Here is a 144,179-nt window from a genome sequence, read left to right on the forward strand (position 1 = left end):
CAGAAGCAGCAACTGCAGCGTAGCTCCACAAAGCACAGTCACAGGCAGGGCAGCTCTTCTTCCTCAGCTCTTCAGCTGTTTTCCAGGCAGAGGTTCCTCTTGGTTTACAGAAGTGTTCTCAAGTCTGTGGTTTTGGGTGCCCTTCTTATACCCAATTTCTCCTTTGAGGTAGGCCTACTTCAAAGCAAAGCCTCTCTTGAATGTGAAATACTGCCTTGCAACAGGCCAGGCCCCAGACCCTCACCAGGGGGCTGGAGACTGCATTGTGTGGGGGCAGGCATAGCCCTTTCAGGTGTGAGTGACCACTCTTCCCCTCCCTCCTAGCACATATGGCTCATCAGGATATGCAGGCTACACCCCAGCTCCCTTTGTGTCACTGTCTAGTGTGAGGTGCAATCAGCCTAACTGTCAAACTGACCCAGACAGGGAATCCACAAGCAGGCAGAGTCACGGAAATGGTATAAGCAAGAAAATGCTCACTTTCTAAAAGTGGCATTTTTAAACACACAATCTTAAAATCAACTTCACTAAAAGATGTATTTTCAAATTGTGAGCTCAGAGACCCCAAACTCCACATGTCCATCTGCTCCCAAAGGGAATCTACACTTTAATCAGATTCAAAGTTAGCCCCCATGTTAACCTATGAGAGGGACAGGCCTTGCAACAGTGAAAAACGAATTTAGTAATATTTCACTGTTAGGACATTTAAAAAACACATTACTATATGACCTACCTTACCCATACACTGCACCCTGCCCTTGGTGCTACCAAGGGCCTACCTTAGGGATGCCTGACATGTAAGAAAAGGGAAGATTTAGGCCTGGCAAGTGGGTACATTTGCCATGTCGAATTTACAGTTAAAACTGCACCTACAGACACTTCAATGGCAGGTCTGTGACATGATTACAGAGCTACTTATGTGGGTGTCACAACCAGTGCTGCAGGCCCACTAGTAGAATTTGATTTACAGGCCTTTGGCACCTCTAGTGCACTGTACTAGAGACTTACTAATAAATCAAATATGTCAATCATGGATAAACCAATTACATACACATTTTGTCAAGGAGCATTTGCACTTTAGCACTGGTTAGCAGTGCTAAAGTGCCCAGAGTAACAAAAACAGCTCGATTAGAGTCCAGCACACATCAACAACCTGGGAAACAGAGGCAGAAAGTTATGGGAGACAACGCCAAGGATGAAAAGTCTAACAACAGCCTTGTTCAATTCATTTGGATGACTCATTTTTACAATAAGATTTTCAATATTTTGTACAAAGAGACACATGCTCGGGAAAGAGAGATGAAAGGGAAACAAGGTAGAGAAGTGAGAGGCAGACATGAGAGAGGCGGAAGGCAGACAAACTACATGGGCAGATGGAGTGATGTAGTGGTCTCAAATGAGACTTAGCTATAACATGGTGAGAGAGAGGGAATAAAGTACTATGAATGTGAATGTCCCTGTCCAAGGATGCATATGAGTTGTTCAGGGCAGAGAGAAACAGGAAAGGGAAACGAGAGACTCACCCAGTGCTCTTCTTTGATAACAGCCGCTGGATGACTACCGAGATTCCATGAGCTTAATTGTTCATTGCCTTATTATAAATTCCTTTTCCTCATTGCAAAATCATTTTCCAAGATGTGTGCATACTATCATTTAAGATGGTTTGCCTACTGTTCTCCTACTTTGCACCTTGCTGCTGTTTGTTGTATTGCATTTGCATTGTCTTTCTAGTTTTGTCTTTTGCAGGCTTTACTCAGTCATGTCTAATTTCCCCCTGCTTCTGTCCTCTGCTTCTGTCGTACTTTCCTTTCCAGCTTTCAGCTACTCGCTTGTATATGCTAAACTCCTCCTTCTGAATCCCCTTGTAACTGCAGAGAGCAAGAGCTCCCATACAGTTAGCCTTTTTCCGGATCTCAGCATGGTTCCTTACACCCTTGCTCTGAGCAAGAATCAGATTGACAGCCAAGCACACTCACAGAATTGTCATTTTATTTTTTTACAGTCAGAGCCTGAAGAAAAGATGACAGCATATAAGAAGGATGGAGCCCTGGTGCCACTACCAACGAGACACTACTCTTCATGAGCTCATCAACAGGGAATACAAATTCCTTACCAGAAATCATTCCATTGAGACTGGAAGAGGACAAACCATCTTTTTGAACACACCTTATGCACAACAAGCTTTCAAAACTTGCAGAAGCAGATCGCTTGCCAGCTGCTCACTCACTTCACCTTCTCATTCTCATTTGTTCTGCTAGATAGATCTCTGAAAATAGAGCATTTACAGAATCCTTCCTAGATGCTACCACAGACATCTCAATATTTCACAAAAATCATTCTGATCAAACTAAATGTGTTTTTCTTCTCTTAAATTGGCTCTTAACCAACACAATCAGCTAGACTACACCTTGAATGAAATCCCCTTTGCATATGAATTCATCCATGTAACAGAAATCACCTGAAGTGGCCACCACTTCATCTTCTTAATTGTCAACCGTCCTACAGTAACAACTATTACAGCAATAATAATCAACAAAACTCATCACGTTAGGCTCTCACCTTACAGCCAGATGGTCAAACAACCAACAGAAGTAGAGCACCTCTATAAGTGGTTCCATAAAACCTTTGATGGACTGCTACTCATTATTATGTTCATACAACAAAAACATTGACCAAAGACATAATGGTTCAAAGTATTAGGTTAAACCCATCAATCACTGAATTGCTATGTCAATGGAAAGAAAACAAATGACAAAATTGATAAAATATGTCTCCAACACCACCCGTGGATCCACAAATCATTGCTCAGAAAGACAAATACACTCAACTAGTCCAAACAGATCTCCGAAGGCAAGTGCCTATGCCAAGATGTACCTTGGATTTCCACAGATATGTACAAGTTAAAAGGCACCATCATAATAATGCATTACTACCAAGCCTATTGAAACACCACTGCAGATCATCATAGCTCTAAAACAAAAGAACCTTGAACAAACGTTCATGAGAAAGGTTCCTAGAAATCTAGCTCTACTGAATTTGATTAAAGATATAGCTTCTGCAGGCAGACAACAGCAGATGGCCCTATTTGAACACCATTCCTAGATGAAGAACCTGCCGAAATCTAGTGGTTCAGCTGACTCCACACATGATACATGACCTCTTCAAAACATCCAGGACATCCTACTTTCTACAACTTCTGCCCTCCATCCAGAACTAGTGGCAACAGTTCTGGGAACTCATGTACCTATAACATCTACGTCAAGACTTCATACAGAAGTCTGTACAAAATGTTTGATCCAACAGCCTTAGCCAACTATATGTAATAAACTCCAGGATGCTGTTCTGAGTTAAACTGTTCGAAAGAGGGTGCCAGCTTCCAACTTCATGAAAAAAAACTACTGTCTGGTCATGAAACAAGCTTTCACTTTGAATGAAGTACTGAGTCTGCCCTGCTTTCCACCTATGATGCTCCGACAACATCTGCAAACCAAAATTAAACTGCTGCCCTAAAGCACTAATGGGTCTTTCACCTTTGACAGATTCCACCACGTTCCCAACCTCCTGGGGCTAGAGCTACTTGGTATTTAGGGTTTCCCTGTATTCTTTCCAATAGACCAGTATTTATCTCTTGCCCCCTTTAACAGTATCTTTTTCAGCACTGATTCTTGAGTATGTTAAGGCTCAATTGCTGTCCTACTCCTATTTGACACACGTCAGCCTGCTACTGGACCTCAGCATTACTTCTGTATAGCTTGCCACAGCTATGTAGCCAACACACCATTGAACATTAAGCCAGACAATTCAAAGAACCTAGATGATTCTGGGGGCGACCACTTCCCCCGAGCTTTCAGCTAGTGGATGCTGAAAAGAAGCAACACTCATCCAAAAGCAAGTCCCTTACATATGCAGAATAGATTAACTACCAGCCAAAAGCCATCTGGCTCCAGCAACTCCTACAGAAGTAAGAAGACTTGAAGTGAGCATACACCCCAGCTGCACTTTCCAGCTTCCACTGAACCCAGAAATACATGGGATTTGACATTTGCACTGTATTAATACATTTGTGAATGTGTTTATTAATACAGTTACTTAATTTACAGTGGTATTGGGCTACATTTAATGTAACTGGCATGGTACTGAATGTTTGAACTTTACCAATAAATATGACATAGCTGTCCCTCTAACTGTAATATGATTTAGAAGCAGCAAAGAGTATCCATTGCCCAATGGAGGTCATTGAACACAATTAATTACTCCTTAAACAATTAAATACATTTTTAGCTTTCAGGTCGGTTTTCTGAGCCACATCCCACGTAAAAATGTACCATACTTAGAAGAGCAGGAGATATTTATGACAGCATGTTTATTTATTGCACTGTTGGAGTTCATTAGAAGAAAACAAAACTATCTGAATGTTCTCACACAAGCTGAGGTAAAGTCCGCTTTAAAGTGTCACATTGCACTGATTAAATAATTTGTGAAAGTATGTTACAGGCTACAGTTGGCTTTATTTTTATATCAGGGTACATACATATTCCACACAATTCTAAGCAGCTGCAACGCAAACTTTTATATACAAGAGTGAGAGAATAGAAAATCTAAAAGAGAACGAGGGGAAGGGTGATGATGTAGTTATGTATTTCGTGGAATACTATACGCCTTCCTTACCCTATAAAGTCATTCTAAGTTATCTGAGTGTTCTATGAGTTTGCAAAGGAACTCCCAAGGACTTCCTTATAATGCAGGACTTGTAGGACTACATCGAATATATATCACAGAAACGACAAGAGTTCTTAATTGACTTCTGCTGATACATTTGATGAATCTCCAAAAACTTTTCGAAGAATGATGATCAAATGTGTTAAATACTCTGAACTGTCTTGCGCATTAGTCAATACTCTGGAATGAGCTACAGAAAGCTCAGCTTGAGAAATCCAACTAAATATGGCATGCACACGTAGTACATTATTCGATTAGTGTGTAAATTAATTGAAAAGGATATAAGAAGCTTGAAATTCTGACGATGTGGCAAACAGGTTTCAATATAAGAAGTTTTACATTTTCGCAATGCAGGTTTCAATATATTTTATTAGAATCTGGAAGCCAAACATGTTGCTCCACTCTCCATTTTATAATGTTCTCGATGTCCAAGACTTTACTCCCTGAAAGCATTCCTGAGCTATTGGGTATATGGCTCAAGTCACACACCGCACCCAGGAATAATTAAGGTGATTTTAAAGGGGGTGGAAAATATCATTTTCCGTGAGAAAAAAATGGCTAGATTTGGTGTTGACTGCATGTACATTTTGACTTTGCAGGAAAACTAAGGATGGGTTTTTATGGCTGTACCTGTCTACCCAACAAGTCTACCCTTTACCATAAGCCTAGCCTGAGCCATAAGCCACATTATGCCTTTGTTTCAATATACAGACTCTTGCCTTGTCCCTGGAATAGTTAGTACCTGTACATGTTTTGTGCTGCCATACAAAATACATTTGCGGTAGTGTTCACAAAATTGGCCATGTATTACAAATCTAAACAATGGCTTCCAAAATCAAAACATGGGCAGTTAAATTTGATTTTAAAAAGTAGCATGCAAATTGGTTGAGGAAAGGTTGAAAGGATATAAAGCCTGTATATGTTGATTTTCCATGCAAATTCCCATATGGATCTATAGATTCAGAAACGGCTGCCTGAGGGCTGTGTCCAGTGGGCACTTGGGTGCAGGAATACAGCATTGTGTGGCCAAAAGCCATGGCTGTGAGCCAAGGGGAACTTCAAAGTTTTGAAGATCAAATCTTTTTGCCTATTACTACCTCGGTATATTTTAAGCCCATGCACATTTAGCACTGAAGGAAAGAAAGCTGCATGTAAGGCCTGAATAAAGGTCACGCCGTGCACCCAGGACCCATTGGGGTGGAATAATTGACACATCCTATGTTAAATAGCCAAATCCTCTGACAGTACTTGTTGGACACAACTGAAGTCAGTGACAAGTTGGTATTGTGGAAAGAAAGAGTGCAAGCAAAGCAAAAACAACATTCAAGCCCTGTAACAAGATGTTTCTTGGAATGACCAATGGACCATTAGCTGCACGCTTTCATAGCAACTGTGCTGCCAAAGACGATATCCTGCTGGCAATGGTGACTGGAGGCCTCACTTCGCATGTCTGGAGGACTTATGTCCGTGATTGTCTTGGATATATATTTATTTATTGTGTTTTATAGAGTGTTGTCTTGAAATATCTTTTGAGCTGTGAGCATCTTTGGGAAAAAGAGGTGACAGTGGAACGTGGAAATCAGGAGGTCATTAGAGCCCTTTCGGTTGAGTTCAACAAAAAACATCGCAGATTCTTCACACGTGACTCTATACATAGGACTTAGACAAGTGTTTTGTGGAAGCGATCATCGATATTTCCTGAATCAGAGATGGTTCCGTCCGATTCATGACAGACATAACAAAACATGTCTAATTAGATTTACAACCCTCATCCCGGGTCATTTTGACATCAATGATGACATCAATGGTGCTACAAAGAATTGCTCTTCGCATTTCTTTGATGAAAGTATCAATATATGTCTCCATGGTATAACTTGAAATACGAGGACATATATATGTTGAAAGTGGAACAACAGCACTCTAATTACAATTAACTGCAATTAAATATAATGGGGCTTGCGTGTAAATACAGTATTCTTTCGCCTCTCTTTTTTCTTTTCAAAGACATATATTTGTTAGATTTGGTTCTTCTACCTTGCAACTTCATTTAAAGGCCAGAAGACCAGGGTCAGAGACCAGATGTTTTGTCAGAAATTGTGCAGAGTACAGGCCTGGGCAATTATAGAGCACTATGTCCTGTGCCAAGGCTCAAGCACCGTGACATCTAGGAGTGGAGAATTAAAAGTCTTAAGTGGTGTAATTGATGAGATGTGATAGCTGATGTCACTAGTGTTACCACTGATACGCTGACTGTGAAATCATTTTTTGTTTATGTACTTAGGAGTTTTGGGCAGCAACGCAGGCAAGCTACTTGGTCATTTCAGAGCATGAGAAGAAAAGATATAGAAATTAAATAGAACGACGGGAAATACAGGGTTTAGAATCCATTCGGTTGTTAGTGCTATTTCTTCAGTCTGCTTTCTTTGCTAGTTTCCTAGGTAAAGTGCACATTTAGTTGAAAACTCTGATGGATTACATATTTTTCAAAATTTTTCTAAACCGAAAATAGTTTGAAATGGTGAGGTCATTGATCAAATCCGCAACGTCCCATATACTGATATTGCTCAGATGGAGGTAAATACATTCACATTTTTTGGCATGGTCTCTTGTCAAATCCCGCATGAATTACTGTCCCCCAGTACCCTGTTGGGATTGGCCTCAGACTGCCACAGGCTGTGAACTGACTCTCTAAGTGAATTTCACTACAAAATGCAATGTATGTGAACTCGATGCATTTTCGTTCTCTTCTTGCCCATTCTGCTTGCAACTTTTGGAAATGAAAATTAAGTGGACATGTTTTGATTTTGGAAAGTCGTGCATATGAATGCAACTAACCCAAAGTATTAAATGAAATGGTGAGTAATCCAAAAAAATGTACAGTGTTCCCCTGTATGGCTAAGTTAGTGCTACACAAATACTGCATCCAATACTCATACATACCTCTTCACACATGTAATAAGCCTTTTTCAGATCACTCCCATGCTTGGCTTCGTGGATCCATTCTGGCTCTTAGACAAGTGGTTGCTAACAATTTCACTTGCTTGGATCCCGCTTTAACCATTATGGTGATCCAAGGACCACTACTGAGTCACTGTTACAGTCCAAGGACTCTCACAGTCTCATTACTGGAAGCTAGGAATCGAGCTTAAATTTAATGATTTATAGGTCAAAACAATACACAAAAATACAGAAACAAACATTAATCTAACAGACGGACAACCACACAAATGATGAAATATTTAATTTAATTCAAGTACAAATATTTAAAAATCATGTTTTTCATTTTAATTGGAGGAGTGTAGCCTTTTTTAATTCAACTGAGGCTACTCATCCCCTTTACTATATTCCATTCCATGCATTTGCACTGCACCGGTGACTCAATATGAGGACACCAAATTAATTTTCAGTCCCCAATTACAAATTCCTTCACATTTACAAACGTTTTAAAAATGTTCACTATTAATATTTTTAGTTATGTGAATCTTATTAATATGTCATTACGATTTAATTTCCTAAGCAGTCGTGAACGAACACCCGGGTAGGTGTTGCGCCCCCCACCCCAAGTTTCCCCGGAGCACAGGTTATGAACCCTTAGAACATATTACCTCCAGCAAATATCCACGAGTAAACACTCGAATGATCAGCAACTCTTTATTTAACCTTCCCCAATTTTCTTGAATCTGATTAACACAATTAAAGTAAGACAAACTTCCTTTACTTAGTTCGTATTCTGTCAGTGCTGAATGTTCTGTTCCCGTTTTAGTGTCGGTGTGGCAGGTTGTGACAATTAGTAAAATATCTCATCCAAGCATGCGTCTTCAGACAAGTGTTTTCATGCTCACTTACTGTCGAACATCCTAACAAGGCTTGAGGCATCACTTATTTATAACGCAATAATGACACGGCCTCTGAGCACAGACACGTTCCTATTTACTGCGTTGACGTATTTTAATCGGAGCTTGAATAGTGAATCTGAATATTATCCATAACTCCTTCGTGAATGGATTGCCTCATTTTATACTTTTTCCAACATAATCACACATTTATATTAAACTGAATCAGTTTACCACAGTTGAATATACACCGATGCTTCAAAAAGATTCCAATCACTGCCTAAAATAAGGAATGGCAAATCCAAACAGACATACACTCTTTTATACAGTTTAAGAATATTTTTGCATTTTATGACCATATAAATCCTCTAAATACCGTCTTGCTGCAGTAGATTATGTAAGTAATTGCTAAACAGCAACAAGTCATTCTGTCCATTTAAAATGAAGGATTATCACACTGCTGTCGCTATTTCCCCGGAGGGATTAATGAGCACATTATATTACTGGGACTACTGAAGGTCTTATCTGTGGTAGAGAGAGGAGAAAATGATACGTTTCCTACATTTCATGACCTTTGACCGTAGAGCAAAAAGTTGATAATGTTGAAGGCCATACTATGTCAGGGAATGTCATTACAAGGATGGTGTATTTCAAGAGTGGAAGTGATATTCTTTTGGTATTGTTGCAGTTCCAGTGTTAAATTTAGGCACTTTCTTCACATTCTCTATTCAAGGTAAAAAAGCTGATGATGCTGTGGGTCAGCAACAAGAGTTCCTAAGGAATTCATGTCACTATTGCTAACCAACCTGGAGGTAAGTTTCATCACGGTGATAGATGTCTTTGATGACGTCTCTGGCCTCGCAATGGCGGGCGGAGGTGGAGAGCTGAGGTCAGGTGGAAAGCGAGGTCTTATATAGGAAAGAGCATAGGGGCCTGGCAGGTGACCCATTGCGATGGAATGGGATGTGCTGTTGTAATACTTCAAAGCCCAAAACTCTGATAAGGGCTGACAGTGGTCCTTGGTGGGGCCCTATCCACAGGATGTCCAGACCCATGTGGCTTATTGCCTATGTCACACCCAAGGGTGTGCTGTACCTCATGCACCCCCCACATTGCTGAGATGCACACGCACATCACCCCACATGCCTCGGTCTAGCTTTCATGACTTAGCCCACTACAACTGTTAGACCATGGTATGCATAGTATTCACTGTGACCACCCTTTATTTGTTACCACAAACCACTTGCAAGATACAGAGGTACCTAGCTATACAGAGATGATGCTAAGTTGAGGGGTGGGTCTGGTTGCAGTTGTCTATGTTCGATTAAGGATTGTAGTTTCTCGGGGGCATTGCCTGGGCCCAGGTAAGATGGCAGCATAACTCAGCTACTCCATGCCCGTCTCTGCAGATCCTAACGCTTTGGTGTGCAATCGGCTCACCAAATTTCAGAAGCCTACTTACAGGGATGTAGCAGACATCGAGGGGTGCAATGTCTTGAAAACTGCTGCAATATTCCAGCGATTTGGCTGAATTGGGCACCCCGCCCCGCTCCTGTGATACAGAAATAACATAGCGACTCCCTGCAGCGCTGCTTATTGTAGAGCCTCCAGCGTCTTCTAACATCAAAGCAAGAGAGGTACGAAGCTAGTTACATGGGCCCGAGTGCAGAGTTCTCTCATTAAGTGCCTGACTCCTGGCATATTCGCAAAATAACTGAATATTGCTAACAGTGCCAAATCATTCTCCCTTGCACTCTCATACGGATGATCCTCAGGTTAAACTGTCAACCCCTCCAGCAGCCAGGGCAGTGTAAGGTTGCAGGGCCCCACAACGTGTAGCGGATGAAATGAGAACACGCACATTTAGGGCTGCAGTCTCAAGGGGAACTGCGTCAGTTCAGTCCCGAGTTTATTAAACCAACTTGGTTCCGCATTCCAGCCGGACGCACGGAACGCCATATAAACAGAAAGGAGAGCCTGGGTGGCTCTCTACATCCCTCCCATGTTTTACTTCACACAGAAGAGAAGAAAAAATATGTAGGAAAAGCCAAACCCCGCTAAATGAGACAAAAGACACAAGAATAACAAACAGAACAAAGGATACAAACATCCCAGGGTACGACGCCCCTTTGGTGATCAGGCAACAATGGTCCAACATTGCTTTCTAGGGACCCAGGGTACAAACAAAGTCTCTGAGCTGGCTGTTCGGCACAGGATTGGGGCGTAGATTATAACATCCACCCCTGGGAAGTGATTCTCCACTGCCAGCATGTTCATCTGGAAGATGTCGTGCACTTGGCGCCACTCTCTGAGCACCTTCGGTCTGTACCTCCGCAGCTGGGGGTTCAACCATCGAGTCATCGATCTCTCCTTCTTCCTCGGATGTGGCCGAAACCCCTGCTCTCCTGAAGTGTGATATATTCCTAGTTACTTTCTGCCTGCCTCGTGCGGCTGTTATCATGGCACCCGCACACTGACAATTTGCCAGGGCTCCGGTTCAAATGGAGTTTGGAATTTTCCCCCTGGCCGGCAGTTCTTCACTACCACCATATCCCCTTCCTGAAAGCCCCGGTACCGACATCGCCGTCATTCCGTAGCTTTTCGATTAGTGCATTCTCTGCGTTGCGGAGTGGCTTCGACATCCAGTTCTGGGAATGTCCACTGAGGACCAGCCGGGATGCAATCTTGAGGCAGAACTTTAAACATAAGTGCGGCCGGGGCACACCCCGTAGTACTATGCTGTGTCTGAAGATAGGCACATAGAAATTGTTGTAGACATTGCTCACTGTCTGCTCTTTGTTCAACACCTATTCTGAGTGCTCGGTTTAAAGTTTGCATGAACCTCTCGACATCGCCATTGGCCTGCGGCCAGTAGGGCATGACCGTACGATGATGTATGGCTAAACCTTTCAGGTAAGACAGAAACTCCTGTCCATTGAACGGTGGACCATTGTCTGTTCTGACTTCGTCAGGAAGCCCGAACATAGCAAATGCCTTTTGAAGCACTGGCTTCAGTGAACACCACCACATCAACAACAGGGAACTTGGTGCACGAGTCAATGACGACGACAGTCAGCCGCCCGTCCGGGAAACTCCCAAAATCCATACTCACTTTTGTCCAGGGCTTTGTGCTAGCCGGTTCAGTGACTACTGGACAGCAGGGTGGCTCCCCTGATGTGATGACGCATGAATGGCATTTCCCCACCAATTCGTCCACCTGACTATCCATGCCAGAGAACCACACTTTGGCCCGCAATCTTGCCTTGCTTTTCGCAGTGCCCTGATGGCCCTGATGTGCTAGTTCCACCACTCTGGACCACAAACTCTGAGGCAGTACAATTCTTCTTCCTCGAAGAACCAGTCCTTGACTATCTGTGGACAACTCATCTCACACCCTCCACATCCCCTGCATCGCTAATTTGCATTTGTGGTTGGCTACGTTAGTCTTTTCCAAGAAAAGCTTCCACTTCCAGTGACTCCGTGCTTCTTTGACCTGGTTGAGTACCATGTCCACCTTGGTGGCATCAACGATGTCTCTTACACCTAGGGCATTGAGACATGCCAACTCTACCACCATGTTGACAAACACCTCTGTGCTCTCCTCGTCGATCTCTTGACAGTCGGCGGTCATGATTGGGAATGGGTGGCGAGATAAGTAGTCTGCCGGGTTATTTGCTCCTGGTCAATAAATGATGGTAAACCTGTATGGTTGCAGCAGAACAGTCCACCACTCTATCTGCGGAGGGTGCCAAGCGAGGGCACCCGGAAAACAGTGCGACTAGAGGCTTATGATCTGTCACCACCTGAAATTCTTGGCCATATAGATACAGGTGAAAATGTTTGCACGCCCACCGAATCGCCAGAGCTTCTCGTTCTATCTGGGCATATCGTGTTTCAACTGAAGACAATGCTCTGTTGGCATACACAACCAGAACCCACTCCTGCGGGTTCTGGTCCTGGAGGAGAACAGCGCTGAGACCCACTGGACTTGCATCCTCCACCACCTCAGTACATCTGTGAGGGTTAAAATAGGTCATTGTTGATTTGTCTAGTAGCGCTGTCTTGATGTCAGCAAACGCCCTGTCCGCCATTGGGCTCCACTCCCACCGATGACCAGCTTTGGTGAGCTGTCCTAGAGGCTCTGCCATGGTCGCAAGCTGTGGAATGAACCTTCCACAATAGGTTGCTATGCCCAAGAAACTTCTCACTTCTGTGGGGGTTTTCGGAATTGGTGCTTGACGGATGGCATCAGCTTTGCGAGGGTCCACCTGTAGACCGTCTTTTGAAAAAATATAGCCAAAAAACTCCACCAACGTCTGATAGAAAGCACATTTCTTCTTATGGAGTGTTAAACCTGCTTCTGACAACCTCTGCAGTGTCGCCCTAAGATGTCGATGATGTTCTTCTCTAGTTTTTGAATAAATGAGGATGTCATCACTCAAATTGATCACCCCGTGCAGTCCTGACAGCGTCTCCCTGATCATGTTTTGAAATACTTCGGCAGCCGAAGATACCCCAAAGCTCAGTCTTTTGTACCGCCGGAGCCCCAGGTGTGTTGAAAAGGTGGTGATGTTCCTACTGTCGGGTTCCAGCTCCAGCTGATGAAATCCAGCATTGAGGTCTAATTTCGAGAACCACTGTGCCCCATTCAAATCAGCTATGATGTCATCCATCGTATGTGTTATGTGCCTCTCTCTTTTAATGGCCTTGTTGGGAAGGCGCATGTCGACACAGAGACGGATGGCACCAGGTTACTTAGGCTTTGGCGCAATCACCAACGGCGACACCCATGGTGTAGGCCCTACGACCTTTTCGATCACTCCTTGGTCTTCAAGTAGCTGTAGCTCCTTCTCCACTGCTGGTCGCAAATGGAACAGAACACGTCGATGCCTGAGGGCAATGGGCGTATCCCGGTGGTCTATATGTAGCTTGACACGTTTACCTTTGAGTCGCCCCAACCCCTCAAAGAGCTGCGGAAACTCATTGACTAGGTGTTCGGCATGGGAGTCATACACTTGTCGCGCAAAGAATACTAGTTCTAGCTCTTCCGCAGTGTGGCACCCCAACAGAGTGCTTCGTTCTCCAGTCACCACATAGAATCTTGCCTGTGTAGAAACCTGCCCGCTGGACCTCCACTGTGCCCTTTAGAGGAAGCGGCTCTCGGCCCCCATAGTTGCATATTTTAGTGGTAGTTGGGGCAAGTGAGGGTGTTGGGGTCAATTGCTTGAATAGAGTCTCATCCATCACATTCACCGATGCCCCCGTGTCCATGAGCACCGTCGCCGACTTGCCATTGATCTGGACGTTACTCATGGGTGGTGGTCGCTTTTTCTGCTGTCTTCCACCGGTGAATGAGATTACAAAGACGTCTTCATCCTCATCTTCCTCGAAGACTGGAGGTCTCTGAGCCATGGTTTCACCGGATTCATCGGTTTCTTTGGTTATGCTTCGGACCTTGGTGTCCCTTCCTTTCTGGTTGCCTTGCCAGCCTCTTCCTGACCTGCACACTTTCGGCAAAATTATAGTCTTTGCCACACTTATCACACGGTTTCCCTTTTGCCGGGCACACCATTGGTGGTTTGTGTTCATACCCACAACTCCTGCAGTTGCGCGCATTCTGTCTGACAAAGTTTTCTTTTCGTTCCGGCGATTGGCGAGTCTGAATGGCGTCTATCTGCTCTTCTTTCACCTGGACTGGACGTGTGGTTGACGCAGCAGCCAGTGATTGTCCTCTTACTGCCGCCATAGCATCCGCCCGCACTGCTGATAGTTCGTTTGAACGTGCCAAAACCAGAATATCGTCAAGGGGTTTGCCTTGCTGACGTAGGATGATCTTCCTTAGTGCGTTCGATCGGCACCCTTGAATAATCTGCGCTCTAATCTCTTCCTGTTGATTGAGGCCCACACACCAGCTTGCTAGCTTCCTTAGCCGTGCATAGAACATGTCCATCGACCCAACGTCTGTCTGTTGAGCCTGCCGGAGTTTGAAGTGTTCAAAGTCTGAGTTCAGCTGTGGGTCAAAGTGTTTTTATTCAGGGCTTCTACGGCCACGTTGAAGTCCGATTTATCACCTGTGTTTGGGAGTGCATCGTACAGTTCTTGCAGCTCATCACCCCCATGCGCAGCATGAGCGATCAGCACACGGCCCGTCTGTCTCTCTAATGGCACAGAAGTAGTTTTCTAATCGGTTGAACCATAGGCGCCATCTTGGCAAAGCTGTGGCCGGGTCAATCAGTTGGCTAAATGGGGGCAGCGCAGTGACTGAGGAGTGAGTACTGGTGCCTGCTTGCGCAGGCAGCTGGGGGTTCTCTTGCAGTGGGGCACTCATGATGTCTCACAGTCTGTAGGCGCTTTGTTGTTGCGTTCTAGGTCCCTTCTTATGATTTCCCCGTTTTTTTTTTTTTTTAGGCCACCTTTAACTGTAGTTATTTATTATCCATAGAGAGAAAAGAACACAAAAACAAATCCTCTCATTTATTTCCTTCTAGCTTTTCTTGGGTCTACCCCTCTTTCATATTCCCCTTTTGTTTTGTTTCGTTTTTGTTTTTTTTTGTGTCTTCAGGTTTTTTTTTTTCTTCTTTTCCAATATCTGTCAGGGCTTTCTGCCCTTGTCTGTCTCTTATTCGGGGCTCCTGCCCCTCTGGCTCTTGTGCTGTGTTCCCCTCCCCAGGGAACACAGCCTGTGCGTTGTGTGGCCGGTCTCTAGGCACGCGCGTGCATCCTTACACACAGCCTCCCCATGTTGATTCTGGGCCTCCCGGCAAAGTCGCTATTTTTAGATGGCCACGGCCACTCTCTCTCGCTGGCCACAGCAGGGAACGACGAGGCGCCTGGCTCAGGCCAGGAAACTCATACCCGGGAGGGGCGGGCAAACCTCTTACCGCCGGGCGCAGCGTGCCTCTTCCACACAGCCGAGCGCCTTTCTAGCCAGGCGCTCCTTGGTTTATCCTTTTCATGGTGCACAGGAGGTGCGGTCGGGTATGTCTTTTCAGAGGTCGGAGGGCAGCTCAGTTGCGACGCGGGAGTGTCGAAAACCCGCTTGTCGCCATTGTAAGGTTGCAGGGCCCCACAACATGTAGCAGACGAAATGAGGACACGCACACTTAGGGCTGCAGTCTCAAGGGGAACTGCGTCAGTGCAGCCCCGAGTTTATTAAACCAGCTCGGTTCCGCATTCCAGCCGGATGCGCGGAACGCCTTATAAACAGAAAGGAGAGCCCGGTTGGCTCTCTACAGACAGCAGCAAGCAGTCTTTACTAGTGCACCCAACAGTATTTCCAAATTTCAAAGCACTTTCACGAGCTACAAACATTGTACATACGGCATGTGCAAAGGCCTGTGACAACCTAAGAACCGAGGACTCTTATCACCTATTCAGCACTTGAAGCTCCCAGCGAGCACATAGATGAGCGTGATCTATAACATCAAAGGGCCATTTCAGTGCACGGGAATTCTCCAAAGTCAGTGTGGTGCCTGGAAACCAGCAAGTGAGCCAGTGTTTACGTCCTCCAAGTTGCCCCAGCCTCTAGGTCATAAAATAGGTGTTCATGCCAGCATGTCAAAAATACCGTTTCCCTACACATGTACAAATATTCCCGTCATCGTCCTATAGTAATTGACTATGAGTTTATCCGGAGATCTGGCCGAACACTACATTCCATCATACATGAGCACTCATCATGAATCTCTCGCACCACACTCAGATCTGTGCTTTTTGGCGCCCATCATGCCCTCGAAGGAAAACTAAATGGTAATCACGGTCTTGCCATCTGAATTCTTTCTGAAAACGGAGACCGACCTACACCCCAATGGTTGCCACTCTAGAATTTGCTTGCGCTCTCTGCGCAGTTCATTCTGTGTTAAATGTGAACCCATTTTCTGTCCTACAAGTACACTCTTGCACATCCTACTGATTTGTTTCAAAAGTAAACAACATACTAGACTTCATCAGGAACTCAGTAATCCACTTACTGCCATACAAGTTCATTAGAAATACATCACTTTCAGTGCTAAAGATCAAGTTTGCTCATAGAGACATCTGGTGCAGTCACACAACTTTATAATAACTGTATAATAATATCTGGAACTCTGTATGACTTCCCTGATGGCTGACCATAAGGGTAAAGACCCCAGTGATGGTAAGGGAAATAAATCCTCGCTAAAACAAACCAAGGCAGACCTCCCATTCTCGGAATCCACTATCAAATCTAAATCAGGTGTCAGCCTGGATATGATCCTTCAGCGACTGCATTCTACATGACTTGGAGCAAAAAACAAAAGCAAAAACAGATGCCATGAATTATGATCTTCAAGCCTCACAGAATGACTTTCAAAATATGGCTAGCAGAATCACTAAACCAGAAATGAGGAACAGTATGCTGGAGGATTCTACATCAACTGAGAAATCAAAAGTGGTTGCTGCCACTATCAAGATTAAAACCCTGATGAAAGGTTTCTCTGAACTGGAAGACTGAAATCAGAGAGGTAATCTTTGCACATTTGGATCACTTCAAAGGGTAGAAGACAATGATAATTCCTGTGTTGGATTTCTGGATGCCTGGTTACTCCGCACCTTGGATATCAAATTTGACAGGGACGCAGAGGCAGAACTAGCCTACCGAGTGCCAATTGGCAAACGTTGCTCGAATGTCCGCAACTCACCTCCCAGAACCATGGTCTTCTGACCATTAAGATACCGGCATACAGATTTTATTCTCACACATATTAGGAAAGTGCAGCATTATTTATGCAACTGAGCCTAATTCAATATCAAGCAGGAAAATTCAAAAGACACATTGATAATTAGAAAGGGCTTTCTGGCCCTCCACCAGTCTCTTCAAGATCACAATATACTAAAGGGATAATAGATTATATTTTTATCTTTAAATTGACAACAAATCAAATAAAATCAAACAAGGGAAACCGGAGATATGAATTTTGAAAGATAAAATGTTTTTTAGTGCATCAAAACTAAAAGTGCCAATCTGGGCACAGGTTGCACTTGACCAGGGCAAAGTCAAAACTTGAGGCCGGCACCAATGGCGCTCTGCTTGGCTACAGTGAGTGGAAGGCCTCAGTCAAAGTTTTACCTTCTGACTTAGTCTTTTTTTCAGGGCGAGTTTCTTCGCCGGGATGAAGTCACAAGTTGGATCCGAGCTCCCTAGAGCCCTTTTCAGATATGCATTGCAGGAGACCTCGGTGAAGAATCCTACCTTCGGCTTAGATGATTTTTCATGATAGAAATCTTTGGCCGAGCTGAACTTGAAATTGGATCCGACCTCCCCGGAGCCCTCTTCAGACACACTGTGTGGGAAGCCTCGGTCAACTTTTTACGTTCGGACTTTGTCATTTTATTGGAGCTTTTTCTCTCTGACATCAGACGACATTCCAGAGTAAGCTAATTTTGAGTCAACATTGTTCAATTGCCTTTCCACAATCCCCCAGTGGATTCCTTGAAGTCTGGGGCTCAGGAACTTTTCAGTGGACGAGCGTGTAATTCAGGCCGTGTCGTTGTCAACGTAAGCCATCTTGACTCATAACGTCAGGTTGGTCACTTATGGAACTTTTTTCCAAACGTTCTTCAATCTTCTCCAAACTTCTGGAACTTCTTCCAGAAGGTCTTCGAAGGTCCTTTTGGAGTCCACATTTCACTCCAAGGTTCCAGAAGTTCTGAGTTGCTCCTTGACGGTTAGGACTCCAACTCCCAGAATGCACCTGGTTCAAATCCAAATATTATCAGTAGCATCTGGTCAGTTTCTTCAGTGCTTGATGTAGGTGACTCTGGTCAGCTATTGTCTAACTGTAGCAAACAGGGAGTCCCTTCTTGAAGCAGTTAAAGACAGGCAAAGTCATTTTAGTGTTGAAGCCAAAGTGTGCAGCTGGTGCAGTCCTTCAGAGTGCAATGTCCAGGTACAGGTCAGGGGTCCAGCAGGGCAGTCCTTCTTCTTGTCTTGTTCCTTTTTGGGATCTGAAGTGTGGTTATAGCTGTGCCATATTTATCCTTGCTCCTGGGATGAAAAACAGGGAGAGGGGACCATCTAATCACAGGCAGGCCACCCCCCTTTTGGATGACCACTCCCTGGGAAGCCTGGCAAAAATCTATCCAGAGAGCAACATTACTCAAAAATCCAAAATGGCAGAAATTCAACCTCAGAGGTTAGGTTTTGCTGAGCCTACACTATGGTGTGGCTAAGTTTCCTTTAACACACCCCTATGCAGACCTCTCCTAATCTAAGCAGGGGAAACCTGGCTGTCTGGTTTTGCAGGAAATGGGGCGGTCTACTTGCTGGCCCAAATGATCTTCCCTCCTTTGAAATACAGTTTGGCTGCTCTCTCCCACCCCTGTTTCACCAACTAGTGGGACAATTCTTCTCCCCCAGGCACTTCCTTTTTGTTCAGCCCAGGCCACTTCAGAACTTATCAATCAGAGAAGGGCACTACAGAGCTGAAACTGGCAACTTTCAGTTATATTAAATTCAACAATGGAAAGTTGTTGGATCTATTATATCAATAAGTTTGAAACCAAACTTGAAATGTCTAGCTCCTTTTGGGACTTTATTTTTTAAAATAAAGTCTCCCCATATTAGCCTATGGAGCCCATTCACAATGATAGGGAAAAACTAATTTAGCTATTTGTCTCTCAAAAAGGCTTATTAAACATCTTTGATAAAGTACCTGCTTATCGGCACACTGCACACAACCCTGGGGACACCTAGGGCACACCTTGGTTGTGACGTATATGTATAAATAAGGTAGTTTAAGACTTTGGAAGTACTTTTAATTCCAAAGTTGAATTTGGGGTTAACTTTAAGTTAAAGGCAGACAGTAATGCAGGCCTGCCTTTAAAATGACAATCGGCACCTCAGAATGCACCAATGGATGCACCACCTATGATGGGGTAATAAACCTACATTCCCTACCATATACTAGGAAATTATAGGTAGGTTGATACAGCCAATTATAATTAGCCTAATTTGCATAATCCATTTTACACAGAGCACTTTCCCGGGGGCTGGTTAGCAGTACGAGGGCACAGCCACGAATCAGTAACCAACAGTATATGTCCAAAACATTTGGGTGAGACCAGGGCAAAAAGGAGGACTTTCCGACACTGCCCCCCAAAGATGAAAGGCGAAGGGTACTAATCAACACCCTGATAGTCCGCATCAGCTAAGTGGAAAAACCTGGAAAGGCCATATGCATTGGAATGGGCAATCACAGGTCTATGTTTTAATGTAAAGTCCATCCCTGTTGAGACATGGACCACCTTAACAGTTTTGCCCCTCCCCTCACCTGCATGAGCAATCTGAAAGGACTATGGTCAGTTTGAACACGGAGGTGAGTGACAAACAGGTATGGCCTCAACTTCTTCAGGGACCAGACCACAGCAAAGGCCTCCCTCTCAATGGCACTCCATCCTTGGTCTCTGGGGAGTGGTCACCTGGTGATGAAAGCAACTGGCTGATCCTGGCCCTCTTCATTAACTCCTGCGAACACTGCCCCAATTCCTGTCTCTGAATTATCTATTTGCACTGTAAACTCTTTGTTGTTGTCAGGAGTCAGTAATACTGGTGCTGAACACATAACCTTCTTCAGAGTGTCAAAGGTTTTCTGACACTCTGGAGGTCAAATAACTTTCTTTGGCTGCCTCTTTGAGGCAAGTTCTATCAAAGGGGCCAAAATGGTCCCACAATTCTCAACAAACCTCCTGTAATACCCAGTAAGGCCAAGAAAGGTCCTGACCTTAGTCTGGGTTTTAGGAGCCTCCCAATTGAGGATGGTGTGGATCTTGGGCTGGAGAGGCTGTACATAGCCTCTGTTAGACCTGACAGCCTTAGGGTGATCATCCCCCAACTTTTGATTTATTTATAACTCTCCACTTTTCTGACACTCTTTTTGCTGGTTTTAGGATTCTGCACACTTTACCACTGCTAACCAGTGCTAAAATGCATATGCTCTCACCCTTAAACATGGTAACATTGGTTCATCCCTATTTGGCATTTTTGACTCACTTATAAGTCTGTAGTAAAGTGCACTGTATGTGCCCATGTCCTGTAAATTAAATGCTACTAGTGGGCCTGCACCACTGATTGTGCCACTGACATAAGTAGCCCTTTAACCATGTCTCAGGCCTGCCATTGCAAGGCCTGTGTATGCAGTTTCAGTGCCATTTCAACTTGGCATTTAAAAATACTTGCCAAGCCTTAACCTCCCCTTTTTCTACATATAAGTCACTCCTATGGAGGACCTTGGTAACCCACAGGGCAGGGTGCTATGTAGGTAAACGGCAGGAAATGCACATATGTGTTTTATATGTCCTGTTAGTGAAAATCTCCTAAATTCATTTTCCACTACTGTGAGGCCTGCTCCTTTCACCGACTAGCATTAGGACTGCCCTCATAGCCTTTTGAGTGGTAGATTCTGATCTGAAAGAGGTACCCAGGTCATATTTAGTTTGGCCAGAATGGTAATAGAAAATCCTGCTTCTTGCTGAGGTTGGATTTAATATAACGATTTTAGAAATGCCAATATTGGAAAGTGAGCATTTATCTGCACTTAAAACCATCTGTGCCTTACAGCCTGTCTCCAATCAACGTCTGGTCTGTGCTGCATGACAGCTCCCTTGTGTGTTTCACCCAGACAAACACAAACACAGGATACTCAGTCACATCTGCATTCAACAGCATATTGAATGGATCTTCCTGAGCTGGAAGGGTGGAGGGCCTGACACTTACATTTCAAAGGCCAGTGGCCTGCTCTCACACAATGGACTGATAAACCCTCCACTGGGACCCTGGGAGACAGAACTGGGCTGAAAGGGGAACTTGTGCATTTCAAAACCACCCTTTGAAGTCTCCCCACTTCAAATAATTTTTTAGGTATAGAAGCTGGGTCTCTGACCCCACCAACTCAGACACTTCTGGACCTATACCTGCACCCTGTCAGTGGAGCTGCCTGCTGCCCAAAGGACTCATCTGGATTGCTTTGCTGGAAAGGACTGCTGCCATGCTGTTAATCTGCTTCCCTGCTGGCCTCTGACTTTGCTGGGAGGACTCTACCTTCCTCAGAAGTGCTCTCCAAGGGCTTGTATTGAGCTTGCCCCTTGTTTCTAAAGTCTCAGGGCCAACAAAGACTTCACTTCTTCAAGAAACTCCATGTGCGTCGAAGATCAATGCAAAGCCTGCAGAAATTGATGCAAGGCCCGCATTGCAGCTAAGAAATCGCTGCACCGCCGACCGTAATGACACAGCACCGACTTCCCGAATGGAAATTCAATGTAATGCCTACATTGCCATGAAAAATTTAACCCATCGCCTACCGGATCGACACAGCACCTGCTCCTTCTTCCAGCACATCAAGGATTTTCAATGCATCATCCATAGGTATCAAAATATCCTCACATCGCAGTGGGGAACCAAGACTACATGCCAAAAAAACTATGCAAACCCTTTGCTGTGTGGAAAGAAATGACGCATCGTCTGTGCCACACCAGAAATTTCAATTCAATACCTTATTTTTCCACGCATCACCTCTTCTGCAGCATCCGTGCATCATTATTTTTTACTCATCCCAGGTACTGTTTGTAACAAAGAACAACTGTTTATCTGAAAGGACTGAGATTTGTTTAAACCTTTTAAAAGTGGTATTTCAACTTGTGCTTTTTGGAGCTTTGTTGTTTTGACCTTATTTTATTCAGATAAATATTATTTTATTCAGATAAATATTATCTATTTTTCTAAACCTCTGTGGTGTATTTGTGTGGTGTTTTCACTTTGTTACTTCATGAGTTATTACACAAATACTTTACACATTGCCTTCTAAGTTAAGCCTGACTGCTCAGTGCCAAACTACCAGAGAGTGGGCACAGGATAATTTGGATTGTGTTGTGACTTACACTTACTAAGATTGTAGTCCCTACTTGTAAAAAGGTGTATACCTCTGCCAACTAGAGACTCCATTCCTAACAGCCTCTACCAACAGGGTGGCCCAGGTACTCCACTGATCTCTGACCTGTCTGGCATTTGCTTACCTTCATAGCTAGGCCTGCCTGGAGCATGGCCTGATGCATTTCCCTCACATGAACCAGATGATCCTCCCTATGGATCATGAAATTAAGAACTGTGGAATCAGGATTAAATTCCGATAGAGAATTGGAATTCTTTTTGGGTGACTAATTTCCGGCTCTCTGTGATAACAGCATGTTGCATTCATTACACTGAGATGTTGACTTTGCATATGTTGACTTAAACATTGTGGTTTTATTGTAAGTACTGTTTGATTGTGTAATGACATATTTGTACTCATGAGTTAAATACCAAGATTCTCAAACATCATAGGTCTTAAGCAAACATGGGGGTCTCACTTGCATTCATATTTTTGTACTACTATCCGCTTAGGTTCCTTAATTTGGCTATTGGGAGTGTTATCAGTGGCTTTACGTGCTAGTATTGGTAGTGTTATTTAAGTTAAAATAAGATAATTTTTCCTGACTGTTTACACCACCAGGTGTTTCACTGAGAAATCTTGTGAATCTGTGGTGTTAGTGTCTTTCCTTTATAACGTCTAGTGGCTGGTGATAAGAGTACTTGATTTTATTTATTGTTTTTTATTGCATTTGCAGCAGTTTTTTCATTAAGCTTGACTTGTACCAGTCTATAATAATTCTGTTATCAAACGATTTGTGTTTATTTAGCCATAAAGGTACATTGGTTAATATATGATCGGGCTAATCATGGTGTATCTGGTAGCATTTAGTTCGGGGCGTTTTTTCAAGTCCGTTTTCTATTTTTGTGGATCGTGGGAACCCAGAAGTATATTTACTTCCGGGTTCATGTGCGCATGGTTAGCGCACTCGCTAGGCGTCCGCACACGGAGACGCCGTTTTCGGATCACAGATGCTATTTGTTGAAGATTGGGGTGAGTTTGACTGTGTGCTGTTGTTGGGAATTGAACGATTAACTGTTGCGAGACTACCCTAAATCGATACTTTCCTTCTAAAAGATTTAAATATATATAGTATAGTGATATTTACCAGTATACTGTTGTTTTACTATATATGAATTGTTGATGGGCTATTGTTCATGTATATTGTGCATATCAGGGTGACTTTTATGGTACAATATGATAATTCTAGCTTTCTGAAGTGTTTGTGTTCTTTATTTCTCAACAGCAGATCAAAACTCCATTTGGATAAGATACATGTCGGATTACATTTGGCAATATAGCTTGGTTGGTTAAGCTCTAGTGGATTAATAAGGTATTTGGTTTAACAATTAGTTGCCTTGTGGACACGGTGGTGCACTATGGTGGCATGTGGCTGGTTTCTGGATTCTAACTAAAAATTTGTTTATTATGTTTATAGAGTGTGCGGTATGATTTTTATTTGTTACGGGTTTGTGCATTTAGGCTTTCTATCAGGTACTAACCTTGAATTCATTTCTCTCACTTAGCGTAGTTGGTTATATTATCTAAATTTCACCTCCCTTGGGCTTTGACACACATGTATCACGAACTTGATGGTTGAGCATATTGGTCTTAACTCGTGTATTTTGTTCATGATTTCTAGCCCTGAAGAAGTCGTAAGGGATATAAACATTTCCCAAGACGAAACACGTGTTGGCTGGAACCACAAATTTCTTTGGATTTCGGACTGTCTAATGTGTAATCACAATCTGAATAAACTTTGGACTCATCGTTTTGGTTGAATTTAGGACCGGTCTGTTGCATATGGACTAATATGTATAATTAGTTTTCCATGTGAATTGTGTATTCAAAATTTCTCTTGTGATACTAGAGGGGTCCCTCATTGTGTATTTTCTCAGATGATCCTCCTAGTTGGAGCTGAATACAGCTATATCATCCTCATAAGCTGCGCTCAATGATTTCAACCCAGGCAAGACTCTGTTTACCAACCTTTGGGAGGTGGCAGGGGCATTTCAAATCAAAGGGCATTATCTTGAACTGAAAGTGGCCCTCTGTGGTGGAAATGTTGACCTCTCCTTAGCTCCTGGCCTTAAGGCAATTTGCCAGTATCCTGAGGTCAAGTCAAATGTACTCAGGAACGTAGCAGCCCCAAACTATTAATGAGCTCATCAGCTCTTGGTAAGGAGTGACCCTCAGTCTTAGTGACTGCATTTAAACCTCTATAGTCTACTCAGAATCTGAGCTCTTTTTCACACCTTGGGGACTAGGTTTTGGTACCAGCACCACTGGAGTGACCCATGGACTATCAATTACCTTCATCTACAACATCTTAACTACCTCAGCTTTGATGTTGGCTCAGACCTGGTCTGGCAACCTGTACAACTTATTTTTGACAGGTAAGATGTCACCAGTGTCGTGGACACACCAATTGGTGAGCCCAGGTGTAAGGGAAAATAGCCCAGCAAACTATTCCAACACTTGTCTGTAGTCTTTCTGCTGCTGTGCTGACATTTTGAGGGAGAGTACTACTCCCTCCATTGACCCATCTTGTACATTGGTGAAGGCGAGGTCTGGCAGAGGTTCACTCTCCTCATTTCCCTCATCTTGGACCATAATCATGGTCATGTCTGCCCTGTCTGGGAATTGTTTCAGTCTGTTTACATGAAGCATCCTATGGGGATTATTGGGTGTGCCAAGGTCCACCAGGTAGATGACCTCACCCTTCTTCTCTAAAATGGGGTAGGGCCCAGTCCACTTGGCCTGGAGGGCCAGAGGAGCCAAGGGCTCCAAAATCCACACCAATTGACTTGGATGTTACTCAGGCATGGTAGTCTTTTGGTCATGCCAAAGCTTCATGAGCCCCTGGCTGGCTTCCAGGTTACTGCTTGCCTTTTCCATGTACTAAGCAATATGTCCCTGCAGGCCCAGCACATAATCAAGCACATTCTGCTTGGACTCTTTGAGAGTCTTCTCCCAAGACTGTCTCACCACACACAATGGGCCACTTACAGGGTGCCCAAACAATAACTCAAAGGGGCTGGATCCAACTGTCCTTTTGTGGTACCTCCCTGCATGCAAACAGCAGGCATGGGAAGAGAACTTCTCACCTCCTCCTAAGTTTGTCAGACAAACCCATCATCATGCCCCTCAGGGTCTTGTTAAATCTCTCCGCCAGATCATTGGTCTGGGGATGATAGGGGGTGGTGAACTTGCCACTGGCCTGACAGGTGATACAGGAGCTGCAAAACCCCTTGACCTTTTCTGACATATCGGGACAGTAAAAATGGTTGATCAACCAGTTCCAGGTCTTGGTCTGCCTCAAATGGCCTACTAAGGGAATGTCATGGCTTAAAGTTAGGAGGAATTCTCTATTCTTTTAGGGGACCACTACTGTCCTGTTACTCTTGGTTTGGGACCCCTTTCCTCAGTGTAGCGAACTCCATCCTCCCAATAAACCTTGTGGGACTACTAACATCCCTTTGTTCTTGCCTTGAGGCAGTCTGCCGCAGGCCCACAAGAGTGGGACACTCTCTTTGTCCCACACATCTCTTTACTGGAGGGACCACCTATTCCTTGCAATTCTGCCAAGTCAGGCAGAGCTTGCAGGGGAGTGGTCCCTCCCTTAGAAGCCAGATCCTCCTCCTCAGGATTGGATTCCTCCAGAACCTCTGTACTTTGTTTGGGCTGGCAAGCCAGACACTGTGCCCTTTCTCTTGCTCTTGGAGGCTTGTCCTATTGCTCTTGAGTGCAGGTCCAGCAATTCCCTGTTTTGCTGCCTGTGACCTCGTCACAGCACACACCTATTCAAGGAGTTTCAACATTTGTGCATGGACCCTTCTTTCCACCTCTGATCATTCAGATGCTTTCAGATAATTTCCCGGCAGACACTGTACTGGAAGGGCAGGAGCTATTACTACCTTTTTAGTGCCAGTCACACCTCCCCATTGTAAGCTCACCACTGCCATGGGGTGGAGCTTGGTTCTACTGTCTCTATATGTCATCTGGTGAATACACCAGATAAGACCTGCTCTGGGAAAACTTTTTTTTTTTTTTCTGTGAACATAGTCACACTGGCTCCTGTATCTCTCAGAGCCTCCACCTCAGTCCCATTGACTTTAGGCTTCTGCCTATACCTCTCTATGTTGGGAGGTAAGGTAGCCAAGGCTGTAATATTCACCCACCCACGGGCACTAATGTGACCTCTGTGTATCCTGATCTTACCCCTGGGCAAAATTCCACCCCAACACCTACACCAACACCTACACTAGCAATCCTATGGGACTGACCACCAGTGGGGAGGCTGCTTTGAGCAGGCAGCAGCATCCCCTCTTTTGTGTCCAGGCTGGTGACACACAAAAACACTTGCCGGCCATGGCAAGTTCTTGGAACTTTCCTGTCTTAACAGGATCATAATGCTTCCCCTGGCACCTCTTCCCCTTAGAAGTGGCATGGCTTGGGGTTCCCCTCCTTGTGAAGTCCAGCTTACACTCAAATACCCAACACCACCACCTCATCAGTGGCATCTGATCGATGATCTCTTAGAAGACTCCAACAACAAATCAATAATTGAGACCATCATAAATCTTCTCAAAGAAAACCTCCCACGTGACTCGTTCCCTACAATCTGTTAGGATGCCCTTAAATCCACATTAAGGGGGACATTAATTCAATTTGCGTGCCTGAAAAAACAAGACTTGTTTAACTGCCTCAAAGAGTTACGTTCAACAATTCAAACTCTGGATACCCAATTTATAAAATCTAAAGGCTCATCTCTCCTGCCCAAGCTACACTCAGCCCAATACCAATATAATCAAATTCTGAGCCAGAGAGCCTAGAAATGGATTGATGTAGCTAACGTCATTTTATTAAAAAGTGTTTCAAATAACAAAAAAAGCTGGGAAATCACTAGCTAACTACCTTAAATTCACAAAAAACTGATCCCTTATATTGGCCATAAAAAGTCTAGAAGGCAGGGTCACATAGTTCACAAACAGTATTATTAACTCCTTTAAATGGTTCTATAGAGAACTCTATAACTCCAATACACCCACCTCCTCTGCCAAAATTAACATATATCTTGGCTCCTGTAACCTTCTTCAAATTTATCATCAAGACTCCCTTGCCAAAAATAAGCCGCTTACAGAAGAGAAAATCATCTTAGCCACACGCTCCATTAAATCTTGGATAGCCCCAGGCTCAAATGTCTACTAATCGAGTGATAAACACCATGGATGCAGTTTTTGAAAAATATATGATTCAATAGGCTTTATTCTCTGCCCAGCCACAGAAACCACTATCTTAGTGATTCCAAAGGAAGGGAAAGACCACTTAAACATTAGAAATTACAGACCAATCTCCCTTATTAACATCAACTGCAAAATCTATGCAAAGATAGTTGCTCATTGATTGAAAGTAATCCGACAACTGATACCGAACTCTCAGACAGGCTTCATGAAAGGCAGACTCATGGCGAACACATTAGGACATGCTGTCAAACTATCCCTTTCACCAACAGCAGCTCTGGCACTTGATGTAGTAAAGGCCTTCAACAAGGTCTCTTGGGCCTTTATACATGCCACACTACATAGATATCCCCTTGTAGAGCAATTCAAAATCATGATTATAGCCCTTTAGTCAGGCCCACAACAGAGTGTAGCATTAACGGTCACCTGTCCCAACCCTTTAAACTCTCACAAGGTACTCTCCAAACGCGCTTGTTCTTGCCCTTGCTTTTTCTACTAGCCATTGAACTGCTAATCTCCAGCTTTAGGGACAGCCTATATAATCCTGGTATCAGCTTCTCATCTGCCAGACAAGTGGTAGCAGTCTATGCAAATGATGTATTATTATTCATAAAGTTGCCTCTCAAGCCATACTCATCATCATGAAAGAAAGAAATATTCACTAGTAACGGGCTACTCCTTAAACAAATATAAAACAGAAGTATTCCCATAATATGTACACTGCACTTTTGAGGTAATCAGTGACTATGACCTAAAGTGGCAACTGACAGCCATCAAATATCTGCACAAATGGTTTACTCCCAAGCTTAAACAATCCATTACACTTAATGAACAAAAAATGTTGACCAAAACCAAAGATCTCCTTAACACATGGTTCCCAAAAAATATAACTTGGTGGGAGAGAGTGGGAATGGTAAAAATGATGATGCCCCACTAATTAACTTCATATCTAGCATGCTCTCAGGGGAATTATCTTCTTCCTTCTGTAAGTCAGGGATACTGCTATCTCTGAATTCACACAGAAAAACAAAAAAAAAAAGAGTTTCCATGAAAACTCTAAAGATGCCGGATTATCCCTGTTACCAGAGAGCATTTTTGTTTTTCCATGGGGCATGTTGGCTGCGCCAACAAGAACCTAACTCACCTCCCTGGCTCCATATATAAACCAGTCTCACAGCACTCCTGCCTCTTAGCTCCACACTCACACTTCATAATATTTTGATTTATGTCATTCCAGACAAATAATACTGGATACGTTACATTACTCCTTATACTTGACAAACACCCAGAACATTGACTCCATACCTCATCCCTAGGATCCCTGTGATTTAACTGCACTATCAAAACGGATGGGAAATGACTTTATTAGGAAACTTGGGCTCAAAAAGGTATAAACACTATAAATGATCTATGATCATGTCTCAATCATGTCCCATTTTTCACCTTGCAGATGGCATTTGAGCTGCAGGACGCTGAATTCTACAAATTTCTACCACTCAAAAGTGTACTGATTAAACTAAAACGCCCCCATATGACCAAAACCTTCCTGGAATCTTGGGCACCCTCAAGAAAAGAGGCCATACTACTTCTCATCTGTACAAACTCCTTGATACACCCAATGGACAGGCCCTGAGACTTTTTAACCATAAGTGGAAACATCTTCTACAGTCTATAGGGCTCTCTCAAACTCAAGGGAAAGATGTGGCAAAAGATTGGGAATTCTTCATTCGAGGCCAAGATCACCCCAGCACTATCTAGATCTTGGTTCACCCACAAAACATACTGGGCCCTAGACAGATTTCATAAGCTGGGACTGAGGGACTCAAGTACCTATTGGTGTTGAGGAGAGGGTATATGGGCTCATCAACACATGTTTTGTGCACACAAATTAACACTTCCAGTATGGACTAAGCTTCAAGACCTTTTACCCCAGACCACAGGAGTCACATTAGAGATTGATTTCTTAAAAGCGATCTTGGGATTAGGTGCCAATACCTGACTGGTGGTGTTCGACACCCACTCACATCGCTAGTAGACCTCCTCCTCTCCTTGGGCACTAAAAAAGTTATTTCCCACCGGAAATGCACTTCCCTTTGATAAATGATGGAATTTACTATGCTCTGTAAGAGGCACCAGTAACAATTTATGTGCTAAACTCCACGGCTCCTGCGGACCCAGGTGGCTTTGGGATGCCTTTAATAAATAACTGCAGGAGAAAATACACCATAAATGCCCACCTTCGGAGCCTCTAATTTCAAAGTTATTGCCTAGAGCTTATCCAACAGTCACTCTAAATCAGCCTTCTCTAGACATTCCTTTCTTGCATCTCTCACTACATCTACACTTCCATGCTAGTGATAACTCTCATAGACAGCCAATGTATCACACCATCCGCCAGGGCGTTAACACCACTGACCATGGCTGTAGCCATCAACAGCCAGGCAGAAGACAAGGTACTGCCCACCATATTATGACACTGCAAACCGCCACGATTTCCAGGCAGTAAGAACGCCATCAAAAACCTGGCGGAAACATATCACAGAAGACCAAAGACTCACCAACGCAGAAGACCAATGCCGCCATGGAACCGGAACTGCAAGTCTTCCCGATGCTCTTCTACGCCACCTGGAACACCAACGTTGATGAAGACGACAACAGTGAGTACAGCTACCTAGCACACAAGGGAGGGACGGACTAAGAGGAGAGTGACACATACATGCAGGATACACACCAGACACACACATACCATACACACAACCAGTAGCAGATGTAAACGAATGACACAGGACACACGGCATAATAATACATGGACTACAGATCGGCAGAACTGAAATTATAATAGCAAGGCAACAGCCACCATATAAACCAATTTTAGAGCAAAGATATATGAACAATTGTCCAGAAAGGGCCAATGCCCTGTCCAAAGTACGTAAGGCTCAGATGGCCATAGGGCACAGTCCAAGCGCCAACATGATCCTGACTAAGTCAGCACAAACTGTGCAGGGGCAACATCTCAGAAGTGGACAGGCACCTCAGGGGGAAGGGGTGGGGGGCACCTCAGCTGCACTTGAGAACTTGCCCACTGCTCCTGGAGGGGGCTCCATGCCCATTTCCCAATGCTGGGGAGTGCAAGGACACAGTCTCTCAAGCGGGGAACTTGCCCACTGGTTCTGGAGGGGGCTCCATGTCCATTTCCCAAAGCTGGGGAGTGCAAGGTCACAGAGTGCCTCCACTGTCCCCATGGACTGTTTGGCTCAGGTACTGGGCTTGGTCGTTGGGACCCTGCTCTTACCAAAAGGATGGGGAAATGGGGAAGGGAGAGGTCAAGTTGGGCAAGGAAAGTTTTTCACCATAATTTGGTGCGGCGAATGCCGTATCTCCAGACACGTGTTTCTGGCTTTCGGCCGTAATCAGCCGAGAGCAAAGTGTGGCAGACGGGGTTACTTGAAATGCCACCCAAACATATTCACAGGTTTTTGTACCACTCAGTAGGCGGATTCTTGGTAGGCCCCAGGACATTAGTGAGGCGGTTCCCTGGGCCTGTCCTCCCCCTGGCACACAGCAGTCCTCCCAGTGCCCCTGTTCCCCAGTGCCCCTGTCCCCTGAACGGTGTGTCCACTGCCACTGACCCCAGGTCCCTGATTGTTTTGGGGGGTGAGGTGTGGACTGGGGTCCCTGTACAGGTGGGCACACTGCTGATTGACGTGTCCTTGGGACAGAGGTGTGGGGACACTGGATGGGTGCTGTAGTATTGGCTACTGATGGGGAGGTTCTATGGTGGACTGGGACTGGGTGACCGACTGACCAGTGGTCCCTGATGGGCCAGGTAATTCATCCAGATCCAGAAGTCCAGAGTTACTGTCATCACTGGGGGCATCTTCTGTTGGGGGACAGGTTTATCTTGGCACCTTCTCTCTGCTGGGATTGGCTGGGGCACCAGAGGGTATGTAAGTGATGTATTATGCTTCATGTCTGTGACATATTGTACATCCCTATCTTCCCCTCTACCGTTGCTGTTGCCCTGCCACTTTTGTTTGTGTATGGTGATGTATTGTGTGATTGTTAGTTCTCCATGCTGTGCATGCTTTTGTGATGGGTGTCCATGCAGGGCTGGGAAATCTGTCCATGCATTGGTATAGCATGCAGCGCTTGGTATTGGGGCTAGTCATATGTGTAGGTGAACTGTGTGTGATGGAGTGGAGTGATGGGAGTGAGGGTGAGGGAGTGGATGGCATGCAGGTATCGGGGTAATAAGTAGTACATGTTGACTCACCAGTGTCCAGTCCTCCGGCAACTCCAGTGAGTCCCTCAGGATGCAGTAATACCAAGACTTGATCCTCCCATGCTGTGAGCTGTGGGGGAGGAGGTGGGGGTCCACTGCCAGTCCTCTGTATGGCGAGCTGGTGCCTTGCTGCCATGGAACATACCTTTCCCCGTAGGTCATTCCACCTTTTCCTGATGTCGTCACCCTGTCCACAATTCTCCACCAAAGCTTCATCTTCCTATCAATGGATATTTGCTGCACCTGTGCTCCAAATAGCTGTGGCTCTACCCTGACTATTTTCTTCACCATGACCCGCAACTCCTCATCTGTGAAATATGGGTGCCATTGTGAGGACATGGGTGTTGCGTGGTCTGTGTAAGTGTGTGGGGGTTGGGTACTGTGGTTGGGTGTGTGAAATGTGGTTCGTCAGAGATGTGTGGGTCTATGTAGTGTGTGTGTCTTGTTGCAATGGTCTTGGTGTCAGTCTGGTGCCAATCATTTTTATTCGTAAAGGGTTGTGTGTGATGTTGGTGTGTGCATTATAGTGCTGTGGGTGGATGTGGTGTGTGTATGAGTGTCAGGTGTGTGTGATTTTGGTAGTTGCCTGTGTTTTGTAGTTTAGTATATGGGTGTCCTTTTGAGCATGCTGGTGTGTACTGCCAATGGTTTACTGCTTTTGAATGTCTGCCATGGTGATTCATGGGTCATAATGTGGTGGGCGTTGTTTTGTTGGCATAACGGTATGGGTGTTCGCACTGATCTTTGGGCTGACAGATTTGTGTATGTGGCAGTATTCTGTTGGATTGGTGTGTGTGTGTGACATAATTTGGTGAACGGATGTTCGTCCCCGCTGCGGTATGTTGGCGGCTGTCACCGCGGCAGTAAGTGGGATTTACCGCCAATGTCATGAGGACCATTTGCCCTCATTATGTCCCTGGCGTTAATGTGGCGGTAGTACCGACAACAAGCTGGTGGTAAATACTGCCACATCATGAGATTGGTGGGTTGGCTCCAACCCGCCAATTTACCATTCATACTGCCATGGCCGAATGAGCCGCCGGGCCAGGGATGTGAATCCCCCAGCCTCGGGGCCGACTGAGTACCGCCCCTGGCATTCTGAGCCAGCCTGCCGCCATGTTTTCCGTGGCATTAGCAATGCCACAAAAACCATGGTGGTAAGCCCTGCTGGTGACAGGGAATCCCTTCCCTGTCACCTCTAGATGGCTCCCCCACCCTCCAACACATACCTGACACCCCCACCCCCTCCATCCAAACTCAGACCCCCACCCACCCCTATACACATACTAACACCCCCACCCCAGACATTCAGATGCACCCCCCACACTCCCCCATACACACACTAAGCCCACCACCCCCTCCAATTCATCCACACAGCCCCCACACATGCACACAGACATGCACCACGCATACACCCATTAACTTACACTCATCCATACAGACATTCACACACATTCTTCCAGACATACACACACACATGCACCCCATGCCTCCTATCTTCCCACCCCCCTCCCCTGTGGGACGATCATCTTTCCTGCTCCAGGGAGGTGGTCTGGCAGGGAATGGGAAGGGGTGCAGCTACTGCCAGCAGCGCCCCACCAGCTGAACACTGCTAGGCTGTATCACAGGTCATGATACGGCTGGCAGAGTTCTCTGATGTGGCGGTGCTGGTGGTAGCAGCACTAGCTTACCACTGTCCATCAGTCTGATCACTGCCGGATTTCTGCCCTTCTTGTGGCGGAAGTCCGGCAGGGCTCATAGTCTGGCGGATGGATGATAGCCGTGATGGCGGTCTTTTGGTGGCTGTCACAGCGGCAGTGGGCGGCTTTTACCACCAATATCCAAATGACCACCTTTGTGTAAACTCTTGTTTTATATCACAGGCCTTTGATTATGCATATACTTTCATCATCTACATTATATAATAAATACCATTGCTTCCCTCTTCTATCCAGCAACTGGTGTGTACTGCTCACTACTATATTGTTTGCTTCTTTGTTTTTTCTGCTCCTATTTGATATTTTTGTTCAAAACTCTCAAATCAAAAGGATTGTAGTTTCTTAGCCTTTTTCTTCTAACACGAAATGTAAACCTGACATGATATTCTTCATTCACCAGTGAATATATTTGTTACTGAGCTATACACTGACTTCACCAGTTTTGTTGTTTATGTGGATAAGGTGATTCGCTACGCGCTACTTAATCTTAGCACTTGATTTTATTTGGAAATGCAGTAAAGTTTGTGTTAAAAAAATAACGACCAACCGTTTCTTAAATTGGGTATGTCTCACACTTTCAGGTAGTATGCCGGTATACCACGGTGTGTGACGTGAGGTATTGTGGGAAGATCATTATCAGCATTAGCAGAACACGTCTCACATCTGGATGGATATATGCAGTAGATTTGTGTCACTGTGCATTTTGCCGGTTACCACTGTTGAGGGTCCGTTTTAGCGCAAGTCCTTTTTTATTTTTTTGGGGAAGGTAAGTGCCACAGAGAGTAACAAGCAACATTCTTTTCCTGTTCTTTTGTCTCTTATCCGTGCTTTGTTGACTCCTTTGTCGTTTTCTATTTATTATATTTGTTTTTGATGGCTGGTTTTGTAGGATATTTGTTTTGATGGCTGTTATTTTTTACAACGGCAGATACCAACGATTTCTTTTTGAACTGTATTTCATTTTGTTTACTTGTTACAGAAGGGCCGTGACTAGCGTATGCATGGGAGGCTTATATACAGAGTAAGGGACAAGAGAGTAGGAGCAATGGGCATTTTTGAGTGGTCGGATATATTTCCTTCTTTTCCCTAATTTTTGCCCAGATATATTTTTAATGACATGTAGCCTTTTACATTTGCCTGACATGGTTTGCTTGACTGCTATAGACTATAAACGTTTTTCACGAAAGCATGCTAATTTGGGGTATTTTTTTGTTTGCATGTACTTGCAGGAGGTCTGAGGGCTCAAGGTCCCGACTTGTAGCTATTTTTGTTTATTATCTACTTACTTCTCCTTCACCATCTACTTGTATGTCACTTTGCCAAATGTGTGTGTATGTATGTGAGAGAGTTGAATATTGTCCTTTTTCTGCAACTTTTAAAAGCCCTAGACATGGGGATATTGACTGGGTTGTTAGTGTAAGGGTTATTTTAATTTCAATCTCTTACCAGTTTGCATATTCCTGTGCTGTCCTAGGGAATATCTGGGAGATTATGTCCTGGCCATTCATTTTCTACTGTTCACAATTTGTTTTCGAATTTTCATTGCTGCTGTGCTGCTGGATTTAGGCCTGTGGATGGACCTAGCCAAGATTTAGTAGATAAGTATGCAAGCCTTACTATGTAATGCTGACGTGTTAGTTGGTAGTGGAGTAGGAAGGGGATCAAGGGAAGGCAGTCATTTTCCCCTTGGTCTATGTGCTTCCTTCTTCCTTGCTAAACCAAGGACTCATTTGCTAATCTGTGAAACTATCTTGTGTGTTACGTAGTCATATTCTCTTGGTACTCCATGACTCCTATGTTCTTGCCAGGCCAGTGTGTTTGATGGTTGATTAATGACGGCTTTTAAAATCCTTCTTCAGAGGGTATTATGTGCATGTTAATAGCGTTCATTTTCCTTTTGTTTTTTTTAAATACATTTTGTGTTTTTGTTTTTTGGCCTGGTGGGCCATTGTTATTATTTTGAATTACTTATTGTTTTTTGCTAGTCTCCCATATTGTATCCATGGGCATTGAATAAAACACAGCTCCCAATATTACTAATGTTTCCTAACATGAGGGTTAGTTTTTGATTTCATAAAATAATAAATGCCCAATGACTGCCTGTTTGTGATCTGCTACGTTCTGCACTCTGCTGTTCCTCAGAAAAGGTCTCTATTTTATTGGTGTTCTCATGTTTCAGGGCCACACTTATTGCAAAGTTGAGAAGTGCAGCACAGAAAGTCACCTTGCTGCACTGCACTTTGTCACTGGGAAAAGTCAGGAATGCACCATATTTATGGCATGCAGCAAAAACCTGCCCTTTCCCCTTGCTCTAGTGCACAATGGACTGGTAGCGCCAAAGCAGGCCCCTTAGCACCATGGTGTAAAGAGGCCTGCATTGGGGCACCTTTCTGCACAAAAACAATCCTGGGAGGCATATTCCTCTTTCTTTATGTGCTGCAGGGAACAGTACACATAGAAAGAGGAAGCAACAAGAAGAAAATTCTCCTCCTAGGCCTGTCTTGAGAAGTAGTATATTTTTGGTTCATTCCAAGGTTTAGCAGGTCTGGTAAATCTGGAAATGTGTCAAAACACCATGGGTGTTATATGCGAAGACCCATATAATGGTCATGGAACTTCTTGAGCAGAGTAATGCAGCACAGTGGTTTGTGCTGCATTTCATTACTCCAGATTTTTGAAGCCATTCAAAGCCAAGTAAAGTGGTCTTGCATGACTTAGAAATCTAACTTATAGGTTTGTATCACACATGTACCCCTTTGGCGGCGCAAGCATGATGCAAAGCTCTCATAAATATGCCCCTCAGTCTGTTACTTACCTTTCAATGAAGCTCTCTAATTATTTTCATTTAACCAGGTATGGCAGCTCTGTATTGTCAAATTTGTTTAATATAGAACTTCAGGAAGGATTTTTGTATAACGTAGGGCCCAGTCTACCAACTAGTTTACACATGATAATATAATTGTGTATTACAATGACATGTAATGCATACTCTACAATAACAGTCTTCCTTCTTATTTTTTATTGCTTGTAGGTGGACGATACTGAGACAAGTCTGTGAATTTGCTGACACCCGAGTCTAGACACATATGCTAACCATTGAGAAATCAAGAAAATGGCAATCTAGAAACCAGCACATCCAAGACACCAGACAGTAAGGAGACACATGTCACTACATGAAAGTGCGCTGACTTCCAATCTTCTTCTTTTTTATACCAAGGTGTGCAACACGTGGTACTTGTTGCACCCTGTGCTGGCAGGAAGGCATTGCAATTACTCTTGGGTCTATGGTACCATCAAAATGAAAGCCCCTATCTCTCAGTGTTTTGTTGACTGTAATTATTGCTGAGACAAACGAGTCTGGATTGGAATTGTCCCGATAATCAGAATCTTACTGTCAAAAAGAACAAATTCTATAGCCTGCTACAGAATGGGAGTCTAAGATAGAAGCAGAAGCCGAGCAGGTAATTGTACTTACTGTACAGAATGATGTTGCACTCTCTGCACAGTAGGATGTGCTTGGCTTTTCATCACATTTATCTTCTTCGTCATCTCCTTCTCCAAGACAAAGAAAACCAGCTCCATCAGTTTCTCCAGACTCCCCTTCAGCTGATTTAATATTGACTATACCAGTTGTAAAGCACACGGCTGTCTTGGTGACGCCCCCAGTGCGACTGACAAAAAAGTAGAAATGATGGCTCCCTAGACAGGACTAGCAGGACTGGAATATCCAGGTTTTCAGGCTTTTCTTGAAGGAACATTCAGTAGGAGAAACCTGAATGTTTAATGCAAACCATTCCAGAGTTTCAGGGTCAGATCGGAAACCCATTGGCCACCCAGGCGGGAACGAGGAAGAACTGGAACCACATGCAGCAACTGATTAGAAGGTCACAATGATATAGAGGAAGCATAATGCTGAATTCTGTTCCTTAGGTAGACAAGACCATTATGATGGGAAATATGAAAGTAAACAGGAAGCATTTAAATGAAATGCATTTGTGCACTTGAAGCTAATGTAGAGACCTTAGTTGGCCAGAGATAGATTCATGTCTTGGAATATTGAGCAGCAGCCAAGCAGCACCCTTCTGAATCAATTGAAGGTACTGGAGAAGATAATCTGACAGGGCGCGGTACAGAATGCTTGCATAATCAAAGCAGGAAGTAATCAAAGAGTTTAAAATAGTTTTCTTGGTGAATTCAGGGACGAGGCTCAAAATTATTCCAAGACTTTTTAAAATTGAAACACAAGCACGAGAGACAGCCTTCACCTGCGAGGCATAGGAAAGGCCATTATCAAAGTTGATCCATAGATTCCTGGTAAGCTTCACAGGAGAGGGAAGAGAGCCAAGTTCTGTGGGCCACCAGGCGCTATTCCAAATAGAAGAGGAATAGCAGAAAAGTATGACCTCAGCTTTTAGTGCATTTAGCATTAGACAGCTGTGCTTTATCCATTCTGCCACTCTCATCAAGCAACATTAGGAGGAATGCTGTAAATTACTACTGGCCTCAGAAAAGGACATCAAGAGCTGAGCATCTTCTGGATAGGACAACATCTTGAGCCCAAGAGACTGAACAATATCTGCCACGGGAGCCATACAGTGTTGGAAATTGGATTATTGATAAGTAAGTACCTACACTTAGCAATAGACCCCAACCCCCACTAGATCCAGTCAAGGTCTCAAGAAAATAAACCTAGCTCTACCCTTGGTAGCTTGGCAATGACCAGTTAGGCTTAACTTCTGAGACCGGTGTGTAAAGCATTTAATAACAACAAAAAAGTAAATAAGTAAACACAAAAAACAATAAAAATCCCAAACCAATTTATACAAATAGATTATATTTTTATCGTTAGAATGACACTAAAACAACATAAATCCAATAAAGGGAACCAGAGATATGAATTTTTAAAGATTAAGGCCCTCAATTATGTCATTGGCTGTAACAACCACCTACCGCCACGGCGACGGCTGCCAAAAGTCCGTCGCCGCGGATACCAGCCGTCCGCCGTATTATGACCACAGCTGGATTTCGCCAGGAGGATGGCGGAAATCCAGCTGTGGCCATGCCGGCGGATGGCGGTAAGGTAGCGCTGCTGCCAGCCAGAAGACCTCTGCCAGCCGTATTATGAGGAATAATACGGCCTGGCAGTGTTCTCCTGGCGGACGCTGCTGCTGGAGGACCCCCTAAACACAGGTAAGTGGATGCTCTGACAGGGGAGGGGGTGGTGGGTGTTGTGTGTGTATGTGTGAATGTTTGTGTGTGCATGTATGCGGGTGTGTGATCCGTGTCAAATGTGTGTGCATGTATGGATGTGTGAGTTCGTGTATGTTGTGTTGTGTGAATGCGTGTATGTATGAAAGTGTGTGCGGGTGTGTTTGTGAATGGATGTATGCATGCGTGGATGAATGTGGGTATGGGTGTGTGTGTATGCGTGTATGCGTGTGTGAAGGGAGGGGCGTGAATGAAGGGAGGTTTGTAGAGGAAGGGGGCATGAGGGGAGATCAGGGGAGGGTATGGGTGTGGTGAAGACCTCTATCAGTGACAGGGAAGGGATTCCCTGTCACTGATAGTGCCTACTGCCATGGTTTTTGCAGCTGTAAGGAAGCCACAAAAAACCATGGCAGTAGGTGAGGTCATTATCCCACAGGCGGTACAGTGATGGCCGCCGGGCTAGAGATTGATATCTCTAGCCCGGCGGCCATTACCACTGTGGTGGTCAGTGTGGTACATTGGAGGTTTAGCTTCAGCAAAACCCCCAATGTCATAATATGGTGGAAAGTACCGCCAGCCTGTTGGCAGTACTTTCCACCATATTACCACTGACTGCCAGGGTCATAATGAGGGCCGAAATGTTTTTTAGCTACTGCAAATCGAAAGCACCCCTCTGGATATCTCACTGCCGTCGACCTGGGAAAAGCCCAAAGTTGAAACTGACTGTGATGGTGCCCTGCTTGGCTACACAGTGAAGGGAAAACCTCGGTCAAAGTTTTACCTCCACCCTTAGACAAATTTCTGAAGATTTCTCACTATCCAGAGAGAAGTCACAAGTTGATATCAACCTCGCTGGAGCCCTATTTAGATACACATCACAGGAGGCCTCAATCAAGTGTTCTACATTCGGAGTTGAAAGCTTTTTTGGGATGGAAATCTTTTTCCGGAACCAAGTTGAAAGTTGAAGCTGACCTCGATGGAGCCCTCCTCGGCTACAATGCACGGGAAGCCTAGGTCAAATGTTTACCTTCAGACGTAGAAACTTTTTGGAGCTTTTATTCCCCGATGTCAGATGACCCTCCTCAGCAAGTTGATTTTGATGTGACATCGTCGGATTGCCTTTCCATGGGCCCCTTGTCAAATTCTGGAAGTCTGGGGCACTGGAGATTTTCAGCAGGATGCACCTGCATGCCAGGATGGGTCACAGTCGATGTTGGCTGGCTTGACTCATAACATCGTGTCAGTCCAATAATGGACCTTTTTTTCCAAAGTTGCTCAACACTTCTGGATCTTCGTCCAGAAATACCTTTCAGGTCCTTCAGGTGTCCACAATTCACCCCAAGGTTCCAGAAGCTTTGAGGTGCCGCTTGGGGGCTAAGACTCCAGTTCTCAGAATGCACCTGGTTCTAATCCTTAAATGATCACTGGCCATTGGTCAGCGGGTCTAATTTTGCAGGGCTTGATGCAGGGGACCATGGTAACCTCTTTTCTACCTGTAGCTTACAGGGACTCCCTTCTTGGAGTAGTAGAAGCCAGGCAAATGTATTTTCTTGGTGAAGCCCAGAGTGTGCATCTGGTGCACTCCTTTTGAGTGCAGTGTTCAGGTGCATGTCATGGATCCAGCAGGGCAGTCCTTCTTCTTCCTGTCTTGTTCCAGTAGGGATCTGAAGTGGGGTGCAGCTCTGCCATATTTATCCTTGCTCCTGGAGTGGAAAGCAGGGGTTTGCTCCTGTTCAATCACGTGCAGTCCACCATCCTCTTGAGGGAAAGCTTTCTGGGAAGTGTGGTAAAAATCAATCCCAGGGAGCAACATTCCTCCAAAATTCAAGATGGCAATAATTCAGTCTTAGAGCTTACATCTAGCTGAGCCCACCCACTGGTGTAGCTACAATTCCCTTAACACACCCGTTTACACAAATGCCACAGTCAGCTAATCGCTGAAGCAATATACAGTGCGATTATGTATTAAACACTATAGCCCAAATCTAATAAAAGGACTATTGATGATCAATGAAATGAGATGAAATGTAGATTTATATAACATGGCTTATCACCCGTTAGGGTCTCAAGGCGCTGTCCATGGGCATGGGGAGATTAAGTGATTTGTCTAGAATCACAGGACGTTGCGCTGACGACGAGGTCCAAACCCAGACTGCCAGTTACAAAGGCTGTGTTACATCGTTTCCCCTCAAGACTTAGTTGTACAAATTAATTGACTCCATTGGGCCCACCTCAGTGCTCTAATAATGCCTGGAACCGGTCTGTGAGTCATGGACAAGATTATTAGCTTGATGATGGTTAAACTGACTAATCACTGTTTTTCAACTAATTTGGATAGAGCTAGAAGCAGAGAAATAGGCCCATAGTTGAAAAGGACATTGTGATCTGCATGTGTGAAAGGACCTCTTTTGACATGGTTAACCCCAATTTAAAAAAATGTTCTAAAAAAGAACTAACATAGTCCTGGATCACACTAACACAGGTTATTGATGGGATCAAGAGATTACCTCAGACCTGCTCACATTGTGGTGGTTATTTATTGAACATGGGAAGGTGAAAAGGTATTTGTCTCTTCTTCTTGCTCTCTTCTTTATTGGTTTATATAATTTTGTATTTATGAAACCATACATTTCTTAGCTCATGGAGTAATTGTGAAACTTTACATTTGCAGTCTAGTTCATCTCTTGGGCTTTCGTGCTACCTTTTGTAGGATTGTGCTACATATGAAGCCTAAAGTTTATGACAGTCAATCATTTTTTCCAAATGTACTATTATGTCCTCCATATAGTAGTTTGTGTAACTCACATTTCCATTTTGTTGCACAGGAGTTCATACGGAAGTTGGCCTTTGTTTGGCTTGTTGGGGCAGTTTTATTTTGTGAGCTAGAAAGCATGCAAAGAAAACATATGTAGATTAAGATGTATTCTATTTGTTATGTATTTGTTCAAAGGTTTCCATGAGCATGTGACCCTAAATGGGTCTTTTAGTTGTTTAGGCAGTAAATCTGAAACATTAGGTATGCAGTCTAGCTTCTTTTTGGGGCTTCCTTGCTCCTTTTAATAGGATACTTGTACATATGAAGGCTGAACTGAATGAAAGCAATCATTATTATAGTTTTCCAAGTGGCCAATTATCATGCCCTCCAACTAGTCGCTTCTGTGCTCACTGGTAGGTCAATTATTCATTTTATTGCACAGAGTACATAGGAAATATGTTTATTGATTGGTTTGTTGGGACAGTTTTATTTCGTGAGCCTGACAGCACGCAAAGAAAACTTATGCAAATTAGGATATGTACTATTTGTTATGTATTTGTTTATACGTGTCCATTGGGGGGGTTGGAAAAAATCACTCTGCTTGCGGAATTGGCAGAATTCAGGAAATCCATAGTGCTACATATGAAGGCCGAACAGAATTAAAGCAATCATTATTATAGATATAAAACTTTAAAAAATTTTTTTCCAAGTGGCCAATTATAATGTCCTCCAAATAGTAGCTTCTGTGGTTCATTGGCGGGTCATTTCTTCATTTTATTGCAGAGAGTACATAAGAAATATATTTATTGTTTGGTTTGTTGGGCCAGTTTTATTTTGTGAGCCTGAGAGCATGCAAAGAAAACTTATGCAAATTAGGATATATACTATTTGTTATGTATTTGTTTCTACATGTCTTTTAGGGATGGGTGGAAAAAATCACTCTGCTCGTGGAGTTGGCACAATTCAGGAAATCCATGACATGCATGTAAGGTGGAGTTCTCAATAAATTCTGCCATCCAGCATGTGATGTAATTTCTGTCTGTTGGCACACACAAGACCTGTGTTGTCACATGCTGGCGAGTGCCACAATACATTTAGACCACTTGCAAGTGTACACAAGATTTTGCAGTTGCTAGAGCACCTTCTGGACATGACAGCACATTTTCCGTGCCACTGGTGAGTGCAATTGATTGCATCTGCACCTCGAGCAGATTCTCTACTCAAGAAGCAGCTAAATCTACATGAAAAGATGTTTCTAATTGGATGTCCTACTCCAACAGACTGTCCAAGTTGTTTTAGTGTTTTTATCTTTTGTAACGGAAAAATGCTGTACTGTTCAGTACATTTTCTCATGTTTGTTACATTTGTAATATTCATTTATTTTACTATGTGACCTAGTCTGCCAATGGGCCATTTAGCCAGTAGGCCCAGTACTAGTTATCAATGCATGAAAGAAATATTTCTGCTGTATCTGTTTTGTAATTACAAAAAACATAATTCAGGGCACGGATTGCATTGGATTAAATTAAGAATGTGGGTTATTGTTTGTATTTCACATTTTTGTCCATAGGTGGGGTAATATGTAATGCCATGAGAGGGTGTATGTTGTTGTAAAATGTTTATAGCTCAGTTAATTTTCATGTTTGGCATTGTTGAATTAATGGCAGCATTTTTCTCAGTGTTACCATTCCACCTTAGTCTGGCCAGTGTGTGTGTGAGTGTGTTTGCCGTGGGCCATCATTTGCTTTTGTTCTCCATGCCATTTGGCCAGGGGCCATTTTGTGCAATCGGTGTCCGTACGCCTAAATGTGTTCCTTATTCTATGCCTCCTTGCTTGTTGGTTGACCATGTTTCTGATAGCAATTTTGTATAGCCAGCAAGTGTGCTTTTACCATATGCCTACATGTGTTTTTTGTTGTGGTCGTGCCTCCTTGCTTGCTGTTGTTTGACCATGTGGCTGGTGATGATTTTGTACAGCGAGTTAGTGTGCTTTTGCCAAAGGCTTACATATATGCTTTGTGCTCCATATCTCTTTGCTTGTTGTTGGTATATGACCATGTGGTCAGCAGCAGTTTTGTGCAGGCAGCTAGTGTGCTTTGACATAGGCTTGCATGTGTTCCTTGATTTACAAGCCTCCTAGATTGCTGTTGTTGTTTGACCATGTGGCCGGTGGTCATTTTGTGCAGCCACTCTTTGTTTATGACAGTTTTCAAATGAATTTTCTTGGGAGACTTATCGAAGAATGCTATGGTGTTTTGTTTTGTTCATTTGTTTTACTTTTCCCCGATATCAGTTTAATAATAATATTCTTGATCATGAATATGATTATGTGTAGATTATGAATATGATTATGGTGAACAGTGCTTTATATTCTGTGCATTTTTTTGCATTTTTCACCTGCACCTCCTGCCTCCCCATGAGTTTCACATACACCTGCACTACATCCACAATGAACTTTATTTTTGTAATTATTTGTTTTTCTTTTTGGATTTTCTTTTTACTTTTCTTTTTTCCTTTTAACTTTTACATTTATTTTTGATTTATTGTTATTTTGTTTAGCATTTTGCCTCCATGTGTTACCCCCTGACTCCCATATGTGCACACCCTCATAACAGCATTCATTTTTTTAGGTATTATTCAATTTTCCCCTGGATCACCTGCCTGCCATATTAGGTGCACCGCACACACACTTGCAGGATTCATTTGTTTAAACACTTCCATTTCCCCCTTAAGTCCCATTGCGTGCCATAAGTGCAATGCAGCCTTCGTTTTACAAGGATTATTCCATTTTCCCATGCCCCTCCCTTACTGCAACAGGTGTCTCCCTTATAATAGGTGCACATAAAGCACTGAGTTACATCCGTGTGTTGGTATCCTGATTGGAATGGACATTTTATGCTATGGTGATGTGGTCTGATTTTAAAATGGCTGGATATATTGTTTTTAAAATTTAGGATAATAATAACTTAAGTAACCAACTACATTAAATTATATTGCTTCTTTTGATCTAATTGAAACTGCAACAATGCCACGTTTCACTTAGGGCCTGACGTAAGATACCTTTTTGAGTCGCAAAAGGCAATAGTCCCCGTTTGTGACTGCAAAAAGGCCAGGTACGATATGCCGTCCCTATTTTGCGAGTTGGTACTTAGGTGCTGACTCGCAAAATAGGGATTGTGACTATTATTATAATTAATTAGGAAGGGGGTGTCCCGAGGGTGTCCCTTCCTAATTGCAAGACACACTGTGTGATTGTTTTGTGACCGTGATTGCAGTTACAAAACAATTGCAATTAAAACCAATTTCAAATTTGTGTTAACCCATTGGCAGATGGGAACCCTTCCACTTTGTGAATGCATGCAAAACTATTTTTTCAGGGCAGCAGTGATCCCACGGACCACTAGCTGTTCTGAAAAAATGAAAAGAAAACTTTTCATTTTTTTTTTAATGCATCCTGTTTTTCTTTGAGGAAAAGGGGCTACATTTAAAAACAGAACTGCTTTATTGAAACGCAATCACAGACATAGTTGTCTGCTAAGCACAGCAGGCCACAATCCCATGAGTGCAGACATTCCCAGTGGGGTCATAAAATGCAACCTACCTCATGCATAATAATGAGGTAGGTCATTTGCTGCCCCATGAGGAATCGCTAAATGTGTCTGAGACACATTTGTATATTTTCACATTGTGAGTCTCTAATTGCGATTCATAATGAATCACAATTAGAGACTCACACAATGAAATGGTCCTACATCTTCCCCTAAATGTTTTTCTTGATTGTTTGCATTGAGGTGCACAAAAGTGGAGAAATCACCAGCAGTACTACCAGAGAGAAGGCCTATACAAAGACACATGACCACACAACACATGATGAGAGCTCATCTAATCTCTTCCACTTGTGCATTTCAATGCCACTGACATCTTCAAGATGGCACAAAGAACAGTGCTGCAAATGCAGTGGCCTGTGAGTGGAAGCAGTCTTCCACCACTGGTGTGCTGACCAAAACCTTTTTCCAGAAAGTTGTACCTGCAGGTCTCCGGGAAGGAAGCTGGGAGCAGTATTCCTATATCAATGGCTCTAGCCAAACCTAAGCCCAAGCCTATGTCTGTCAGTGAGGCAGCCACTGAAATCATGGCTATGACGATGAACAGTGACGTTGAATTGTACTTGTGCCTTTTGCAAATTCATACCCAATTGTTTCAGGAAACTGATCAAACTGGAAAGCAGCCGCAGCCACAACCAGCAATAATAGATCTTCCTGAAGTAAGATTAGAAGAAGAGGTTGAGCTTCCTGCCAATAAAAAATCTCTCTTTTTCAATCAGTGGCTCCCAGATCTACAGCAAGAAAAAGGAAGGGTACTCCACCAACTTCTCTAAGCACCCATTCTGTTGATCTGGATATGGATTGGACCCCACCAAAAAAGAAAAAAATCCAGGCTATTGTAGGAAAATACTCCTTTCTGCCCTGGTCACCCCCAAACTTTTTGGACAGATACTGGTTGTTTCTGACTCTTGGCTGTGCCCTGGGTATTGCTTAGCAGTCCCAGGGCCAGTGATCTGTGTAAAGTGGGTATACAAATTAGGCTAATTACAATTGGCAATATTAACCTGCCTATAAGTCCCTAGTATTTGGTAGGACATGTAGGTTTAGGGACCCCAGCATAGGTAGTGCACCCATAGATGCACTGCTGAGGTGCCCAGTATCATTGTAAATGCGGGCCTGCCTTGCTGACTGCTTTTAAATTAAAGTTACATGCAAATTCAACTTTGGAATTAAAAGTACTTCCAAAGTCTTAAACTACCTTATTTTTTACATATGTCGCACCTAAGGTGTGCCCTATGTGCTCCTAGCGTGGATGCCATGTAACTATAAGCAATGAATCTTATAAAAATAGTTTTATAAGCCCTGGTGAGATAAAACAGTCAAATTCATTTTTCCCTTATTGTAGTGAATGGCCCCCATGGTCTAGAATGGGGAGAATTTATTTTCATTTTTAAAGTCCCCTTGAGTGACAGATTCCTCACATTTGGTATCAAATTCGTTGTTATAATAAATCCCACAACTTACAATTGTTGGATTTGATATAACTTGTTCAGGTAAAGAGTTTGAAACTTTACCTAAAAAGTTACCAACTTCAACCCTGTAGTGTTTTGCTGCTTTGCTCTGATTGGCCAGCGTCTGGCATCCTCGCCAGGCTGCCTTGATGAGGTGTGAAGAGGCCTGGCCTCAACACAAAGAGATGTGCCTGGGGGAGGAGATCTTCTGTCAACAGATGAGGAAGCAGGAAGGGCTGCCAAACTGGTCTTCAAATTCAGGGAGGGACATTTGGAGCAACCCAGCACCTCTCTCACATCCTGAAACCCAGACAATTAGGTGCTCCCTTGATTAGATGATTAGGAGAGGGCAGGCGAGGGGTGTGTTTAGGGTTTTTAGCCACACCAGTGGGTGGGCTCAGACAGATGTAACCTCCAAAAATAATTTTCAGCCATAAAGGATTTTTGAGGAATGGTATTCCCTGGGATTGATTTTTGGCACACTTCCCAGGAAGTGGTCATCACAGGGGGAAGGACCCTGCTCCAGATTGGGGAACCAGGACACCCCTGTTTTTCCCCCAGGAACAAGGATAAAACTGGCAGACCTGCACCCACACCTCAGGTCCCTACAAGGAAGAACTACAGGAGAAGAAGGACTACCTTGGATTACCTTTACCCAATATTATTCGATTTGGTGCCATATTTATGCTAAAATATTTCCTAATTTTATCAATTGGTTTTGGATTTATAAACTGTTTTCTTTGTTTTATTTAATTACTGTTTTGTTATATTTGAATGCATTATGCTTTGTCTCCTAAGTTAGGCCTTGTCGCTCGTTGCCAATCTACCAAGGGTTGAGCTGAGTTTAATTTATTGAGACCTAATTGGACCTAAGTGGATGTTAGTGACCTATTGCTAAGTGTAGCTACGTACCTACCCTTACCAGTAACCCATTTTCCAACAGCTAGTATTACTGGCATGTTTCGGCATGAGGGATCGTATGACCACAACCACCTAATGATACATTTGTACAATGGGAAGCTGGCTAAAATGTCACCAATAGACCTCCTCAAATGTTATTTTGTGGAATGTAGAATGTGTGGCCAAAATCATTTCAAAACGGAAAATTCCCAGGCAGACCTTTTCTACCAGAGTTGCTCTTCCAGTGCTCCGTCATCATGTGATGCAATTGGTTGGGCAAGTACTGTTCACACTATCCACTTGATGACAGACATGTGGACCAGTTGTCTAGCAACCAATTATACATGTATCACTGCATACTAGATCTACAGGTCTCAGCGCTGAATATTCTTTTGAGGGTATTCGGCGGCATGCTACAGTAGCCATGTACACCATGGAGAAATCCCATAGAGCTTTAAACATCTTGGGATACTTCAACAGCAAGGAGTTTGAATGGCTGAGACCCAGAGGTCTCAAAATTTAATGTGTTGCTATGGACAATGGCATTAATATGATTAAGGCGATGGAAGAAGGTGGCTATTTCAGAATCCTGTGTTTGGCACATTGCATCAACCTGGTTGTGCAGGAATTTCTCAAAAGAGTAATCCTGGTGCAGGAGGAACTATGCAGAGTGGGTGGTGACCTGCAGTAGGTCTCATGAGAGGGATGCACACATGTGAGGGAGAGTTAGTGTGCTTACTGTCTTTTCACTGTAGGGACACTCAGTTCAATGCCAATGTCAGTGCGCCTCGCAGGCCTGGAATCCTTCAGGGGCAGAGTCCCTGCCCCAAGGGCAGTCAGGAGGTTCTTCCTTCCAGTTATCCATGACGCTCGTCTGCAGTCCCAGTGTCCAGCAGTGAAGCACAGCCAAGAGTGAGAGCTCTCCCCTGTGCAGGACCTTTTAAGTGGGGGTGGAAGTTTCCAGCAGGTCTGCACCTCTGGCCTATCCAGATGTGCCACATCACTTCCTTGCCCCCGTCCCATCCTTCTTGCACAGTCTTCTGGGATAGCTCAAAATGGCATCCTCCAGGAGTTAGTTGCCACATGTGCTCTGAAAGTCTCAGCCCCTCCTCACTGACATTCCTCACAGGGCCTCTCCAGCCTGCTCCTGGCACGGAATGACAGCTAGCTGATTGATGCACGGCCCTGCTCAAGCAACTGGATAGAGCAGTAATTGGCCCTAATCCTGAGCTGAGTCAGAGAAAGATGACATCCATGGATGACCCATAAGTTGCACAACTATGCTCTTGTAACCTACTGCATCATTCTTTTCTTACAGGTTACAGTGTACTTTGGTGTGACTCTGGTCTTGGTGGACCCCAGAGACCTGGAGTTTAACCCTAGGCCCTCCTTCCCCATTGACATTTAATGGTGTGTCCCCACAATGCAAATACCTTAAGCACACTGACATTGGCATTGAACTGAGTGTCCCTACAGTGAAAAGACAGTAAGCACACTAACTCTCCCTCACATGTGTGCATCCCTCTCATGAGACCTACTGCAGGTCACCACCCACTCTGCATAGTTCCTCCTGCACCAGGATTACCTAAGCGCAGATCTTGGGCTGCGCACACCAGGAATCCTCCTCCCACAGCCCTCACATGGGTGCACATCCAGACGCACCCATGATCACATGTAACCTGCCCGGGGCCTTCTGCCCTTGCTGCACCACAGCAGCCTTTCCTTAGCACGGCGGCACCAGCGGTAAACACGCACAGTCCATTTTACCATGTGTTTGCTGTGCGTGAGTCACCTCATAGGAGGCTTCCTCACAGTAAAAAGTCAAAAACCAGGTGGTAAAAAATCAAAAAATCAGGGCAGATCTGATGGTCAGAACCATCCTCTAACAATCGTCTAACTTCTTTCTTTGCCAAAAATAAAAAAAAATATATGAAAATTATATAGCTATGTGTGTCTGACTTATGCTGCCTTACCTTTTTAGGCAAATGTCTGGTCAGGTTAGAGTTTGACGAATGTGCAGTGAAGAAGTCATCCCAGGCCTTCCTTTTTTTCATCACTTAGCAAGGCTGCCCCAGAATATCACTGATTTACAAGACTGCCAAATTCTTGCATCAAAAAGGAGATTGAATTGTGTATTTGCAACCGTGCTTTGATTGGAAAAGATAACTATTGCACAAATGAGTGATAATATTTACTTGAGTGATTGTAAGTGATGATTGATGTTTTCTGTGGTGGCAGACAGTGAGGAAGGGTGTTCAACTAATTACTAAAATTGATTTGGATGATTTGCAATGTTTGGGGCCTAAGGGGTGATCATTTTTTGGAAGGTTATTGTGCCTTTATAACTTAGCAGTATTTACCAGCAGGGTCCACTTTTGGTTCATCATAGACCAGAACAGTCACTTTAGTTAACAAACAAAAATCTACACAAAATACTTCCGTTCTATTTCTCTACTTGTTCTGCAAAAGCAGTGTGCTATAGGCCTTATTTCACTTGGGTCAGGAGTGGGACGGAAAAACTCAGAGTCATGAGGAGAATGTAAGGACTCAGGGTGGGACTACCTCAAGAGCCAGAAGAAGGAAGCTGTCAACTTCAATGGGAAGCCATGATGAGGCCTCAGCTTTGTGGACTGGAGAGAGGTGTGTTGATTTGGTAAATGTGGCTGAATGTGTGTGTTACACTGCTGGCTCAAATGTGAAACTCCTCTTATGTTCTTGCGCTGCCTCTGAGTATTCCTGGTACACTCCTCAAGAAGCTTACCTCCTGTCCTTCTGCTTGACTCAATAATACTGTTTCTGTTTTACAATTTGCAGGTATTTTTCTTACATTCATGACAGGCAAAATTATAACACTTCTGCTTACTTACCATATCACTTCAGCTTGGCACCCAAGAGTGAAAGACATTCTGAGAAGAATACAGATGAACCTCCTAAATTGGCAATGCATTATAATTTTTCTTTTAAGAATCATGATTTTCAGAACTGAGTAGGGTAACTTCACTCCTCCATAATTTGTATTTTCAAACCTAGATTACAGAGTGTTTAGATATTTAATAATAACTTGGGCCACTTGGGATGAAGGACTAATTGCAATGCATTTTATGGAACTGTGTCATTCTCAATCCTTTGTTTCCTTCAGCAATAGATTGCTGATGATGTGCTGCTCATCACACTGATGAATATTGTGGTTGTGTTGTATAGTGTTTGTCATTTTCACAACTTTCCTCAAATCCCCTTTCCCATTCATTCATTAAAACCCTAACCCTCTTCCCCTGGGCTGTGTGATTTATTAACTTAATTTATACCATAAATGGATCACACACTTGGGGGCAGATCGTGTTCCATGCAATACCACTTCACTGCGGGATCTTCTATTACCTGAGCAATAGCTCACACCGGTCTACTTACCCAGCTATGCATAAAAGGGATTCATATTTTAGATGCAGAAGAACATCATTCATCAACATCATCATTCAGGCCTTGTGCTGTGTGAATGCTTAACCTTGCCACACCAGACTTTAAGTACACTTTTCCTGACATTTAATTCAATGCTCCCATTGCACACAGTAGGTTACTGTTGCTAGTTGTGGTTATAATATCTGCAATTCTTTGTTGTGTTATGGTGGCAGTAGTCCGATCTCAGTCTTTCTAAAGCTATGATACAAATATATGACCCACTCACTCTGCGTTTTTCTTCCAATTTAATTGCCTGTGTTGGATATTACTTTTGATTAGTCCTCCAATTGGAGCTCACCTAGGTCGGAGTGGGACCTCGCTTGTGATGCCTTCACTGCTATTCACTGCCACCACCATTAAGAAGGCACCTTGGAAATCCCTGCAGTAAGGTAGAGAGTGAAGTAGCAGCCACCTCTTCATCTATTCATGTAAGACAAATATGGAGTGAAATGAACATGTTTAGTTAGCAAGTAACCTGCCTCTAATGCAGACAAGTAAGTTCTTGTTCATCTAGGCCATTGTAGGCAATATAGGCAATGGCAGCATATTCCCAAAATGGTCAATATTGATCCAGGGGGTAGTAGGACAAGGGAATAACTAAGTATAACTAACTGTATACACATTGATAATTGGATTAAAACCTACTGCGTGAAAAGACAGCTCTGGAAAGTAAAAGTAAAACACAAAATACATTTCCAGGCATAAGATATAGGAATATCTTTCCCTTCATCAAATTTCAGTTTCAAGAAGGAATATATACAAGTAAGAAAACTTACCCTCTCCACCCACAAATGGTCCACCACTCTCCCCGAATAAATCACCCTGTCACCAACCAATGGCCAAAATTAGTTCAAAGGGTTCAACAAAACTATCAGAGTCATGGTCTCTGCCCAATTCCCACCCCTCTACCCTGAAGCCAAGCCCTGACCCCAACCCCCCTAGGCACCCAAACCCATGCCTTTCACAGCCTTCAGCTGTTCAAGGTGGGGATCGGCTGCGGGCCTGGCTTGCAGATTTCAGCCCTGCACCAAACACCCTGTTGGCTGCCAACCCCCACTCCATACACAGCCTTCCGATGTGCATGCTGTGGGTTGACTGCAGAGCCTGGCCACTGGCAATACCCTGCAGCCAAATCCCTGCAGGCCCACACATCCATTCCTCCCATTGCCTTAGGCCATGCTTGGTGGGTGAATGGCTGCAGAGCCTGGCCTACAGCCAGGCCATGTGATCTAAGCCCATACATAGGCAAGTTAGGAGGTTGGCACACATCCCCCGTTCCAGGGTCAAATAGGGCCTAGGGGCCCCATCCCCCGGCTCCAGCCAACTACAAAAGGGGAGGGCTGCACCACCACCCAGTGCTATGAATACATATTCAGATCTGGGGACCACCACCTCCCCGGGGCTTAGACAACTTGTAAAAAAGGTGGCTGCGTGGCCATACCCCGAGATATTTTAGTTCCTAGGGACCACCACTTCCCGGGGGCTGGCCCTAAAAAAGAAAGGAGAGGGGCTGTGCGTTCCCCTTCCTGGAGCCATTATTGGTCCGGGGGCCCCCACATTTTTTGCTGCTTCCTGCAAGCAGGATCAATGGGATCACGGGGGAATTAAGGCTTCCACTGCGGTTTAGAAGAGACCAAACTTTCGGGCAAAACTGTGGAATCTTCTTAGAAAAAGTAGCAGGTGATGTTCCAGTCTGGCAACAACGCTTATGTTCCCACTGGCAGGAAACACACTGTTTGGTTTTGCTTGGTGGGGGATGTGATCTCCCACCAAGGGAAAGCAAACAGCTATGTCCTGGGGTGGGCATCCCAGGACATAGCAGGAGACTGCCCTGGGGGTTGGTGGTGCCCAGGGCCATCTTTGGCTCTTTGAGGGGGGCCATGTGCCCCCCCAGCACACAACTAAATCTTTGCCCTGAGGAGGTAGTGGTCCTCTGGGCTGCAGGGCAATATGTAGACCCACCATATTGACTGCTATCTTTGCCCTGAGGAGGTGGCAGTCCCTTGATGCAGAGGGGCTGTGCAGCACCTGCATACATTATTACTTTAGCCCCAGGGTGTGGTGGTCCCCAGGGCTGCAGGGGGCCGTGCAGCCGAGTCCAATGATGGCTGCCAACACTTCCTTGTTGAAGCATGATGGTTTGTGGAGCCTTTGTGTCCCTATATATACAAATTTGTTTGTACTTTAATATTTCAAAAACTACTGAATGGATTCAGGCACTCCCTCAACCAAGAGCTACCTTTCTGCAAATTCCATCTACTGGTTCAGGCGCTATTCCTGTTGAAAATGCATAAAGAAAAATGCCTGGGGGAAAAGCATTTTGGGACCCACCTTTTTTTTCTTGGCTCCCGCTTCACAGATCACCTGGAAATGTTCTAGACAAATGCTGAAGTATCATATTTTTTTGGTAAATTTTGTAAAGATTCATCAAAAGTCGCCAAAGTTATTAGCAAAACAAAAATCTATTTTTCTATAGAAACTAGGATCCTCAGTATGAGGTTTGTGGTCTTGAGACCCCCCACCCTTTTAGTGGTGCTTGGACTGCTGCACTTTAGGTGTTCTAACACCACATTAGGACTGACCGACAGGGGATCTCTGTCCCTGCCAGAAACATGGTTCCTAGTGGGCTGGCGGCGGTCAGACTCGTGGTCAGCCACAGAGGCGCGGAGTTCAGCACCACCATTCTGATCATGAGTCCCCTTTCCACCTACCTTTTCTTGGCAGTTTAACTGCCATGAAAATGCTGGCGTAACGGAAGTGCTGGGGCCCAGCATCGTGAGAATGTGCAATGTCTACTTTGTAGACATTGTTCATTCCAATTGTGTTGTTTTGCTACTCTATTGGCCCCGGGTCCCCTAAGAGAGCTGAGATAAATACCGCTGGACTGTTCCCACCGGGCTGACCGGCAGGAATATTGTAATATGATGTTCCTACCGGTCATCCCGTTGGGAACATAATAATACAACCGGGGGTGAGGTTGCCGCGTTGACAGTGGTCTCATCCCGAGAGTTTGGCGGTCCGCTCGTCTGACTGCCACACTCATAATAAGGGCCTAGATCCTAACTATAACACACCACTAGGTACTATCTATGTATATTCCTGGTGGGAATATATATATATTACCTTGTAGCGGTCGCCACTAGGTAGTTATAGTTAGGATCATGTCCCTTGAAAAATCGTTTTTTTACTTGTCTATATATTTGGCACCGTTTGGCGGATCTTCACAAAACTTTCCAGAAAGAGTGGCCTGGTGATTCTTGATGCACACAAGATCATTTGGGGTAATCTGTCAAGCAGGGTCTGAGAAAAAGGAGGCTCAAAAAGTATTGCATTTCCGATGGTAATTCCCATAGGACCTGTCAACACGTCTACAGCCTGAAATACTGGACGGAATTACACCAAATTTGGCAGAAAGCTAGCTGCCAGTAAGCAGACTGTGCTTTTTGTTATTTGGTGTAAATACATACAGTAGTTTAGGAGACATTTAAAGCCAAATTAATGTATGTATCTCTGGTCACACAACATTAGTGAAATTTTTTGAATTTTCGCAAATCCACATACCAAAAGAAGAGTTGCAATTGGCTGACCGCAACCTGACTAAAAAGTTGTGACTGCTATTTATTTCAAGGGACATTGTCCCCAGGGATGAAAATTCAAATTGAAAGTGGTGAAGGTACCCTGACCCGAGGGGTGTGTTTTAGGGCAAATTATAGATTTAATATCATTTTGTGTCACGGTGCATGATATTCACGAAAATTCACAAATGTTCATGAATTTCTGTGAATTATCAATCATCTATCACAATCACTCACTCATGGGTGCAATAGTTGTAGTTACCTCTTACAATCCAAGCACAGAGATAGGTGCACAACTGTATCTTTGGCAAAGGAAACACATTGGAATTTGGCATTGGTAGTCTTGCAAAACCAATGATCTTCTGAGGCAACCCTGCTAAGTGACGCAAAAAAGATGGGCATGCGCCGGAGGCAGGCATTGTCTCCAATGTCATGAAGGAATTGTGGAGAATTCAACACAGCACACTGGTCTACCTCCAATCTGGCCATGAATGTGACAAAAATGGTGGGGCAGCATAAATCAGACAAAAACATAATGTTCCACTGCCTACTTTTTGTTCAAAGAAAGAAGATCAACAATACATAATTAACATATTTCATAGTGGCACTGACATACTCAGTCCAGGAAGTAGAGTTTGTCCTCAAAGGTTGTTCACCCATTAGTTGCTTAGCTAACACACTTGATTCTGTCCAATCATCCACCTTCTTACTCTGTGCTGTTTCAGGAACAGTGCAATCTTGGGGTATGAAATGTTGGTTCATTTTGATCATGGTCAATCTCTCCATGATTTGTCACTGAATGCTGTGGTGTCTCCATCTGACTGTGTGTCTTCTTGTGCCATTGTGTGGTCACTAAGGCGGGTGATTCTGGTGCACTGCTGGGGACAGGGATGCTTTGCAAGAGGATGTCACCCTCTTCTTCCTCATCATTACCTCCCACCCTGATTGGACTTATATCTTATGTTTCCCAGCTCTCCTCACCTTCACCACCAGGTTCAGAAATTTTTATAAGGTATTCCTCCCCCCCCGGATTGAGTGATGCTTTTTTCAAATGGGTTGTATGGCCTCCAGTACCAGAACGTGAACCAGGCTTACCTCTACAAAAACGCATGTGGCAAAGGAAGCATATTGTAATGTTCTCCTCATGTTTGCCAAGCGTAAAAATGTCCCAATGTGGGGAGAAGTACTTTCTTAGTGGTCTACTGCCAATCACTGAAGAAGACCTGAAAGTAGGTGGGTGTGTTGACAATTGCCTCTCTGCAGTGCATATTTCTAATGAGGTAGGGGTTGATGCAGGTCTCAGCTGGGTCTTTTCAAATATGGGAACTGGTGGTGCTACATGTGCCACATCCATTGGAGCAGGTTGAAGAGGAGGAGTAATGATGGATTCCTCAAATCCAGTTTCCATAATGACTGGCTCATCATCGTAATTCTCCTCAACATCTCCTTCCATATTTCCAAGGCTTTCAGGAACTTTTCCTTACCCTTGCCTGTCCTGGCATCTCCCAGACTCTGCTGGGGTCCACTCCATGTCCCCCTCATCAAAATCATCAGAAGTGGCGCTTGGAGAAGATGGTGGAGTAACCTTCCTTTTACTTGCTGGAGATCTGGGAGCTAATGATTCTAAACAGGAGATTCTTACTCGGCACTCAGCTCAATCTCCTGTTCTGCTCTAACTTCAGGAAAATCTAATATTGCTGGCTGTGGCTGCTGTCCACTTTGCTCTGTTTCTTGAATAAATGGGTACTATTTTGCGAAAGGGACAAATCCAGTTCAACATTACTGCTCATCAGCATTGCCATGATTGCAGCGGCTGCCTCACTGACAGAATGGTTTCGGGCTTAAGTTGGGGTGGTGCTGTTGATGCTGGAGTGCTGTTACAAAGTTCCTCCATGGACGCATATGCGGCAGGCACACATCTCCCAAAAAAGGTTGTGGTCAGCACACCACTGGTGAAAAGCTGCTTCTTCTCTCTGGCCACTTGCTTGGAAGCCCCTTTCTTTGGAGCCATCTTAAAGCTGTCAGTTGGCAGTGGCACTAAGCTGCACTAGCAGAAGAGATTAGAGGACTGATGCCACTGTATAGGCCTTCTGTTTGACAGTACTGCAGGTGATGTCTCTTCTTTTCATGTGCACCTAAAAACAAACAAGCACGAAAAACATTTAGTGAAACATGGCATTGTTGCAGTTTGAATTCATACAAACAAAAGCAATATTAGTGTGGTTGGTTACTTAAATAATAAATGACAATTGTTCCTACCATTTTAAAGTTACACCACAACCCCATACCATAGAATTTAATTTCCAATCAGGATAACACACCATACAGACACAGTTCTTTGCTATATGTCTATCTATTCTAAAGGAGATACCTATAGCAGTCAGGAAGGTGCATGGGTAAATAAAATAATCCTTAGCAAAACCTGAAGGCTAGTGTGCACCCATGGCAAGAAAAGAGGTCTGGGGGCAAATAGAATAATCATTAAAAAATGAATGCTGTTGATGTGTAAACAGAAATTAGATAATCTAAAATAAAAATTAAAACAATTAAAATAAAATGAAAAGTTAAAAGATAAAATGCAAACATTAAAATAAACGAAAGATAAATAATTGCTGATGTTTGTGTTGGAGTAGAAGAAACCTATTGTGAGGAAAGGAGGTGCAAATGAAAAATGAAAAATATGCATGTAATAAAAACACTGTTCTTTATAATCATATTTATAATATACACATACTATAATGTCCCTCAAGCATATTGTTAAACTGATATTACAGTCATCCCTTCAAGCCTGTGGCAAGAGTACACTAGCTGGATTCACAAAATGGCCACCAGCCACATGGTTCCACAAACAACAACAGCAAGCAAGGATGCATTGGGGACAAATGATACATTCAAGACTATGGCAAAAGCATACTGGCTGGACGCACAAAATGGCCACCAGTCACATGGTCAAACAATAACAGTGAGCAAACCATTTGCTCCGGGGCTAGACTTTATTTGGAGCAGGGATAGCCACCTGGTATAAATTACAACACGTTAAAAAAAACTTGGAAATTCACTGAAAAAAACACAGGTTACATGAACGTTATAGTTAGTAAATTGAAATGTAAAAAACCATAGAAATTCACTTTAAAAAATCAAAGGTTACAGTAACGTTATAGTGAGGCCAACATTTTAAACATACCAAACCATAGAAATTCACCAGTTATAGTTAGCGTTACCTCATGTAACTATGGCCCTCATCATGACATTGGCGGTTAGCTGACCGCCACGCTGGCGATGGCAGTAGTTCAGTCGCCAGGCTGGTGGTGCCTCCTCCCATAGACAGCCAATGTACCACCTGAGCCGCCAGTGCAGTCCTTCCACTGACCACAGCGGTTGCCACCTTCAGGCTGGCTGAAGACAAAACTCTGCCCACCATATAATGACATAGCAGACCGCCAGGATTTCGACGGGCGGTACCACAGCAACCAAACGCCTGGCAGAAACAAATCACATAAAAGGAGATACTCACATCCAGGGACACTGAGGAGTCCACGGCCGCCATGGAGCCCGAATTGAAAATGCTGCTGATGCTGTCCCATGTGATGGCAGTCCAGGAGCAGCAACGCCGATCGAAACGAGGACAGTGAGTACAGCCATCTAGCACACAAGAGAGGATGGGGAGAGTGACACACACACGCACAACACACACCATACACACATACCACACACCAAGAACTATCTGCTGAGAAATCCTACACCAATAATAAGCCATGAGTAAAGAAAGCCAGGACACATACCTTTTGCCCAATATCTGTAAGTAGGTGGACCTGCGCCCACAATTGAAGAGGCAACTATATACAAATGGCCATTGGCCAGTCCAATGTCAGACAAAAGACACAGGGCAACATCTAAGGCCCAACTTGGCTCCTGACAGCCCAAGTCATTCCACTGGACAGGGGCATCATGGTGATGGTAGGCAGGCACCTCAGGGGGCAGGGTGGAGTGGGGGTTTCTTCTTGGGAGGGGTCCTTGGGCTTGAGTTTAAGGGGCGGCCGGTTCTTGTTCTTTTGCTTAGGGGACGGAAGTGGTTGTTTGGGGTGGGGGCCTGAGTGCCACTCTTGTGCCCCTTCATTGCATGTGTAGCTGCAGGGGGAGGAACAAGAGTGGACTGGGAGTTGGAGGTGCTGGGCTGGGGGAGAGGGATCTCCCTCCTAAGGGCAGGATTGGGGGAAGAGGTCAAGGCTGGAAAGGAAAAGGTCCAATGGGGAGGGCTATGGGAGGAGGTTTGGAAGTAGAGGTAGAGGGAGTTGTAGTGTGAGGAGTCGGTGTGCTGGACTTGGTTGCAGATGCATGAACAATGTGCATGTGTGAGGTGGATGGCTGTTGAGTCTCTGAGTGGGAGCATTTATGTGTTTTTGAAGGGGTGGGCAGACAGGGAGGGAGAGGACAAACAGGACATGTGTATGTATGTTGCTGTGGTGTCTGCAAGTGAGATGGGTGTGCTGCATGTGGTTGTGATGGTGGTGGTGGTGACTGCGCATGTGGTGAATGGGGTGCTAGTCTGCTGCGGTAGTGACTGTGGGCAAAGCTGTACAGGTAGAAGGATCTGGGACTGATTTTGCAGTGCATGCAGGTATGTGTGTTGATATGACTGTGAGGGAGGAGTAGGAGGGGAAGACAATGGAGGCAGTGCCTGTTGTTGTATGTGCTTCTGTGTGTTGGCTGTGTATGTGCTTGTGGAGTGAAGTGTGGTGCCTTTACTTGTATGTGTGGGTCCTGTCTGTTGCCTTCAGTGCATACTTGTCTGATTGTGTGTGTGGGATGGGTTGGGAGAGAGGGCTTTGGGGCTGGGAATAGGTAGTTGGAGGGGGAACAGAAGAACCAGGGACACTGGCTGCTGTCAAAGAAGAGGCCAGAGCCTGAAACGATCTCTGTAGGGCAGCCAAGCCACAGTGAAAGCCCACCAGGTAGAAAATGCATTGCTGCCTTTGGGATGGCATTCACTATGGTTGACTGTCTTACAGTTTTGGATCTCTGGAGGTCAACAGCCTCCTCAGTGAGGGCAGCAGGGCTGTCTGGGGCAGGGACTGAGGTGCCTGGGGTGAAGGAGACGCCTACCCTCCTGGGTGAGTGGGCACGGGCAACTGGGTAGGAAGCTACTAGGAGGGTGGTACTGTTATGAGGTGGCAGAAGATGTTGTAGCTGGGGTGGTCTCAGAGGGGTCTGCCACCACCAGGTTGCTTCCATCAGAGGAATCTGAGTCAGATGTCATAACTCCAGTCTCCCCTACGGTGCTCCCCTCGCCCTCCACACCTCTGGTCCCCTCGGCGTTGGTGGACTCTGCCTCCTGGGTCCCATGGGCTGCAGCTCCCCCACTCGCCAGTGCCCCTGCTCCTTTGCCAGATTATGCTGATGCACACAAGGACAGGATGAGAAAAGGAGAGAGGGGGGAGAAGGAAAGGGAGCACATGGTCAATCACAGTAACAACAGTACATATGGCATACACATCATACTCACTCACTGGGACTAACACTGTGTAGTATGTAACACAATGACAAACCATTACCTGGGAACAACAGCAGAAAATAACCCAAACACTACTATCTGCACAACTACCAGGATTCACTAAGGCATGTCTGCCATGGTATCCCAGCCACTTACCAATACCAAATATACATACCACCCTTCATTGCTAAGCAGAACTCCACAAGAATAGCTGAAACGGCATATTGGGGCATCCTCTGACTAGAACCTTGTACCCTAACCCCATGGAAGGCAACAAAATGTTAATACCACACAGTATGTACTCACCACCTTGTGGCTGCTGTGATGTCCTCAAGAGCCCATCCAACTCAGGATTGGACACCCCCAGTATGTGGGCCATTAGGAGGGTCAGGGTCCGACGGGCACCCATCCCTCGTTGGGGGGCAATCCCCAGCTGGGCTGCCGCTGTCCTCCAGGCCCAGCGTCTCAGGTCCTCCCACCGTTTCCTACAGTGGGTACTCTGCTGGCTATGGACCCCCAGGTTCCATACGTCCTTGGCAATGGCACACCACAACCCTTTCTTCTGATGGGTACTGACCTGCATAGGGAACACAGATGAATAGACACCATGAACTCAGCACTCCATTCTGTTACAGATATGGGTTACATACTGCATATATATCCCACATTAAGGAATTAAGGACACATCTGAACCGTCCCTCTGCATACACATTGCATGCAGTCAAATCCCCCCCACAAATGACACACTGCTAGCACACACATACATCTTCATGCAGCCATGTCGCATCCAACGTACCCATAAGGTACTCACCTGTTGGTCTGGAGGCCTACACTACTGCCCATATAAGGGTAGGACCCCATCCACAAGCTTCTCCAACTCCTCTGATGTGAAGGCTGGGACCCTTTCTCCTGTTGCACTGGCCATCACGGGTTCCAGACCCAGGACATAGCAGCACACACAGTAGAGGTGTTGACCTGTAAAGATTCAGGAATCAAGTGAAGTGGCACAGAGAAAATAGCGGTCACATCCACGGCGGTGAACACCGTCACCACCAGTGTTGATCATCATTGGTCCCTGTGCTCCATAGAGCTCCATGATGGCCAATGAGGAGTGAGGTCACTTCCACCTCTCTCTGCATACAGGACAGGTGGTTTTCAATTCTAATGCTGGGATTCATGGCGGATAATAATGTGTTGTATATATTGATGGTACACACCAAGACAATTCCAGTCAGCTACATACATTCATGCTCTGTGACATGTGATATTGTGTGCCCATACTTCCTATAGTCACACTCATCTAATTTTTGGTTTACTAAGTTATCTACCACTGCTGAGGAGGAGGAAAGCACCCGTTTACAGACAGGAAGTGGACTTGACTACACTGGAGGAATACCATATCATATTCACCTATCGTCTGGAAAGGGCCACAATTACTAAGCTGTGTCAACAATTGGAGACAGATCTGATTCCTGCTAACCATAGCACTACAGCAATACCCCCTGCAGTACAGGTACTGTTAGTGCTCCACTTCCTGGCAAGTGGTTCTTTCCAGGTGACTGTGGGCTTGGCTGCAGGAATGTCACAATGAGCAGCTACATCTCATTCCCCCAGACTAAAGATTTGCCCACTGTGAATGCTGCATTCTATGCCATGTAACACTTACCACATGTGATTGGGGCCATTGACGAGACCCATATCGCCTTGGTCCCTCCCAGGCTGCTGTGGAGGTCCCTCCACAGCAATAGGAAGAGTTACCACTCTCTAAATGTCCAGATGGTGTGCCTTGCTGATCAATACATCTCCCGTGCCACTGCCACGTTTCCTAGATCTGTACATAATGCCGCGTGTTGAGGAATAGTTGCGCCCCACAGGTGAATGCACGACTGCAGAGAATGTGGCTCATAGGTGAACTTGAGTCTTCACCCAACATATGTCAGTGTATGCCAACTGAAGTTCTACTCCATGCCAGTTTACATGAGTAATGTGTGTCCCTGGGAAACATCCTGAACAACTAGGTCTAAACCATCACTTGCCTGAACCACTACTGCTAAACAACTAAAAAGTCTCTACAACTAAGTACTGAACAACTACTGTCTAAACAACAATTGTGCCTGAATAACAATTGCCTGAACAACTAATTTTAAGGTAAGGTTTTCTTGTAGTGTTTTATGGTTTATTAGTTGTTTAGAATATATATATATTAGTTGTTCAGGCAATTGTTATTGAGGCACAATTGTTGTTTAGACAGTAGTTGCTCAGTACTTAGTTGTAGAGACTTTTTAGTTGTTTAGCAGTAGTGGTTTAGGCTATAGTTGTTTAGGACCTAGTTGTTCTGTCACATATTCTGTGTCCCTCACTACTTCCAGGTGACTCTGGTTACCCAAACCTCTCCTGGCTGTTGACCCCAGTGAGGAATTCAAGGGGAAGAAAATCGGTACAATGAAGCACATGACCATACCAGGAGGGTTGTTGAACGTACATTTGGTCTACTGAAGGCCAGGTTACGGTGCCTCCATTTAACAGGTGGAGCCCTATACTACTTCTAGGTGACTAAGAAGGTTTGCTAGATAGTGGTGGCTTGCTGCGTGATGCACATTTTGGCCCTCAGACATCATGTGCCCTACCTGCAGGAGGAGGGGATAGACAATGCACCTATGGTAGCAGAGGACATTGTAGACAGTGATGAGGAGGAGGAGGAGGAAGATGTGGGCAACAAGACACATATAATACAGCAGTACTTCCAATAACACTCAGGTAAGACTGTACTTCTGTTCATATCTCCATTACAGTTGAATGCTGTGTGCCTGCTGTGTTGTGCCAAGCACTACCTTTACTTTTCAATTGATTGTCATTTATGCTTTCCCTTTTTTCAGATGTTGTTGCGGTCACAACTGGGTACTGATGTGATTACTACAGACTGCTTAAACACATTTGTTGGATGGATTCACACACTATAGGAAATTTGCACAGGATAATGCAGTTCAACACATTGCAAATTGGTGTATGATAAATCACAATTAATCAAGTTGTGTTCAAGGGAGTTAATTTAGGTGACATAAAGGATGGGATGGTGTAATAGGGTGTGGTGATGGAGGATGACAACTTCAGTGTAGTGGCCCAGTTCATTTGTACCACAGGTCTATTGTCCATGGGGCCATAGGAAAAGAAGCTCTGGCAGACCAAAGTGGACAAGGTGAGTCAGTGGCACACAAGGAGGACATTCCTGAGGGGCTCATATCCTGACGGTGGCTTTGGCCTTGGCAACAGTCTCAGGTGTCTGTCTGGGTCACAGGGAACGTTTGTGGATTGGTTCCGCTTCTGCAGGGGGGTGCTGGTGGCCTGTGAGTGGTGTGGCAGGTCCTCCTGGCCACTAGCTGCAGCAGATGTTGTTGGCTGGTGAGTGGACTGGCTAGTGAAAATGGCAAGCTTGTGTACTCTATTTTCACGCATCATGTTGGCCATGTCACCCACCACCCCTGCAATGGAGGCCAGGTTGGCATTTAGGGCCTGCAACTGCAGAATGACCTCCTGGTGGTGTGCCCCCTGCAGCTGCTGATTCTCCTGCAAAATGGTAATCACCTGGTCCATCCTGTCCTGGGATTGTTGGTATGTCCCCAGGACATGTGTGAGTGCCCACTGGGCAGTCAGTTACCTGGGTCTGGCCTCTCCCTGGTGCACAGCTGCCCTCCCACTAGCCATGGGCCTCTGTGCCTTTGTCCCCTAAACAGTGTGCCCACTCCCACTTACACCAGGACCTTAATTGTCTTGCCTGTGTGGTGTCGACTCTGGTCCCTGTACAGGTGGGCACACTATTAATCGACATGTCCTGGGGACAAAGGTTTGTGGATGTTGGCTGGCTGCTGTGGTGTTTGAGTCAGAGGGTGGGCTCTGTGGTGTACTGGGAGTGGGATGTGGAAGCTGACTGACCAGTGGTCCCAGATGTGCCAGGGAGTTCATAAAGATCAGGACATCGTGAGTTTCTGCCATCACTGAAGGCATCTTCTGGTGGAGGACTGGGATACCGTGCACATGCTCACTGATAACATTAGCTGGGGCAGCTGTGGACTTGTAAGTGTTTTTTTTTTCAGTCATTGTCTGTCACATATTGGGCACTTCTGGCTTCCTCAATTGGTTAGGTGTTTTCCTCCCACTTTTGGTTAGTGTATGGTAATTGATTGTGGGATTGGTAGTACTACAAGCTGTCCATGCATTGCTGTTGTTTGTGCATACAGTGCTAGGAGGGGTGTGCTTGCAGTGGGTAAGGCATCCAGGGGTACACAGTTGAGGGTGGTTATTGGGGTGGTGCACTGTTTGGGATGGAGTGGGGTGTATGGAGTCAGGGTGATGGGGTGAGATGCCATGCAGATATCAGTGGAGGCAGGGAATTAATGGTGACTTAATAGTGTCCAGGCCTCCAGTGACTCCAGTGAGGCCCTCAAGATGCAGGATTGCCTAGACTTGCTCCTCCCATGCTGTCAACTGTGGGGGAGGAGGTGGGGGTCCACCTCCAGTCTTCATGATGGCGACTTGGTGCCGAGATGCAATAGAACGCACCTTCCTCCATAGGTTGTTCCACTTCTTGCGAATGTCATCCCTTGTGAATGAATATCTTCCCACAGAGTTCACCCTGTCCATGGTCCTCTGCCATAGCTCCATCTTTCTGGCAATGGATATTTGCTGGACCTGTGCACCAAACAGCTGTGGCTCTACCCTAATGATTTTCTCCACCATCACCTGCAACTCCTCATCTGTGAAACAGGGATTCTTCTGTGGGGACATCCCTATTGTGTGGTGGGTGTAATATGTGTATTGTGCAGAGTGTGATAGGTGTTGGGGTATGGTGTGTGATGTGTGATGAGTGAGAGGTGAATAGGTGGCTGTGGTTTGTGTGTGCAGTTCTTGTATTGTCTATTGTGGGCAAGGTGTGGTTAATTTTTCATGTCTGCAAAGGATTGTGGGTTGTGTTAGGGGTGTTTTATATTGATGTTGGTGGGTGTGTAAAGTGTGTGCATATGTGTCAGCTGTGGGTTTTTCAATCTGGTCAATGTTGGCTTCTGTTGGTGTTCAGTTCCCAATTATACCGCAGCGGAGTGCACCAACAATTGCTGACTGCTGTTGAGTGTCCGCTGTGGTGATTCGTGGTCCATTAAGTGGTGGGCACCAAGGACATTTCAGGAACCGACCATAAGAAGTGGTGGTCCCCAGGGCCATCAGTGGCTCCTCAAAGGGGCCTATGCTGCCCGCCTCCCAAGAAAAAAGCCCCCAGGGAGGTGGTGGTCCCCAGGGCTGTGGGGGTCCAAAATGAACCCTATTTCTTTTTTTAGTCTTTGCCATAGGGAGGTGAGGGGCCCGAGGCTGCGGGGGGGGGTCTACACAGCCCCGCATAGAATGAAATTGAAGTCCTGGGGAGGTAGTGGTCCCTAGGGCTGCAGGGGGTCCACGTGCCCCCATGCATAGAATTAGATAAAAGCCCCGGGGAGATGGTGGTCCCCGGGGCTGCGCGCGGGTTGTCACCACTGCATTAATTTTGTTTTTAACCCCGGGGAGGTGGTGGTTGCTGGGGCTCCGGGGCGGGGGGGGCTGGATGCCCCACTGCATTATATTAGCAATGACCCAGTGACTTGGCCCACCCAGTGGCTTCAGAATTCCAAAGTGTGGGAGCCTGCACTTCATTTCTTTTATTTTTTATTTTTTTTCCTGTATCCACAGATCTTCTCTGACTTCTGGAGATTTAAAAAAAAAAAATGTTTTTTATCCCGGTGGGTAGGGCGGTCTCTTTAGGACCCCAGAGCTAAAGGGTCAGGGTGTACATACTCTGGCCCCTTTTACTTTTTTTAATTCTTTTTTGTGTGGACAACATGGTTGCCAAAACTTCCTTGTTGAAGTGATAGCAGCCAATCAGATCTCAGCACGAGATGGGGGGGTGGCAAATCCTTTGCGTACCTATATTTATACATTTTATACATTTTGATTTCCTCAAAAACTATTTAAGCCTCTATATACACCAAGTGATTTTCTACATCTCCCCCCAGAGGCAACACCATATGTAGAGGTCCTGGCTAATGTTCCACCCGTAGCTGATCAGCAACGGGAATCATGGACAGCTTTGAGGAATAAGTCCCTCAATTGGATAGCAAAACGCTTGGACTCTAGAATGGTGGGGTCCCTTTTGATGATATGAAAATGGTTAGAAGAATTAAGTGTATAGGAAATAGTCAGAAAGCATTGGAGGGAGATTGTGTGGTTCTTTCTTTTAAATCTCCAGATCTAGTGGACAGAATTATCCGTGAATTAGGGTCTAGGCAGGTTACCTATCAAGGAATCTCCTTATTACCTCTGGGGTTTTTCTATCAAAGTCCGGTGGGACATAATTTTGATAATCTACAATGAGCGCACAAAATACCTTTAACTAGTCCTGATACCATTCTTTCTCATAATAGATTTGAACCCCTTGCAACTTTGGAAGGCCCAGATTGACTCAGCATGAATAAGAAAGAGACACCACATGAAATGGCATCGGAAACAAATATGGAAGGGAGGCAGTCAAGTCAGAGAGATCCCCCCTCGACATTAATTCATACATCCCACGGAGGCATATCCCCCCGACCCACAAATAAATTACATTGTCAAGTTCAGCAGAAACTGGAAATAGCTTTACTTTATTGGACCGTGGCAGGCTCAACTAATAAGCCCAGTCATGAGCTCTGGACGAAATTCATTGAAGATTTCTCATGTCTATGCCTTCAGGAAACTTGGCTCATAAATCCTGTCCACATAAATGGATACAAAACATTCCATATACCAGCAGTACAGCTTAAACATGGTGGGCCGAAAGGGGGTTTATGCACATCTATATCCAATAAGCTCCCCCTATCAAATCTAAAGATGCAAGTCTCGAGAGTATATTTCCAAATGATTGAGAGTAATCTGGACCAGAAGACCCATCTAGTAATCATCAATTTCCATTAGGAGAAGTTCCCAATATTTGAATAGAGATGGGAGAGGACTTAGAGAAAAAATGTGCAAACACTAGACGGGAAAGCCTTATTATATGGGGCAGTGATTTTAATGTCCACCTCTGTAAAGAAACCTCGAAGAAGGTTTGCGGTTGGGAAATGGAAGACACTGGCTTGAGGCCTCATTTCTCACATAACATGCAAGGTGATGCGATGAACTTATTGGCCCAGAAATATAACTTGTCTTTTGTAAATGAACTTTATTTTGCAGTCCCACAGTTCAAACCAACTTTTAACAGGAGGGGCGCTGACACAGTGATTGATTATGTTTTAATGTCTTCTCACTTTGCACATTATCTTATCAACTATACACTCCATGATATTGCGATAAGTGATCATTTCCCCCAGAGCCTGAAAGTTCCACTAACTGCCCCTATACTGGCAACAGAGGACAAAGCTGTGTCGTCAGTAAATGATATTGAACTTGCTCCGCGTAATGGATACACATTGAGATGGTCCCAGATAGATTCAGAGGCCTTACTGAGACAGTTAATTTGTGACCATAACCAACCCTTTGCAGATTGCCTTAGTGACGACATAGACCCAGGAAAATGCTCAAGCGCTTTCTCGGTGATAACACAAGGTGTGAAAGAAGCCCTTATTATTAAAGCGGGAAAGGCAGGACAGAAAAGGGAAAAGGGCTGGTTTGATCATGATTGTACAAAAGCACATAAGAGATTAAAAAAGGCCTTAAGTGCCCCAACAAGATGCTTGAATGAAATACGTTTGCGTAGGCAGGATTATAAGGCAGCCGTTAAAAAAAGGAAATCCACTCTTAAAGGAAACTTGTGGGAAACCTTACACAAAGCTAGCCTTACAAAGGATAATATCCTCTTTTGGAAAACAATAAACACCCCTGCCCTAGGGGACAGACATGTCCCTAGAATGGAAATTGCGATTTCAGAAGAGGATTGGATTGAATACTTTTCTAAGATATACTGCCAGGCTAGTGATATAGAACCAGTAGACCCCTTAATGAGCTTAGTCGTCCAGGAAGGCCCAGGTATGATTACAAGACCTCAGTTCAGTCTAGAGGAGGTAGTGGAAGCCATAAACTCAAGTAAAGCAGGGAAAACGCCGGGCCCTGATGGTGTTCTGGTAGACTTATATAAGGAAAACACACAAATATGGGGCCCCATATTGATGCAGACACTGAGGGTTTTCTGTATGCAGGGATTGCCACCATTGTGGCGAGATTCCATTATCGTCCCTATACATAAAAAAGGCGATCACCATAATCCAGCCTGCTACAGACCAATCTCCTTACTCGATACATCCGCCAAATTAGCGGGGAGAATTATTTTGAATAGACTGCAATCATGGGCAGAGGAAAACGGCATTTTATCTGAATTACGGTATGGATTCCACACAGGAATAGGTACAGTGGAACAGGGCCTGAACTTAAATATCATAAATGGAATATACACAAAGACCAGGGAGTGCAACTTGTACTTGACCTTTAGAAATTTATCTTCAGCATTCAACTGCGTAGTACACGGAAAATTATGGGACATTTAAATAGCATAGGGGTAGAACCAGCAATAATTCAGTTCATACGGGACCTGTATACAGGCTGTAGAGCAAGAATGAGAAATGGGGCAAGAGGAGAATGTACCAGGCCCTTTGGCATACACAGAGGAGTACGACAAGGCTGTGTATTAACTCCACTCTTGTTCTCATTATATATGAATAATTTAGAATGTGAACTGATAAGTAAATGTAAAGATCTCCCCCACATAGGTCATCGCCCTGTCCCGGCTCTACTTTATGCAGACGACGTTGTACTCATGGCCCGGACTCCTCTAGCCCTCCAAAAACTTCTGACCACTTGTATAACCTTTATGACAGACCTGGGCCTTACCGATAACCACTCTAAAACGTTTATAATGAATTGCGGTAGGAAATTGAGCAAGATCTATAACATCACTACACAAGATGGGAAAATTGATACAGCCAGAACATTTTCATACCCGGGTATAATGTTTGATAAACAGGGTTCCTGAGCACATTGTGTGAAAATTAAAAAAGCGCAAATCACGAAAGCAACGGCGGCCTTCAAGAGTTTCTCAAAAAGGTTAGGGGGGATCACCCCACAGACCATGGTAAAAGTCAACAGAGCCAAGTGTGTCCCTGCCGCCATGTATGGATCAGGTATTTGGGGATACACTAATTGTAACCCGATCCAGACGGTGGAAAATGATTTCCTGAGATACTTGTCGTACATCAGTCATGCTGAACTAGGGCTTTCTTTCCTAGTTGACTTAATAAAGATACAGCCAATATTATTATGGCAGAAAGTCTGGACTTCAGAACATATTGACTAAACAAGGCAATTTTACGTGACTGCATGGCATCTATACCTTCTTTAAGAGTCCCATGGGTGAGGTATACTATGGCCTTTTTTGAAAACATGGGCCACAAAGAATATTACACAAATCCAGATTTACTGGAAAGACTTACTAGGAAGGATCTGAGGGCCTTGACTTTGAAGTACTTAGAAGACCAGCGATGGGAAGTAGAATCAAAGAAGTGTAGTGTTGTGTCTAACCAATTAATCTTGTCCACAGAGGGCATGCAGCCCTATCTGGTAAACGTGGTAAAACCCCGGTATCGTTTTGTCCTTACAAGATTAAGGTTAGAAACGTTCCATCATTTAGTAACCTTTCCGACTGTGAATGATTGGAGTGTATCCTTAGGGCCATGTCCCTGTGACGCAAAGGCAGCTCAAACTATGATACACGTGGTCCTCTTTTGGAAATTTTATGAAAAACAGAGAAAGCATTTTTAGTGCCTTTTTTAAGATCTATTAACTTGCGACAGTGTTGCACTGCGTATATCCTCAATTGAAACATGCAGAATCTTAGCAAATTTCCTATGCTCTGTAATAACTGCAAGAAAGTCTATGGGTGTATTGGTGTCAACATAATCAGGCTATTTTAACATTTGTGATTGGATTAATTAATACGACAATGTATCTTATCCTTGGTATTTATTCTTTTTAATGTATTTATTATGTTTTTTCTTCTTTTTTATATATAAGATGTGTTTTTATCTGTTGCTTTTATGACTTGTTGGAAAGTCGAATAAAGTTCTCTCTACTACTACTGAACGCATTTACATCAAATAATAAAAGGGACTCCTTCTGAACCAAATGCCACCTCTCTGCCTAATTTGGTGTAACTTTGTCAAATTATTTAGGTGCTATCTCTATCCAAAATCCCTATAGAAAAATGAATGGGGAAAACATGTTTTTGGGAATGCCCTGTTTTTCCTAGCCCCCTTCTGATGGATCACTCTGAAACTTCCCACAGAGTGGCTTAAGTGAGCATTGGATTTTCTTGGACAATTTTGGGAAGATAAATAACAAAGCACCAAAGTTATTAGCAAAACACACAGCATTTTGGGATTGATAGTCCACAAAATTCCCACACTTGGAAACAATTACAACACTTCTCCTCCGTTCAGCATATTCATTTCACTTTCAGTAGTATGGTAACATGCATTTTCAATTTTTAGCATTCCTTCATCCTCGTGAAAGTCTGTGCTTACATAAATGTCATCCTCCACATCTTTTCATCTATTTACACATTGCAAAGTTTTTCTCTTTAAGCACATATCTTTCACTCCAAATTAAGATAGTATATGTAATTTGTCAATTCACTACGTTCATACAAATCGTGCCCATTAAAACACCATTTTGAATGTCTCTTTGGTTCCATGCAAGATTTAAACCCTCAATCCATTTCTTGCTCAACATGCTTTCATTATCTAAACTAAAGTAAACACCCAGACCCCGGACCCTATATTCAGGTCTACATCAGCAATATAAAAAACTTGAGAGGCATCTGCTCACCATATGTTTCTGGTGAGATAGTGCCTTCCATTCTGGGGTAGCACCAGGAGCTTTTGGAAGTCAAATCACAATTCCATATCTTCCAGTGTAATGTACACACGCAGGAAATCAATATTTACTCGCTCACTCCAAAATTCTCCACAGTCCTTGATGCCGGGCACTGTCACTGTTTCAGTATTTCAAACACAAATACTTGGTCAGAAATAGCAATGCGCCTTCCTGCCGGTGCAGCATTAGCATTAAGACTAGAACCCTCATAAATAACCACAGAAGGACGCTGCACTCCCAGAGGCTGCAATAATTACTCTTCATTTATTTCCTTGACAAAAGCTTTCCATCGGACACCACAATGTGTTTCAACATAATGGGGGTCATTCTGACCCTGGCGGTCATGGACCGCCAGGGCCAACGACCGCGGGAGCACCGCCAACAGGCTGACGGTGCTCCCATGGGCATTCTGACCGCGCCGCCGCGTCAGAACGGGAAACCGGCGGTGTCCCGCCGGTTTCCCGCTGCCCCTGGGAATCCTCCACGGCGGCGCTGCAAGCAGCGCCGCCATGGGGATTACGACCCCCTTCCCGCCAGCCTGGCTCTGGCGGTTTCCACCGCCAGAACCTGGCTGGCGGGAACGGGTGTCGTGGGGCCCCCTAACAGGGCCCCATTCAGATTTTCAGTGTCTGCGTGGCAGACACTGAAAATCGCGACGGGTGCAACTGCACCCGTCGCACCCCATCCACTCCGCCGGCTCCATTCGGAGCCGGCATCCTCGTGGAAGGGGGTTTCCCGCTGGGCTGGCGGGCGGCCTTCTGGCGGTCGCCCGCCAGCCCAGCGGGAAACTCAGAATGACCGCCGCGGTCTTTCGACCGCAGTACGGTCTTTCGACCGCAGTACGGTCTTCTGGCGGTTCCCGCCAGGCGGGCGGCTTCTGCCGCCCGCGGAGGTCAGAATGACCCCCAATGTCTTCTTCCAGGAGGTTTTGTCTGCCCTTTCCGGTTCTCTCCTGCCGTCCTACTTTATACACAGCATTCTGGGATTGATAGTCCACAAAATTCCCACACCTGGAAACAATTACAACACTTCTCCTCCCTTCAGGGTTCTGGTCATAACCCTAATGCTGCACCGGCAGGAAGGCATGTCGTTATTTATGACCAAATATATATATATATATAAATAGAGAGAGAGAAGAGAGAGAGAGAGATGCGCACACATGTATACATAGAGTGAGTGCAAAAATTCCTGAAAGAAACAACACCAAATTTGGCAGATAGCAATATCTTGATCCAAAAAGCATGCTGTTTGTGATTTAGTGTAAATATGTTTAGTATTCTTTTTAGAAATTAAGGCACAAAAGGATTTGTTGGGTTTGTGAGAGTCTTGCAAAACTGCAGTGGTCACACAAATTAAAAAATGAAAAATTTAGCCAGTTGATTGGTCTAGTGGCCTTGTTTTCATATGAAGCAATTGCCCTGATTAGCTGGTCTTTGACGAAACAGAAATTAAATGGCCACCACTGCTGTACATTGTTAAATAAATACTTGTATTGTGAGAATGAATTGAGAAAGCTATATAAGGGGCCTGGAAGAAGGAATAATACTGCCCCCTCGTACTTGAGAGGAGGTCTATAAGGCATAAGTACTGTGATAAAGCAAACTGTATTTTTTTTAATTCTTGCAATCACATAGGAATCTTGAGGGATCGTGAAAAGCAGGAAGGGGTAAGTAGTCTCTTTACACACTCTACTATACATACCTGATACCCTAGGTAAGAGTCTCAGTGGAGTGGTCGGACCATCATCATACCCTAATATGTACGTTTGTCATCCTGTGAAGTACTGTCAGTAGAGAGGTCAGTCCTTCACTACACCCTACTAGGCACACCCTTCACTAAAGAGAGTGGTCCCAGTGGAGGGCCCAATCCCTCCAAACACCCTACTATTAGTTCCTGTCAGCCTGGGGAGCTGTCTCAGTTGAGAGGCCACTCTCTCCTCACAAGCTAGTATGCATGCCCAATACCCTGAGGAGAGATATCAATTAGGAGGTCAGTCACTCCCCATGCAGTGCTATGCATGCCCGTCAATCAGGTGAGATGTCTCAGTGGAAAGGCCACTTCATTTCCATACTCTGCTATGTACACTCATCACACTGCAGAGACATGCCAGGGGAGAGTCCACTCCTTTCCCACATTTTACTATGCAAGCCTTTCAATCTGGAATGAGGTCTCAGTGGAGAGGGTACTCCCTCTCAATACCCAACTATGCATGCTTGTAACTCTGGGGAGAGGTCTCAACAGAGAACCCAGGTTTCTGAGCTGGCAAGCAGGGGAGCACCCCTGACCAATGAGGTTTTAGTGTGCCACCATCATTGGTGACAACTTCCTTAGAAGTGTGGCACATGTTTATCCAAGAAATCACTGTTTCACAAAAATCCCAAATAAAGTAAATCTCTTCTTGAAGTTCAGGTCTGTCTAAGCCCACCCACATGTGTGGCTAACTTTCCCCTACACTCCCCTTCAAGCCCAGCACCAAATTCAATTACAGGGGCTCCCATTTGGCAGGGAGTGTAGGAAGTGGGGGTGGGCCTAGTCACTGCTGTAACTACCTTTTAAGACCACCTTGGCTACCCAGCCCCCTTCCTGTCCTGGCACCTGATGCTGCAGCTCTCCTCCCATCAGATGTCTCCTTCGGCTCAGCGCGGCCCACTTTATAGCTCATCTGAACAGCTTGGCTCAGCCTGTCAGAAGCTGACCAATCAGTAGAGGTCACTACAGGGTCGGTTTTAGGTAACTTTAGGAAAACAGTTCTATAACTTCTTTCTTATAATAGTAATAATAAATCTAACCTTGGAAAGTTGTTGGATGTATTGTAACTATTATTTTGACACTTTGAATGACTGTTCTAGCTCACTCCTGTGAAAAATAGACTTTATTAAAGTTTAATAAAGCCTTCCCATGTTAGCCTATGAAGCTAGAAGTGCTATAATGGGGAAATATGAAATTGGCAGTTTTCCCCACACCAATGCTTATAAAACATAATTTCTGCTTTTTATTACAATGCACCGTACCCTCGGGGTACCTGGGGGAGACCTAAGAGTTGACTTATATAAAATAATGTAGTTTAAGACTTTTTACTACTTTTAATTCCAAAGTTAAATTTGGGCATAGTTTTATTATAAAAGCAGCCTTTGAGACAGGGCTGGCTTTTAAAATGACAGCAGGCACAACAGCAATGCACACTTAAGTGCATTAAATCTATTTGCCCCCTAAAATTACATGCCTTCCATATACTAGGGACTTGCAGGTAGGTTGTCAGGTTGTCAGTACCAATTGTCATTATACTTAACTACCATCCACCTTTTAAACAGAGCACTGGCCCTGGGCCTGGTTAGTAGAGCCCAGGGCACAATCAAATTCAGAGAAAACCAGTACCAGTCACAAATGGGGGCAAGTAGTGGAGGGGCATCACAAGAAGCCCTGTTTTCTCACATATGATACATATAAATCAGATAGTGTAGATGTTCAGTTACTCTAAAAAGAGCATTTGTGTTTAAAGTGTCTGTGATATAGCAAGATATAAAACTGGATGCATTTGTTGGTGTTATTGAGGAAGATCCTGTTTACCTCTTAACTGAAGTGCCCTCCATCTACCTTGTGGAGACCTGGTGTGAGAAAACAGGACTGATTGCAGAGGCAACCCTGACTTTTTGCCACCATTTTTCACTTTTTGCTTGTGTTTTCCTGAATCTGATGGTGCCCTGGTTACTGTTAACCAGTCACAGGGCCTGTGCTCTGTGTAAAATCAGTATGCAAATGAGGATAATTATAATTGGCTATGTCAACCTACCTATAAGTCCCTAGTATATGGTAGGGCATGTAGGTTTAGGGACCCCTGCATAGGTAGTGCACGCATAGGTGCACTGCTGAGGTGCCCAGTGTCATTTTAAAGGCAGGCCTGCTGCTTTTAAATTAAAGTTACATGTGAATTCGAATTTGGAATTAAAAGTACTTCCAAAGTCTTAAACTAACTTATTTGTACATATAAGTCACCCCTAAAGTGTGCCCTATGTGCCCCTAGGGTTGGGTGCCATGTAACTATAAGCAGGGACCTTATAAAAATAGTTTTATAAGCCCTGGTGAGGTAAAACAGCCAAATGTGTTTTCCTGCATTATAGTGAAAGGCCTCTATAGGCTAAAATGGGGAGAATTTATTTTAATTTATAAAATCCTCTTAAGCGTCATAACCCCAGTTTTTCCCCCAGGAGGAAGGATAAATATGGCAGAGCTTCACCCACACCTCAGTTCCTACAAGATCCCAAAAGGAAGAATGTCATAAGAAGAGGACTGCCTTGCTGGACCCCTGACCTGCACCTGGACACAGCACTCTAAGGAACTGCACCAGCTGCACACTTGGGCTTCACCACTAAAACTAAAAGAACTTTGCCTTTCTTCTATTGCTTCAAAAAGGGACTCCATGTTTGCTACAGGTACAAAGGAGCTGCCCAGAGTCCCCTGCATCAGGTCCTATAAGCAGAGCCGAGCTGACCAGCGTCCAGTGGCAATTTAAGGATTCTGACCAGGTTAATTCTGGGAATTGTAGTCCCAACTCCCAAGGAGCAACTCAGAGCTTCTGAAACCTTGGATCGAGTTGTGGACACTTCAAGGACCCAAAAAGGTCCTCTGAAAGAAGATCCAGAAGTTTAGAGATGTTTGGAGCAACTCTATAACTTGAAGAGGTGCATTGTGGGAGTTGCAGTCCCAGACCCCAAGAGGCAACTCAGAGCCTCTGAACCCTTGGCTGGTGCTGTGGACCACTTTTCTGAATCAAGAAACACTTCTGAAAGTAAGTGTGACAGTGTTGCCTCGTGGGTGGTCTGAACTCTGGACTTTTGGTCAGATGTATCAAACATTTTTGCGATCGCAAAAATGAGTTTTGGTATGTAACAAATACAATTTGCGATTCCGTAATGTGTTGCCAAATGGCTAATTGGATTTGCGACTATATACTGAAACTTTTCATTTTTCATTTTTAAACGCATCCCGTTTTTCTATAAGGAAAACGGGCTGCATTTAAAAAAAAAAAAGATTGCTTTATTAAAAAGCAATCACAGACATGGTGGTCTGCTGAGCCCAGCAGGCCACCATCCCTGTGATTGTAGCCATTCACAAATGGCTCGCAAATTGCAACCTACCTTATGAATATTGATGAGGTAGGTCCATTTGCGAGCCTTTGCGAATCGCAGTATGAAACTCCTGGAGTTTCATACATTTCAATAGAAATTACTTAATTGCGATTCACAAAAAATCACAATTAGGTAATCGCTATTGGACAACAGGATACATCTAGCCCTTTGTTCCTTTTCAGTGTGACTTTTTTTTAACCCTTTGAGCGCTTGTTGCTTCTATGCGCTAGAAAGCAATAATTCTTTAAAAATTCATATTTCCGGTTTCCCTTATCCGATTAATAATCGTTTTGGTGTCATTTGAAAGATAAAAATATAATCTATTTTTATAAATTGGTGTTGGATTTTTATTGTGTTTTGTGTTTTACTTATTTATTGTTTTGTTATTTTTAAATGCTTCACACATTTGTCTCCTAAGTTAAGCCTTGTCGCTCATTGCCAACCTATCAAAGGTTGAGCAGGGTTTAATTTAATGAGACCTAACTGGACCTAAGTGGATGCTAGTGGACTATTGCTAAGTATAGATACCTACCTGTCCTTACCAATAACCCATTTTTCAACACCTGGCATATCAAAATAGCATTTTGTATGATAACTAGAGCCCATAACCTCCTCACCCTTCTTCCTCTCATAGTCCTTACATATGTGTTTATCTCCATTCAAGCAGAACCTAATTACTAAACATAGCTTTTCTTCCCAATTCAAGATGGCCCTTATCCATATGAGTACAAATACCTCACTTCCTGAGAAGGACTTCCGTTTTCTTTTTTTCTGTAGCTGGTTACCATCTTCGCCCCAGCTAAGTTTGATTTCCTCTATTTTTTGTTTTTGTGGACCTGCTTTAGTGGTCCTTATGTGTTCATTTTTGGTAGTCATGCATATTTGCGGGGTATAGGTGATTTTAAGGGGGTGTCTGGGGCTTGCTGAGCATTTCTTATGAGAACTAGAGCATATTCCATTGTCACAGAGAAGTGCAGAAATAGTTTTATTAATACCCGTCTCCATGATTTCTCAACAGTAGGAGAAAATAATTTTTACCATTTCCATTTTTGCCTTTGACAAATGCTGGAAAATGCAAAGGCTGTGTGAGGAAAGAGAGAGATCAGTTGAGGAATGGTCTCCCTTTTTTGGATTTCAAGTCCAACCCCTGTATATGAGTCACATACTGACATATGTTGTTATCTGACATAATCATTTCAGGCTGATTTATGAATGGTTTGCAGAAATATTGATCTAAAAGCTGGTGGATAATTTCATTGACAGATGGTAAGTAAAAAAGAAGATTAACTATTACATTTCTGTAACAATTTTTACCATTCTGATTTTGAAATAGATGTCCTGTCTTTTCCTTGTGTTTTGTTTTCTGGATTGTTTTTTTAGGTACTTCCAAATCTTCTTTGTCAATGTAGTTTGTTTACTTTTTTCTCTTAAAAGACAGTTTATGTTTTAACAAAGTAGGATACTAACCATAAGGAGGATCATATCTATTTCACAAATTATTATGGCGGTCATTCTGACCCTGGCGGTCATAGACCGCCAGGGCCGGGGACCGCGGATGCACCGCCAACAGGCTGGCGGTGCATCCAGGCCAATTCTGACCGCGGCAGTAAAGCCGCGGTCAGAAAAGGGAAGCCGGCGGTTTCCCGCCAGTTTTCCCCTGGCCTGAGGAATCCTCCATGGCGGCGCTGCAGGCAGCCCCGCCATGGGGATTCCGACCCCCTTCCCGCCAGCCTGGTTCTGGCGGTTTTGACCGCCAGAACCTGGCTGGCGGGAACGGGTGACGTGGGGCCCCTGGGGGCCCCTGGAGTGCCCATGCCAATGGCACGGGCACTGCAGGGGCCCCCTAACAGGGCCCCACAAAGATTTTCAGTGTCTGCATAGCAGACACTGAAAATCGCGACGGGTGCAACTGCACCCGTCGCACCCTTTCCACTCCGCCGGCTCCATTCGGAGCCGGCATCCTCGTGGAAGGGGGTTTCCCGCTGGGCTGGCGGGCGGCCTTCTGGCGGTCGCCCGCCAGCCCAGCGGGAAACTCAGAATGACCGCCGCGGTCTTTTAACCGCGGTACGGTCTTCTGGCGGTTCCCGCTTGGCGGGCGGCTCCCGCCGCCCGCCAAGATTAGAATGACCCCCTATATCCTGAGTTTATTTTTGTCTCATCAAAATCGATAATTTATAGTCCGATACGTTTTTTAACTCCAGTTAGAACAACATTTGCATACCATTTTGAATACAGTTGAAACAATGTTATTGAGTGCATAATCTAAACTTAGGGGCATATTTATACTCTGTTTGCGCCGGAATTGCGTCATTTTTTTTACGCAATTCCGACGCAAAACTAACTCCATATTTATACTTTGACGTTAGACCCGTCTAGCGCCAAAGTCCATGGAGTTTGCGTCATTTTTTAGCGTGGACACCTACTTTGCGTTAATGATATGCAAGGTAGGCGTTCCCGTCTAAAAAATTGACTCCGAGGCATGTGCGCCGTATTTACACTCCCGGGCAAAAATCACGCCCGGGAGTGGGTGGGTCAAAAAAAATGAAGTCCAGCCGCTTTTGCGTCGTTTTTTAGCGCCTGGTCAGGGCAGGCGTTAAGGGACCTGTGGGCTCGGAAGGAGCCCAGAGGTGCCCTCCCATGCCCCCAGGGACCCCCCCTGTCACCCTTGCCCACCCCAGGAGGACGCCTAAGGATGGAGGGACCCATCCCAGGGAACATAAGGTAAGTTCAGGTAAGTAATTTTTTTTTTTTTTTGTGGCATAGGGGGGCCTGATTTGTGCCCCCCTACATGCCACTATGCCCAATGACCATGCCCAGGGGACAGAAGTCCCCTGGGCATGGCCATTGGGCAAGGGGGCATGACTCCTGTCTTTGCTAAGACAGGAGTCATTTCAATGGGGGTTGGGAGTCGAAAAAAATGGCGCAAATCGGGTTGAGGCGATATTTTTGCCTCAGCCTGACTTGCCCCATTTTTTGCCGCCCAAGCTCCATATTCCCCTACGCCGGCGCTGCCTGGTGTACGTCATTTTTTTTTACGCACACCAGGCAGCACCGCCGGCTAACGCCGGCTAACGTCATTGAATAAATACGGCGCCCGCATGGCGCTTCAGAATGGCGTTAGCCGGCGTTAGATTTTTTGACGCACAACTGCGTTGGCACAGTTGTGCGTCGAAAAGTATAAATATGGCCCTTAGTCCTTAGGATTTGTGTAGTGTTACTACATAAGCCACATAAATTGGAAACTTATCTCTCCGAATATATAAATCCTTCATAAGTAAGAATATCGCTGTGCATTAAGAGTTGTGTTTTTGCACTCTAATGGGGGTCAAACGTATTACATTTGGAAATAATCAAGACATTGAATTTATTGCAGTCAAAGTCTACTACAAATGCCATGGCACTATTTTCTAGTCATTCATCTACATTGTAATTTAAACATAACATTACATGCCAATTTTTACTTAGCTGCACGTCTTTCTCAAGTCCTGTTGTACGTGAAACTAATTATTTTCTTTTTTTGTTTTTTGATTCTTCACTTCATTTTTAAAAGGAAGATGGATAATTGTTTATTTTTCCAGATGTAGGATTTCAGAGTTTAATTGTGCACATTCTGCTATAGCTGTCATTGAAAAAACAACGGGCTATGATTGTGAAAGAAGGAAATGCATACCTTTAGCCAAAGAATCTATGTTAGGATTTTTTTAGTATTTCATGTCATCGGCACGATCTTTGCTTCCTGTTTTGCAATGTCAAAACAAATGTCTGTTAATATCTTGGCACATTCCTCATCAATAGCTTGCTTTATATTTTGTGTTAATTTTGAATATGTGAAATGCGTCCAAATATTCACATTGCCTTCACTTCCCAAATAATTCAAAGTTTGTTCTCACAGGTGCTATTTGTGATAATTCTCTAAACACCGTCACATTTTGCCTTCAAACAACACATAATGATACATTTTGGGTACCTCCTGCATTTGAAGATGATCAAACAGCAATATTATGTTAAAAAAATACAAACGTCATCCATAATCAAAGCATACATTTGTTTAAGTACTCTACCAAGTTCTTGGCATATGTCAACATTTAATATGCTACATCACTGTTTAGATTGACCAGGTATGTGGAGATACATTGAAATCTGGTGCTGACAGGACGAAGTCACAGGGGCTGCATCGATCCGGTGTGAGTTGCATGGAAATTTGTACTGCATGGCAGGCGCTGCGTCAGTTCCTCTCAGGAAGTTGGACTGGGTCGTTCCGGCTCGGCTGTGTGATGATCCAGTGGGTCGTGAGTCGAATAACTGGTCGCTAAGCTGCCGCTGCTTCAATCTTCTCCTTGCAAAGTCAGGCTGTGTCATTCCGGTTCGATGTGCGGGGAATTTTTCACCACGATGCAGGCTGTGCATTGTTTTCTGCCAGCTGTGCTTCAAAGTCTTTTTGGTCCTTAGACTTCAGGGAACAGGAGGCAAGCTCTATCCAAGCCCTTGGAGAGCACTTCTCGGCACAGCCAGAGAACAGCAAGGCAGCAGGGCAACTGCAAGGTAGCAAACCTTCTCAGAAAGCAATCAGGTGAGTCCTTTGGGCAGCCAGGCAGTTCTTCTTGGCAGGTTGCACGTTCTGGTTCAGGTTCTTTTCTCCAGAAAGTGTCTGTGACAAGAGTGTCTTGTCAAGAAGTGTCTAAGTTGGTAGGGTCAGAGACCCTGCTTAAATACCCAAATGCGCCTTTGAAGTGGGGGTGACTTCAAAGAGTGGCTTAGAAGTGCACAAGGTCCCCTTTCAGTTCCATCCTGTCTGCCAGGGTCCCAGTAGGGGGTGTGGCAGTCCTTTGTGTGAGGGCGGGCTACTGTCCTTTGACATGCAAGTGTCAGGCCCTCCACCCTCCCAGGAAGACCCATTCAATATGCAGATGTACGCAAGAGCATCCTGTGTTTGGGGTTGTCTGAGGGAATGCACAAGGGAGCTGTCAACTAAACCTAGCCAGATGTGGATTGGAAGGCACAGAAGGATTTAAGTGTTGAGAAATGTTCACTTCCTCAAAGTAGCATTTCTAAAATAGTAATATAAAATCCAACTTCAACATTAAGCAGGATTTTGTATCACCATTCTAGCCATACTAAATATGACCTGGCTACTCCTTTCAGATCAGGATCTACCACTCAAACAGTATATTAGGGTAGCCCTAATGTTATCCTGTCAAGGGAGCAGGCCTCACAGCACTGTAAAAATGAATTTAGGAGTTTTACACTGCCAGGACATGTAGAACATACATGTTCATGTCCTGCCTTGTACCTACATAGCACCCTGCCCTATGGGCTATGTATGGCCTAAATTAGGGGTGAATTATATGTAGAAAAGGGTGAATTTCATGATTGGCAAGTTCTTTTAAATTTGTAAATGCCAAGTGGAAGTGGCAGTGAAACTGCACACACAGGCACTGCAGAAGCAGGCCTGAGACAGTGTTAGGGGGCTACATATATGGGTGGCACAACCAGTGCTGCAGCCCACAAGTAGCATCTAATTTACAAGCCCTGGGCATATGTAGTGCACTTGACTATGGACTTACAAGTAATTAAAGAAGCCAATTGGGTATGAGCCAATGTCACCATGTTTTCAGGTGAGAGCATATGCACTTTTGCACTGATTGGCAGTGGTAAAGTGGGCAGAGTCATAAAGCTAGCAAAAATTAGGTCAGAAATGGAGAAGGAGGAAAGCAAAACGTTTGGGGGTGACCCTGCAGAAGGGACATTTCCAAAAGATATGTACTGGTCAGTACTTATGAAGTGGAGATTTTTAACAGATTGCTGAGAAAAAGATCCCTCTGAAGTCCTGTTGGAAGGACAAAACGTGTTGGCTGGGTTGAAAATTCATTTTTGAAGAATAAAATTGAAAGCAACAAATGTTGACTTCTGTGAATCAATGGACTGAACATAGAACAAATACATATTTACATAGTTGTTGCGGGTCACGACCAGTGGGCGACACCAGGGAGGGGGTTATAACATCCTCCGGTGAATGCACTAGAGGATTTTTTTTTTATTACCACGGAGACAAGGAAGAACTTCTGCGTCTCCACCCACTCCTCTGTGACATCAGGGTACCACGACGCACGTTGACATCACATTTTTCTCCACAGAGAAGTAGGCAAATGTCCTCTCTCATCTCCAGTGGGGAAACAAAGGCCAAAACAGCCTCCCCAGATGCCAGGGAGGCCTAAATGGAAGGGAAGATTCTCCTCTTTCGATCAATGCCTTCCTGGCACTGTTTCCTGGCCCTGGATCACAGAAACGCCCCTAGACACCAGGGATCTTGGTTGGGGGAGTTGGCCCCCATATAAGTGGCCACACTCCCATGGGGGCAGTAAAATGTAATACAAATATCTTGGGGTTCTTCTGGGGGGTGCCATCGCATGAAATAAATGTGTTTTAAAATAAAATGTTGGGTCGGCCCCTCCTACATGGGCCCCTGGGGGTAATGTGTTAAATAGTTTTCCCTTGGGGACAATGGCGCCCCCCTAGGGAATATGTTTCCTATGGGGCATTTTTTTAATGCACCTGTGCATTGCCATGGGGTCATTTTCGGCCCCTGGGAAAGCACACATATATAAAAAATAAATAGAAGGTATGTAGAAAGTAAGACTCTCTCTCGCCCTCTTTCTCTCTCTCTCTCTCTCTCTCTCTCTCTATATATATATATATATATATATATATATATATATATATATATATATATATATATATATATATATATATATATATATATTTAATGAGAGACAACTCTCTCTATTGATATGTGTATATATATATATAAATCATTTTTTTACACTCCTGGAAAGAATATAGCAGTCAATGAGTCCTTTTTCTTGTATAAAGGACGGCTTCTGTTCATACAGTACAATGCGGGCAAAAGAGCTCACTATGGCATAAAGCTGTATATGCTGTGTAAGGGCTCTTCTGGCTATTTGTACAGCTTCAGAGTATATACAGGGAAGGACTCTACCCTAAACCCTGTAGGTTGCCCTTCCGCATTAAGGGCCACAGGTAGGATTGTATGGGAACTTTTCCAGCCACTCCTTCACAAAGGTTACAACCTTTATGTGGACTATGTGGACAATTTCTATACAGGAGTAGAGCTGTTCAGTGAACTCCACAAAGCTGGCACTGTGGCCTGCGGTACAGTTTGTTGTATCCGCAAAGGATTCCTGCAGGAGCTTGTTTGGAAGAAGCTCCAGAAATCCCAGAGTACTGCGTTGCGTTCCAACAAACTGTTCGCAGTCAAGTTCTTGGGTAGGCGTGATGTATACGTGCTCACTACAATTCATGATGAGAGCACTTCCCCCATCACGGTTTGAGGTCAGATGGCCAAAGTCCAAAAGCCCATCTGTATACTTGATTACAAAAAGTACATGGGCGGAGTGGATGAGAACGACCAGGTTCTTCAACCATACAATGCGTGTCTTAAAACTCTCACTTGGTGCGAACAACTTTTTACCCACCCGATCCAGATGGCAACATCCAATGCGTATGTTGTTTACCATGGGACAACCACAGGAAGACTCATGACTTTCCTTGACTTCCAGTTGTCTGTAATTGAAAGCCTCACGGCTGTAACAGAAGCATTATCAGCCTCCACCTCATATATTCTACAGGATGTGGCAAGTCTGCAGTAGCGACACTTTGCTGATCGCATTTCTAAAACACCCAAAAAGGATTGTCAATGTCATCGCTGTAAAGTGTGCTCGAAGCATGAAAGCGGCAGGAGACTCTGTATTACTATCCCCAGTGCCCATCTCAACCAGGCCTCTGTGTCCCTACTTGCTTTACATTGTATCATACTAAAGCAAAGTTCTGGGAAATCAACTGAGATGGAGCTGCCATTGGGTAATCCTTTCAGTGTCTTGGCATGGATACCGGACGTCCAGGTGCCACTGCTTCGTTAGGCAAGCAGCCACAGAATTTTACTTCATCTACTTCAGGAAATCATGGACTTCCTTATGGCCTGCTTGACACTTGTATCCACCGTCAGAACGTGGTAGGTGTTCTGTTCAATTAACGTGCATTATAGTCCCCATACTGCACATACTAGTGGACAGAACATATACCGTATTGTCACGGAGTACCCTGTGTGGCAAAATGTAAAAAATGCATGACTGAATGTTAAATACTTGTTAGGGAACTTATGTATGCTAAACAAGGACCACCATGATTGCCAACAAGAACCACAGTAAATGTAATAAGTCAAACAAATGTCCTGTCGGACAAATTCACCAATATTTCTACTTGTTTAAAAGCTTGCAAACTCAATTTGTAGCTTCACCTTCAAAGCAAAAGTAGAAGTGTTGGTGAATGAGTCCCACAGGATATTTGTTTGACTTTTTACTTTAGAGACCTTAGGATTTCTTCACCACATGTCTGCCTAAGTTTCAATGGTAGATATGTTCGCTCAGTTCGAGGGATAGGCCTACCAAGGCATAATCGGACACCCCCAACTTGCATCCACAATCTAGTAAAGGTTCAGTTGCCAATTATACAAGATTAGTCACGACTCTGATGAGGACAGACATGAATGGGTAAGGAATGCTTATGGTAGGTGTGCCTTCACAGGGATATTGCACAGGTAGAAGGCAGATAGTAAAGGTGGTACAGATGTACATCATCCACACCTATGGATTCAAACCCATTGGTGCTATCCCAGCACTGAAGGACAATGACACATATGGGTCAGTGTTTGACCTGCTTTTCATTTTCATTCTCTATCAGAACTTAGTAGATGTTCAATTTACTTTATGATAAGTGCATTACAGTCACAGCACAGTACATCATTTTGGATGGGATATATGCTACATTCTCACAGACTCCCCTGTGTGCCGAACTCTACCCTTTTTCAAAGCCTATGACCTCTTTAGGGAACATCGCAAGAATTCCCCAGTATATCTGCCTTATTTTCAAAGGTAGATATGCTTGCTCAGTTTGAGGAATCGCTTCGTACGGCATACTTCAACACCCCCAAATGCCATTCACAAACTAAAAGGAGTTGGATTTAGCACAGTGAGTGTACTAAAGGTGCATGAAAAACATATCTTCCTGACCCTCGGGTGACTGTCATGGGAGTCATTAGTAAAGTTTTGTTACGCATGCCTTTGGTACTGTTCAGGAAGAAGGAGGCGGTTACTTGACAGGTGGTAAAATGTAGTCAAACTTATTCCTGCCTGTGGCATATGAATGTGATGGGCCCTTGTCTGGCAGCAGTAAGTTAATGTGAGTGCAGTGATTGGTTGGATAGGGCCCTTGGCTGACAGTATGAAAGGGTTGTTTTTTGTGCGTGAATTTAGTGTGAATGGACCATAAAGAGGTTGGTGCCTGGATGCAGATTTATGGCCCACCTTTGAAGGCTTGGTTTCAATATTCATATACTTTGAAAAGTATTCATGGTTTCAAACTATAATTTCTGGAGGTGCTCAAACCAACCAGGTGGATTAACTTTGACATACTAGCACCAGGGAAGTCCAAGGGTGCAGGACTTGCGTGGCTGTCACCAGGTTTCCTTCACCCAGAATCCTCTGGAAATCACAAAATTTGCTTAAAAAACACTTTTGCTTGTATTTCAATGAGGGAAAGTCCGGAAATCTGCAGGCAGCCACAAATGTTCTACCACCCAGCGTTACATTAAGTCTCAAGAGAGAAACATTGCTCTCACTTTAGTGGGTAGGCAAGTGACCACAACAGGGAAGTACCCAAAATGGATAGTGCAGACATCAAAAATACCTCCCACAAAGCAGCCTCATTTTGTAAGGCAGTCACCTGAGTAATTGGTCCTGGGGTCGGCGGCAGTATAGGGAAACCTACCAAACCTAGACATTTCTGAAAACTAGACAACCGAGGCGGTCCATGGAAGTGTGGCGTGTTTGGTATTCACAAAGTAACCAGAATACCCTGCAAATGTGAAACGTTGATTAAAAACACTATTTTTCCTTGATTTTTCATCACAGAAACTCCAGGAATGTGCAGGGATCCACAAAATTCCTGCCGCCCAGTCTTTCTCCACTTGTCCTGATAAAAACACAACCCCACTTGTGTGCCTGTGCCTAGTGCCTGCGTCAGGAATGGATCACTGCAGGGTTAATAGTAGCCCTCATGTAAGGACTACCATTGACCCTTGTGTGATTCATTCTTGTCGCGGGCACTAGCCTACCCACACAAGTGAGGTACCATTTTTATCAGAAGACCTAAGGGAATGCTGAGTAGATGAAAGTTTGTGCCTCCCTCAGATTCTAGAACTTCCCATCACCGAATTTTGAGGAAAAGGTGTTTCTTTTGTTGCCAAATTTTGAGGTGTACAAAGGATTCTGGGTACCAGAACGTGGTGAGAGCCCCACAACTCACCCCATCCTTGATTCCCCTAGGTGTCTAGCTTTAAAAAACACAAAGCTTTGGTAGGTTTCCCTAGTTGCCAGCTGGGCTAGAGGCCAAAATCCACAGTTAGGCACTTTGTAAAAAACACCTCAGTTTTATTTGGGAAAATGTGATGTGTCCATGTTGTGTTTTGGGGCATGTCCTGTCGCCGGCACTAGGCCTACCCACACAAGTGAGGTGCCATTTTTATTGGGAGACCTGGGTGAACACCGGGTAGAAGGAAGTTTGTGGCTCCCTCAGATTCCAGAACTTTCCATCACCGAAATGTGAGGAAAAAGTGTTTATTTTGTAAATTGTGAGGTTTGCAAAGGATTTGGGGTAACAGAACCTGGTGCGAGCCCAACAAGTCACCCCATTCTAAATTCCCCTGGTGTATAGTTTTCAGATTTGTCCAGGTTTGCTAGGTTTTCCTATGTGCTGGCTGAGCTTGAGGCCAAAATCCACAGCTAGGCCCTTTGCAAAAAGCAGGTTAGTTTTCGTTGGGAAAATGTGATGTGTCCATGTTGTGTTTTGGGGCATTTCCTGTCACAGGCACTAGGTCTACCCACACAAGTGAGGTGCCATTTATATTGGGAGACCTGGGGGAACACTGCGAAGAAGGAAGTTTGTGGCTCCCTCAGATTCCAGAACTTTCCACCACCGAAATATGAGGAAAAAAGTGTTTTTTTTTTTGCCAAATTTTGAGGTTTGTAAAGGATTCTGGGTAACAGAAACTGGGGAGAGCCCCACAAGTCACCACATTCCGAATTCCCCTAGGTGTCTAGTTTTCAGATTTGTCTAGGTTTGCTAGGTTTTCCTATGTGCTGGCTTAGCTAGGGGCCAAAATCCACAGCTAGACACTTTTCAAAACAAAGGTTAGTTTTCTTTGGGAAAATATGATGTGTCAATGTTGTGTTTTGGGGCATTTCCTGTCACGGGCACTAGGTCTGCCCACACATGTGAGGTACCATTTTTATCGGGAGACCAGGGGGAATGTTGCGTGGAAGGAAATTTGTGGCTCCCCTCAGAATCCAGAACTTTCTATAACCAAAATGTTACGAAAATGTGTTTTTGTTTGCCAAATTTTGAGGTTTGGAAAGGATTCTGGGTAACTGAACCTGGTGAAAGCCCCACAAGTCACCCCATCCTGGATTCCCCTGGTGTATAGTTTTCAGATTTGTCCAGGTTTGCTAGGTTTTCCTATGTGCTGGCTGAGCTACAGGCCAAAATCCACAGTTAGGCCCTTTGCAAAAAGCAGGTTAGTTTTCTTTGGGAAAATGTGATGTGTCCATGTTGTGTTTTGGGGGATTTCCTGTCACAGGCACTAGGTGTACCCACACAAGTGAGGTACCATTTTTACCGGGAGACCTGGGGGTATGCTGGGTGGAAGGAAATTTGTAGCTCCTCTCAGATTCCAGAACTTTCTATCATCAAAATGTGAGGAAAAAGTGTTTTTTTTTCTGCTAAATATTGAGGTTTGCAAAGGATTCTGGGTAACAGAACCTGGTGAGAGCCCCACAAGTCACCCCACCCTGGATGCCCCTAGGTGTCTAGTTTTAAAAATTGCACATGCTTGGTAGGTTTCCCTAGGTGCCGACTGGGCTAGAGTCCAAATTCCACAGTTAGGCACTTTGCAAAAAAACAGCTCAGTTTTCTTTGGGAAAATGTGATGTGTCCATATTGTGTTTTGGGGTATTTCCTGTCACGGGCTCTAGGCCTACCCACACAAGTGAGGTGTCATTTATATTGGGAGACCTGGGGGAATACTGTGAAGAAGGAAGTTTGTGGCTCCCTCAGATTCCAGAACTTTCCACCACCGAAATATGAGGAAAAAAGTGTTTTTTTTGCCAAATTTTGAGGTTTGTAAAGGATTCTGGGTAACAGAAACTGGGGAGAGCCCCACAAGTCACCACATTCAGAATTCCCCTAGGTGTCTAGTTTTCAGATTTGTCTAGGTTTGCTAGGTTTTCCTATGTGCTGGCTTAGCTAGGGGCCAAAATCCACAGCTAGACACTTTTTAAAACAAAGGTCAGTTTTCTTTGGGAAAATATGATGTGTCAATGTTGTGTTTTGGGGCATTTCCTGCCACGGGCACTAGGTCTGCCCACACATGTGAGGTACCATTTTTATCGGGAGACCAGGGGGAATGTTGCGTAGAAGGAAATTTGTGGCTCCCCTCAGAATCAAGAACTTTCTATCACCAAAATGTTACGAAAATGTGTTTTTGTTTGCCAAATTTTGAGGTTTGGAAAGGATTCTAGGTAACTGAACCTGGTGAAAGCCCCACAAGTCACCCCATCCTGGATTCCCCTAGGTGTCTAGTTTTAAAAAACGCACAGGTTTGGTAGGTTTCCCTATATGCCGCCTGGGCTAGAGGCCAAAATCCACAGTTAGGCACTTTACAAAAAACAGCTCAGTTTTCTTTGGGAAAATGTGATGTGTCCATGTGTGTTTTGGGGGCATTTCCTGTTGCAGGCACTAGTTCTACTCACACAAGTGAGGTACCATTTTTATTCGGAGACCTGGGGGAACGCTGGGTGCAAAGTAAGTTTGTGGCTCCCTCAGATTCCAGAACATTCTATCACCAAAATGTGTGGAAAAAGTGTTTTTTTTTTGCCAAATTTTGAAGACTGCAAAGGATTCTGGGTAACAGAACCTGGTGAGAGCCCCACAAGTAACCCCTTCCTCAACAGGTTTGCTAGGTTTTCCTGTGCGCTGGCTTAGCTAGAGGCCAAAATCCAAAGCTAGGCACTTTGCAAAAAACAGGTCAGTTTTCTTTGGGAAAATGTGATGTGTCCATGTTGTGTTTTGGCGCATTTCCTGTCGCGGGCACTAGGTCTACCCACACAAGTGAGGTAGCATTTTTTTTCAGGAGACTTGGGGGAATGCTGGGTGGAAGGCAATTTGTGGCTCTTCTCGGATTCCAGAACTTCTATCACCGAAATGTGAGGAAAATGTGTTTTTTTTGCCATATTTTGAAGTCTGCAAAGGATTCTGGGTAATAGAACCTGGTGAGAGCCCCACAAGTCAACCCATCATGGATTCCCCTAGGTGTCTAGTTTTAAAAAACACATAGGTTTCATAGTTTCCCTATGTGCAGCCTGGGCTAGAGTCCAAAATCCACAGTTAGGCACTTTGCAAAAAAATGCTCTGATTTCTTTCGGGAAATGTGATGTGACCACGTTGTGTTTTGGGCCATTTCCTTTCGCAGGCGCTAGGCCTACCCACACAAGTGAGGTACCATTTGTATCGGGAGACTTGGGGGAACGCTGGGTGGAAGGAAGTTTGTGGCTTCTCTCAGATTCCAGAACTTTCTGTCACCAAAATGTGAGGAAAATGTGTTTTTTTAGCCATATTTTGAGGTTTGCAAAGGATTCTGGGTAACAGAACCTTGTCAGAGCCCCACAAGTCACCCCATTCTGGATTCTCCAGGTCTCTGCTTTCCATAAATGTATAGGTTTGCTAGGAATCCTTAGGTGCCAGCTGAGCTAGAGGCTAAAATCCACAGGTAGGCACTTTGCAAAAAATAGGTCAGTTCTCTTTGGGAAAAAGTTACATGTCCACGTTGTGGTTTGGGGCATTTCCTGTTGCGGGCACTAGAGCTACCCATACAAGTGAGGTACCATTTTTATTGGGAGACTTCAGGGAATGTTGGGTGGAGGGAAATTTGTGGCTCCTCTCAGATTCCAGAACTTTGCAGCACCGAAATCTGAGGAAAAAGTGTTTTTTTGGCCAAACTATGAGGTTTGCAGAGGGTTCTGGGTAATAGTACCTGGTGAGAGCCCCACAAGTCACTCCATTCTCGATTCCCACAGGTGCCTAATTTCCATAGCTGTATAGGTTTGCTAGATTTCCCTCTGTGCCAGCTGAGCTAGGGGCCAAAATCCACATCTAGGCACTTTGCAAAAAAACACCTCTGTTTTCTGTCAAAAATTGTGATGTGTCCACGTTGTGTTTAGGGGCATTCCCTGTTGCGGGCGCTAAGCCAACCCACACAAGTGAGGTATCATTTTTATTGGGAGACTTAGGGGAACGCTGGTTGGAAGGAAATTTGTGGCTCCTCTCAGATTCCAGAACTTTCTGTCACCAAAATGTGAGGAAAATGTGTTTTTTTAGCCAAATTTTGAGGTTTGCAAAGGATTCTGGGTAACAGAACCTGGTCAGAACCCCACAAGTCACCCCATCTTGGATTACCCTAGGTCTCTAGTTTTCAAAAATGCACAGGTTTGGTATGTTTTCATAGGTGCCGGCTGAGCTAGAGGCCAAAATCTACAGGTAGGCACTTTGCATAAAACACCTCTGTTTTCTTAAAAAAAATGTGATGTGTCCACGTTGTGTTTTGGGGCATTTCCTGTCGCGGGCGCTAGGCCTACTCACACAAGTGAGGTATCATTTGTATCGGGAGACTTGGGGGAACATAGAATATCAAAACAAGTGTTATTTGCTCTTGTCTTTCCCTACATTTTTTCCTTCCAAATATAAGAGAGTGTGTAAAAAAGACGTCTATTTGAGAAATGCCCTGTAATTCACATGCTAGTATGGTCACCCCGGAATTCAGAGATGTGCAAATAACCATTGCTCCTCAACACCTTATCTTGTGCCCATTTTGGAAATACAAAGGTTTTCTTCATAGCTATTTTTCACTCTTTATATTTCAGCAAATGCATTGCTGTATACCCAGTATAGAATGAAAACGCACTGCAGGGTGCAGCTCATTTCTTGACTCTGGGTACCTAGGGTTCTTGATGAACCTACAAGCCCTATATATCCCCGCAACCAGAGGAGTCCAGCAGACGTAACAGTATATTGCTTTCGAAAATCTGACATTGCAGGAAAAAGTTACAGAGTATAACATAGAGAAAAATTGCTGTTTTTTTCACCTCAATTTCAATATTTTTCTTTTTCAGTTGTTATTTTCTACAGGAAACCCTTGTAGGATCTACACAAATAACCACTTGCTGAATTCAGAATTTTGTCTACTTTTCAGAAATGTTTAGGTGTCTGGGATCCAGCATTGGTTTCAGGCCCATTTCTGTCACTTACCGGAATAAGGCTGAAAGCACAAAACATTGTAAAAATGGGGTATGTCCCAGTAAAATGTCAAATTTGTGTTGAAAAATTATGTTTTTTGATTCAAGTCTGCCTGTTCCTGAAAGCTGGGAAGCTGGTGATTTTAGCTCCGCCAACCCTTTGTTGATGCGATTTTCAGGGAAAAAAACACAAGCCTTCTTCTGCAGCCACTTTTTCCCATTTTTTAGAAAAAAATGAAATTTTCACTGTATTTTGGCTAATTTCTTGGCCTCCTTCAGGGGAACCCACAAAGTCTGGGTACCTCTAGATTCCCTAGGATGTTGGAAAAAGGACGCAAATTTGGCTTGGCTAGCTTATGTGGTCAAAAAAATATGAGGGCCTAAGCACGAACTGCCCCAAATAGCCAAAAAAAGGCCTGGCACAGGAGGTGGGAAAAAGCCTGGCATCCAAGGGGTTAAGTGAGTAATGAAAAATATAAAAGAATATGCAATTATGTGTATAAGACTTTTATGTATTTTACGTATTACAAGTTACAAGAACTAGAAACCTCATCCCAAACTACCATACCAGCTCCCTCAATAAAGAAACCAAACCAGACACAAACTAACTAAATAGTCTTCCTTGCCACATTTCACCCACTCGAGTCCCAACAACAAACAAACTCACCCTCTCCAATACCTCCTCCCTAATATAAAACAGCTTATAAAATAAAAATGATCATCCGGAATTTAAGAAGAAATATGGCTTAATAACTGAAAATCTGTATTTCATTTCATCATGGCCAGCCGGCTAGTCCTCCTAGTTTTCTAAAAATATTTGACTGCAGAATGTAAGTGAAAAGGATGGACGGGATATGTGGATGCAGCTGTGTTGGCTGCAAATAATCACTGCCATTACATTTATGATGTCTCTCTTTCCCTACATGACTGGTGACAGTGTACCAGAGGTGAGTGTGGCTGCAACTTCCTACTCCACTAACTTCACCAGCCAGCAAGAGACTATTCTATCTTTTTCAGAAGATGCACACTTTCCTCTGGGGCTTTGTGTCCTCCCTCAAATGCAATGTCTTTCTTGTGTCCACTGACTTCTATTCTTGTAACAGTGTCTTGTGTTTTACTATAATTTGCATAAACAATGTTATTGTCCACTACATAATGTGCTTGAAGTTTATTAATTGTTCTTGCCGTAAGAATCAAAACATATTACATCATGGATTTCATCTATTCATTCTTAAAATGTTTTCAATGTTTTAACTTCTGAATCTGCATTGCATGTTGAGCTGTAGAACCGTAGAAGACTTTGAGGGCGTTAGCGTTCCATATCCCACTTATTTGTCATTTTAACTCTCCTGAAATGAAACAACACTATTTCCTTTTAAGATAATGTTCTTTCATTATGGTATTTCTAGACATCTGAGATTGATGGGGGGATGGCACAGGCTCATAATTTGTGAGCCATAGCTGTGAAGCTATCATCTGTAAGGCCAAATGCCATGTAGAGATGTCAGCATTTGGCCTCAAATGGGAAAGGGTTGTGATTCTGCTAACCAGAGAAAAAAGACACTGATAAATAATATTCACTCTTTAACCAGGACCTGCAATTATGCTATTCTGTGACTTCACCATTTAGCACATATTTATGTGAAGGGTGTCTGGGTTTCAGTTAAAACAGTAAAACACATCCAAAGGGAATATTTGCCTTTCAATATAATTCAGAAAACACTGGATTCTCTTGCACTGTTCCCGCGTATTTGTCCTCTGGTGTCAAAGCAATAGAATTGAAACTACTACTTCTAGGCACTGTTCTGCAAGGGATGCTCTTGTGAGGACCTAATGTGTCCATGGCAAGGTATTGAATGTGGATTTCTGACATCCCAAATTGTCTCTGGGCTGCCAGGGCCTACATCCATTTCTGTTTTGGATCATGGCTGACCTCCTATTGCTGTGGTTTACTGTTTAGTTGATGTGTAAGGAATTCATGGTTCAGACCCAACAACCACAAGTACAGCATGTATTAATTCCTACTGCCCTCCAAATCAAAATAAATCCTGGAACTTATGGTCCGGAAATGAGGCCTGATACATGGGAACATTACCCATAAAAACCACTTTAGCCACATTTATTGGAAACATAATGGACTGTTCTCACATTCTTTCCCGCAGACAGAAAGGGCTCTAGAACAACGCACACTGCAAATAGTACATTAAAGTAACTTTCACACACAGTCAGCAATTATGCAGCCCTTACATAAAGACCCACAAGCTTACTAAAAATCAATGCTTAGTGGTCCTTGTACAACAATAAACAAAACACACAACCCAAATTAAAATAAAAAAATAATTCATGGTGTAAACTGCCAAAGCAAATGGCCCAAGGGATGATGGAGGCCTGTAGGTTACTTTACTACCTCTGAAGCTTGCTGTCACTAAAGGATTTATAGGTAACACGCAACATGCATATTAATTCCTAAGTAGGCTTCCAACCTGTGATCTGGTGGCACAGAAATAAACTCAAACCAGACAGCAATAATACATGCAGTAGCCTTGTCTTTACTTAGTATCTTGACCATGAGGAGGGCAGTGTGATACCGACTTCCATTAAGAGAGCTCTGACAATCCCACAATGTATATGTGCACATTATTCTAAGTAAAACATCTTCATTCAGATGATCCTTGCCATTTGTCCTAAAATAGATAAAAGAACATGTGTTATATGCTCATCATTACCTTTTCATGTGCTAAAGTCAAATCATTTTTTAGAGGTGCAATTTATCTCCATCCATACATATCTTTCACAAAAAGTCAGACTCGTTGTCTGGAAAAAAGAAGTTTGAGTACTGGTAAATGAAACAGGCATGGAGATGAAAGAAATTATGAAACATCATTGGAAAAAGCAAATTCATGAGAAAGATGCAATGAATGGAATTCAGCATAGGATGGATGGTAGAATTGAAAATAGAAATAACAGGAGATGAACATAAATAATAGTAAAATCTTTATAGTCACTGGGAAAATACCAGCTATGTGATTTTTTATGATGTATCACTGTTTTAAAAAAAAAAAAAAACATTAAAAACACTGAACGAAATCAGGGGAGCGTTATCACGTTTCTTTTTCATTCCAAATCTTAAACCGCCACCACATTACTAGCTCATCTAGATCAAACAAGGTACAAAAAGAAGTCACAAATGATCAAACTTAGAGGCTTACCCACTGAAAAGTTTAATATATCATGTTTCTAAAGCTTCTGTTGTCAACTGTCAAACTGGCTCTAATGATTTGGTGAACACTTTCCTCAAGCTCCATTATAGTGTTTTAAAATAATCAAACTGCAAAGTCAACCCTGGTGCACACTTTCTGTCACCCATTACTCCATAGATCAAATGGCCTCGCCTTTGTACTACCTATCCCACACCCACACTCACAAATTGTTTATCACACCAACACATGTTAGCGCTGGGTGGAGGACAGAGACGGATTTAAAAGATTAACTTTAGTGCCTAGGCTATGTTTGATTATGGCACAGAGCTCCTTCCTCTCATAATGCTGCTCTTGGAGAACAAAACACATTAATAGAATACAGAATCATGTGTCTATGCCTAAACACAAATGTCTGGATAGGTCTGGATTTTAGAGAAGAAATGTTTGTTACTGACACTGTTAAAAATTTGGTTTCTGGTTGTCATTGATATGCACCCTCTTCAAGCAGCAATCACAATCCTAGTCAGGGTAAGCCAGATACCCAGCATAAATCAACCTATGCTCATCCACTGGTAGCTTGGCACAGACCATGCAGGCTTAACTTAGGAGGCAATGTAGAAATTATTTGTACAACACCTAAAACAGTAATACACCACATGCAAATAATCCATGACAGGATAGAAAAATAGATCTTAATTTAAAGAAGAAAACAAGACCAACTCAGCAAAATTCCAATACATAATAGTTGAGATATGAATGTTTAAAGAATAATGGTGCTAGTAGGGTTTAGAAGCAATTAGATCCAGGTGGAAAACTCTGCTCTGCTCAAGTAGCTCTTACAGAGTTTTCAGAATTCAGGCATAGTGCGGAGTTCTCAAATGCTGCCATCCGGCACAAAGTGTTTTTTTTTCTATGTGCACTTGGGAGATTTTATTTAACACACGCTCATGAGTGGCACAATATTCTCAGGCTACTTGCAAGATAATGAGAGATTTCACACCTGCTCACACAGGATCCAGCCGCAACTGTGCCGATACAGTGCCTCTGGCAAGTGTGAACATACCTCGAGTCTATTTTCTACTCAAAAAGCAGATAGATTTACTCAAAAGAGATTCTCAGTTGGATTTTCTTCTCTAAAAGACTGTACAAGTTGTTTTTTAGTGCAAGAATGTTTTTTAAACTTTTTCTTAAAACAGGAACGAAGTGCCCCAGGGACTCCAACTTCCTATTCCTGCCTCGCAGGCTCCTACTAGTGCTTTGTCTATCTCCTGGTAACTTTTCACTTGGAATTCATGGTAAAAGGATGATTCTCTTTGTCTGCTTAACAATATATCTTTGGATTTGAGGACTTTCGGGCTGATTACAAGTTTGGCAGTCGGGAAAACCTGACCGCCAAACTGCTGATGAGGAGACCACCATGGTGCTAGCAGTCTCCTCAATGACCCCATTATGAGTTTTCCACTGGACTGACCGGCGGAAACCAAGGTTTGTTCCGGTCATCCCAGTGGAAAATGAGCAGCGCCATTGGACTCGGTTCCACATGAAGCGGACTCCAATGCCATCGCACAGAGGGCCTCCCTCGCACCCTCAGAATGAACACTGTCTGCACAGCAGAACATGCACATTCTGATGGTGCTGGAGAGTCGGGTCCTGGGCACTGCCCATGCCATGTGGCCCCCTGCACTTGTTCTCTGACAGTCTTTTTATGACGTTTGAACCACAATGAAAAGGCTGGTGGAGAACATGGTTATAATCCGCTGCGGTTTATTATAACTATGACCACTGTCTCCTTGTAGAGACAGTGGTCTTTTGGTGGTCTGACTGGCAGGATCGTAATGTGACAGTTGGACCGACACAGCCATAATGGTCCAACTGCCACCACGAGTGTGAGCACTGGACTCGTAATAGGGCCCTTTGTTTTTATGATATCACACTAATAAGTTCAAAATCTACTGTATAAGGGGCTTTGTTTGTACGATAGGGCATGCACCAGTATTTCTTTGCACTTTTATTTGATTTTTAAATTTAACTGTGGTGTTTAAGTAAGGGCCTCGTTAATTTTTTGGCATTCCTTTTTCCACCTTTTATAAAAGACAAATGTTGCATAGTTCAGTACCTTTTCTATATGTTTGTTACATTTGCACTACTAATTTATTTTACTATGTGTCATAGACTTCGAACAGGACATCTAGACAGTAGGCCTAGTACTAGTCATTTGTCCATTAAATAAATATTTCTTTGTTATATGTTTTTTAAATTTCATTAAGGGCAGGGATAGCATTGGATTAAATTACAAATGTTTGCTATTTTTGTCTGTAAAAAGTGTATATGTGGGGCAATAGTTGATGTACAGGAGGATGTGTGTTGTTGTAAATGTTTTATACCTCAGTTAATTCTTAATTTTCATGTCTTGCCTCCTTTCTCTGTCCAGTGTGTGTGTGTGTCTGTGTGGGTGTGGGTGTGTTTGTGAGTGTTTGTCATCACCCACTATTGTTATCCCTGCATTGTGGCCAGGGGCAATTTTGTATAGTGTGTGTCCATAGGCCTGAATGCATTCTTTAGCTCCCCATGCCTTCTTGTTTGCTGTTGCTGTTTCACCATGTGGCTGATAGCCATTTTATGCATCCAGCCAGTGTGCCTTTGCCATCAGCTTGCATGTGTTCTTTCTTCCCCGATGCCTTCTTGTTTGCTGTTATTGTTTGACCATGTGGCTGGAAGCCATTTTGTACATCCACCCAGTGTGCATTTGCCATAAGCCTGAATGGGTTTATTGTTCCCCTTGTCTCCTTACTCGCTGTTGCGTGTTTGACCATGTGGCTGGAAGGAATTTAGCCAGTGTGCGGTTGCCATAGGTTTGCATGTGTTCTTTGTTCACTCCTCCTTGTTCACTCCTCATTCCTCCTTGTTCACTGTTGTTGTTTGACTATGTGACCAGAAGACACTTTGTGCATCCAGCCGGTGTGCCTTTGCCATAGGCTTGCATGTGTTTTTTGTTACCCATGCCTCCTTGATTACTGTTGTTGTTTGATCATGTCGATGGCAGCCATTTCATGCACTCATCCAATGTTTTCTTGCCATAGGCTTGCTTGTATTTTCTGTCCCCTGTTAGACCTGGCAATCCTTGGCATGATCCCCCCTGTCTTTTTTTGTCTCTGCTTCCTATGTCTTGACTGTGTCCTGGACTTTGTTTTTGCTAGTTTTGGTTCTCTGGGAATTTTACCACTGCTGACCAGTGCTACAGTGCAAGTGTTCCCTGTATAAATTGTATATATGATTGGCTTTTCCATGATTGGCATATTTTATTTACTAGTAAGTCCCTAGTCAAGTGCACTAGAGGGGTCTAGTGCCTATAAATCAAATGCTACTAGTAGGCCTGCAGCGCTGGTTGTGCCTTCGACATGAGTAGCCCTTTAAACATGGCTTAGACCTGCCATTGTAGTATCTGTGTGTGCAGTTTTATACTGCCAGTTTGACGTGGCAAAATCTACCCACTTGCCAGGCCCGACACTTTCCGTTTTGTACATGTAAGACACCCCTAATGTAGGCCACAGTAGCTCCATGGGCAGGGTGCAGTGTATGTTAATGGCAGGGCATGTGCTGGTGTGTTTTTACATGTCCTAACAGTGAAATACTGCTAAGTTCAGTTTTCACTGTTGCAAGGCCTTTCTCTCATAGGTTAACCTGGGGGCTTCCTTTAAGTAACTTTTAAGTGCAGTTTGTCTTATGGGAGCAGATTGAGATTTGGAGTTTGGGGTCTCTGATTTCACAATCTAAAAATACATCTTGTGGTAAAGTTGTTTTTTAAATTTTCAGTTTGAAACTGCCACTTTTAGAAAGTGGGGATTATCTTGCTTAAACCACTCTATGACTCTGTCTGCTTGTGTATTCCCTGTCAGGGTCAGACTGATAGTTGGGCTGTTTTTGAATCTCCATTAGACAAAGACACAAAGGGAGCTGGTGTGTAGCCTGCATATCCTGATGGGCCATCTGGGCTAGAGTGGAGGGAGGTACTGACACTTACACCTGAAAGGGCTGTGCCTGCCCTCACACAATGCAGTCTCCACCCTCCTGGTGTGTGTCTGGAGCCAGCCCTGGGCAAGGCAGGATCTTGTAAACAACAGAGACTTTCCTTTGAAGTTTACCTACTTCTAAGGCAGAAAGAGGTATAAGTAGTAGACCCAAAACCACAGATTTTTAGATTACTTCTGGACTCAAGAGGAACCTCTGCCAAGGAGAAGAACTGAAGAAATGTAGGAGGAGTACTGCCCCTTTGCCTGTGATTTGCTGGGTTGGCCTGCCGTTGCCGCTCCTACCTCAAAGAGGACAAAGGCTGCACTTTGTGGTATATTGCTGCTTGTGAATTGTCTCCAAGGGCTTGGACTGAGCTTGCCTCCTGTTGTGAAGTCTCAGGGCCATCAAAGACTTCCTGTGTCAGCACCTGGACTCTTTGCTGAGACTCCTACCCTGCCAAGTGGTGCCCACTCTAGGCCCATCACCTGCAAAGAGGCTGTAAAAATGACCCACCACCCGCATTGCGGCTGAGAAATCAATACACCACCTGCATTGATGGCTGGGAAATTGGTGGATCACCTGCATTACAGCTGGAAAAACAATGCAACACCCACTTGAGGCTGATAAAATCAACGCAACCCCCCACAGAGTGGTTACTTATCAACCTGTGGATGGATTTTGCATGCATCATTGCTGGGCATCAAAATCAATATGAACCTGCTTGGGAATCGATGCATTGCTCTCTTGTGGGAGAGAAAAATTATGCCATGCCTACCCGACTGGAGAAGAAACGATCCACGACCTCACTTGCAGGTAAGGAACCGACACATTGCTGACTTTTCTGATGCACGCCTTCCCGTGCTGCTTTATTTTAGATGAAAACCAGGTACTTTGTGTAACATCAACACATCCACTGTTTTCTATGGAGTAAGACTCTTTTTAATTTATAAATTCATAAATTTACTTGTATATGTTGAATTTTTGTCATTTTGGTCTTGTTTGATATAGATAAATAACGGCTATTTTTCAAAACTGGTGCGGTGTCTATTTGTAGTGTTTTCACTGTATTACTGTGTGTTTTGGTAGAGCTACTTTACATATTACCTTTGAGATAAGCCTGGCTGCATGTGCCAAACTACCAAGGGAGTGAGCAGGGGTTATCTTAAGTGTGTATCTCCATTGCCCTGACTAGAGTGGGGATCCAAGCTTGGACAGAGTACAAACTGACTGCCAACCAGAGACCCCGTTTCTAACATTCTCCACGCCTCTTTGCTTGCTGTAGTTGTTTGACCATGTGGCTAACAGCAATTTTGTGCATCAGGCTATTGTGCCTTTGCCATAAGCTTGCATTTGTTCTTTGTTTCCCATGCCTCCTTGCTCGCTGTTGCAGTTTCACCATTTGGCTGGTGGCCAGTTTGTGCATCCAGCCAGTGTGTCTTTGCAATAGGCTTATATGTGTTCTTTGTTTTCCAAGCCTCATTGCTCACTGTTGTTGGTTGACCAAGTGGCTGGTGACCATTTTGTGCTTCTAGCAAGTGTGTCTTTCCCATATGCTTGCATGTGTAAATTGTTCTCCATGCTTCCTTGCTCACTGTTGTTATTTGACCATGTCGCTGGAGCCATTTTTTGATACCAGCCAGTGTGCCCTTGTCATAGGCTTGCATGGATGGATGTGATATCGGTTTAATAATATGCTTGGGAATCATTGTAGTATATGTATATATATATATATATATGTATATATATATATATATATATATATATATTTATATATATATTATGAATACGAATTTGATGAACAATGCTTTTAAAAGTTATATTACATGCATGTTTGCATTTTTTGTTTTGCAAATCTTTGCTTCACAATAGGTTTCTTATCATCCTCCCATACAAACATCAACAATTATTTATCTTTTTTATTTTAAGATTCTATTTTAATTTTTAATTGTTATTTAATTTATTTTTTATTGTATTTCTTTATTTTTATTTTAGATAGTTTAATTTTTCTAATTTTGACTTCTTATATTTTATTTTAGCTTTTAAAACTACAGTATTTCATATTTGAATTATTTTTAATTTAATAGTTTTGTTTGTTTTATTTATTTATTTTTTTACTTTGCCTTGAGCCATCTATTCATCCATCCTTTCATCCATCTGTCTATCCATCCATCCACCATAGATGCCTAGCCGCACAACAGCATTCTGCTTTTTAGGTATAATTCCATTCCCTCATGGACACGCTGGCTGCGGCACATGAGCATTGTTCATTTTTTTAATGATTATTTATTCCATTTCCCTATAGACCACATTGCCTGCCGTAGGAGCATATTACTCTTCATTTGTTTTAAGATTATTCCATTTACCCATGCAGTTCCCTGACTGCCACGGGTGTCTTCTTTAGAATAGATGGCCATAGACAAAGAGCCATATTTGTATGTTGTGTTATACCGATTGGAAATTAACTTGTTTGTACTGTGATATGGTGTGGTTTGACTTTACAGTGGTAGATTTATTATTGCCTGAGTAACCAATTGCATTTATATTGCCTTTGTCTGTATTAAGCCATGTTTCACTAAGTGTTTTTCTTGCTTGTTTGATTTCAGGTGCACAAGAGAAGAAGAGACATCACCAACAGTACTGGCACATAGAATGCCTCTGCAGTGACATCAGTCCTCTAATCTCTCCCAATTGTAGTGCCTCTGACAACTGAGAGCTTTAAGATGACCCCAAAGCAAGTTGCTAAGAAAAAAAAGTGGTCAGTGAGAAGAAGCAGCTTTCCACCAATGACGCGTTGGCCACAATCTTTTTCGGGAGACGAGTGCTTGCCGCACTAGGTTTCTCCGGTGAGGAACCTGTGAGCAGCACTCCCACACCAACAGCACCACCCCAACCTAAATACAAACTCAGTGGATTTGGGGAGATGCCAGGAAAGGCAAGGGAAAAGAAAAGGTCCTGAAAGCCTTAGAATTATGGAAGGGGATGGTGAGGAGGATGACAAAAACTAGCCAGTCATTGTGGAAGCCTGCACAGAGAAGTCTGACATTGCTATTCAACCTCTTTTGAGGAATGTGGCACAGGTAGCATCTCCAGATCCCGTATTTCTAAGACCCCAGCTGGACCCCTCCCTCATTAGGAGCATGCACTGCAGAGAGGCAATCAATGACACACCCACCTATCTCCAGATCTTCTCCAGGGACTGACAGTGACCCACTAAGAAAGTACTCCTCCCCAGTTTGGGACTTTTTAATCTTAGCAAACAGGAGGAAACCATTGCAATATGCGCAATTTGCCACACAAGTGTTAGTCGAGGTAAGCCTGTTTCACATTATGGTACTGGAGGCAAAAAGACACACAAGAAAAAACATCATACAATATGCAAGGAGTAGTAAGGCGTAGCACCTTACAAAATTTGCTGAACATGGAGTTGAAGGTGAGGAGAGCTGGGAAACATCAGCCACAAGTCAAATCATGGTAGAAGGTGATGATGACGAAGAAGAGGGTGGCATCGTTTGCTGCACTGGTGCTGCCTTGTCTCCTACATTCTGTCATAGGGCTGGATGAAATATAAAAAAAGACAGAAGGAAGAGAAGGAATAGTAAGGGAGAAAATCAGAAGTTAGCGGGAAACTAACAAAGGGACAAAAACAGAAAATAAAAAATACATAGAAATGTAAAATACACCAACACAAGTCCACATACTAAAGAAATAAATCTAAAACTGGTGAGAATAAGTTGGATAAAGTAAGTGTGGCTAAGATATAACAGGGATTGAAAAGTAGGCCCAGCATCATGCACAGAATAGGAAAAATAAGATGGCACATGCGAGGGTGACCGTGTGCTGACGTTTTCCCTTGTTTTGCAATGTGGAGCACACTACTTGCACCAAACAGTGCAAGCTGGCAGTTTACAAAACTATCCGTTTGCAGAGTTTTTTTCCCCTCTGTGAAATTCCTTGTAGCGGAACTCTGTGCATTTAATCCACACTTCAAGCAATAAGCGCATATTGAGATATTAGAACACACTGGAGTAGGACAAAATAAAGAGTTTGTGCTGCCCGTGATGGAGTGCAGGCCGGCTACAGGACCCATGTAGGGCCTGCTGAGCAAAAGTAACTGAATCCTTGTCACAGCTTGAGATGCGTCGATGATCGACCGGGCTGGCACATCACTGTTGCAATTGCTGCATCACCTTTGAATCCACCACTTTGGAACCAATGATAAGCTGTCACTGCATGGAGAAGAGTGATATGTCGCTCCTCCAGTGTGGATTAACCCATTGCATTTCATTTGGAACCACTGCATTTTTAACTGGTACATCACACTCAGAGCTGACACATCGTAGCAGTTGTATGGAGAAATCAGGTGCAACACTGCAGCTGCTACGATGTGTCAGTTCTGAGTGTGATGTACCAGTTAAAAATGAAGTGGTTCCAAATGAAATGCAATGGGTTAATCCACACTGGAGGAGCGACATATCACTCTTCTCCATGCAGTGACAGCTTATCATTGGTTCCAAAGTGGTGGATTCAAAGGTGATGCAGCAATTGCAACAGTGATGTGCCAGTCCGGTCCCATCAGCAGCAGTGATGCATCAAGCCCTATCTCGCAGCAGGCGATGCATCGTTTCTGATTGGCACAACAGTGTCGATGTGCAGGTTCTAGCAGATTGAGCACTCTCTACTCACTTCCAAGGGTCCACTTGGTAGAGCAGGACTTGCAGCAAGCAAAGTCCAGGTGCTGCTTGTAGATGGAAAGGATGTCTTTGATGTCTCTGAGACTTCAAAACAGGAGGCAAGCAAGCATGCCTTTGGAGTCACTTTTTTTCTGGGGATGTAGAGAAGCAGGTCCAGTCCTTCTCAGTCTCTGGCAAGGAGGTCAGCATGACAGACATGGCAGAGTAGGAGTCCAGCCAAAATGTCCAGCAGAGTCCATCAGAGTGACATTCCCTTCAACAACACAGGAGTTCTTCCTGGCAGAATGTCCTCAGGTCCAAAAGTGTACTGGTTTGGTGGGGTCAGAAGTCCAGTTCTATACACAGTGGTACCATGGAAGTGGGTGTGACCCCTGTGCTGGCCATTGGGGTGGTGGGCATGACTCCTATCTTTCCTAAGGCAGGAGTCATGTTTTTGGTGGTTTTGCACCAGGTAATGGTGCTAGTCTAGTTAGAGGCATTCTTTTTGTCTCTAACCAGGCTAGCATCATGTTCTGAGGCACAACACCCTCCTTCCCTAATGCCACCATGTGTTTTGTGCGGTTCAAGAGGAAAAACCACTGCAGCACCTCCAGTGATGCCGCTGGCCTGAACCGTGACCTGCGATGCCGCACAGAACTGCAATGCCCGCTTTGCACCACAACCCTGGTCTCACCGATGCCGTTAATCGGACGACTTCACTGAGCCTTTGCTCACACACCGCAACCTGTGGGCCCGTACTCTGGCATCGCCTGCTCACACTGCAGCCTGGGCATCTCTGGCAACGCCGCTCCTGCTGACACCGCTGACACTGCCTGCACCGCGGCCTGTGGACATCGCTTGTGAGGTCCCCAAAGCACTGTCCCATCCCGCACTACAGCCCCGGTCCAGCCAAGCCAGCAACATTGACTCCAGTAATGTCACCAGGCATCCTGCCCTGCACCATGGCCTTTGGACACCACTAGTGAGGATCACAAAGCGCTATCCTGTCCCGCACCACCAGCTTGGGTCTACTGACAACAGTGCTTTAGCAACAATGATGCCGCTGCCTGCACTATAACCTGGTGACACTACATGTCGCCTCCTCCCGCTTCGCACCGCAGCCCCAATGCCATCCATGCCAGCGCTCCTGACATCATCAGCCCGGAGTTCGATGCGCATCGCGTTTGATTTCAAAGGCCCGATGACTCCTGCACCAACTCCGGAACTGATACCGCAATGCCAGGGATGCCGCTCAGAGCTCCCTGTGAGGATCATGATGCCCTGCAATTCCAAAGGTACTGTTTTCAGGTCTTCCCGACACATCCGCTGGCTGGCCATCCCGCAGCTTGCCTGAACTGTTGGTTTTGTTGATCACGATGCCGGGATAACCCCAAAGCTATCAACTTTAAGGAACTGTATGTTTGAGTAAATCTTGCAGAATTCATGATTTTATTACTGTACGTTGGAGTTTTATCATATTTGGTCTTGTTTTATATAGATACATTTTGGCTATTTTTCTAAAACTGATGTGGTGTCCTTTTTTAGTGTTTTCATTTATTACTGTATGTTATGTGCAAATGCTTTACACATTGCTTCTGAGATAAGCCTGACTGCTCATGCCAAGCTACCAAGGGGGTGAGAAGGGGTTATCTGAGCGGGTATCTCCCTTATCCTGACTAGAGTGAGGGTCCCTACTTTGGACAGGGTGCAAACTAACTGCCAACTAGAGACTCCATTTCTAACATTTATCATCCTAGTTATTGCAATACATGGCATTTTATTTAAGATGCAGTTACTTCTATAAGTCTTTATTGAACTAGATTCTGCCTCCGTTGTCTTTTTCTGTGTGAGACTAACGTAACTGAGAGAAAGGGACAAGATCTGATCGACCACGATTCCCCTGAGGAGTCTTTCTTGTCATGCGCATGGTTACCACAATCGTCCCTGCTCTTGGGTAGAGATGAGGCACAGCTAGTTAGCCGGAAAACCCACATTAAGCTGACAGGCATCACATGGTGTGGAACTGTACTTAGTACCCCACAATCTATGCGATCCTACCACCCATATCCAGTAACCTCATTAGGTTAATGAGAACCTAAGCGACATGGCACCGCCAACGATTAGTCAAGCACTAATTTTTGGATCCTCCTTAGTATCTCTGTCTCACTAAAGGCTAAAGACAACCCTGTACTAAATACGGAGATGTCTGTTGTATTGAGGATTTTCTCCTCAGCTAAGTAGGTAGTACCTATCTAATACTGAACGTTGTTTAAGCTTGAACCCTAAAAGGATCAATTCCCAGTTGGTGTCCTTATCTCTGAAGAAAAACTTTTACCATTAACTTGGCAAACTCACAATGGTTAGTTCTTCCAGTAAATATGTGACCGCCCCTTACTGCACACGTATTGACAAATGGCCTAACTGCCCAGGGGGATCAAGTCACATTTGTTGTTGAGGCTCATCCAGCCTATGGAACAGAAACATTTCATTCTTGGGTCAATTTTCCAGCAGTAGATGGGAACAAAATCAAATTACATTACTATACATCTGCAAACATACCTGCACAATACAGAGCTTATGCATATTTAGAAATAGCATTATCTTCTCAATACCATAATAATTGGCTTGATGGTGGTCTACCAGATACAGTATTACACATTAGCTTAGGTCCTCTAAGCAATGACGGCCCATCCTGGCCTTTATTGGCCACATATACAATGCGGCCTGGTGCTGCAACCTTAGCAGTAGCTGAGGTTTGCCGCTTATATACAGAGCTCCCTGGAACATAGAGACTGTTAGTACAGTTTGTAATGCAAAAACTAAATACTAACCCAGCACATGCTACCCCAGCGCAACCACATGCAGTTACGCCAGGCATTACCCATGTACATTCGATTATGGGTAAAGCACCCGCAAGTGGGGGGAAATTCTGTTTTGGTTAGCTCAAAAAATAAATGCGTTGGGAGCAGTTTTTCCCCATACGGATCCTCAGGATAAACATGTGCTTGCCATTTGAGTCACATGGGGCACAGTATTTGTCACGCTCTATACTACCACACATGGTACACCAAGACTTGCCAATCTTCTGGAGGTGTTAAAAAAATTCAAGACGAATATGAGGCTGCCCTGGCCCTGGCCTTGGGGATGCAATTAATGGGCAATTTTGCCACTGTGTCTTCAATCATAATAATGAACCTTAAAGGGTAAGCAGTCGCACTAGCAGTGCGCATGCAGCTCCAGGACGTTCCTGTACAGGATCAAGAATGTGAACTGCCAGATATTATTGCTGAGACCTTCTCCACTATTGGTCGAAATAGTCTGGTGCCAGAACAATTAAAACTCAATTACAAGGTAGATCAAATACAGATTCTACTAAGCAAGCATCTGAAGTTCCAAAAAACACTGGGATAAAAAACAAGAAACACCTAAAAAACAAAAGGGAGAATCTCCGCATTCGGAGACCCCTCAAAATAGATCTAATCTTAGAAATAGAGATGATATAAAAACGCCTGACAGATATCAATATACTGATACACGCCAATCTTGTTCCTTTTGTGACTCACTGGAAAAACGCATTGAGAGAGGTGGGTGGTTAGAGCAGCGAACAGAATAAGTGAAACCGAGAAAAGACTTACAACACTCGTCTGAAGTTTCTGTTAAGAAGGAAGAGAAACTTTCCCAACAAAACCCCCAGTTCAAAAGAAAAAGGTGGCAGCTGTTGCAATATGACATGCCACTCAGGAAGAGAATTTACTGAAGAACCGGAAGTGTGCACTAGCTCTACTAGGCAGTGCAGCAGAGGTCACAATAGTTTGCTGGGATCTTCAAGAGCATCTGGAGGTGAAAGAAACTGATGACTTCTTACAAGTTGAGACTGCAAACATGCATGTCTCCACGCCCAACAGGGTGTATAAAATAACTATGCAGTTAGAGGGAGACATTGAACACACAATTGATGCTATCTTTTGGGACTGAGTCATCACTATTTATGATATTTTACTGCCCGAAAAAGATTTGCCACCAGAATTATGGAGAAAAGATTATTGAAAAATCTTTCTCTCCCCTCATTCACAGAAAGCTCATAAAAATTCCTGCCATTGTTTGGGCAGTGGCACAGGTACCTGCGTTATGCCACAACAACTTAGAGTGGGATAAAGATTCCCCCATCATGTAATACCAATTAAATCCCAACCTCAGCCTCAACCCCAATATCCAATAAAATATTTTAAAGCACCTGTGAGGAAAATTCTCAAACAATTATTGTACCAGGGCATAATTTAATCCTGTGTCTCACTAATGAACAATCCTTTGTTCCCTTCTGCTAAACCTGACCATTTCTACAAAATACTTTTAGACTACAGATAAATAGCCATACTCACACCTTTGCTATACAAAATGCACACAGCACTTTGCACAATATAGTGGTTTAAAAACACAAAATGACCCTGGATGTTTCCAACAGGTTCTTCTGCCAAAATATAGCGCCTAAAAGTAGGGACTTAACAAGCTTCAGCACTTTAGGCTCTCAGAAAAAGTTCTACTGACTACTGCAAGGGTACAAGAACAGTCCAGGACGGTTCTCAGCTTGTACTACATCTATTTTACACAACATTGACCATGAGGCGTTGTCATTCGTGGATGATATCTACCTTATGAACGACGACTTCATGCAACATATAAGATGGGTAGCCCGCATTGTTGTAGGAGTTGCCGGATTCGGCTTTAAGTTCAATAAAAAAAAAACTAAAATAGCTTTCCTTAGTGTCCTGTTCCTGGGAAACAAATTATCAGACGAAGGCGAGGGCCTCACACCCCAATTGTTATAAAAATGTGCACAATTACAACCACCAATCACAATAAAAAAGCTCAAGTCCTTATTGGGCTTTTTAAATATTGGCAGAACATACATTCCAGATGATGCACAACGCATTAAACCATTATATGACTTAATACGTCCTGACTTTACCAGCAAATAATGGACAGTCAAACACACACATTCTCAGGCTATTACAAAAAGACATGCTTGAAGCAAAACACCTACATACAAGGGACAAAATAAAAACACCTGGTCATCAGAATAGTTGCTGGTGCCATTGGTTTTACATATGTGACATTCAATGAGGGTGAGACCGTCCCGATTGCATACAAACCACATTTGTACTCTACAGCTGAACAATGCTTTGCTCCCACTGAGAAAATTCTCACTGCTGTTCAGAAGGCTGTCATCAAAAAGAGACCTCTGGCACAGGGGAAACACATCATTGTTGTATCCCCCATTCCAGCCCTTGAGGCTGTTACTGAAGCTAGCATTCCTAACGCTAAAACATTATATCCACTTTGAATCCAATGGGCAACATCTCAGATGGCCACTGATGTTGACTATATTTTTGATTCAAAATTATAAACCCAAGAGTTTTTGCACTATGAACTTGAATATCCAGTTCCAGCAAACACATTGTCTATTGAACAATATCAGACAATTTTGTATACTGATGAATCAGCCCAACCAGCTATAGGCACCAAACATCAATATTCCACCACCTGCGCAGTGGTCAGTGGTTATATGAAATATGGCAGTTTCCATCCACAACATACTTACATGCAGACTCAGAGGACCGTACTGCACAACTTGCAGAGCAGAAGGCTCTGATGATGGCACTGTAACGTACGGATCCTGAGCAGATGATGTTGTTTGTCTGTGCTTTTAACTATTGTGTCCAGTCTTTCAATGAATATCTGCATTACTCCTGCCAGAATGGGTTCAGAGATTCATAAAAAAGCACCATTAAACACCGACTTCTGTGGGGGAAACTACCGAATCTGAAGGAAAAGTTACCAAACGTCCATTTTGCACATACACTAGGGCATCAGCATGTTGGAATACATGTTGCAGGCAACACCTTGGCTGATGAAGCAGCCAAATCAGCAGTGGCTACTGTTTCTGTTGCTGCAGTAAGTTGTTCTAGAACAAAATTAGGTGATGAAGCACTGGCAGCTGTGATAACTTCGGCTGTCAGCATGCCCTTACCAAAAGCATATCCTGGTAAATATTCCTACTGCATATCATGACTTAATATAGCCCTAGCAGTTATATCAGGGATGGGTAATCGTGTGATTCCCAATAAAGACTAAAGATCAGAATTTATCAAAGCAGCGCATGAGGGAGTTGCTTCTGCCCATACTGGTTTGGTGGCTACAATATCGTTGTTGTAAGCATGTTACTGGTGGCCAGGTGTCTGCAAACAGAACAAGCAGTGTGTCCTTTGTTGTGACATCTGCCAGCAAATAAAATAATCCACAACCAAATGCCCACCAAAGACACCCCTCCTAATATGCAACAAACCATTGCGATGTGCGTACTTGGACCATTGTGGTCCCCTAACACCTTATAGTGCATACAAATACATTTTAGTCGCTGTTGACTCATGCTCTAGATATCTATGGGTTTGGACACAAAGCTCGGCTGACGCTCAAACTGTTATTGAAGATGTGCAAGTCTTTATCCTCACATATGCTGTTGTGGCTTTCCACTCAGACCAGGGCCCAGCTTTTGCCTCAAGGGCTTTCAGGGACACCATTGCTTCATTACGGATTCAACTGCATTACTCGTCTCCATTTGATCCCAAGGGAAAAAGTGTTGTGGAACAATGAAACTGGGATTTAAAGCAATTCTTAACAGCCAGAGTATTAGGCACTGGTTGTAGTTGGCTCACACACCTGTATGGAATCCAGAGAGCACCTAACAATCTTCCCAGAAGGACCCTGGGGGGGCGTACTTCATACGAATGCCTGTTTGGAATATAAATATATGTTCCAGATCTTGATAGAAATGGTGAGGAGGCAGCCGATACACCCTTTGACATGAATGAACGTGTTAAGGTCTTGCAGGACTTACAACAGTTCTGTGACAACAACTCATCTGCCAGTGCCTCCTCCTTGGGAATAAAGGATGTACCAATAACATCTACCAGCTGCATTCCAAAAGTTGGGGGTCTAGTGTGTGAAAAGATTGCTGTGAAAAGGGAGTTTGGTCCTTCCCGCCATGCACCGGTACAGTCCTGGGAATACACAGTAACAGAACTGTCATTCTACAACCGCTGCCTGGTTCTTAAGATAATTGCTTCATCTCCATCAACAATGTCAAGCCCATATGGCCGATCCTGCACTGCAGACCTAGGGGACTCCTGGGTAGTACCCAAATCCCTCTCATTACAGAGCAGAATGTTCCTCGACAGGTTCTAAGCAGTAACACACTGACACCTCTCCGAGCTTGGGGAGGGTGGAAAATGAGCTTTCATTGGATCCACTAACTTCTACTACTACAAATACAACCAATAATATCTATCAATCTTATTCAAATTCTACACAAACGGATGGCATAGTCTGCTATGAATTAATGAGGGAGTCTTCTGCAAGTTCTCCTCTTCCAAACGTGGCTCCAATTTTTGCACAAACTGCTTCTGGATATTTTGCCAACATCAATGACACTTTCACTGACTCATCTGCCTCTACTGCAACAGAACTGTCAAGTGCACGTAGGCGAATCATTTTGCTCAAAATTAACAATTTCAGTCTTTCATGGAACTATCTATGGTTTTTATGAACTGTACTTGCCTCCCTCCTTTGGACTGGGTTTATCATAATTTTCTTCTTACTAATACATGGTCATTATCTTTCTGAAAGCTCTACAGTTAAAGTGGTGGATGAGGTCTTAAAACGACATTGTCCACAGAGACTTGTCCCTAGTGAACATTTCTGCTATACCAATTCATGATGGGATTGTTGGGGATAAAGTATTATTTGATATATATGGCCCTACGGAGGTCCTTCAAATTCCATATGTTTTAAAACTTTCCCTGAACTATGCAAATACACCCAGAGTAGTTTCTGATGATTGGGAAAACAGTTAATTCTATGATGTCTGATTTGCAGTGTTATATTGTATTTGAAAATGAGGATGTGTATCAATCCAAAGAAAATTATGGAGAAATGTTCTGTAACAATTATTATGGACATCTTTTCATTCTCAGAGCAAGTACCCCAAAGACTATTTTTGATTACACACAGTGGGAACACTGTCTGACTCCACCAGTGGGGAGTCCCAAAACGTATACTGAAAATTTTGCATATTTCTCTGGGCACAATGTTAAAAATGCTGAGTCATATTATTTTAAATTGCCGGTGATAGAAAATCAACTCGTTCTATTGACTGATACAAAATTAATTTATTCTGATTCCTTTGTTTCCTGGTTGGCTACTGAACGCTATGACTACTGATTGAAGTTGATAGACTTGAAAAGTGTGTGGGGAACAAAAAATTGGCAAATAAGGGGAAAGGAAGCTTTATTTAGAGCATGCCTGATACCTGTTCAAATTATATTTTTAAATGAAACTGCACAACAAACAAGTTGCTTAGGCTTGGCTAAATTTAAGGAACTGTATGTACGCAGTATTTCTGCCCCTGCAAAATTTTTCAAATGGCGAAAATATATATCAACACATCTGAAGATCAGGTTGATGAATGGGTCCAGAATGGTACATTTCACACATCACTTTCACATCAATGTGGGTGATTATTGTGGCCTGTGGCCACCAATGGGTGCCATACATGTTTTGTAAAGTCCTCAGGGGGGGTTTAAAACAAATGGCAGAAATGGTTGAAAAGTTCCTCACTAGACGCTGTTAAAGAACACCTCAGTCTCCTGTCTAACAAAACAGATTTAAAGGATTTCCTGTTAGGCCCCAGAAGACAATAAAGAAAACGCTTCTTATATGCAGTATATAATGAAATTTGGAAACTTTCCAAAAAGAAGCGGCTGCCCAGTTAAGGCAAATTGATCAGAACAATTTACAGAAAGCATTAGCTGTTGTAGATAATGGTATTAACACCTTGTCCAACTGGATATACACTTTAAATAACATTGTATCCTGTGCAATAGACATAGTACGGATTGACATGTCATCTGTACACCATGGACAGAGTTAGCTAAGGTCCATTATGCAGTTAGATTGGATACTACAAACACTGAAAGCAGGGCGCCTTCCCTGGCAACACATTAGCGCAAGGGGCATATTTTTAACATTTAATATAATTTAACAACAACCAATATTGGCTAAGAAGGAAGCGACTTATGTCATGCTGAATATCGGGAAATTAGAAACGTTGCCTTTTACTGTGGCTGAAATACTATCTGCTGAACGGCTAATACACAGGGTTTAAATCTGTCTATTTCAACACTTCAATTCACATTCTGCTTGAAATACATTCCAGTAGGCAGATATGAAAGCCTACACAAGGTGTGGGAGCTTCCCTTTTGTACAAATGTTTCAATGACATGAAAGAAGTCTTTCTTAGCGGTAGTGAATGCGAAACTTCTGTGAGCCATTCAATGGTTTGTAAACAGCTGTCCTTGCTTAGGACATGTAATGCCTCGGTGGCAAACTTGGCTTGTTATCTGAAGGGAGTTCCAATGCCTTTAATTAGACCTGTGTTCCAGGTGCTCTCAAATGGCAGCTCTGTGCTCCTTAACAGTGAGAGCTGTTGTAAAATGCGATCCGGAATAGCTTATGTCGTTTTGGTCTCCCAAATTGTCACATGTTGCGGCAATGTCCTCTTTCCCCCTACACAAGAAGGAGGAGTAGCATTTGGACTCATATTGCTACTTCTGATGTGAATTTTGACAAATTGAGCAGACTCAAGGCTTTATTGTTTCAAAAACATGTGGAAAGTACATCTGCGCGCGAGACTATGGCGGTCATTCTGACCGCGGCGGGCGGCGGTCGCCACTCGCCATGCGGTCACCGCCAAATGGCCGCTCTGCGGTCAGAAGACCGCGGATGCCATTCTGGCTTTCCCGCTGGGCCGGCGGGCGACCGCCAAAAGGGCACCCGCCAGCCCAGCGGGAAAGCCCCTGCAACATAGAAGCCGGCTCCGAATGGAGCCGGCGGTATTGCAGGGGTGCGACGGGTGCAGTAGCACCCGTCGCGATTTTCACTGTCTGCTAAGCAGACAGTGAAAATCATGGTGGGCCCCTGTTAGGGGGCCACTGCACTGCCCATGCCACTGGCATGGGCTGTGCAGGGGCCCCCAGGGGCCCCACGACACCCGTTCCTGCCATCCTGTTCCTGGCAGTAAAAGCCGCCAGAAACAGGATGGTGGGAAGGGGGTCGGAATCCCCATGGCGGCGCTGCAAGCAGCACCGCCATGGAGGATTCCCTGGGCCAGGGGAAAACCGGCGGGAAACCGCCGGATCCCCTTTTCTGACCGCGGCTTTACCGCCGCGGTCAGAATGGCCCTGGAAGCACCGCCAGCCTGTTGGCGGTGCTTCCGTGGTCCCAGGCCCTGGCGGTCATGGACCGCCAGGGTCGGAATGACCCCCTATGTGCTTTTGGGAAGTAATTGGCAGAGATTCAGTCCCTTTTAAGCACAATTATTATGAGATACTTTGGTGAACTCGTGGGTCGAATATTCAAAACGTTCAGGACTACTGGAAATGTGCATTTCTTTAAGGCTGTTGGTTCTAGTTTCATTCACACCTTTGGCTCTATACTTGACCTAACACCCTCAGCCATGCACTCAATATTTTTGAGTATTTTTCGGGGATTTCCGTTTACTTTGGCTATAAAAGGTGGCATCTTGCTGTTGCTATTTTTCCTGGGCAATGGTTGTCGCTTCACAGCAAGGAGGACTTAAAGCGCTTCCACCAGCGCAACTGTGTTGTGAACGCATGATGCAGTATTTCGGAGCACCACTCCTGGAACAACTGGAGTGCTACTGGTCTCTATTATTCCAATCGGTTTTGGATTGTGTGCAGCCGGTGTTTCAATGCCTTTGGTGCCTTTTCAAATGTACACTGAAAGTCTGTCTTTCTACGCTGCGCTTACTTTCATTGGATGCTGATCTGTTGATGTTCTCAATGAGGGCTCATTACCAGACATGTGCATTGAGGGTGCATTTGCTACGGGAAGCCATCTATGGGTTGCCCTGTGTGGACAATGTGACTCTTGACTCAACATTGGGCACAACACGGAATGCTGCTGTCTCAGCTAGAGCTCAGGCTTTGGAACAAGAGTGCTCTATGGTTTTCCTTGGAAAGAAATTTAATATTTTACCACCTGCCAAAGTAGAACATTTCCTGGCTTTGATTGTCCCAGACATAATAGGCAATTTAAAAAATGACACTGACTTTTGAATTTGGTTTCTTTTGCATCGCTACTGATGTTTTAAATTGTCCATCTTTTCATTCATGCTTAAGTGTCTTTTAACTTGTTATTATTGAAATTTATGTTTTTATTCTTTTATGAATAGATTTTATTAGGGTTTATTTTAATTTAGGCTTTAAACCACCTTTGAACCGGTAAGGGGAGGGTGTTGTATAATTTATTTAGACATGTTATTTTAGCAAACTAGGCCTGCCATTGTGCACGTTAGCCCAGATACATTTTATTCAGCATTGCTTAAGTGGTACGCTGTGTCTCCAACATTAACAGAAACATACACAGTTCTACTTAGGGACCCTTTCTTAGAATGTCAACTGTTTTATTATAAAACCACTCTTTTGTCCCATACACGTTAGAGGGAGATTCCGGCCAGACGACCATGACTGCATGCTTACTGCTGATTGCCTTCGCTACAGCTGATTGTTTAGACTTCCGAACCTCTGGCCTACTTGGGGACAGTGTATCTCTGGACTACAGGCTTCCCTGCTCATGTATGGGAGATTATGCCTTCCCAGGGGGAAACCTGAAAGGCAGATTAGGCTTATCATGCCGTGCTCTACCATAGTTTGGGTAGGAAAACTATGTATCACTCCTAGTGACAGTTTGTTGGGTCTATTTTTGTGTTTAACTCTCCTTGTCACAATGTTGCTTTTGTTTTCATTGTGTTTTAATCTTAGTTATTGCAATGCATGCCATTTTATTTAAGATGCAGTAACTTCAATAAATCCTTATTGAACTATATTCTGCCTCTGTTGACTTTACCTGTGTGAAACTAAAGTAACTGAGAGAAAGGGATGAGATATGATCAACCACAATTCCCCTGAGGAGTCTTTCTTGTCATGCGCCTGGCTGCCACAGTTATCCCTTCTTTGGTAGAGATGAGGCGCTGCCAGCAAACCTGGATTAGTCCAACAGGGGTCACATAGGGGGTCATTCTGACTTTGGCGGGCGGCGGAGGCCGCCCGCCAAAGTCCTGCTGTCAGAATACCGCTGCGCGGTCAAAAGACCACTGTGGTAATTCTGAGTTTCCCGCTGGGCTGGCGGGCGACCGCCAGAAGGCCGCCCGCCAGCCCAGTGGGAAACCCCCTTCCATGAGGATGCCGGCTCCGAATGGAGCCGGCGGAGTGGAAGGGGTGCGACGGGTGCAGTTGCACCCGTCGCGATTTTCAGTGTCTGCTTGGCAGACACTGAAAATCTTGGTGGGGCCCTGTTAGGGGGCCCTTGCAGTGCCCATGCCATTGGCATGGGCACTGCAGGGGCCCCCAGGGGCCCCAAGACACCCGTTACCGCCAGCCAGGTTCTGGCGGTCAAAACCGCCAGAACCAGGCTGGCGGTGAGGGGGTCGGAATCCCCATGGCGGCGCTGCTTGCAGCGCCGCCATGGAGGATTCCCTTGGGCAGCGGGAAACCGCCGGTTTCCCGTTTCTGACCGCGGCTGTACCGCCGCGGTCAGAATGCCCATGGGAGCACCGCCAGCCTGTTGGCGGTGCTCCCGCGGTCGTTGGCCCTGGCGGTCCATGACCGCCAGGGTCAGAATGACCCCCATAGTGTGGAATTCTTCTTAGTACCCAACAATCTATGTGATCCTACCACCCAAATCCTGTAGCCTCATTAGGATAATGAGAAGCTGTGCAAAACTCCTCTGAGAGACCTTCTACAGGTTCAGGTAGTGAACTGAAGAGTAGGTCTGAGGGCCCTATTTTTGTTCTTGTTGCCTTCTTTGAAAGTAGAAGAAGTTTCTAGAGGTTTTTCATTGAAGTGCATGGAATTGCCTGACTCCCCTAACCTGGCTCCAAGCTGGCTGCAGAGACTATGTGCAAATTGAGCAGACTCAAGGCTTTATTGTTTCAAAAACATGTGGAAAGTACATCTGCGCGCGAGACTATGGCGGTCATTCTGACCGCGGCGGGCGGCGGTCGCCACTCGCCATGCGGTCACCGCCAAATGGCCGCTCTGCGGTCAGAAGACCGCGGATGCCATTCTGGCTTTCCCGCTGGGCCGGCGGGCGACCGCCAAAAGGGCACCCGCCAGCCTAGCGGGAAAGCCCCTGCAACATAGAAGCCGGCTCCGAATGGAGCCGGCGGTATTGCAGGGGTGCGACGGGTGCAGTAGCACCCGTCGCGATTTTCACTGTCTGCTAAGCAGACAGTGAAAATCATGGTGGGCCCCTGTTAGGGGGCCACTGCACTGCCCATGCCACTGGCATGGGCTGTGCAGGGGCCCCCAGGGGCCCCACGACACCCGTTCCCGCCATCCTGTTCCTGGCAGTAAAAGCCGCCAGAAACAGGATGGTGGGAAGGGGGTCGGAATCCCCATGGCGGCGCTGCAAGCAGCACCGCCATGGAGGATTCCCTGGGCCAGGGGAAAACCGGCGGGAAACCGCCGGATCCCCTTTTCTGACCGCGGCTTTACCGCCGCGGTCAGAATGGCCCTGGAAGCACCGCCAGCCTGTTGGCGGTGCTTCCGTGGTCCCCGGCCCTGGCGGTCATGGACCGCCAGGGTCGGAATGACCCCCTATGTGCTTTTGGGAAGTAATTGGCAGAGATTCAGTCCCTTTTAAGCACAATTATTATGAGATACTTTGGTGAACTCGTGGGTCGAATATTCAAAACGTTCAGGACTACTGGAAATGTGCATTTCTTTAAGGCTGTTGGTTCTAGTTTCATTCACACCTTGGGCTCTATACTTGACCTAACACCCTCAGCCATGCACTCAATATTTTTGAGTATTTTTCGGGGATTTCCGTTTACTTTGGCTATAAAAGGTGGCATCTTGCTGTTGCTATTTTTCCTGGGCAATGGTTGTCGCTTCACAGCAAGGAGGACTTAAAGCGCTTCCACCAGCGCAACTGTGTTGTGAACGCATGATGCAGTATTTCGGAGCACCACTCCTGGAACAACTGGAGTGCTACTGGTCTCTATTATTCCAATCGGTTTTGGATTGTGTGCAGCCGGTGTTTCAATGCCTTTGGTGCCTTTTCAAATGTACACTGAAAGTCTGTCTTTCTACGCTGCGCTTACTTTCATTGGATGCTGATCTGTTGATGTTCTCAATGAGGGCTCATTACCAGACATGTGCATTGAGGGTGCATTTGCTACGGGAAGCCATCTATGGGTTGCCCTGTGTGGACAATGTGACTCTTGACTCAACATTGGGCACAACACGGAATGCTGCTGTCTCAGCTAGAGCTCAGGCTTTGGAACAAGAGTGCTCTATGGTTTTCCTTGGAAAGAAATTTAATATTTTACCACCTGCCAAAGTAGAACATTTCCTGGCTTTGATTGTCCCAGACATAATAGGCAATTTAAAAAATGACACTGACTTTTGAATTTGGTTTCTTTTGCATCGCTACTGATGTTTTAAATTGTCCATCTTTTCATTCATGCTTAAGTGTCTTTTAACTTGTTATTATTGAAATTTATGTTTTTATTCTTTTATGAATAGATTTTATTAGGGTTTATTTTAATTTAGGCTTTAAACCACCTTTGAACCGGTAAGGGGAGAGTGTTGTATAATTTATTTAGACATGTTATTTTAGCAAACTAGGCCTGCCATTGTGCACGTTAGCCCAGATACATTTTATTCAGCATTGCTTAAGTGGTACGCTGTGTCTCCAACATTAACAGAAACATACACAGTTCTACTTAGGGACCCTTTCTTAGAATGTCAACTGTTTTATTATAAAACCACTCTTTTGTCCCATACACGTTAGAGGGAGATTCCGGCCAGACGACCATGACTGCATGCTTACTGCTGATTGCCTTCGCTACAGCTGATTGTTTAGACTTCCGAACCTCTGGCCTACTTGGGGACAGTGTATCTCTGGACTACAGGCTTCCCTGCTCATGTATGGGAGATTATGCCTTCCCAGGGGGAAACCTGAAAGGCAGATTAGGCTTATCATGCCGTGCTCTACCATAGTTTGGGTAGGAAAACTATGTATCACTCCTAGTGACAGTTTGTTGGGTCTATTTTTGTGTTTAACTCTCCTTGTCACAATGTTGCTTTTGTTTTCATTGTGTTTTAATCTTAGTTATTGCAATGCATGCCATTTTATTTAAGATGCAGTAACTTCAATAAATCCTTATTGAACTATATTCTGCCTCTGTTGACTTTACCTGTGTGAAACTAAAGTAACTGAGAGAAAGGGATGAGATATGATCAACCACAATTCCCCTGAGGAGTCTTTCTTGTCATGCGCCTGGCTGCCACAGTTATCCCTTCTTTGGTAGAGATGAGGCGCTGCCAGCAAACCTGGATTAGTCCAACAGGGGTCACATAGGGGGTCATTCTGACTTTGGCGGGCGGCGGAGGCCGCCCGCCAAAGTCCTGCTGTCAGAATACCGCTGCGCGGTCAAAAGACCACTGTGGTAATTCTGAGTTTCCTGCTGGGCTGGCGGGCGACCGCCAGAAGGCCGCCCGCCAGCCCAGTGGGAAACCCCCTTCCATGAGGATGCCGGCTCCGAATGGAGCCGGCGGAGTGGAAGGGGTGCGACGGGTGCAGTTGCACCCGTCGCGATTTTCAGTGTCTGCTTGGCAGACACTGAAAATCTTGGTGGGGCCCTGTTAGGGGGCCCTTGCAGTGCCCATGCCATTGGCATGGGCACTGCAGGGGCCCCCAGGGGCCCCAAGACACCCGTTACCGCCAGCCAGGTTCTGGCGGTCAAAACCGCCAGAACCAGGCTGGCGGTGAGGGGGTCGGAATCCCCATGGCAGCGCTGCTTGCAGCGCCGCCATGGAGGATTCCCTTGGGCAGCGGGAAACCGCCGGTTTCCCGTTTCTGACCGCGGCTGTACCGCCGCGGTCAGAATGCCCATGGGAGCACCGCCAGCCTGTTGGCGGTGCTCCCGCGGTCGTTGGCCCTGGCGGTCCATGACCGCCAGGGTCAGAATGACCCCCATAGTGTGGAATTCTTCTTAGTACCCAACAATCTATGTGATCCTACCACCCAAATCCTGTAGCCTCATTAGGATAATGAGAAGCTGTGCAAAACTCCTCTGAGAGACCTTCTACAGGTTCAGGTAGTGAACTGAAGAGTAGGTCTGAGGGCCCTATTTTTGTTCTTGTTGCCTTCTTTGAAAGTAGAAGAAGTTTCTAGAGGTTTTTCATTGAAGTGCATGGAATTGCCTGACTCCCCTAACCTGGCTCCAAGCTGGCTGCAGAGACTATGTGGAGGTGGCAAGCCCTTTGTGTGAAGGCAGAGAATAGTCTATTCAGTTGCAAGTGGGACTGTGTAAAGATTTGCCCTCATTCTGCCAGCAGATAACCCATTCAGGCACATCTAAACTCTCCATTGTGTGACTGTCTGGGAGAAAATCACAAAGTTTAACTGTCAGTTACACCCAGGAATGCGACCCACAGGAGGTTACAGGAACTAATTGGCTAAAGGCATAAAAATTGGAACTTTTAAAAAGTGACATTTTCAAAATTGTAATTTAAAATCCGATTTTCCTCTTGAAGATAATTTTTAATTACAATTTTATAGGTACAATACAGAAAATGATAATTTGTTCTCAACCGAAAGTTAGCACTTAGTAAATATAATAAGGCACCCATATGTGAGCCAATGGGACAGGTAGGCCTCACAGTAATGAAAAACAATTTTGAAGGATTTTTTCACTAGCAGGCCATGACCAAGTTTTTTTTAATTACAATGCACACTACCCTAGCTAGGGCCCACCTAGGGGATGACTTATATTCAATGAAAGGGGAGTTTTGGGGTTGGCAATGGGTTATATTGCCAAGTCAAATTGACAGGTTAAAACTTCATTCAGGTTGCAATGACAGACCTGGTACATGTTAAAGAGGTTACTTAAGTGCGTGGCAGAAACAGTGCTGCAGGCCCAATAGGTGTATTTCATTTGTAGGCCCTAGAAATATGGTATACTTATAAGTAAATTAAATATGCCAGTCAGGTGTAAACTAATTTAACCATGTTTAGGGGATTGAGCACAAGGACTTTAGCACTGTTTAGCAGTAGTAAGGAGTACAGAGTCCTAATGCTGATAACAACTCATTTCATCAAAAAAATGAAGGCAAGCAGGCAGAAAGTTGGGGAGAAGACCACACCAGGGCTGACAGATCGAACGTCCATATATTATTTTCTCAGGTTCTAAGGTAGCTAAAAACCTATTATCATCAAAATGATACCTACGCATAGGTCCAATCCCCAATATACATAAAACAGCAACACAATGGAACTGCAACTTTTTGCTTTTGAACATACTCTTAAATTCGGTGTTAGGTGAAGATATGAGCTGCAGATGTATCCTGGGACATGATATGTCAAGGAATAGTTTATCCACCACTATTGAAATTTTTTTCAAAGTTAGGATCATTATGCTATGAGAAACAATCCACACGTAGTTGCTATAACAAAGACAACCTTAAATTCACTTTAAACTTTATTTCTTTCCACTGAGTTTTTTTGGGTTTTTGATTATATTCTAGAGTTCCCTGCACTGATCTCTCTGAATGCAGCCCACCCACCAACAGTCAACAGCATTTGGCTCTGAGACCTGGGTACTGTCTGCAAACCCTCAATGGTTTGCCAATCTGCACTATGTTCAGTCATGCACATCTGGGGTTAGCAGCAGGGCTCAACCCCAGTCAAGGTCCCCCATTAAATCCTCTACAGGCACACAACCCTCAATGAACAGTACTTAAGCACTGTGTAGTGGAACTGGGTGCATCATCTAGTCCCTTGAACCCACCCTCTAAAATTGTGCAACCCTTGCTACACATGGCTTTTGGTGTGAACAGATGTGGTAGCCATATAGCTTGGCCTCTGTCCAGGCCCTTTGCCCAACTCACGACGGGAGGTCTAAGGATTGGCCACAGGGTCTGATCTAAGGCCATACCCATCTTCTTTATTTTTAGCTTATATGTGGACACATACATCCTCAAATCCTGCTTTAGATCAGTCGATTAAACTTTTAGTCCACAAATTCAAAATGGTCAATAGGAGAAAAGCTCTCTCAGCTAATATGGTTTGAGTACTTTTTAAAACTTTGAATTTGAGCATATATGTACATCCTTTGCAGACCAGATATTCTAAACCTTTCTAAAATTGTATCTGCTTCTTGCCCAACCAGAGCTCCTCATAAAACGCTGATTTCTCAACTACTCAAGTACTAAATCCATTTACAACAAACCTAAAAATGAATAATACTTCATTGGGAAAATTTCTCACTTCATGCCAAATGTGGTAATAGTCTTTTTCTGTATGAAAGATCAATTATCAGAATTAAAATAGGAAATAGTACAAATGAGACTCACATTTTCCACTGACTTTGGGCCTGATTTAGACCCTTACATTATTACCACCAAGCTGCTTATGAGGCTGTTGAAATGGCCCTTTCTGCAGTGCTATCCTCAAACATTTTTGCCTTTCTCCTCCTATTTTTCTGACCCTCTTTTTGTTGGCCTTAAGAGTCTGGGCACTTTAGCCCTGCTAATCAGTGCTAAAGTGCATGCGCTCTTTCCCCTACAACTTGGTAGAATTGGTTTACACCTGTTTGGCATTTTTAATTTACCTGCAAGTCCTTTGTGAAGTGGTAAACTATATACCTATGGCCTATAAATTAAATACTACTAGTGGTCCTGCAGCACCGATATTGCCACCCACAGAAGTAGCCTTACAAACATGTCTCAGGTCTGCCACTGCAGGGCCTGAGTGCACAGTTTACTGCCACATAGACTTGGCAAGTCAAACTAATTGCCAAGGCCAGAACACCCTTTTTGTTACACCTAAGTAACCCTTAAGGTAGGTCCTAGCTAGCCCTATGGGCCGGGTGCTGTATATCTCAAAGGTAGGACATATATCTTTACAAACTACATGTCCTTGTAGTGACAAATAGCCTATTTAGTTTCTCACAACTGTGAGTGCTGTCCCTGACATCTGTCTAAGTGGTATCTTCTGATCAATGAGAAGTAGCGTGGGAATGTTTAGTATGTTTGGAATGGTAGTGATAAATCCTGCTCATGGAGTAGGTGGATTTTTTATCACCACTGTGCTTATAATTCTAGTGCTTTTGCAGACTGACTCAAATCCACATTTTCCATTACACAGAAGATGCTAGGAGTGACCAAAGAGACATCTGCATAATAATAGTCTTCCTGGGGTGGGGAGAGGGAGGGTTGTTCACGCCTTACACATGAATAGGCTGTGTCTTGCCCTTACACAATAGAGCGATTACCCCCTACTGCTTGTCTGGAGACAGGACTGGTTTGAAAGGGTGTTATGCTTAACTTGAAAGGACTCCTTTGAAGTTAACCCCCCTGAACAAAGGCATTTATTTTTTATTATAAGTAGAAGGGGCTTGCTCCCTGACTTTTTGAGATCTTTTAGAACTGGGGATGAACCTCTGCCAGAAGGAATGCTACACTGTGCCATAGGACTCATCTGGACTGCTCTTCTGATTGTTGCCTTGCAACCTGGTGTTTGCAGGGTGGCGCAAAGTACCCATCAGGATTGTTTTTCTGCTTGCTGCCCTGCTGAGCCACTGTGCCCTGGTATTGGACTGGGCTAGCATTGCATGATTGTCTATAGGAATCACCCCTATATGTCTGTTGTGTGCTGGCCTCCTCATCTGCTGTTGCCTGCCTTTGTGTCCTCCTGAATGTCTCTGTGGAGCCCAGTGTGTGGGAGTGCTGGCTCCTGCTTTTTGGCCTCTTTTCAGCATTAGCACATGGAGAGCAGTTTATTTCCACACTTCCCCATAAGGGGCCATCTATGGCAGGGGAGCTTCTGTAAACCCTGACTTACCTAGTGGTGAGCGTATTCTTGGTCCCCCACCCCTGCACATCAGCCACACTGGCTGTTTGTGGTGAGTGCGGTGCCCATTTCTGTCACCTGACGGAATCCCCCTCAGGGTGGCCCGACTCCTGCACTGGCCCTTGGTGGTGAATGTTGTGCCTCCTTGCCACTCATCGGAATCCTCCTTGGGGGCCCTACTACTACCAGAGCTAAGTCGGGAGCCAAGCTCACCTTCGTGCCTAGCACTATCCCTTTCTGTCTCCTCCAACTACTCCCATATAAGACCTACCAGAGGTGAATGCTTTTTTCTCTGACAACATAATTCTCTCTGAGTTCTAAAGCCAGGGACCGCATTAGCTGTATCATATACACAGGAACCTTAGAGTCCCTTGTTTGTTGCAGGATTACCGGATATCACCTACTAGGAGCCCTGGGGACTCGCAGGTATACTTTGCCTACATGGGTTTTTGGATTACTCAAGGGGCTATGCTAATTTTCATGCCCTTGGTGCTTATGTTGACCTTTTGATAATTTAAGGGTTCTCACTCATTGTCAACTGCACAAATGTCCTCAGTACTCACCGTAGAATGTCATAATGTATGAGCATTGCATTGCCAGTGAACCTAGATTGTCATAGTGGGCATGATACTATGATTTATGGCATTTTGGATTATGTTTTAAATATAAATACACTATATGCATATATTTTTCTACAGACACTGTGTGGAATCTCTTTTGCATTGCTTGTGTGCATGTGTTGCACGGATGTTTTACGCATTGCCTCTGAGGATAGGCCTGACTGCTCTGTGCCAAGCTACCAGGGGTGAGCACAGGTTATTTTTGGTGTGTAACCTACTCATCCTAACTAGAGCGGTGGATTCTGCTTGGCTGAGGTGCATACCCTAGCCAACCAGATACCCAATTTCTAACAGCGGCAGACGTGAGTACTCCTCTGAGTTGACGGTGTTCTGCCACCGTATTTAGATGTATTGTGGCTGAGTTGAAAACCTCCACGATGGAGCACCCTTCCTATTTGTCAAGCAGGGGCGTTCATGCCAACCATATTTAGATGTTTCAGCTGTGCAGGCAGTATCATACCCATGGATTGCTGAGGGAGACATCCTGCCACAGGACCGAATGGACATCAAACAATGGCAGTGGCAATAGAATACAGATAAGTCACACACAAACACTCGACCTTAGCCATGTGTGTCCTCCTGACCAACACAACATACCATATGCACACCATTATGTATTGTGAGCTCAACACTGCACACCCTGTGCATGCTGAACACACCCATTGCCATACATCCATGGCACAACACACACCATTGCACACAACACAACCACAACAACCAACACAACTACACATTCATCTACAAAAGCACACTCACATAAGGTACAACTATATACATCATGACAACAACTGTCACACAACACTCTCCTGAATGTGTCACACAGCACACAACACACAACCACACATACACAACAATGTTGGACCCATATGCAAGTGGCACACAGACAGACACAACCACATCAACCACTCAGCTCTATCCACCTCAGCGAACCAATCGAATCACACATACACATACATATGCTGACTCAGACACACAACTGGAAGCACAAACTTAGTAGTACAGTTTTCCTTGAAATGCTCACACATGGACACAGTTGTCAAGTATGATTGTACAATCATTGTGGTGCCAGCATTCATTTGGCAATGGATTATGACTCCATAATGAGCATGTGTGTATATGTGGGATGTGTGTGTTGTGCAAGTGTGTCCCCATCCATGCCGGACACACTTGTCTTCCCGACATATGCATGTCACAGTAATAAAAAAAAAATGACTGTTACATGTAAGTGCCTATAGTGGTCCCGACCTCATGTGCAGTGTCCGCCCAATGCACACTGGCAATGTGGTTAATCTACCTCTGAGTCCGGTGCTGGGAGGGTTCTTGTTTTCTACGTGGGTCAGTGGCAGCAGCGACAGAAGGTCTTGTCCAGTCGTGTCCAGTCAAAAACGGAAGTAGAATCAGGAGAAAATGTAAGTTTTTACCTTATTTCTCCCTAATCCACCAACTCAAGTGTGGAGGTTGGACCGCCAAAATTGCCATGGCAGTAAGACACATCCAAATCTTCACTGAGATAAAGGTGACTGGCGTTCCGCCACTATTTCCAATGGTACTGTCGATGTGTGTGGGGTTTCTTGGCGGAGACGGCAGGACAAATGCAGGTTATCACCTATGGGACCAGCAACATCTAAATTTGGCAGCCAGATCATCGTAGCGGGCGGATGGGTTTTTCAGTTGAAAAAGTGACGTGGGACCTTTATCGCCAACATTTAAATCAGGTCCTTCGTTTGTTGGATCCGCATAGAACTTACCATAGACGACTCAAAGTAGATCAATTTAATTTTAGGAGGTTTCATGCAGATTCATTGGACAGAGGCAAAGCTATTTAGAAAAGAAAAATGTTTTTTCCATGGAAACCCTGACTCAAGCAGAACTTCAGATTACTAATAATTGTATAGTTTCTAATTGCTTCCTTGTTTGCTTTTATGTAAAATATTCAAAATGTGTCTACGTTTATATATGTAATCTCTTGACAAGTATGCATTTTTTTTTTTTTATTTATTAAAAATGTTAAATCCAATCAATTTTCCCAAAACATATTAGTTATTTGACTAAGGACCTATTTACGAGTTTGGCTTGGTATTGCTGTGGCGGTATCAGATACACCAGCGCAGTATTGGCAGTTGAACCACAGTATTATGATGCATGCAGTTATACAGACGAATGACTGCCGCAGTCCCGCCTACACCACCAGCAAATCTAGACTGCAGCAGTGAGAATGGCCAATGCGTCTGTCAGAGGGTAGACCACCAGTGTTACTGCAGGACCAGTTACAAAGTACCTTCCCGCCGACATGACTGTGGACGTCCAACAACCACATCTGAATTTGCAGAAAGATAGGAATATAAGGAAGAAACACACCTGTCCTAAGCTTTACACATCCTGTGCTGCCATGAAGCACATTGTACTTGTACTTCTACTGCTTGTGGTGCTTGATAACTCCCAAAACCAACACCGTCATGGACACAACTGATGGTAAGCTAAACACTGACCCATTGAGATCAACTTTATAGCAAATAGCTGCTGCATCATGCCCCCCATTGCCCTTTTAAGGGGTTTGTGGTCCCTAGGCCAAATATATTTTGTGGGCCCTTGTTCAGAGTTGTTTTCAATGTATGACCCAATCACAGCTCTGCGATATCTTCTTTGGCCAGGTCACTGACGCTGTAAAGCCACACTACACAAAAGTCGATATGCTTTCACATCTCATAGTCAGGGATAGTGATATGTGTGTTAAATTGTGTCACACAATAGCACCCCCTCATCAATATCATACCTATTAATCTAAGTGTTACCCTCACATTGCTCACTTGCTTGGTCCTGTTGTGATATCAAAGAGATATCTGCATAGATGTGTCATGAAACTGAAACACACCTTCTCTTCTAAATCTCTGTAATGGACTCTCACATATCACCCACATTTCAAGGTAATGTTAGGTACAAGGGATGCAAAATAATCAGTGTGAAAAACATTTAAAGCTCACAATGTAAAGACTCTCTGCAGAATAGGTATGTCACTACTACGGGGTCCCCTGGAAGGCTAATGACCGGCGCCACATTATGCTTTGCACGTGCCTAAAAAAAAGTATATCAGGGACAACCAATAGTATAACCAAGTGCCATGCATATGTTGGAAATGTGCAAGTGCAAGTCATGAAAGCAAACACAGTAGTAGCAGCATTGCTCACACATTTGGATAAAGACATGTAAGGTACACACATGAAAATGGACAGGTGTCTATTTTAATGTATAGAAAGGTATGGCAATTGAACACCCCCCATGTGTGGAGAAACAAATCTCTAGCTTACACACATTAAACAAATATCCAAACTACATCACTGGGAGAAATGCAACCAAATAGATATTGACATTGGCCAAGCCAAGCTGAAATACTTACTGTATGAAATAACACCCAATGCAATGCCAACCCCAATTGGATTACCTTTCGCATATCCATCCACTGAACATTTCCTTTTGTCCTCTGTGAGCTTAGCACTGGTTCCAAAGTCAGATCAGACTAACCACATGAAATGGATCATCAATCAGGGTGAAACAAACACAGCGGTAGTCATACATACCAAAGTATACATGAACATTAAAATGGTAGTAAAGTAATGGCAGGACTAACGTGTACTAAAAGAAGGAAATGATTTCTTATTTACAATAATAAATACATGTAGTAATGTGAAGGCCTTTGGCTAGTCCAAGAATACAATGTGTTTTCCAGCACACTGCTGTGCCAGTAAACCTGCCTCTCATAACACTGCCATGTGAGCCTCCCCAGGAAGGGGCATCTAGTAGGCAGTTCAGGCACCTCAATAGTGTCTCTTGGGAGGGGTGGGGTGAATTTTGGGATAGGTGAGTTTGATTTTTAGAGCGGTGTGTTTGACTTTGGTTGGGATGTCCTTGGCTTTGAAAGGTGCTTTGTTTTTTGGTGGAGTATGGCTGGGTTTAGTGGTGGGGGATCAGTTTTCACAGGGGAGGTTTGGATTTAGAAGGGATAGAGTCGGATGTGGAGGGGGGCCCTTTTGCTTTGGTGAGGTGGTTTTGACAGGGGTAAGGTCATGGGTAAATAATAAACTTTCCTTGGGAAAATGGGTAGGATGTCCATGTAGAATTAGGGCTTGGGAGGTTGAGGGTGGGTGTGTTTTTGTTACTGCTGTCTGGGTGTCAGAAGTATTATTTTTTTGTTTTCTAGGTGTCTTCTGTGTGGGTAGTTGCATTTTTGGTGGTATGTGATGGGATCATGTTGGGTATGTTGGGGTGCCGAATGGGTCTGTCGGTGTAGGTGTGGTGTTTGGGGGAATGTTGGGGTGGTGGATGGGTGTGTGGCTGTGGTGCCTGGGGGTATGTTTGGGATGGTGGATGGGTCTGTGGGTTTGGGTGTGGTGTTTGTTCACATGTTGCGTATGGTGGATGGGTCTTTGGGTGTGGTGTCTTGGGGTATGTAGGGGTGGTGGGTGGGTCTGTGAGTGTGGTATTGGAGGGTATGATGGGGGTGTTTTTGGTGGTGAGGGGGGAGTGTCTGGTGAGTGGTTGCATGCTTGTGTGTTTTGTGGTGTTTCTGTTTTTGTGTGCCGCTTGGGGCTGTTGAGGTGTATACGTGCTTATTTGTGAGTGTGCTTGGGGCAGGTACGGAGATAGGGAAATTGGATGGGGAAGAGGCAGGAGGTGGGGCAAAAGTTTGGGATGAGTGAAAGGCTGCCGTGAGGGAGGAGGCCAGAACCTGAAAAGATCTCTGTAGGGCAGACATAGCACTGTGGATGCCTTCTGGTTAGGCCACCATCTGATGGAGGTGGCTGCCCTGCACCTGGATGACATTCAATAGTGCCGTATGACCCTCAAAAATGTTTCTCAGGAGGTCTATAGCCGCCTCACTCAGGGCAGTGGGGGTAACAGGGGTAACAGGGACAGAAGTGAGGTACCTGGAGCAAGGGAGATGGCTCACCCAGAACAGCTTAGTGGGGAGCAACAGAGAGGGTGGATATGGGAGAGTGGGGGCAGACAAGGATGGTGTAGGAACTGGTTCTGTGTGTTCCACCACCTGTAGGGTGTGTCCACTGGAGCTTGACTCTGATGGTGAGGACATTGAATGTGTGTCCTCTGCAGCGCTCTCCTCACCCTCTGGGCCAATGGGTCCCTCCTTTTCTGTTGTCTCTCAACCAGAGATACTGTGGTCAGCTGCTTCCCTACAGAGGTTGGCCCTGTGTCCTCTGCTTGCCTGGGATGAGGCTGAAATGACAAATACAACTAGGTTTATTGCATGTTCCAGAACATACTTTGTCAACGGTTTTGACCACAGAACATTACTAAAATGTACAGTAGAACCCAGCTGCAAGTTCCAATAAAGTGGATTCAACATTAGCATTACCACATGCATGCATGCTACATGACCTGTAAACAGTTGCTCACAGTCAATTCATAATCTCAGACACCTCCAACTGCATGAGTGAAGTTGTCTAATCACAATACCCATGTATCAAGTAGGAGACCTCATTACCTTAAATAGTTGTGCTCTTGAAGCAGACCTTAGTAACCTGATATTATCAAATAGTATGGCAATGCTGAAGCCATTCCTATAGATTCCGCACAAGGCCCCGCAATCAGCAAATGTTCATATACCTAATATCATATCATGATGAAATGTTGGCAACTAATATGTTGCAGCAAGATGTACAGTAGCAGAAATAAGGTGACATGGAAAAACTCATGTCACACTGTTGAAACTTTCCAATGGTAACGACCTAATATGTCCATTGTCAGAATACTCTCATGAAAGTTGTACTTATATACCTTCACTATGTATCGCATGTTGCATTTAAAATTAAACTGGAGGCAACCTGGGCAAAATGTCTGGGATAGTTGCTTACGAATATCCACAGTATAATGAATCAGCTAGGCCTAGAGACATCCCCAGTCCAGATTGGTAATGGTGAGAACATCATTCTAACATTGCTTAGCTAAAAGCCAATAGTGCATTGAATGTTATTGAGGCTCAGGGAATCTCCATTACCTGAAGAGGTGGTTTAATCTATTTCCTAATGGGAAGGCACATCACTGTGCTTTTTTATGCAAACACAAATTACATTGTATACACTCACATGATTCCCACATTTCTGCATGTCACTCCCCGATGCATGTCAACAATCAGTTAATGAAACTTCACAAATAAAAATGTGCAAACCACTTAACTGAATAATTCCACACCAATGGCATGGAAATTCATATCGTGAGAAATCACAGTAGGTCTACCTGTCATTTCCTTCATTGCTTCAGCAGTTAGATATGACTAACGACATTTAGTAATAGCTTAGGGTATGTGTGACTCACTAACCAATGTTTACAGACTCCTGTCTGTGGTAACACATGAACTGTATACCCATCACATATAACTATTTTCCAAAACAGTGTGGTCTACACACACATATGTGATGGAATCAGACTTCATCCTATTAAAACATATTGATCATGTGTGAAACATTAGTGTGAATGATATTACAAAAGTTAAGTGTACACATGCAAACATGTAGGCACAAATACTGATGGTACCAGTGATGATTGGTATCTCATGTAAATGTATATTCCCCACTTACCAAGGGGAAGTATTACTCAGTGACTGCACCCAAAGTGCACTGAATGCTATGTCCCATGTAAGAGGACCATTACATGAAACACAGTAGTCAGATAGCATCACTCTTGACACACTGAAGACAAGTGGCCTGCTGGGTAAAAAATGTCACATACAGCATCAAACAATATGAACTAATTATTCACTGTACTCAGCCATGTGTCTGCTCAAGTCAAGAAAGTAAATTGGCAGTTGACTGAACTCTGAACATCAGCATGAACCTACTACCAGACTAACACAAACAATTAATCTTCATGTGGGCTTCTACGACCAGACCTACACTAATAATTACTCTTTTTGCATGCCTATTCATGGGGAGATGCCTGCCTGTAACACACAAAGTTGGTAATATAACATGAATGATTCTGGCCCGGACTCACCCTAATGTGGCTGCTGTGAGTCTCTCAACCGCCCATCAAGCTCTGAGTAGAACACCACCACAATGTAGGCCATTAGGGAGGTCAGGGTCTGGCATGCGCCCCGTCCACATTGGGAGGACAGCCCCAGCTGGACCTCCGTGATTCACTGGGGCCAGTGTCTCAGTCCTCCTACCTTTTATGGCAATGAACACTGTGTGGGCGATAGACCCCACCAAGGTCCGTGCCTTCTAGATGATGGTTTTCCAAATGGCTTGCTTCTGATAGGAGTAGACCTGTACGGATGCAATAGATGAATAAACAGATCATAACTGCTTATGTCAGGATATTTGTTTGGGTAACTCACATTGCGTATACACTTAACACAAGCATTTTTAAATTGTTAAGTGTAATTCTCACATGTTTAAATGTACAGGGACATTAATAACACACTTTTGTAGTCATCTGCTAACTTTTCTCAACCTTGGTCACGGCCAAACGCCAACCAACATGTACTGTGGTTTGAGCTGAAACACAACACACCATTGTGACCTTCTGAACGGTACACTACCATAGTATAGACTACATCCTAAGAACTAGGTCACAATGAAAGGACAGGCATGTAGGTCATGAGAGCTTCCTCTATGTGGACATGTCTACTACTTAATGGAATATCATACTATATCTGATTGAGTTTGTGTGGTATGCACTGGCATCACAGGACACACAGTTTACCATATGTGTCACTGTTATGATATGACATTCAACATACAATGGTACGTTTTGTTTGATTGGTTTAATGTAATAAAGCTAGTGATTCATATATAATGATCTCTTCAGAATTAGCCAACTATCTGCATTGTACATTTATTGCTTGTGCAATAGGCCTGTACAGTGCAACCATGACTTATGAAAATTTGATAACAGGCATGTGGGAGTAAGGGACCTGTCATTAGTAAATGTCACAAATTGGCAGTGTGGGCCAATGGAAGAATGTACCACGTCAGGAGTTACCTCAGTCACCATTCCAAATATAGGCCCTCATTACAACCCTGGCAGTCTGTGATAAATCGGCGGTAATACCGCCAACAGGCCGGCGATAAAAAAAATGGAATTTTGACCATAGCAAAAAACGCCAACATAGACAGACACTTTAACACATGGACCACCACTGTGGTAGAAACAATCCCTGTGGCGGTAACCGCCAACAGACAGGTGGAAGACAATGTACCACCCACCCTCTTACAACAAGCCAATCTGTGGAAACAGTACCCAGAAGGGAAACGACTCACCTCTGGACACTCAAGGAAGAACCACGATGCCATGGAGCCCGAACTACAGGTGTTCCCCATGCTGGTTTACCTCCTCCTCCACCAGGAATACCAATGGCGGCACACAAGGGATGGGGAGGAAAAAGAGAGTGACACACACATGCAACATGCAACACCCCAACAACATACACACAAACAGATGCAACAACATTACATATCCACCCCGTACCTCTCAGGAATAATGCAAGGACAAAAGGAAGTGAGTTAAGTCAGTGTAATAATATAAAGTACAAGAAATACGTCCTCAAAGCACAAAACAGTATCTACAATATATACAAATGGAGGGACACTGCCCAGTCCATAATGTCCGTGGGCCACAGGGCCATATTGTAGGAAAGTAGCCTTTTTCTAGCATGGTTACCCCCACTTTTGGCCTGTTTGTGAGTGTGTGTCAGTGTGTTTTGACTGTGTCACTGGGATACTGCTAGCCAGGACCCCAGTGCTCATAGATAATAAATGATATGTCAGTGTGTTTTGCCTGTCTCACTGGGATCCTGCTAGCCAGGACCCCAGTGCTCATAGTTTGTGGCCTAATGCGTATGCCTGTGTAGTGCCTAACTGTGTAACTGAGGCTCTGCTAATCAGAACCTCAGTGCTTATGCTCTCTCTGCTTTTAAGTTTGTCACTGTAGGCCAGTGACTACATTTACCAATTTCAATTGGCATACTGGACCCCCCTTATAAGTCCCTAGTATATGGTACCTAGGTATCCAGGGCATTGGGGTTCCAGGAGATCCATATGGGCTGCACCATTTCTTTTGTCACCCATAGGGAGCTCAAACAAACCCTTACACAGGACTGGCATTGCAGTCTGTGTGAAATAGTGCACACACTATTTCATAGCCATTTTCACTGCACTTAAGTAGCACTTAAGTCACCTATATTTCTAACCTTCACTTGCTGAAGGTTAGGTGCAAAGTTACTAAGTGTGTGGGCACCCATGCACTAGCAAAGGTTCCCCCACATAGTTCAGGGCCATTTCCCTGGTATTTGGGAGTGCGGGGACACCATTACACGCATGCACTACATATCGGTCAATACCTATACGTAGCTTCACAACGGTAACTCAGAATATGGCCATGTAACATGTCTAAGATCATGGAATTGTCCCCCCATTCCAAATCTGGTATTGGGGAGACAATTCCATGTGTCCTGGGGGCTCCACCATGGAACCTCAGTACTGCCAAACCAGCTCTCCGAGGCTTGCACTGCAGCTACAGCTGCTGCCACCTCACAGACAGGGTTCTGCTCTCCTGGGGTCTGGGCAGCCCAGTCCCAGGAAGGCAGAAAAAAACTTTTCCTCTGAGAGCCGGGTGTCTCTCCTTAGGGTGCATTTCTGTAGTCTTCAACTAACCAGGGACTCTTCTTTTGCACCCTCTTCTGGATTGGCAGGGGCTCCTGTCCTTCCTAGAAATTCTTTCGACTTCTGGACTTGGTCCCCTTCCTTTGCAGGTCTTCAGGTACAATAATCCAGCAGTTCTTCTTTGCAGACATGGTTGGCTCCTGCACAATCCCAAAAACGAGGTGTAGCGTGTCCTAAGGAAAGTTGCAGTACTTTACTTCGGCTTTTCTGGGCTCTGGGGTGGGGTAATTTACTTACCTTTACTGTATTCTTACTCTCCCAGTGATTCTGCACACACTACACTTGTCTAGGGGGAATTTGTGATTCACATTCCACTTTTTTAGTATATGGTTTGTGTTGCCCCTAGACCTATTTTCTCCCATTGCATTCAATAGGATTTCCTACTGTTTGCATTTTTCTATGACTATTTTCTTGTCTAGTTTTGATGTCTAATGTATATATTGTGTATAATACGTACCTCCAGAAGGAGTATTGTCTCTAAGATATTTTGGTACTGTGTCACCCAAATAAATATCTTTATTTTTGGTAACACTGAGTATTGTCTTTTATTGTGTATAAGTACTGTGTAACTATAAGTGGTATTGCAGGAGCTTTGCATATCTCCTTGTTCAGCCTAAGCTGCTCTGCTATAGCTACCTCTATCAAGCCTAAGCTGCTAGAACACTTCTACGTTTCACTAATAAGGGATAACTGGACCTGGTATAAGGTGTAAGTATCCAAGGTACCCACTACAAACCAGGCCAGCCTCCTACACATATCACATAGGCCAAGGCCCCACCTGACTACTGGCTCAATACGGAGAGAACACTGCTGGGGCATCAGGTGGAAAATACACAGGCACCTCAGGGGGAAGGGGAAGGGTGGCACCTCATCCGGAAGATGGTACAACCCCACTGCTCCTGGAGGGGGCCACATGCCCGTCACTCTGTCCTGGGGAGTGCAAAGCCACAGTCTCTCTAGGGGGTGGTTTGCCAACTGCTTGGTCCTGAGGAGTGCAAAGCCACAGTCTCTCTAGTGGGTGGTCCTTCCACTGCTTGGTCCAGGGGAGTGCAAAGCCACAGTCTCTCTAGTGGGTGATCTGCCCACTGCTTGGTCATGGGGAGTGCAAAGCCACAGTCTCTCTAGCGGGTGGTTTGCCCACTGCTTGGTCCTGGGGAGTATAAGGCTACAGTCTCTCAAGTGAATGGCTTCTCCACTGGTTCTGCAGGGGGCCTTGTGCCCTGTGATGCAGATCTTGGGGAGTGCAAGGTCACAGTCTCTCACCTCGGTGTCACACCTACAGTTTTTGCAGGGTCCACTACAGCCTGTGGAGGTACAGCTACACACTGCCCACTGGGGCTGCTGCTGCTGGCAGTGGTGCTGGTGGCGGTGCTGGTGGCGGTGTAGGTGGCGTTGCTGGTGGCGGTGCAGGTGGCGGTGCTGCTGGTGGTGCTGCCTGTGGTTGGGGGAGTCTCCAGCCCTTCCCCTGCATCCTCGGATGGCTGCCCACTGGCGCTGCTGACAGTGGTGCTGGTGGTGGTGCAGTTGGCGGTGCTGGCGGCGGTGCAGGTGGTGTTGCTGGCAGAGATGCTGCCTGTAGTGGGGGGAGGCTCCAGCCCTTCCACCGGAGCCTCGGACAGCTGAAGTGCCATGGCTGGTGTTGCTTGTACAGATGCTGCTACAGCACCAGGCTCCAGATCCATCCTGCCTGCGGCGTCTGTGGCTTTCTCATTGCCCTTGGCAGCTGGTGTCCCTTACTGCCCTTGGCAGCTGGTGGCCCCTTCTTGCTTTTGCCAGCTGATGGTGCCTCCTTGCTTCTGCCAGCTGGTGGTCCCTCCTTGCCTTTGCCAACTGGTGGTACCTTTTTGCCCTTGGCAGCTGGTGCTGCCTTTTTGCCCTTGGCAGCTGGTGCTGGCACACTGGCTGTGTGGACAGGTGTCTTCTCTGAGCCTCTCACAACTGCAGTGGCTGCAGAAACAACTGTGGCCGTGGACTGGGTGGCTGAGGTGCTAGCCTGGGTCCTGACCATGCGGGCCCGAAGTGAAGGTCAAGGGTGGAGAGGAAAACTTTTTAGGGGCACTGGGGCTGGAAGATGGTGAAGGCTTGGGAGTGGAGAAAGAGTGGGTGATGGTAAGAGATGTCTGTCTGCTGTGTTTGGGTGCAGGTGCTTGGGCTGGATGCTTTTGTGAGGTGGATGGCTGTTGGGTGTCTGAGTGCTTGTGTTTGTGTACCTTGGGAGGAGGGGGCACAGACACAGTGGGAGAGGACACAGGGATGTGTGCATGGATGTGGGGGTGGTGACTGCTAGTGAGGGGCGTATACTGATAGGCGTGCTAATGATCGAGGTAGTGGATGAGGATGTAGTGCATTCAGGTGTGAGTGGAGACACTACTGGGAGGGAGGTGGAAGATGATGAGGAGGGGGGCACAGTGGAGGCAGTGGATGTTGGTGTGTCTGCATCTAGATGGTGCTTGTGTGACTGCCTGTGGGATGAAGTGTGGTGCTTGTGTTTGCCTGAGCCACTTCTGTGTGTTGATTTGGGTGCATGCTGGTCTGATGCTGTGCTTGGGATAGGCTGGGGTTGAGGGGAGTGGGACTGAGTAGAGGAAGTTGGAGGGGGAGGTTAGAGACAGGGACAAGGGTTGCCATCAGGGTATTTGCCAGAGCATGGAATGATCTCTATTGGGCCGCCACGCCAGAGTGAATGCCCTCCAAGAATGCATTTGTTTGTTGCAAATGCCCTGCCAGACCCTGGATGGCATTCGCTATGGTTGACTGCCCAACTGAGATGGATCGCAGAAGGTCAATAGACTCCTCACTGAGGGCAGCAGGGCTAACTGGGGCAGGGCCTGAGGTACCTGGGGCGAAGGAGATGGCCACCCTCCTGGGTGAGCGGGCACAGGAAACATGCTTGCACCTGTACTTGTAGTTGGGGTGGCCACAGAAGTGTCCGCCACCACCAAGGAGCTTCCATCGGAGGAGGTGTCGCTGTCAGAACTGGCTCCTCCAGTCTCCTCCATGGTGCTCCCCTCGCCGTCTGTCCCACTGGTGCCCTCATTGTAGGTGGATTCGGCCTCATGGGCCATGTGAGATGCAGCTCCCTCCATCGCCGGTGCCTCTGCTCCTCCGCCAGATGATGCTAATGCACATAAGAACAGGGTGACAAAACAAAAAGGAGGGAAGAGACAGAGGATACACTTGGTCAAAGCCAGCAACAACACCACTGTTGGCATGCACAATACACATGGAACAGCCCTATGCACTAGGCCAAGCACTACCAGTTATAATGCTAGTCACCAGGCCATGGAGTACAATGTCCAACGCCAATAGCAGCACACCTGTAACCCACAGGACCCTGCCCAGTAGTAGATGTCCACTTGCATACTTGGAGCTGGAGTGCATCAGAGCCTGCCCAAATTGGATCCTACCCTGCCATGTTCGTCCTGGCCTAGGGGCACCCACAGACCCACATTCCCCACCCAGATAACACCTCGCCACGCGCAATTTTCTGATTCTGAAACTGTACTCACCCCCTTGTGGGTGCTGTGATGCCTTCAAGTGCCCATCCAACTCCGGATATGCCAACGCCAGGATGCGGAACATCAGGGGCGTCAGGTTTCGACGGGCACCCATTCCTCATTGAGAGGCCATCCCCAGCTGGGCCTCCGCCGTCTTCCTTGTCCAGCAGTGCAGGTCCTCCCACCGTTTGCGACAGTGGGTGATCCATCTGTCAAAGACCCCCAGGGTCTGCATGTCCTTGGCGAAGGCACACCAAATAGCCTTTTTATGATGGGCGCTGCCCTGCAGAAGATGATACATAAGAAATGGGATCAGCCATACCGTCCGGCCTATTACACTCATGGCCGATCATATCCCTCCCATCCCCTTACGCACATATATTGACCACCATACATGCAGCACTCTGCCCAGGACCCCTCAGCCACCCCCCTTACACAAGGCAGACACTCACAGCACTCCATGCATTCATGCCCTATGCATCGTCCTCACAGTATACTCACCTGTTGGTCTGGAGGACCATAAAGTAAACAGTACTGGGGTAGGACCCCATCCACTAGTCTCTCCAAGTCCTCCCAAGTGAAGGCAGGGGCCCTTTCCCCAGACACTCGAGCCATGGTCGCTTCCAGACACAGGTCACAGCAGCACTTGCAGTGTAAGTCCTCTCCTGTTGAAGGTCAGGCAGCAAGTGAGTGAACAGATAGCAAATGCCGGTCACGGCCGCAGCGGTGCGTACCGTCACCGCCGGCGTACATCACCATTGGCTACTGGAACCCATAGGGCCCAATGATAACCAATGAGGTGTTGCACAGCGGTCCACAACGTCAGTGGAATTACCTCATTTCCACTTGTCCCTCCACACAGGTCAGGCGGCCGCCATTTCAAGGGGGACCAGGCCATGGCACCTTACTGTGTCACAGCAGACATAGGCACATATACAGTACTACATGGTAACATACTGCTTCTGTCACAACATGCAAGGAATTTTACTCAGAGGATATGTTTGAATATGACCATCTGCTCATCGTTTTTCATCCTAGAGATCTATCGCTGAGGATGAATAGGAGATGGAGACATACCCCCATGTACAGACCCCTGGTGGACTTGGCAACAATGGAAGAGAGGCACATTATCCTTACCTACAGACTTGATAGGGGCACAAACCAAGAGCTGTGTGCCCAATTGGAGCCAGACCTGATCTCAGCTATCCATCACCCCACTGGATCCCCCCTCTTGTGCAAGTCCTATCAGTGCTCCATTTATTGTGAAGTGGCTCCTTCCAAGCGACAGTGGCAATGGCAGCAGGGATGTCACAGCCTATGTTCTCAAATGTGCTGACCAGAGTATTGTCTGCCCTGATGAAACACATGTGCAGCTACATCATTTTCCCCCAGGTGGAGGATTTGGCCACAGTGAAGGCTGACTTCTCTGCAATGGGACATATCCCCAATATCATTGGTGCTATTAATGGTACACATATTTCCTTTACCCCCCCCCGGAGAAATGAACAGGTGTACAGAAATCGAAAGAGCTTTCACTCTATGAATGTGCAGATAGTCTGCCTGGAGGACCAGTACATCTCCCATGTGAATCTAAAGTATCCTGGCTCTGTGCATGATGCCTATATCCTGAGGAATAGCAGCATCCCATATAGTGTTGACCATGTCTGTCAGCACCCCTGCAATTGTGACCAGGGTGGTGTGGATGTCCCTCAGGTCCTCCCTGATCCCCAGGTACTGTCCCTCCTGCAGCCGCTGGGTCTCCTGAAACTTGGCCAGTATCCGGCCGATGGTCTCCTGGGAATGGTGGTATGCTCCCAGGATGTTGGTGAGTGCCTCGTGGAGAGTCAGTTCCCTGGGCCTGTCCTCCCCCTGTCTCCCAGCAGTCCTCCCAGCTTCCCTGTTGTACTGTGCTTCTGTCCCCTGAACCATGTGCCCACTGCCACTGACCCCAGGTCCCTGATCGTCCTGTGTTTGTGGGGTTGCCTGGTGTCCCTGTAGTGGTGGACATACTGCTGATTGATGTGTCCTGGGGACAGTGGTATGGGCCCGCTGGGTGGGTGCTGTGGTGGTGTTTCCTGAGTGGGGAGCCTCAGTGGTGGTATGGGACTGTGGCTGGGTAACCGATTGTACAGAGGTCCCTGATAGGCCAGGTAGGCCATCCTGATCCAGGCGTGCAGAGCTGCTGTCATCACTGTGGGCCTCTTCTGTGGGGGGACTGGATGTTGCTGGCACCTCCTCTCCAGTAGCGTTCTGTGGGGGTCCTGTGGGGATATAAATGCAGTGTTATTGTTTCTGCGTGTGACATCTTGTGCATGGGTGTGTTTCCCTCTATGGTTGCTATTATCAAGGCAGCTTTGGCTTTTGTGAGTTGTTATTTGGTTGGCTAAGTGATTGTCACTAGTGTGCATGCTGTGGTGATGGCTGTCCATGCAGGGCTGTGAGTAGGGTCCATGCATTGTTGTTACATGCAGTGCTGGGTACTGGGATGGGTGGGTTGTGATGGTGGGGTGTATGTGAGGTGGTGGGTTGATGGGGTGAGGGTAGGGGTGGTGGTATGGGATGGCATGCAAGTAGGGGGGTGAAAGTAGTAAATATTTGACTTACCAGAGTCCAGTCCTCCTGCTACTCCTGCCAGGCCCTCAGGATGCATGATTGCCAAGACTTGGACTTGGCAGCAGCCAGCATGGCGGTAAGCGGCACTTACCGGCAATGTCATAATGAGGGCCATAGTCTATGTAAAAGCATTCAGGGCTACAATTAGTTCAAAAGACTCATTTTGGGACCATCCAAGGAACTGCAGGCCTACAGGGAGATTACCCTATGCATCACCTTCCTGTGGCTGCCACAGATGTAGATGGGCTTGATGCAGTTGCATTATTGGAAGAGGTAGACGGTGGTGGAAAATCCTTGCTCCAGGTTATATGGATGTCCATCAGCACCCCTGTTAGGGAGCTCATGTTCGAGTAATAGGCCTCCATCTGTTGGTACATGGAGTTCCCAGAGTTCGGTAAGTACTTGACCCATCACCCCTTGGGACTCCTGATAGACACCCAAGACATGGCTGATGGTGCCCTAGTTGTGAGTGGCCCCAGTGGCCTCACTCTGCTGTCCCACAGTATCCCTCCCACAGACCCCTTCGAGCCTGTGCCCCTGGCCCGGGGTTTCCTCTCTAACTGGAACCTGGATCCTCTATGTAAGGGCTGGTGATTTGCACTTCAGGATCCAGGTCTGGGGGGGCGCAAGTGTTGACTAACTGTGGCAGAGATGTTGTTGCAGCTGGGGTGGAAAGTGTTGGTGTGGGCACAGTGAGGGTCACTGTTGCCATCTGCCCAGGCTGACCAGATGTGCTATGTCCGTCATTCACATCCACATGTCAAGGAGTGTTGTCATCACTGATGGGTGGGTTGGGAGTCTGTTCTGTATAAAATGTCTGCCCAGGTGCTCTGCCAGATCGCTCTGTTGTAAAATAGAGAACATTCTTATTGGTGTGGAATCTACATCCAAATGTTTTGTGTCATAGTAAGTAGAGGCATAGGAAAATATTAATACATAGGGTTTCCTATTGTAATAAATGTCCATGGTATTGAACTTGTTGACAAGACATTTGTAGAGGTTGAAACATGTATTAGAATTGAGCAGCTGATTATATGTGCTGATAAGTTGCATGTTAGATTAAGGAATGAACATCACATGAAACAAACAGTTAAGCCAGCACAGTAGAGACATAACATGTGTATTTGAACATTTCAAGGCCTAGTTATGTATGATACAGGAAAACACACAACTTGCATGTGTAGCATTAGTTATCATATAAGCAGTGCAGAATCACTGGGTTACCTGCCACTTCCAATCAACTGAAGCAGCTTAGTGACTTACAAATAATTAATGTACACACTTGATAAGGTGTCATTCATGCCATCAATTGTTTCAGTTGAGGAGACTAGGACAACATCAAGCTGGGTAGGTACACATGTCTCTGAGCATAACATGACATGTAGATTGCTCAGTCCAAGAGAAGTCAACCTTAGTTGTGGCATGGCAAACAAGTGAAAATGGGCAGGAGCACAATGGCCTCTTGTTTTGAATTACAGAAACTGCCCTTAATTGTAGATGTAGTCATGTCACTTCTAACTCCTAACATTAGAAAAATAGTAGACTCCATGATAAGTGAACATCAGTTGTGACAAGGCAAACAAGTGAAAATGGGCAAGAGCACAATAGCCTCTTGTGAGTTACAGCAGCAGAGCCTAATGGTAATTGTAGTCATCTTACTCTCTTTACTTCCCAAAACATGACAAATGGTTAGTCTTACATACATGTTGCCAAACTGTAGTTAGGTTGGACCACACATTTACAAATTGACACTAAGCAAGGTTCCTGGGAGTTTATTTTATTAGGTGCACACTAACAGACCCCATTCTAACATATGGCATATACTGGAGATTTGATATATGTAATGTTATGTAAAACAATACACATTGACAATCTAACATCTCTGATACTTTGGGTATTTCATGTTAGGAAAGGACATAGACAACACAATGGCAAAAGCTGAAATGAGAACATACAGGACATTGCGGTTTTGTGACACTTATTGTAGTGTAATTTACCAGCTGTTTTGTTTTTAAATTCATCCAATGGGCACTGTCTGGTGATTTGTTTAGAGAGTACCAAATTGGTCTGCCACCATCATGTAACCGCTGCAAAGGGACCACTTGTACAACTGTTTTTTCATAAGCGGCTTGGCGGTTAGCCACGGCCATGATGGCAAAGGAGTATGCACCGCCAGCATTCTAGCCCGCCGTGCTGCTGGCAGGAGGCACTTGGTTGATTCGGTCAATGCTTAGGCTGAATACATCATAATACGGCAGACAGGAGACCGCTGGTGCAGTGGTCTTTATGGGGCCATCACTGCAGTGGTCTTCTTGGGACCACTGCCGCAGTGGTACAGCAGTGCAACTGCCAATCTTGTAATCAGACTGTAAGTTTACTTTTTATTGTCTTATTTCATTAGTTTTACTTTAAACCTCTAAACAGTAAGTCAAATAAATTATATTTTATTGACTAGGTTAATTGCTTGATTTAATTTAATTTGTATATTATTTTATATTACAACTTTACATTTTTAACGTAATCAATTCTATACTTTTTGTATGTGAAACCTACATATACTTATAAGCATTGCAACTTTTCATTCTTTATTGAGTATTTCCTCCTCTTCTGTTCTAAGGCTTTTGAGACCTCACGGACAACACTTAGGGGCCATGACCTACTCTAAAAAGAGGCCACCAGCAGGCCCCAGTCCAGGTATACCTGCAACTGGTAAACTTGTCACTTCAGGAGAAAGGGCCTCTTGAAGTTTGCTGTGACACTTTAGCCACGCAGAAGGTTAGTCAATTGACCCTTGAAGTCCTGTTCTCAGTCCTGTGTAAAAGTAGGGAACAGGTCCAGTTCCTAAAGTCTAGAGAAATGTCATAAACAGCAAGTGTTGGCCACTTTTGTTCTTCCACAGGACCAGAAAGTGTTCAGATGAACTGGGGATGAGGTGCCACGTTTGTGGAATTCACTGGTCAGTGGCTGGATGTGCCTCATGAACACTCCCTAACCCATGAGAAAAAAATTCCCCAGGTCAAACACACTTTTGTAGCACATCATGTTTGCTTTGCTGTTCAAGGTTCTCAATGTCATATTTATTGTTTCAGTTATTTTAACCATAACAATTTAGGCAGTCAACATCATTACTTGAATATAATCCATTATAATTAAATAAAAAGATATTCCTTCCTGTCAACACATTAATATAACAAACAACAGCCACGTTCTCAAGGGCACTGTTATTCTATGGTTCTAACCTCTTGACGACGTTCATTGAGAAAATAAATGAATTATCTGGGAGGTTTGAGACTAATAAATATGTCAATAAAACATAGATCACAAATGTGAGAATAAAATCAGCTAGAAAACTTCAAGCCTAGTTACAGTGTCAATTCTTCATTCTTTGTAACAACTGAGAAGTGCATTGTCAAATGGGAGTACCGGAAATCTAATACATATCTAAATACAATAATAAGAAAAAGAAGAGCCAAATTATGCCATTGAAATATGAACAGACCATTTGATTTAAGATTTTAAACATTGGATTTCCCAAGTACTCTGAATGCACATATTGCCTATAGTGTTATAAACATGTATGTTTAGGATGTAGTTAACATATTTTCCTTCTTTATTAAACTACATTCAGCTATTTTATAATAAAACTAAGGTCACAGATCTCACAAATTTGCAGTTTAGATGGGGGCCCTGCATGTTTAGACATGATGTGATAGCAGCTTTGCAAATCCAAATAACATGTTCTTTAAAACTCGTTTTTTAAACATTTTTGCCAAATTTCTTGCAGACTGGGGCAGATACAAACAATATGAATTAAGTCTTCCTTATGCCAGCCACAGTGTCTGCAGGTCTGTAAGATGGGATTTCTTCACAATGGAATATTAGTCCTTGTTGGAATATTACCTAACCGCAGATGCATTAAGGTGTGTTTCATTCATGCAGGAAAATGGACTGAGAGGTAAGATGCCGGAGACAAGATAGAACAATGATTTATTAGCATCCAAGCATGTGTACGAGCACTACATTTAACTTTATCCTCTAGAAATGATTAAAATTAACAGTTTACTGCCTTTTCCTACATGTGGCGAATGTAAGTTCACATTATTCAAAATTGGAGAAAGATCCGCTATAAAAAGATTAAATAGGTGTGGTACCAGCACACACCCTTGATTCAAGCCAGAATATGTGGGGATTTTCCCCTAGAGTTTTATACTCTTATTGATTTTTACCTGAACTCACATATCTGAATATAATAGTAATATTGCCTTTAACAGGGAAT

This window comes from Pleurodeles waltl, chromosome 2_2 (assembly GCF_031143425.1).
Source record: "Pleurodeles waltl isolate 20211129_DDA chromosome 2_2, aPleWal1.hap1.20221129, whole genome shotgun sequence".
In the NCBI taxonomy this organism is placed as follows: domain Eukaryota; kingdom Metazoa; phylum Chordata; class Amphibia; order Caudata; family Salamandridae; genus Pleurodeles; species Pleurodeles waltl.